Raw genomic sequence first — 144,179 nt, 5'->3', positions numbered from 1 at the left:
TTACATACAAGTGAAGAGAATTGATATATCAAACAAAGAATAATTTCCCTCTTGTAGAATTGAATCAAGTGAAAACATATAGAAATACAGCTTTTTGCCCTGACTCAAAACAGCAGCAACAACAAAGAAGAAGAAATCTTGGACTGTTTTGCAGGACATAAAATCTATTTTCTAACCAGCTCTAGTTCTGTTGTTCCCTTGTGCTGCTGAGCAGCTCTCACACTGCACCTCAAGCACGAATGCATTTCAGTGTTGGATAAAGCTTTATATATTTCAATGAACAGTAAATAGATCATTGGGGTCAGAATAACTTTTATATTTAAAAACACCAAAGAGGAAAGAGCGTGCTGCAGTCTCCATGACACAATGTATGTCTGCACACATGAATGAACACAATAGTCTAAAATGGATAGCAGTAGTCTGACAGATTTAAAGGTGCAGAACATAGGGAAGACGTCATAATTCTCTAACTTGAAAGTGTTTTTCAGGCAGTGATTTATTCAGAAAAGAGAATTGCTTACTGCTTTATGCAGAGAGATTTGAAGAATTGCACTATCTGGACTGGGAGAATAAAAATTCCTTTTATGTCTGTTCGAATCATGCTGTTCTTAAGATCTCTTTTTGGGTTACTAGAACTGTATAAATACAGGTTGATATTAACTGCTTTCAGCACCCAGAGATGTATACATATTTTAGATATTGCAGTAGTCCTTGTCTTTGTGATTGACATTACTCTTTCCTGATTTCCCATTTTCCACTAAGGGGGAGAAGCCAAGAAGTATTTCAGGTGTTAGCAGATGAAACTTGTACCCTACCAATCTGGTTATTGTTCCAGGAGCACACAGCACAAACATCCAAAAATTTTTGACATATACAGGCCCCAACAGTTTTTCCCTGGCTGAAATATTCAGTGCAGCTTAATCCCAGGTCTTGTGCCAGCCTCCCTCCCTCTGCTCGCTGAGACACTGTGTCCTTCCTGATACCTTAAGCCACCTTCTGCAGGTACATTCCTGCAGCTACATGGCTATCCAGCTGTGGAAGTGTGGGGAAGGGAGTAAGGAAGAGGTGTTAAATGTAACTGGGGTAGGTGCTGGAAGAGCCTAGGGAGGTGCTGCTGCATACTGGGATGTGCTGGTAAGGGACTTTGGGGATGTGGGGACCTGCAGAGGGTGGCTGAGCTGGGTACAGGGTATAGGACAGCATTACCTACCACTGGGGAATTGTGATGCTTGGTCTGCCTGGGGTGCAAGTGAGATGCTGGGACAGGCCATCAGAGAGGCCAGGAATGGCCCCCAGTTAAACAATTTTGGGATTTGGGAAGCTGAAGTTCAGCTCCCAGCCCTGCCATAGGCTGCCTGGGGGACCTTGAGCAGGTAACCTTATTTCACTGTGCCTCAGTTTGCTGTCTGTAGAATACAGAAAGTAGAGCAAACGTGCTTTCCACTGCCTGAGGGGCTTTGTGGGGATGAAAGCTTTGGGGTGCAGGGGTATGAGGGGCAGGGCAGCTTGAGGAGCCGAGGAAGAGGGGCTGCCTTTGGCAGGGGGCTCTGGCAGTGCTGGGGCTGCGGCTGCACACGGCGCTCAGCCAGACATGGGGCTGTCTGAGCTGTCTTTATTGAGCCTGCAGCTCATTGTAGTGAAGCTTTCTCCTCTGCCTACCATAAAAAAAAGATGTAAATTGGAAGGGTACAGCACTTCTCATAAAAACTCTGTGCATTTATATTTAAACATTGAAGTCACACCACTCCCTATTGAAAAGCCCTCGGCTCCATTGTTGCACATGACTAGCACAGAAAGAGGCCATTATACTCGGCAAAAATGTATTTTCCTTGCTCATTTTCCTGGAAACAAAACCTCCTGAGCTCTGGTGGCACAAACCTCACCAAATGGTATTGATAAAGAGGGAGAATTTGCACATGGCACCGAATCACTGGCTCCATCTGAGAGGAAAGGAATAAAGCTCCGAAATATGGCAGCAGATGCCTGTGAGATTGCCTTTGTGGCAAAGCAGAACAGTTTACCAATAAAGCACTCTCTGGCTGTTATAGTTGTGTTCAATAGCAATGACAGCTGTCAAGGAGCTCAGGGACTTGCTGGGATGCCTTCAACATTTTAATCACACCACCAAAGGCATGGAAAAACTGTTTGTGTTTGGAGCACTGTTATTGTCATATGATGTTTAAAAAGAATCAGTAATTATTATTTACCTGAAAATGTGAAGGAGCTTTTAATTGTTGCAACACAGCTCTTGTTTCTGTAAACAGAAAGGACAGGCTCTCTCTCATTTTAATTTTGAGCATTTAATTGGTGAAATACATAGCCCCTTTTACTATCACACTCTCAATCTACAGATGATGAACTATTTTTCCCTGTGTAGCTCAAATGACAGATTTTAATATTCCATTAACTCTATGGTTTTACTATAACATCGCATCTTGAGACACTGGGGCACTTTGATTCAAACTGCAGGAAATTAATTTTCTCTCTTTTATTATACCACCAGTAACTACCTTAAAAAAAAAGAAACTTTAAAACTCCTGGTGACATGAGTATAATATGTAAAAATGACAGGAAGAATTATGAATTTTATTTCCATAGGAGAAGGAAAAGGGGGGAGTGGGGTGTAATTATAGTGCTGAACCATTGTATTCAACCTGAAATTAAGATACTTTTCTAAGACATGAAATTCACGTAGTCAAGAAATGATCGTGATGGAAATCATTGCAGTTGAAAGGTATTGACAGTTGTTAACCCCTTTCCTTGCAGCCAAAATGTTTTGACTGAATATCTCTGCAAAAGAGAAAAAATAAATCACAAAATCTGGGAGGACCGAACTTTTTGATCTTGTCTAAAATGACCACGACTCTTCTTGGGAAGGAAAAAAAATATAGCTGCTTGACTTGAATTTTACCTCTCATTTGTATGAGAGTTCAGTTTCTTGGTAATATTCTATTATGGCAAAAGTCTAAAATTATGTTAAAACACCTGCTAGTTATGACAGTGTCTTAGCCTTTGTTTTATAGGCAAATATAGAATATATCTATATGAATATAGAATATGGATTCATCTGTATTTTGCAGGAATATGTTTTAATATAATAGTATTTATATATTCCTTGAACACATGCAAAAAACTGTTAAAAGTTAAAATACTATCAACTATAATAGCGCATTGTTCTTCACATACCAAAAAAATAAAAATAGAAATTAAAATGTGTTTTATGCAATTTCCCCAAATAGAAGAAATGCTATGAAGTCAAGAGAGTTCCTGGCAGTTTTCCACACTGCTGGTCACACTTATCTCTGCTGCCACACTCCAACCTCTGTCCCCTCCCAAAGCCACCCACCATTCCCTGTCCCCATGCTGGGAATTCCAGTGGCACAGCCTCCCCCTCACTGCGAACCAGGCATGGATGCAGTGGGGTGTTGCTTCCACAGCTGGACACAAACTGCATCATCTTCTCACCTTGAATGCTGCTGACTGCAGGAAGTTTTGAGTCTGATGGCCTGATAGCCATGTCCAAGCCCTCCCTCCAGCTGGGGTTGGTGGAGCTGCCGAGGGAGGATTAAAGAAGGTTTTAGGCTCATCACTCAGGCTAAAGGGGGGACCCTGCCCTGGTCAGACTGGGGGGTCAGGGACCCTCCGTGCAGCCACACCCCTGAACTGGACGTCTGTCTGTGGTGCCTCTGGTTACCACCCAAGTCTGGTAAAGTAGCAGAGCTGCAGAAAGGTGAGGGAAACTTGCATGGAATTGAGGGATGTTTTGGCCCAGCTTCTCAGGAGAGGAGATGTGGGACAGAGGCTGGGTGCAAAATAGGAAGCACATGGGATGAGCAGGTGTCAGGACTGAGGGGAGAGGAAAAGGCAGTGGTGTTAGAACAGCCCTTCTCTGGGGTGATGCAGAGCTTCCTGAGGAAAGGTAAGCAAACCCCTATTGAGAACGGCACCCTGCTTTGGGCAGGGGTCTCAGTGGAGAGCTCTTGATTTGCCTCATTTATTTTTAACAATTCAGTGATTAAAATGGCACAAGATGTTTGGATTTAGGGAAACCAGTCCGACCAAGCAATAGATAAGAAATTAAAGTTTCTGAAATGCGTAGTGCAATCCATATTACTGGGATCATGGAAGAACACATATGGGAGGATTTAAAATGTCTTGGTTCTGTTTGCTTTTTAATTTCAGATCAAACAGGGATTTCCAGGCTCCCATGCCTTAGAATTATTTTTTAAATGGGATTACACACATGAAGATTTCTTTCCATTTACCTTAAATTTAAACAGAAAGGGCTTTCCCATGGAGCATTGTGTTGGGTTGCACAAGACTGGGATGTCCGCACATCATCAAAGACAGCAAGTGACATAATTGCTGCACAATTTGTGGCTCAGGTTGAGAAGGCACTTCAATTGCAGGGGCAGGGATCCTGCCAGCAGAGAGGTTTTGGTTGCAAAGTATTCACTGGTTCTGCTTTAAAATGAGAGTAGCTTGCACAGTAAGGAAGTGAGATTTATGCTATGTTTTTAGAAGGCAAGAGAAAATATGAGGATAGCTTCTGAGGAGATTGAGATGAATTCCAAAGAAACTCTTGCTCTGTGTTGCTGGAATTGAGGCAGAGACTAAATAATTTGAAGGTTCTGTCTTCTCTTTTTCAGAATAGTAATATTCTAATAATATTGTGTCCTCTTAGCTCTATCCTAATGAAAAGTTTGTTCACCATCTCAGTTGTTTAATGAATTCTTGTTTACACATAATTAAAAAAACTGAAGAACATATTTTACTCATACTTTCTGTAACAGCTCCGTTGGATGAGGGATGACCTGGGAGTTACAGTTTCTGTCTGCTATTTTCACACAGTTTTTAATAACCAAGCCCTGCACCTTTATATCCATGGGTGAAGGATTAGTCATGTGGAGAGGAACCTGTGCAAAGTAAGCAATGTGACACTAATATTCCCTGCTGAGGTAATAACTCCACTTTCCCAAACAGGTTGAGTGGAGAGGTAATTGAGATCTCAGAGAAATTAGTTACACGCACATTGCAGGCAGTGACTATGGCTCTGGTAGCTTTATGTTACCATAACATAGTAGCTTTAGCATAACTTCCATGTATTTCGTAAGTAGACAAACAGGGATTTATGAGCTTCTCCGTGCTACAACATAGTATGAACATACAGGCTGCTTGAGATTCCACTGAGATCTGGCAGATAAACTTAGGCATTTAGAAACAACATTCTCAAGGAAGTCTTCTGCCACTCATCTACATGTTTCCCATAGCTTGAGAAATTCTAGCATGAAAGTGTTGATTGAGCCATAGAAATTCTCAGATAGAAACTCATTCACCTTTAACCAGCCCTGTAACCTTCTGTGATGACTCGCTATATTACTGATATGAAATGTTTTCTGTGAGGCAGTAAAGGAGAGCAGAGGATACTTCCATGGCTGTGTCACAACACAGATCTGCTGTCAGCCCTCTGCTGTTTCAGCCAAGCCAGAACAGTGGAGGGGAATGATAAATGCAACTGTTTCACAGTAAAGAAGTGGTTTTAAGTTTTGGCTGAACCTGGGGTTTGAGACAGTTGTTTTAAGTAGCTCTGACCTATCCATGCATTTTCTTTCATAATTGAAGATCCATCTAGTCTTTCAGCTTAATCCCCATGAACTGCTGCAGTGAATTCCGGCCATCTTACTATGGTAATTCTGAGCCCTGGAAATGTTACTCCTCTGTTCTGCTTTGATAACTAGTGAAGAACCAGCTTTAGTGAAACAGTATTGCATTTTTACTCTCAACCATAAATCCAGATCCTGATGACTTTAAGTGCTAGAGCTGTCACATGCTTGTGTGCCCACTGAGGAGCTCCTTGCTCAGCACCAGAGCCACCATTATGCAGGATGGTAGCAGAACACTAGCAGGACACCTACACTTTTGGTGTTTTGGTATTAACAGTACAAGCACCTGTAAAGATACAAGTACTTATTACTTCCTTTGATTTATTTGTAAATGCCTGTTGTGGGGCAAGTCTACTGCAAAGGTGCTTTGGAGACTGAAACCTCCAGCACTGACAGAGCTGCAGAGCCTGGTCGGGGCAGTGGGAGCTGTGGGACAGCATGTCCCTGCTCCACATGGGGCTCCTGCCACACAGTCTCCTGCCACACTGTCCCCTGCCACTTGCCTGTTGCCATGGAGAGCAGATTTGGTCCTGCACACTCATGGGTCCCGTGTGGCTCTTCTCTGCCAGGGTAATCTGCTGTCACCGTGGTCATTGTAACAACTGGGCTTTTTCCTTTTTTTTAATATAGTCTTCTCTATACCACATCTCGTTTTCAGCTGCCTACATACACTCTTGGTGTCAGCAGCATGATGTGCTACTGCTCATGTAAACTGGGAGACAAAACCCTGATGTGCTCTGTTCACAAAATTGCTCGGTACTCCTGTATATTCTGCAAGGTTACTTAGGATACATACAGCAGTGTTTCACCTTTTGTCTTTAAAGTGATGTAGGATGAATACCTTTCAAATGGAAAGGCAGGTGACTGGAAAAAAAGAGGGAAAAACAAGTAACAAGATCAAAAACATAAATAGAACAAAATATGCACAAGAGATCTCATCTGAGATCAAAGACATGAACGTAATTACCATGAATAAGACGTGCAGAGCTCACCAGAACAGAATGATTTGAGCGCCTGGAGAATTCTGCAGAAATAAACCATTCTGTGGGAAATCGAGTGCTCCACAGAGTGACGAAAGGATATTTATTCTGCACTGGAGGGGGAATAGCAGAAAACCCACCATTGCAGCAGGGTTGCTTATTGCTGCCCGACCCTGTGCAGGGCTGAAGCCATCAAAGTAGCTCAAACGAAATCTCTGAACCTTTTATGTTAAGAGATTCTGATCTGGGGCAAAAAACCCCCCAACCCTCAGCTCTTTAACCCTGGGAGGTGTGTAGTTCTTAGGCAGAGATTTTCAAGGGCAAATGTAGTGATTATGTTATGAGTGCAGTTGGAAGAAAAACAATTGCTTCTGTTAAGCTTTACACATAGAGGAATTGTTCAGAGCATAAATCATTTCTTTTCACTAACCCTGTTTGGTCAGGGATTGTGATTGTATTTTTGGTTTTTATGGCTGTTGTGTACACATGTCCACAGGCCCTAACAGAAAATCCTTAGAAATACAATAAATAAATAAGAGAAGTCTAGAAGAGAGTGTAAGAAAAGTTACAGTGACTGAGCTGAAATTGAAAATGTCTGATTCTTCTTTATGAGCTATATGCTGGTTGTAGATACAAGAATATTGTTTGATTTTTAGTGGAGTTACTAAATAAGTGCCACTAAAAATAGAAAAGAAAAAATAAATCTTTCTTCTTCTTTTTCCGAGAACACAGATCTGGACACTGATCGCTCCTTTCTGTGTTTCCAGATGAGATGTGCCTTTGCCATGAATGTCTCATACCTGATGAGAGCATGGAAATCCAGTGAGTTTTAGGAGTGATTCTTGGTTTACCTCTCTCTTTCTGTTGGCATGAAACAGAAATTCAGACACAGGTCTACATATCAGGCTTATTTTCACTGGGGAGAGAAGTCAAAAAGGAAATCATGTATGCTGAGCCTACTGTCAAGGCTTATTTTCACAGAAACATCACTAGAACTGTGTTTAGCATGCAGATGATTGTATTTTAACATTAGGCTAGTCCATCTTTGTCCAGAAATACCTCCTGTAGGGAACCTGGAAGGCATGTGCAGTCTAGAAATGAGTATTTCCACTCCATTCTTCTGCCTGCTTTGGTTTTGGGAAGAGCCCACTGCTGTCCATAGGTTCTGCTGTGTGTGACTTTGAGTCAAACGCTGGAAGTACAACCATTGTCTGTGTCAGATCTCATGTGGATCTGTGAACTGTACAACCTGTGATGGAAATCCTGCTTTTCCATGACAGTGAGCTTTCTGTCTCCATTGCAAAATCCCCATCAGCAGTCATGGTGTGGTACTGTGCCAGATAATGCCTTCAAAGGGTCCTTTCTGCACAAGGCACATTTCCTTCTCCCATGACAAAAAGGTGAGCTGATTCTGCTGTAGGTACATTCTGCAGGTACTGTAGAATTTATATGGTATAACAATAAATGTCAAACTATATAGTTTTCATCAGGCAAAATTTAATTTACTTAGTAAAAATGTACAGCTTCTCCTCTTTTCTTTGGAAGAATAGGCCCATTTCTGCCTTCAGTCATGTCCCCATAATCTTTATGAAATAGAGGGATACAGACTAGAGCTGTAGAGATTGAATTGAGAGAACGCTCTGTCCTTTTGCAGGGGATGTTACTTCACAAAAAGAGCTCTTTCCAGTCTTTAGGCCAAAATGATGTATGATGTATTATCTTAAGATCATCAGTTGCTGTCAGATTGGAGACTGAGGAGAGTTTATTTTGTGATGTTCATGACTGTTTCTATTCTCCTGCCAGCCTTTGCTTTAACTTCAGCTCTCTCAGGAATCTGTAAATTCACTCATAATATGAATTTCTACTTTTTTTTTTTTTAACTTGGATGTGTTTCTAGCATTCACAGATGTTTTCAAAATAACAAGAATGCCCATAGTTGTGGGGAGCCTGTGGTAGGTGACTCTGCTTGACAAAGGGGCTGGATAAAATGACCTCCACAGATCCCTGCCAGTCTCATTCAGGCTGTGACTCTCTATTTGTAACTCCTCAGTCTCTTCATTTGGATTCAGGTGATAGAGCAGCAGAAACCTCCGTCCTGTTTTATTCTATAAGTGTTATCCATTCTACAAAATGGGCTCCATAGCTATGATGATCACAAACTCTGTTAAGTGATTTAGTCTAGTATATTTAGTTATTTTCTTTAGATAATACTATAGAGTTTTCTTTAGATAATATTATGGATTTTGGTTCAACTTAGTGCTTAAAAGCCAAAGGCAGGTACACAAATAATCTTGAGGAAGCCAAGAGAGGTGCTTTTATACTCAATACTTATGCTTAAGTGCCTGGCTGAATAAAAGCCATCCTCCTGATTGTCACTAAGACAGTACTGAGAAAAATACATCCTTTTTGCAGCAGAGAGATGGCTGTGTGTGAGTCTCTACCCTTTACACAGCCTTTGAAATTCTGATGCTTAACTGCAAGCATCGATGCAGACTTGTCTGTCAAAACACAATTCACAGCTTAGGAATGAAGTAAACTGGATTTTAGGCAAACACCATCTTGCCCAATGACTAAAAAATAGTTATTTGGGTTTTATTTTTTTTTTTTTTTTTGAACTGAGCTGTATAACCTGTTTTCTGGTCCAGTATGAATTGAAGAGAAGCTCTCCTCCCCATCACCTCACCCTGCTATGCAAGTATTCAGTCAGTTCAAATAATTTATTATTACCTGAGAGCTGCTGTAGCTCATGGCAACTGTGAGCAGCCGTCAGGGCATCACAAGGTGGGTAAAAGGCAGTATGGCAAAAGAAAGCCATAGATACTCTCTCAACTCTCCAAATGTATATCCCTTTTTAATTTTTTTGACTCATTGCCCCCAGGTTATATTGAATATATCTAAATTATAAGATTAAGATTACTGTGCCCCAAAGTCAGTAAAAGCATGTTATGGGGCACTGGGGGCTTGTCCCACCCCTGCAAAGGGAACTAGGACTGGGATCGCTCACCATTGTCAGGGCACATGAGCTCATCTGCCCTCTTTCAAAAACACATTTGCTATCATTTCTTGCATCTAAGAAGTTCTACACATGCACAGCATTTAAGTAAATTAAACCAGTGGGAGCTGGGTTTCAGTACAGGATCGATACAGGTCAGGCCCTTGTTTCGTGGATGGCAGTGCTCTCTCTGCAGCACAGGACCTCCTGTTTGAGCTGGCAGTGTCAAAATATTTTGATCTGCCCTCTCCCTAAAATGAAACCCTTCCTTGCGGTTCCAGCAATGAAAGCAGTTTTACAGTGGGTGTTAAGATAATGCAAACCTTAGTTTAAATGGGAATCAGACCTGGAGTGTGTGTATTGAGGACTATTTGAATTACATTCAGCACTGTTTATGGGTTCTCAGGAGTTGCAGAGCCTGTTAAAAATGAAATAAAGCCTACGGAAAGGGGGTTATGTTTTCTATTCTGCTGAAAAAGAAATAAAGAGGAAAACATATTTGTGCCTGTTCAAAGGCTGCCCAAGGACAGCTTTCATTCTTTGTGACCCAGATACATTAAATGCTTTCACAGGAACTCCTCAGATACTTATTAAAAAAAAACCCCAACAAAAGAAAGGAAAATACAGATCAGTGCTTCACTCTGAGGACACATCCAGGCTTGGAGCCATTGACAGATACCTTGCATCCCTTGTTACCTGTACAAAAATTAAACAAAGCAAGAGATGAGCAGCACTGGATATGAGAAATTAACTCTGTCCATGGACCTATTAAATGACGCATTTTAGGATCGTCTTGTTTTTAAGGAAAAGTACAATCAGTTGTAACTTTGGCCAGCACAAGATGACCTATTGCTCTTACCCTCTTTCTCTGGTAATTTTTTTTCCCTTTTGGTACTATATGAGTCCTTTGAGTATTTTGTCTGGTATCACCAGGCCTCCCCAGTCCACCTGAAAGTTTTCACTGGCTTTTGACAGAAGGTCAAAATGCAATGCTGCATTGGACATACAGTGACAGTGGTGCTTGTCAAACAGAAGTCCAATCCCTTTGAAACTGATGGGCCTCAGTGTGCCCTGTGGCTTGAATCCTGACTGGGTTTATACAGGAGCTCATCCCGCTACAGATACTGTTGATAACTAAAATGTGTTCTAGACTTTGCTACATCCTACCTAAACCTCAAACCAGTCTGTTTTTTGAGGGACAAAAAGCAAAGCTCTTTCTGCTACTTCTTAGTATTGTATCTGAGTAATGGTGTTTGATGGTATTTGAGGAACATGAAGCTGGAAGGATTTCTTGGGAGTTGTGGTATATCCCTTTCCATCTGCCAGGGCTTCCAGAAGTGAAAGAGAGCACACAGAGCTCCAGAGAGCACTGGGCAGCAGTATTACATGTACGCACTGGCAGAAAAAGCCTTCTGTGGAAACCTGGAGTTCTTTTGGATATCTTCTTTTCAGTGACTGAAGTAGTTGCAAATATTTTCTTTTTGGTGGTGTTTCTTTCTGATGGAGGAGGAAGTACAAACTAATAAAGTCTGTTGTAGCTGCTTGCTGTGATTTGAAGAAGTTAAGATATTCACTATCCCCTATTCCAATTCCTCTGACACTGTGCCCTATTAGATTTGCCAAAACTAAAGATTTTTTAAAATTCAGTGTTTTCTTGATGTGAGCACTGAATTCTTGTGTTTTATCCGCCACATGAATATTGAGTCGTTGATATTTTATGTGTGACGCAGAGTGGTTGAGATATCAGAGAAAACTAATGATTTGCATAAGCATCCCAGAGGCATTTTTGGCTTCCCAGCATGCAGAAGCTTTAGCCTGTTGTCTTCACACAGAGTCTGCTGTAATGCTGCATGCCAGAGATGATAATACACTTTGTGAAACATGATCAGAAGAACCTTTATGGAGGTGTGACAGATGTAGCTGTAGCCATCACTTGAAGCACTTTTCCATAACCTCAAAAATGTGTCGCCTTCTGATTTTCTTTCTTGATGACTTTTTTAGGTATTGTTGAATTGCAGCTGTCATAGGCAATGAAATTCCTAAAAGAGCAAGGGAATATAAAGGTTAAAGTGCCCGCAGCCACAGTTTCAGGACTTAATTGGACACTAGCTACTCAACTATGAGCATTCCCCCAAAGAATGGTGGAGTTCTTGCAGGCTTCAAACAATGGAGATGCGTGGGTTGATGCCATCTGCAGCCTAGGGCTGGTGGAACAAAAAGATGTTTGAAGAAGAGGGAAATTCTCAGAGATATGGTAGAATGGGAATGATCTGAAAGTAATCAATCATTAGGGTGACATAAATCACAACACACAAGAGCCCAGAGCCAGGAGATGTCAAATACCGCCCGCAGCGCGTCAGTCTCTCTGGCACCACCACTTTTGTGTGTTGTGCCACTGCTCTTTTGTGGGCCATCAATTTTGTAGGGCGATGAAACCCAAGAATGCCGGGCTGCCCCTTGCTGGCTGATGCAGCTTTATGATTGCGCACCCTAACGTGCGCTTGGGGCGCATTCATCCCATGACCCGAGGGAACAATCGATTGTGAGCTGGGTGCCAAACCCGCCAGATGTTGCTCGATCTCATAATTACGTTAGTGCTGTTGCTCCAGTGCAGCAGCACCAACAATACCAGCCAATCTGGGGCACAAAGAGAGGCTGCAGCTCTCATGTGGTCATCTGGTCCACGCTTGACATTTTTGCATAAAGCTCTCAGATGTTAAACTTGACTTCTCTTCCTTGATTATAAGCAAAATGATCTGTGTACAATATTAAAAAAACATTTATCAGCTGGAAAACAGCAAAAGGCATGGCATAAACTCATATAAATGTCAATGAAAGACAAAATTAAGCAATAGTATTGTATTCTTTAGGCTTTTATACATTTTTACTTAAGAGAATCTGGTAGAGGAGGTCAGAACAGGAGTGAAGGATAAGTACAAAAAATATTATTTTGAAATTTACACCCACTCTTCTTACTGTTTAAAACACTGGTCTGGAAGTCCTGTTAAATGGAATAAGCATAATCCTCCTTTAACTTATTCCGATACTGATCATCAGATAAATGTAAATCAGAAATCCCTTTATTTCAATAGAAAGGCTCCATCTTTCTACTGTTTCCCATAAAAAACCCCCATACTAACTGCCTAACTCCTTTCAAGAAACTGTACAAAGTGGTAAAACAAAAGACTGAGGTGGTTGTCTAACGGGGTCTATTCCTCTGCGTTAGGGTGATGCTATTTGGAAGGTCTACAGGGCAGTCTGAGCGCTGGGCTTCAGATCCCAGTACAAAAATACTTGAATGCAAAAGACTTAGATTATCCTTCATCTTGGCATATTGAGCTTCAATTTGCTAATTTAGAGCTGAAATACAGCAAGGACATTTTCATCCCATTTTTTTCAGCCCTCAACCCCCCCAGATCACCAGTGGGCACATTGCCCCTTTCCTTCACCTGCCTTCCAGCCTACAGAGCGCCAAGACCTCTGCTTGAGTTCTTCAGCACTGGTGCTGTACATGGGAGCAGTAGGGCTCTGCATGGCCATTGTAATTTTCTGCTTTTTCAAATAAATGTAGTGAGTTCTCAGCAGCAGCAACTGTGAAATTACAGCATATTCCTTCCCTCTCAATTGTGAACTACAACATATACCTCAGACTAGGCACAAGGAAAATTGCAGCACAGGACAGGAACTATCAGCTAAAAGGATTTTCTAAACAGTACAAGTTGGCCTCAGCATGCCCTACTAATATTCTCCATCTTTCAGTATTTTAATTTCAACTAAGAATATAAACTCATGCCACATATAAGAGAAATTTTATTTTCTGTCCTACTACAGTGTTTTAGCATAATGGCCCATGTAGATCAGTGAGCAAATATTACATCCTAAAATTTCAAATAATTGCCATCTTTATGTTTCATATCTGCTCTTTAATAAATGTTATTTTACACACGGCAATTAGACGTCAGGATGTAAAACTCTGAGAGTAATCCTGAACCTTTCTGCAGAGCTGGGTATTTTCAGAGTGCACTGACATCTAGATTCTGATCTAACTAATGGCACAAATCTGAAGCAATTTCCTAGAAATCAGTACAATTACATCAGCACAATCCCCATAAAACTAGGATGAGAGTCAGAGCTTTATTTCTTTTCCAGCCTGCTCTAGAGATACAGTATTTTCCATTTAGTCAACTGAAGAGACTCTAAAGGTATAGAAAGAAATGATACAACTAAATTTTACTATTTCACATATGGGAAACTTGGTTATTATTTTACCATAAGCTTACACAGGAAAAAGAGTGTGCTGCAGTAAAACAGAAAAAATTCTCCTCAGGTGTTGTGTCATGAAATCCAAGGAAGTGACATCAAAGATTAAACCTGGCCCATTTACTTTTAAGCTATTTTGTTTAAGTATCAGATTTTATGTCTGGAGATTTTCTCTACTCTGTGAATTTTATTCCTTTTTGTAAGCATAAAACTGAATAAGGATCAAGAAGAATTCATTTTGTCACCTCAGGACAAACATAAGACCCTCATGTTGGCCCCTGAAATTCTTTTGACAGTTTTGGGTGTTGGGTATGGAGCAGCTGCACACTGGGGTCAGTGTGCACAGCAAACGTGGTGAAGGGTGGTTTTTACAATCAGGAGACAGTTGTTTGCCCATGGAGAACCCTGGCTCTCCTACTGCCAGGGCAGCCTTTTTGTTCCAAGGACAATCTTCTGCACTGCCTGGTCACATTGAGACAGGCGCAATTTTGTGTGGGATAACGTTGTCTCTTGGTTGTTGCTCAGCCTGGAAAGGAGAAGTGGGAGTGCCAGTGCTGTCTGGGCAGGCAGAGGTACCGTGGTGTCTCCTCACACCCCGTGAGGCCACAGCCTGTTGCCAGCTCTGCTGCCTTCCTGGGCTGAGAGTCTTTCCCTTTGATTCATTTCACTAGTCCAGAAGAGTGATAGAAGACGCTTGGGAAACTACAGGAAAACTTCCAAACTCCTATGGGAGAAAGAACTAAACGGACACAAAAGGTCTTGTTTTGGTTAATGGGAGCCAATAGGGAGAGCAGATCAGGGGTAGGTGAGGTGGGGACAGTGGGAGATGTGGCTCTGGGCTGACCCATTGCCTGCAGGCAGCAAGGTGCCCTGGAAGTCCTTGATGGACAGAGGTCTCTTCTGGGACTCTCTGGCATGGGCCAGCCCTCACCCCTGTCCTGGTGTTCTCTGGAGCATTTACCTGGACTTTCAGGAGCTGGGGAAGTCCAGAGGAGTGTGGAAAGTTTGGAACGGGTAAGATGTGTATCTGTCATGCTAAATTTTGTTCCCAGTCCAAAACTGAAAACTTTTTTTGTGGGAAGAAGTTAACTGGAACTGATGAAGTTCCTTTTCATGGATTATTTAAGCAGTACAAGATGTTGTTAATGCTGAATTTCTTCCATGTTATTTGGGAAAGTATGTCTGATTATGTAAATTAAAAGTTGCTGCTTAAAAATATTTTGCTTGAGAGATTGCAAAGGCAACACAGTAAATGAATTAAGATCAGAGAGTCTTGCTCAAGTGAGAAGATTGCATAAGTAACCGCATGTGTTATTGAAAAATACATATTGTTTACAATATATTCTTGCAAGATCCTTAAATATTTCACTTTGAGGTTTGCTTGATATAAAATATTGCATTTGTTCAAGCTGTCTCACAGGCTGGGATCTAAGCTGATTTGCAGCTACATGCAGATTAAAACCACTATGCTGTCCCACTGCAATTTTGGATTTAATTTGGTTAGTTTCCGTCTTTTTAAGAGAAACAAGAGAGTTTTCAAACCAACAGGCATTGACTGCTTACCTAATTAAAAATGTATCCATCTGCTGGTTTGGTGGCTGACTTGTTATTCAAAGCATGCAGATCTAAGTAGGCTGATTTATTTATGAAGACCTTATGACACTGAGAGATATGCACTCAAAACCATGCAAAAATAAATGTGGTTCCAGATGGGTAGACACACAGAGATCTTTATGGGATTCTAAATAACAGATAGAGAGAATTTGGAAAATGTGCTTTAAAGGGAAGATCCTTTTATGTTGCTTTCACGTGTTTAACATTTAGAGCTCAAATAACAGAGCAGCCAGAGAACATGTTGTGAGATAACTCTAGTCTAAATATCCTATAGTGCCTTTTAAGTTGTGACGATGTTTTTCTGAAAGCTTAGTGTGAGTGATAGACTCTGAAGCAGATGCACGTTAAGCAATGTTTTATTTAGAGAACACTTTAAAGTGAATTTTAATTAAAGGAGAAAAAAATCATTAGCACTCACAAACATCATGCGTTGGAATCAGGCTAAATGCTATCTTCTTGTATTTGATTTCATTGGTGTATTGGTAAATGTCTCCCAAATTAAGTTTCTATGCTCAAGCTTTTGAAACTTCAAGTTCACTGTATTCATTCTCAATGCTACAAATATTGTTGCAATCCTCAGGTAAAATTTAGTCATCCATCAGTTTATGGGTTCTACGAAGTTCCCAGTGTGATGAAGTCATCAGGTATTTCCACGTGGGGTGTGGAGCTGCTGGTGTCAAACCTCATGCCATTCCTGATGCAATTCCACTGGCATGGGGCTTCTGACACTGATACAAAGGGGATGGTACCCCAGCTTGCTCAGAGCTCTCTGCACGAGGTTCAGTGTGCAGGTGGTGTGCATCTGCCACCTGAGAAGTGTGAGGAGAATGGAGAGTGTTGTGTCTGAGGCAACTCTGGAGCAGCTTTATGGCCTGTGGTTCTGTTTACAGCACAATTTCTAGTGGGTCCTTTTGGTTTTTCCTTCCATCCACGTGCCTGGCAGCATGTTTATTCAGGTTTTGCATGTTTGCATGCCTGTTTGTGCTCATTGGTAAAACAAGCCATTTTATCCAAAATAGACTGAAAGCATTGCTTTACAGGCCACCTTATCACACTGGTGTCCTCTTAAGTTGAAACAGTCTTGGACTAGATGATAGAGTTGCTTTCAGAGGAAATGTATTTCTTACCAAACCCTGCATTGACAATTGTGTTCAGATTCACGAAAGGATATTTCTCTAATCCCAAGGTCAGTTTAAGCTGATTCCCCAGTATACACATTTTCCGATTCCCTTTTAATTGCTTTTTATTTCCATGTCAAGACAAGCATGTGGGTTTTCTAGTGCCAACAAAATACAGAAATGTGGTTCATATGTAGATTAGCCAAGGAGGATATTAGACTGAGCTCCCTTTTGGTAGGAAGCAATCCTGGCATTTCTTTGGAAAACTCTAGAGATGTTTGAATAATCCTTATACTAACAGATGTCACCACTGGGAATCTGTTTTACTTTTACAGCTCTTTGTTTGAGTATCTTGCTGGCATTTTTTGATATTTTGGAATGGGGTGTGTATGTGTGTGAAACTCAAACAAATCTATATTTTCTTTCACTTGATTTCTCCCAAAGATATATTTTGATGAAAGTTTCAGATAGTAATTGAGGGAAGAAAACCCATAAATTTTGCTATGGGTGTTACTTTTGTGCAGAAGGGAGAGGACAAAAAAATGACCAAGAATCCTTTCCTTTTGTTTCCAACACACAGCAAGCAACTGCTTGCTGTTTTCCTGGTCCCATGCAAGCCCTGGAAATGGGGGACAAGGGATCACAATGGATCAAGGCAAATAGTTAGTCACACTCTTTCTCAGAATTGAACCCTTTGTTCAAGTAAGGCAAGCAAGTTTTCCACTACTAATTTTGGTCTGCGTTGGAAACTGTGGCCAGTGTGGTTGTGTGAATAAGGATTAGTAATGGTGAGTGGGCACGGGAGGTAGCTGAAGGGGTGGCATTTTTGTGCCTGTAAAAGCTGTAGTGGTTGCACATTTCTCCCCAAACTTAATATTTTTGCTGTTTGCCTCAGAAAACTGCAAGATGATTTGTTTGGGAAAAAAATATCGCTGGAAATGTCAACTGCATACGTGTTAGGAAAGCCTTAAAATCGACTGTCTCAGTAAAGCAACGCCAATGAGTAATTTCTAACGGAAATCTTGCCTTAAGGTAGAATTCAGGGAGATGTGTCCCTGCTCTTCATTGTTGTTACAGATCTGTGTACAAGAAAATGTGCTCAGGGTTGAGGTCTGACTTCCATTTAAAGGAATGAGATGGTTCCTGCTGAAGGAAAACTTGGAGGGAAATGGGACTCACAAACACTCACAGTGTTTGCAGCTGGAGAAAAATGGTTCATGGTTGTTGCAGTGGGGATCCTGCAACACGCATATATCAAACCAGGAGTCCCGTGGAAAGGAAATATATATGGACAGACAGATTCTTGATAGCTGTTTCAGAGAGATGTTTATTTCTCCAGCCGCATGGCCGGAGCTCTGCTCAGGAACTGTCCCAGTCACGGGACCAAGGGTCCTTCTGCCCGCGCAGGGGACACAAACCAACCAATGGGAACGAGGCTGAGCAGGGGCAGCGAAACCCCGTGCCTGTGCCCTCAGGGCCCCTCTCCCAGGGCTACACGGCAGGGGAGGGACCCCAACACCTCACCCGTTTTATTTTAATAAAAGGAGAATGAAAACAACTGGATAAACATAACAAGAACAGTTTCAAAACAAAACAAGCCACCCTCCTGAGTCTTTAAATGTCCAAACAGATTCTCTGGAACATCTTAGGGCTGACAGAAGGGAGACAGAACTCTGAGCATGCTTTGTGGGGAAACTGAGGCAGGAGAGGGTTTAACTTCTTCCCTCCCCCTTTTCATCCCCCACTCGGCATTGGAAAGGGATTTTTGGGGAAACAATTGGCAAAAGCATGGTTTTGTGAGGGAAACCATGGGTGAAAAAACGGATTGGGAATACACTGGGGGTAATAGGACATAGGGTAAAAGGGAAAGGTGGGATTAGGAAAGGGAAACTGTAGGGGGGGCTTACAATGGAGATACTGTCTAACATGACTACGATTTTTTGCATATATACTGCCTTTTACAGGAACACCATCAGGCCCAGTGACCTGCGATGCTTGTAACCCTTTTCTCCCTACTACAATATTAAATTCCACCACCTCTCCATCTCCCAAGCTTGGGATGCATTTTTCAGGGTTATTCTTTTTAATAGCAGTTCTATGCACGAATATGTCTTGCTGGTTGTCACACCTTGTTATAAAACCATAATTTTGCTTAACATTATACCATTTTACTATCCCTAAGGTCTTAGTTGCTATGATTTTTTCCTTTTTCCGAGTGGCTGCTGTTTTCTGTCTCGCTGCATCTTTGCTCTCTCCTTCGGTCGCTCCCGTGTTGGAATTGTCGGGGCTGCTGGTGCCTGCGCGCTCTTCCCGGGGTCGCGTTCGGGGCTGCGCGGGCCGGGCCGGGCCACGCCGCTCAGTTCTCCGTGCGTCGCCTCCTCTGGTCGCAGCTTCGCTGCCGCTGCCGGGCGCTGCACCCACGTCTCGGCCGGGCCCCCGAGCGATGACCGCCCCGCGCTCCGCTCCAGCGCGCGTCTCGGCCGGGCGCGGCTCCGTTCCATCGCCACCGCCTCCAGCCGCCGCCCGCGTGCCGCCTCTCTCGGCCGGGCGTTCCCGGGGCTCGCTCCACCACGCGCTGCACGCGGCCGTGCGGGTCCTGCCGGGTCCCGCCGCTCCCCGCTCCGCCACCGACACTGCGGCTCGCGTGGCTCCGCCCGCGCGCGGGAACTGCCTCGCTGCTGCTCGCAGAGCGCTCGGTGCACGTGGCCTGGGCCGCACGGTCCCTGCGCCACGCTTCCCTTCACCAGGACACAGCTGACATTGCTCAACAGTCTCAGTAACTAAATAATATTCACGAAAATATTCTTCCATCGGCATATATTTTGACTGCAGTATTAACTGTGTCCAAACGGTTTTCCAAAAGCCCTTGGTAAGAATTAAATCCCAAGAAACATAGAAAAAGTTCTTAAACAACCATGCCAGGAAGTGTTTCAGTTCTTTTTGAGCTTGAATCAAGCTAAAATTTACAAATCGTTGTTCAAGAATCATTTTAAGTTTAAGATAAATGTCCATATGCGGCTCTGAGAGCCAAGAGTCTTCCCACGGTTCCTCCATAGTTTAGATACGGAATAGCAAAGCAAAACCAAGAAGAGGAATCCAAAGTTTCCAGGGTTTACTCACACAAATCAGTCGCTTAGGGATCGGGGATCGTTCTGCTCACAAATCTCCACCATTTGTTGCAGTGGGGATCCTGCAACACGCATATATCAAACCAGGAGTCCCGTGGAAAGGAAATATATATGGACAGACAGATTCTTGATAGCTGTTTCAGAGAGATGTTTATTTCTCCAGCCGCATGGCCGGAGCTCTGCTCAGGAACTGTCCCAGTCACGGGACCAAGGGTCCTTCTGCCCGCGCAGGGGACACAAACCAACCAATGGGAACGAGGCTGAGCAGGGGCAGCGAAACCCCGTGTCTGTGCCCTCAGGGCCCCTCTCCCAGGGCTACACGGCAGGGGAGGGACCCCAACACATGGTGCCCTTGGTGTAGGAAATAGGAGGAACTAATTTGCATGCCAGAAATTTAAAAATCCTCAAAATGAGGTTCATGCCTGTGAAACGGGTAATGCAGGTATAAGACCTGTGCACATCTTTTGTTCTAATGCAATAGTGATGTTCAGCTCCTTGAGAGTGGATTTGAGGTCTGGTTGTGCTAAAAGCTGTACAAGAATATCTCAGCGCATGACAAGACCCAGCAGATGGGTATAAATAAAAAGAGAACAAGGCAATACTCTGGCAGCATTGCCCAGCACAACAAACCACCTTATTCTCTGAACTCTTCCAGTACCAGTGACAGCACTGAGGAAAATAACTGCTGCCACTTTTCTAATATAAAAGTGAGGGATGGGTTTCTTTCTTCCATTGCCCTTGCAGTTTTTCATTTCCATGCCTATGATTTTGCTTACATGAAGTTAATCCAGAATTTGCACTATTCTGCTATAAAATCAGTGCAAATACAGAATTAGAGCACACACATACACATATACTCACTTCTTCCAGTTAGCGATTCCCTAAAATAGGACAAGTAGTTTCTGAGCTAGTAAACCACCATTCTTTTGTATCTACAAGTAATCTGAAATCAGGACAGAGAAATACAGGCAATGCTTCAGATCCTGAGGTAAGCTCATCATTACTTTAAGGCTGGCCAACCTCTAGACCACAAGTTCCACACTTCCTTACAGATGTTACCACAAGGAACTGCACATCTCCGTGTTCTTGGCAGCAATGGCATGGCAGGCACTAGATGCTTACAGATCTCTCTGACTTTATGTTTATTTAGCATCACTGTTTTAAGGTGGGAATTTGAGGTAGTCACCTATATCCAGCTTCAAAAGTGTTGCTGCAATGGCTGTTTCAGGAGGTCCGTGCAGAACTTGGAGCAGAGCCCTTCTCCCAGGGGTAAACTCATAAAATTAATCTTTCTCCTGTCCTGTGAACGTATCAGTCATGCCTGCCTGCACAGAAAAAAACGCACAAATTCTTTCCACTTTTTGGAACAAAAAGCAAGGATTTTTTATTTAATTCTAAAGAAGGACAGAGAGTCTGCCCTAGTATTAATAATAGCTCATATTAAAAAAAAGAAGGAGGGGTTGGTATTTTTTCTTACTTTACACACTTTTCTCCTGTATGGTTGCTAATATTTTGTTCATAATAATGTGGACTATCTCAGATAGGATGGTTTAATCTGAGTTAATTAGGATTTACACTCTATTAGAAGTGCCAGAAAGCTTCAGTGCTCTGTAGGGAACCTGTCTCTGGTGCAGTTTGATTGGTACCATCATTGCATAAATAATCTCTGAAAAGATTGCTGTCCCTGAACACATAGAATAAAAATGAATTAGAGCTCTGACACTCTATTCTTTTGACAGTTTTACAAAAAAGACAATTCAAAGATTTTTGCACAAAAAATTATCTTTATTTATACTGAATTTTTAATTTTTTACTATTAAAGTAATCCTGTATGTTTTTAGTAATACCTGCAGTAAGTTATGGCAGGAAACCTAAGATTCCAGTATGAAAAAAATCTGGGAAATACTTTGTTTTCATTTATATTAATTTTAGATCTATTCTGTTTCACAGAATAAATTCTATGTAGGTATAAAAGCTTAGTAGCTAAGCTGCTGGTAGAATTCAACTTTACCTTAGAACAGGCCAGAATCTGGTTCAGAATCTTAAACTGCGACCCTGTTCTTGACAGAGGGAATCCAAGTCTGCCTGATTGATTGTTTTTCCCAGTGCAGAAAAATGGGTGGAGCTTTTAAAGAAGTCTGGATGCAGTTTGTAGTTTTGGCTTTACCTTTCCAGTTCAGCTAAGACTCCTCTGAAACTGCTACAGGCAGATTCCCTGCAGTTTCTGGCAGAGGCTCTTTTCCTGACGTTTGTTTCATTATTAATGGCACACGCTCCCTCGCACGGGCTCCAAGGAGCCCTTCGGAGGATGCTGCCTGTGCACATCCCCTCTGGCTAGTGGCCCTGGCCCTGCCAGCAGCTCTCCTACACCAGCACCACTCCTGCGCCAGCCCGACATCTTCATCCCGTAAACTTTTATTTTCTGGAAGCTGACACTACTCCCAAATGACCCTGACTGAGTAAGAAGCACACCAGCTGAGGACAGACAGTACAAAGACCGAGATATTCGAAAGCAGTTTGTAATAATTGAGGTGTCTGTTAACCTCCACAGCTTTAAATAACCTTCCACTGAAACATGGACAGGCAGATTCGTCTCCGGGTTGCCAAGCATCTGTGCACTGCAAACAACCTGCAGCCTTATACAGTTATTTGCTCTGGTTTATTGGTCACACTTGCACAGGAAAAAACCTGCAGGTCTCTGCTTGCCCCCGGCCTTGCTGAGGGTGAGAGCTAAGGTTGAGCTAAGCCAACACCTCTGCTGCAGAGGTGGGTGCTTGGATTTGTTACATTTGATCTACTTACTCAGTGAAAAGCAGTAATACCTGTTTTGCCATTTTGGTGCATTTATTTCTCTGCTCCATCCGTACTGCTTCTCAGATTTTACCTTTTGCCAGTGTCCTTTTATGTTTGTTTATCTTAGGAAAAATAATCTGCATTGTAAACACTCCTGGATTTGTAAATATCTTTGCTGATAGGATTTCCTTTCAGGGACCTGGTAATTATAAATTTTAGACTAACTATGAGATTTGAGTTGTGTTGTCAGGACCAATGTAATAAAAGATACTACTTCAATTACCATTAAAATCCTGTTACATTTCACTTACGCTTCTCTAATTTCCCTTAGCACTCCTGGTTAGAAAAGGCAAAAAATCTATGCATCTGTCTGTCTGTATATTGTCAAGTCACGCCGTGTGCCTACTCTGAATAAAGACACTGTCACAGGTCCTGTAATCAGCACCAAGGCAGTAGTGAATAGGAAAATCTTGTGATGATGATCACGATTAATGAAAGGAAGTGTAAATAATCCACAGTGCCTAAAGCTCACTTTTTTTGCAGAGTGGATTTGCAAGTGAGCTATAAACCTGATCCTTTTCTTATTGAGGTCAGCAGCAAAACTCCTGCTAATCCCAGCTGAAACAAAATCATTCTGCCAGCTTGATGTTTATAGAAATGCATATTACCTTCATGGAGATGTTCTCCCGCTATGGCTTTTTGTATTACAGCCTGCAACTTCATCTAAAGCAAACATGACTTGAGAATGAAATCTTACTCATATAAAATAAAAAGCTGTTATTCTCAGATAGCTAGCAATAAATTTTGTCAAGTAATCTACTGGCAAACGTTTAATACTCACAGGTCCAAAAGAATCAGTAAATCCAGGGAGGGAAAGGCTGGGCACATCTGAGCACTTGTACTGGGAAGGAGCTGCAGTGACTCTCTGGTGCCAAGCCTGATAAAGGTGCACCTTTGGGGCATTATTCCTTTTGACAATGAGACTCTGTGTGTGAGTCTTACACTTCCTGGGGTTATTTTACACTCTTTTGCAAATAGCCAAGTAGTGTGGAAGTTGTGTGGGAGTGGAGTAAATAGGATCGCATTTTTGTAGGAAAAGGCTTTTCAGAGGAGATGGGTGAAATTTTCCTGCAGGCTGTGGAATTGCATACTAAAGGAAGAGTTTGTGCTTCATCCCCCCTGCTTTCTTATTTTTCCTTTTTTTTTTTTTTCCCCTTTCCCCCATCTAAATGTAGTGCTGGGCCTCAGGAGGCCCATGAACACACAGAGCTTCCTACTGAGGTTGTCACTTGACTGACAGCAAAAAGCTTCTGGGGAGATGGATGAGCATGAGTAGGTGGACATAGAAAAATGGAGAATGAAAGGATAAAGTAAAAATAGAACCGAATGTTCATCCAAAATCACAGCCCTTTCAGGGGCTGTAATTTAACTTATAAATGTCGTGTTTGTGATTGGAAAAAATGTAAAGCAACTCTGTGTGTGTATAAGCATACATGTGTGAGAGACATTCAATATCCATTCAGAGTGTTCTGTTAGAAATTATATTAACTACAGAGATACATCCAAGACAACGCCCTTGTGTCAATGCCCAATTATTTATACACTAATATATTCCCTTGGTGCTTTAAAATACGAGGAGAACAAATTGTGAGTGAGTAGGAAATCTGACAATATTTCAGTCCTTACATTTCCAGATGATTTACAGTTTCTCAGAGTCTCTGTGTTTGTGTGTTCATGTGCCTGTTTGTCTGTTCCACTCGAGTCCTGATCTCTAAATAATTCAGCCAGGGTTTACCCCTCTGAAGCAGACAGGATCAAACATTTAACGCACTGTCATAATTATTACAGTGTCTGCTGCAAGTGAATACAGTTTCACTGAGGAGCTGAGACAAATACCAGAGACGCTGGCTGTGCTTTATTGAGCTGCATTAAATTGACCGTTTAAATGGTGTAAACTTGATGATGGTGCAAACATGATTAGTTCCCATCAAAGCCAAATCACTCCTGATAGTGAGTTACAATAACATAAGCTGGCAGGTTGGCAGCAGCGCAGGCTGCTCAGGTAATAGGCGTTTAAGACAAATGTAACAGCTCCAACGGCTGTAACAAAATTTTAAGGAATAAATTTTGATGTCAGATACTTTGTTGAAGGGTGGAGTTACTGGCTGAAGCCGAGAACAGGATTTACTCCAAGTATCAGTGACATCTGTTAAAACCAAGCTGGGCTTTTACGATTCGTTGAAATGACACAAAGTAAGGAAATTGTGATTATTTTGGCAAGACTTCTTAAAAAAAACCCCACATACTGGAGCCAAAATATAGTGGATTTGGTAGGATTGCAAACATTTTATTTTATGACATTTGCAGGCCTTTTTTGCATTGTCTGTATTTATTTTATGCGACTTTTTTTTTTTTAACAAATTAAAATTGCATTAAATTACAGAAAAAAATTAAGATTTCAAAGCATTTTATATAATTTTAATGACGACTGACTCTTCTGGCATTGCCACAAAAATAACTTCAATTAAAAAAAGAAGACGTTTTGATGCTCCACAGTTCCCATAAAGTTTATCCTGACTAGTAGTAGATCTGTCAGAGGCATCAAAGATGTGAAAAGAAGAACATTCAGATAGTTTTAATTGAGGGCTGCCTATATTTCTGGGTAAATAATAAAAAAGGCACTAAACCTTTTCTTCCTTCTCATTAGGCCAAGAATTCTTGTAGATAATTAAAGTCAGGAAGTACAAGTTTTAACAGTTGCATTGACTGTGCTGCACTGTTTTCTAACACCCATTATCCAAGCAGCCGCTTAAAAGATTTATTTTCTACGGAAAGAGAAAAAAACACTAGCTATCTTTGCAGGGTTATCTTTAAGGTTCTGCCAGTGGGAGCTCCAAAAGAAATGTTCAAGGCTAAGGAAAACAATCCGAGCCTCAGAAATAGGAACCTCATTGTAAATACTGTGTTAATAAACCTTCTTAACAGCAGTTTTAAGAGCCAAAAAATGCATCCTCCCTAGATCTTGACCTGAAATTAAACCAGGTGAAGGATACTCTATGTTTTAAGCAAAAAGTATCAGTAAGTGTGTGTATGTAAGTATTATGTTTCACAGTATTTGAATTTGAGGAAAAGTAGAGTGATTTAAAGAGAAAACAGGAGATTCTGGGCAGGCGTGTTTCCTGATGCACAGAATTCTTAGTCAAACTTTAAGTCGCTTTCAAAGTATTTTTTTAGCTAATCGAGCCTGTACAGGGCTTCTGTGTGGAAACTACAGCTAACGCTGGCAAGGATTCGTTTTATCCCAGACGGAGGAAAAATCCTTGGAGAGTCTGGGTGCAATTCCCCGATTCCGGGTGCTGGGATGCAGCGGGGGGAAGGATCTGTGTCCCGCACGGAGCGAGGGGAGTGCCGGGGGTGCCGAGAGGGCGCTGCGGGAGCGAGAGAGCTGCACCCTGGGGAGAAGGGGAGGTGTTACCGCCGCCGAATCTGCGGGGAACTGAGGCAGCGCAGCCGCCAAGAGCCGCGGGTGGGAGAGCCCGGGGGTCGGCGCCCGAAGAGGGAGGAGCTGCGGGAATCGCCGGTTCTGGAGCTTTCCGAGGCTCACGCAGCGGCACCGAGAGCGGCGGAGGGACGGAGCATCGGGGGCGGCCAGCGGGAGGGCTGCTCTGTTTCCCTCGGTACCGCAGCGCTGCCCTGGGAGGCGGCCGGGACACCCGGTCGGACAGACAGGTCCGGGAGCAGCTCTGAATACGGACTGTTCAAGGACGGTGCTCAGCCCACATGCGCTGCCTGACCCACCCAAGGCTTAGCGGGCGTTTAAAAACTACGATTTTGTTGTCAAGGCGCATTTAGAGAGTAATTCTTTTTTTTTTTAGGAGGCAGATGTTCGGAGCGTTCAAAGCAAAGCGGGGCTGTGGCTGCGCAGCGCAGGTTCCCGGAGACAGGCTAAGGGCATCAGCCAGTACAGGTGTTCCCGGGCACGGTTCGGGCGCCGTGTACAGCTGTGGACAAGGGAGGTGTGCACGAGCTTGTGCGTCCCGATGGATGTTAGCGTTCAGAGGGAATCGCTCCGAATCCTGCTCTCCCACCAGCCCGCCCCGCCCGGCCACTGCCCCGGTGCATAAAAGAGTGAATGATTGGCACCTTCTCGGTGAGCGGCGGGGTCCGTCCGCTGCCGCTCACCGGGGAAGCGCCGCCAAGAGCGGCCGACCGTAATGCTCATCCCCGTCCGCCCGTGTCCATCCCTGCCCATCTCTGTCCGTCCCTGCCCGACCCCGGGGAGCCGCTGCCGCGGGAGACGCCGCCCCCGCCAGGTGGCGCTGTTGCTCAACGGTGGCGCCGAGCCCGGCCGGGCCGGGGCGGGCGGGGCGGCGGCAGCTCCTGGGACTCTCCCGGGACGCGGGGCCGTCCCGGGCTCGGCGCGGGGCAGGTCCGTGTGCGCGGCGCGGTCGCGGCTCCCACGCCGCTCTTCCTCTCCTAACTTTGTTTTTTTCACCTTTGTCCGTCAGTTTTCGGAGTTCGGACACTGTTAGGGTCAGAGCCCCCTGCGCAGCGCTCGCCGGCCGCGGCCGCTCGAGGCAGCGCTCCCCCGCTCCCCCCGGGAGCGCCCCGCAGCGCCCGGCCCGGCTCCCCGCGCCGCACGCCCGCGGGGGCGGGGCGGGGCGGGCGGCGCGGAGCGGGCGGCGATTGGCGGCAGCGCCTGACGGACGGGCGAGCCCCGCCCCCTTGGCAATGTCTAGCGCGCGCCGCGCGCCCCATGTAGGCAGTTATTCCGCTGGGATAGCGCGGCCGGAGCGCGGCGGCGGCATGGCCGGGGTCCCGATCTGCGCCCTTCTCCCGCTCCTCGTCGGCGTCTGCGGCGCCGTCACCGGCTCACGGGTCTATCCCGCCAACGAAGGTGAGGCTTGCCGGCGGCCGGGCTGCGCGTTTTCCCGGCGGGGCGCCGGGGGCAAAGTTCGGTGCCCCCGGGCGGGCGGCGGTGCTGTGCCATCCCCTCTCCGCCTCGCCGCTCCGCTCTCCGTCGGGACGGCGCTGCCCCCGCGCTGCCCCGGCCGGTCGCTGCCCGTCCGGCGGCCACGGACCTGCCCGAGCGGCGCTGCGGGGGCCGCCCGCGGTGCCGGCACAGGTGTCGCGGGGCGGAGCGGCCGCCGCTGCCCCGCGCGTCCCTCCGCGCCGCCGCTGTCCCGGCCGGGCCGGGCCGCCGAGGTACTGCGCTCCCGTGAGCGGCGCCGGGGCGGCCCCGGATCGGAGGGCGGCTCATGAAACCGGTTCTCCCGGGAGCTCTCGGCGGCTCTGCGCCGTTCCCCAGGGCCCCGGTTCAGCCCGTTTTGCGGGACGGTCCGGCGGCAGCTCCGCGGGGGAAGCCGGCAGCCATCCCGCGGTGTGGGCGTGGGGCGCTGGTCTCCTGGGGAGCCTCTGCCTGGTCTTTCGGTGCCCAGCCGTGCTCCTGGGGTCCCGGCAAGTACCGATTTTGAGCCCATCGCTGGCATGCGGGCGCGCTGTCCCAGGCGGCGGGAGACGCGGCGCTCAGCGCCGCGGGAGCGCTCCGAGAGGCGCTCCGGTGTCTCCCGCAGGTGTGCCGGGACTCCGCCGCTCCTCTCCGCGCCCCTGAGCGGCTCCAGTGCGCCGGGAAACGAACGTGCGGTTCCTCAGAGTGAGTTTGGAAGTGTTTTTAAAATATTGGCGCGGTCGGAAATAACATTGCATTTCAAGTGGTCGGTGGATGCGATTGTGCTCCGCACATATGGAAACGTTCAGGTAAATCATTTATTTTAATATTGCCTTTTGGCATCTGGAATTTAATCTCTTTTATTTGTACCTTTCTGCAGTTACCTTGCTGGATTCCAGATCAGTTCAGGGAGAGCTGGGGTGGATAGCAAGTCCCCTGGAAGGAGGGGTAAGTTTTAAACCGCTATCTGATCAAAAGGGTAAAGGGGGTGATTAGTAACTTTCAGAGAGCCCTAATGGCTCGATTATTGTTGATTGTGGTGAGGAGGTCAGATTTCTTCCCTAGCTTACCAAGTGAATTGCTCTTTGTTGGAGAAACTTTATACTCCCATTGGATAGTTCTGTCATGGAATAAGTGGAAACCAAAAGGGCAGAAAAGAGGTTTCAGAATTAAGAGATTGGTTGAGGCATAGGCTTAGATGCCTATTTAAAACTGAAATACCAACAAGAAATGTGATCTGCCGACTGAATTGGCATTCTTGACTGCTATTATTTTATCTGTGGACCGTCTTGGCTGGGAGATGTTCAGGGTAATTGCTGTTCTATTTCTGGATGAAGGAGTAGGGATCAATATACACGATAGACCTTTTGTTGTGATGGGACAGTTGTCCTATTTCAGAGTGTAAACATCGTGTGTTTTGGTTTCTGAACAGATAAACTGCAGCACGCATTGCTTGACTGTGATTCCTTGGAGTTTCTTTTTATGTACTTTCACAATTGTCTTGTTGAAGAGAAGGCTGCTCGAATGCACTGCCCAGTGGTGATGCAATGACGTTAAAAGGTTCATTGCTGGGATGAGAGTCCCTTTGCTTAGAGAGCTGCACACAAGGTAGCTTTATTTTTTGGTTTAGCTTTATATTGTCGGATGGGTACTGTGCTGCTCCCTCATCTGTGCCCTGACCTGCAGGGTGCCCAGTGTCTCTCTGGGAAACTGCTTCAAATGTTGGACTCTGAAGTTGCTGGGATCTGGAGGAGACTGTATGTCATGGGACTTTCTTTTAATAAGCAATTAGAAAGGCGCCTTCTTTCTTCATATGAGCAATGCAACCAAAAATGCCAGCAATGCACACTAAACATGAATGTAAAAAAAAAAATTCCAAATCCTTTTAACACTAAATGAGTAAAAGCAGCTTGGAATCCTTAAGCAGAAGTAACTAAGTCAAAGTGTTTGAAAAAGGAAGGTGCTGAAAGATCAGGACCTGTGCACAACAAAGCACTGGATTCTTCAGGAAACCTACAAAAACTTATTTTTTTGTGTGTGCGTTCCCACTTGTAATTAGAAGAAACAGCTAAGGAAACAGCAGTGAGAGAAGGAATCCGAGGCTGCGTTGGCTGGTGGTGCATTATGCATAAGCTCTGAATAACCGTAGCATGGGAGAATGGGGGATTGTTTTGCTCCTCCATTGTTGTTCTGGGTGAACTTGACTACAGTCCTGGCTTGTGCTCCGCCTGAGCACACTGTGCTGTCCCCAAAACTCGGTTTTCCAAAGAGCGGGGATGTGATTGGCAGGCCTCTGGCAGCGCCCACGGTGCACATTCAGTGCTGATTGCAGGCAATCGCCCTCATCTTTTGACAGTGTGGAAAGGTACAGCTCTATCTCGGTGAGAGCTGGGATTCCTTGTTAATCCCGCACGCTGGAAATGTCAGTTAATGAGATGGGGTCTTTCAAAGGGATATCTAAGGCTTTCCAAGAGAATCTATGCTCTGTATTAAAACAGAAGCTAAAATACAAGTTTTGATAAGTCAGCAGTGGAATCAATGATCAGAGGACAGCTGTATATTATTAATGGCTGTTGGATTCCCTCTTTCTCCCCAAGTTTTTTCTGAAAGTGCCATGCAAGCTTGAGAAGGAAAAATGTGTGCTCTTATTGTGGACGTGACTCGTTTCACTAAACCTACATACATGTGTTCTATTTTTAAGCCTGTTGTGAAAAATTTAAGAGTACATGGTCTGTTTCTGAGATACAGTGCTTGGAAAGCATTTACTTCATATGCTGCAGATTTATTTCAAGCAGCAGAAACAAACTCCTTTATTGTCTTGAGAAGAATTTGTCCTTCAGTGTTATTCTTTAACTGTGTATACTTTATTGTCTGTTTAAAAAAAGATATTTTTCTAAATCTGAACCACACTGTTCCTGGGGTGTGATGGTTGTGTGGATAAGAAGGGCTGGAGATAAACATAGTCATTTAGCAGTGACTAGCTATATAGTAGCCCTGGAGGAGTTAATGAATTGTATTATGAATGTAATTAATGATTTACTCTTGCATTTCACAGTTGAAAAGCAGGTTTTGTGCCCAGAATGTTTTAATCTGCATCATTAAACTGTGGGAAGAGCTGAATTATAAAACTTAATTTCAGCTTGAAAGCAAAAAGTTACAGCTTTGACCACATACTTCGAGTTACAAGTCATTTACAGTGGCTGGAAATTTTGGGCTGTAGTTACTTGCAGTTCTGTCATAAAGATGCACTTAGATGTGTTTCGCATTTGTGCATTAATGGAATAAGAAGTCCAACTCTGTACATTTGTGTGTTGGTCAGCAGACGGGTGTGTTGAGAACCTGATCCAAAAACTTGCTGAATTCAGTTGCTGTGTGTCTCTTGACCTCAGCGGTCTCTCTATTGAATCCTCTAGCAGCATCCTCCATTGTGTAAATGCACTAAAGGAAATCCCATCAACAAGTATTATTTCCCTTTGCTTCTTCCTTTCTCTTGTACCACACACAATATTGGTAGCGTAGACAATCTGAAGATAAGCAGAATGGAAAGTGATGGATCATAAAGACAATATTGTAACAGTAAACTAGCTCTGTGGTGCTGTAAATTAAACAACTCTGTCTTCTTACAAACAACATATTACACTTTACATGGATAGATTACTTTTTAAGATTTATTTTTTTCTTTTCTCTGGAAAGGAGTGACATGCTGAGTATTGATTTCCCCTCTCCTTTATTTTAATTTGTAGTTATCTCTAGGCAGCAAATAAAATATTACTCTTTCTGCTCCTAGTGACTCATGGTGCTAGCTGCTGTCATTCTATAAACGGATTCAGCTAAGCTGGAAGCTTTTTAAGTAAAAATCACTTGCATAAGAGCAATCCTTGTGAGAAGAATGCAGGATATTATACGAGAAGCCCCCTTATGTCAAGAAGGCTTCTGTTTATCAAAGCTATGGCTTCAGTAGTTCTGAAAAGCACTTCTGAGAGGTCACCTTAAAGTTATTACTGTTTTCTAAGGATAATGTTACATGCTTCATTGTATTGCCTGCAAACCTAGTCAGCATATCATTATCTAATTTTTTTTAATAGGGAAGGATAAATTGAATAATATAAATTGAAGTGCTATGGTTTTGCTGGGTTTTTTTTCCTGGAAAGATTTCTTTCCCTAGTGCCCCTACTTGCCCTTCTCTCCCTGCCAGTAGAGCACTGTGATAAACTTTCTTCTGTCTGTGATAATACTTTGACCAATTCTTTTCGGAACTGTTGGGTATATGTGCTTTCCTTTTCTAAGTTCATTATGCTGAACTCCTCCATCTCCTCCTTCCACACCTGCCTTGGATTACATGTGTTGTTGTTGTTTCATAATCATGTTGCCTGTTTGGCACTTCTAAAGATGCCTGAACTTGATTTCAGGGGTGTAACAATTTTGCAGAATGCTGCTATCCTGATCTTTCAGCACTTTCTCTCTCTGCTAACCTTTTTGGGATTCTGATAATATGAATTTAGCTGTTTCCTGACATTTTCTCCAGAAAAAAGATGTGCATACATATTTCTTCTTTTTTTACCTTCCCAGTACTAAGAAACTCTGTTTGGATAACAAAGTTATGGTGGTGTTGCTGGTAGACTGATGATGTTGTCTCCTTACCTGTTTTTCCTTCTCTAAGAGCTACCCAAGTCAAGGACCCAGGTCTCTGTAGACAGCTATTTCTGCCCATCTCCAAAGTAAAGGCTTTGCTGAGTTTGTCTGGGATATTGGTAGCCCAGGAAAGTAGTTGGCAGCTTAGAGAAATAATAAGGGATGGCTTAAGAGTTTTTAAAATAAGTGGTAGTGATGTCCAAAGTGTGGCTGTCACTCCGTGTGAGTAAGTCACGCTGTGTCACCTGTTGGATATTCCATGTGCAAAGCAGGGTCCATGAGATACCTGCTGCCAAGGAAACACTGCAGGTCAGTGCTGCTCTGTGAGTCTGGAAAGTCCTGTGTGTAGCCCTGCTCTAGGCAGGGTCCTGTGAACTGAACTGTAGTACAAGTAAACCTGATCAGTTGAGGGAGCATTCTTGAATGGCTTCAGAGGGCCCTTAAAACACATGCTTGCTCCTGGAGGCTTGAGGGGATTTGGAATTTGTTTCTCCTGAGCAGATGCTTCCTTTAATGCCCGAGTAGTTGAGGACTTGGCTATGGCTTGGTCTTTCGGTTTGTTTTTTTTGAAACAAGTGCATATTGTTTGTTGTGAAGCTCTGTTGTTCCTTTTAGTACTGATGTGCTTTTCTCCCCCTTTTCCTCCCTGCAGTGGGAGGAAGTGAGCATCATGGATGAGAAGAACACTCCGATCCGCACCTATCAAGTCTGCAACGTGATGGAGCCCAGCCAGAATAACTGGTTACGAACTGATTGGATTCCCCGTGAGGGGGCTCAGAGGGTTTATATTGAAATCAAGTTCACGCTAAGAGACTGCAACAGCCTGCCGGGTGTCATGGGAACTTGCAAAGAGACTTTCAACCTTTATTACTATGAATCAAACAATGATAAGGAGCGTTTTATTCGTGAGAGCCAGTTTGCAAAGATCGACACCATTGCTGCTGATGAGAGCTTCACCCAGGTGGACATTGGCGACAGGATCATGAAGCTGAATACAGAGATCCGGGATGTGGGACCACTCAGCAAGAAGGGGTTTTATTTGGCTTTTCAGGACGTCGGTGCCTGCATTGCTTTGGTCTCTGTCCGTGTGTTCTATAAGAAGTGTCCGCTGACGGTTCGGAACCTGGCGCAGTTTCCAGACACCATTACTGGCGCTGATACCTCCTCGCTGGTGGAGGTTCGTGGCTCCTGTGTCAACAACTCGGAAGAGAAGGATGTGCCAAAAATGTACTGTGGGGCAGATGGCGAATGGCTGGTGCCCATTGGCAACTGCTTGTGCAATGCTGGCTATGAGGAGCGCAATGGAGAATGCCAAGGTAGGATGAGCCATATTGTACTCTTCATTAGGGCTTAGTGGAATGCATAATTGAATCAGAGATGAGAGAAATGGACTAAAGCCAGTGATTAGCAGCCCTGTGGGATGTGGTGGGACAGAGGGGTTTATGAAGAAGTCCAATAGCTCCAGGTGGCAAGGCTAAGCATTATATAATGCAAAACAAATGATACTGCTGTAATAGGCAGAAGGTGAAACACATTTTCTAGCAGATGCCTAAATTTGATTTGGCTCGTGATAGTCACCAAAATGTGAATGACTGCAAAGCAGTGCAGTTGAGCTACTGTTGTTTGAAGAGACAAATCTTTAAAGAGAACTTTGTTAAGTGCAGGAAATTCTGGCAAAGTCGACTTTGGGTAATGCGGTAGGCTAAGAACGAGTCTGGGAGGCAGGACAGGAGTTTTAGCTGGATTACTTTCCCATTTTGGGAAGTGGAAGTCTTTGGTGTTTTACTTGTTGCAAATTTTTAGCACTAAGTACCCTTTGATATTTGACTCTGCTGCCTTTGTTAAATATTTTCATTTCTCAGAGAGTCTTCATTGTCAGTTAAATAATGGAGGTGCTAGGATACTCTTAGAAATGCTAAAAGTCTCCACCCCACCCTCCCACACACACACACACACACCATCCTGTGTGCTGCAGAATTAGGGATTAAAGTTTGTATAAAAGACAGATTTGCCTAAAAGAAAAAACCTCAATACCTATAGTCTCTGCCTCCCTTTTCTGAATAAAGAAGCTGTAGAAGGTTAGGGAAGGAGAGAAGAGAGTTTATAAATAAAATATCTTTAGCTTCTGCTTTGAAACTCTTGCTTGTGTAAGCATAAATTAAGATCAAACTTAAATGGATTCTTGCACAGGTCAGTGAGCTTAATTTTTGCTGGGTGCTGAATTGAAGGTGCTCAGCTTCTTTCGAGATTTGGAACCATGTTTTTAGAAAAGATTCTTTGGAGTCTGTTGCTTCATGTCTTCTTGGTGTGTTTTTTACTAGGGCATTTTTATCATCTTGAGACTGAGAACAAGTTAGCAAAACAAGTAACTGGCTCTTTTGTGATGGACTTCTAAGAGAATGGTGTCTTTTGAATGTCCTACTTGATTTCTTTTAAATAGTAATTTACAGTCAATATGAAGTTCTTTATTATGCATTGAAATTAAACCTTGGTAGGAAAAAAACCACTACATGTGAACTTCAGCCTTAATTTCCTGAGTTTTTGCTCTGTGACAGATGCCCAGTGTGGCATAGTGGCAACAAAATTGCCATTGGCCCTACAGAGGACTGAAAAATGAGCTGACAGTGACATACCTCTCTGGGGTGAAATATTCTGGTTTTTCTTGGGGTTTTTTTGTTGATTTTTCCATCCCCTCAGATGGAAACTTGAAAGCCTGTTTATTATGACGTGTGTGAACCTGTGACTGTGGTACTGCCTGGGTGCTTCCGGGGGAGCCGCTGGTGGCTGGGGAGATGCTATAACTCTCTTATAGCTCAATAACTTCTGAGCAAAGCTTCCAGACACCTTACCAGCCTGGGCTGTGAGAGGAGGAAGTGAATAAACCCATTTATTGGTTTATTGCACAGAGATGATTCCACCTTCTCCTAAAGGCCCATTAGGATAGCACTGGGTCACTCTGATTGACACAGATCATCCATTTTTCAGTGTCAGTGGCCCAGATGTGGTGAGCTAATTGTCCAACAAATCCTGTGTTGTTCAGGGGAAATCTCTTGAGGTTTTGTTGATGGGCAGTGATTACAGTGGCATGCTTTTTAAATTTATTTTTGTAGCATTGGACGAGACCTGGGGGATGACTGTCAGCTTACCTAAAGGCTCTCAGCTGCATCTGGGGACGTTTGGGCTCAGGAAACCCAATTCTCCATTTCCCAATTAAAAGGAAGATCAGGTGATGCCATATTGACAAAGGTGTTAGAAACGTTCTGTGTCTTGGGCTCTCCAGAGGGAAGTTGGCCTGTGCTAGTCATTTTGAGAGCGTTCGAGCCAGCGCATAATTGAAAGTGCTAAACTCATTTCATCAGCTGTTATTTGTGGTTTCCTTTTCTCACATTTGCCATTCTCCAGCCAGAACAGTTTACTGGGAAGCACCGCCTGATGAATTCATGAAGCTCACCAGAACTGTGCAGCTCCTCTCTGGTTTCCAGTGAGGCTGTTAAAGCAGTTTGGCCTTTGACACCACTGAATGAGGTTTCCCTTTTTCTTTCCCCTCTTAACTTAATTGTTTAGCAAATGTTCTGCTCTGACAGGTTTTTGGAGGGGAGGAGGAGGATGAAGTGAGGAGGATTCCTGTGGTTTTGATATAGAGGACTGGGGGCAGGGGAAGAGACTTTGAGTTTGGGAAAGGCTGTGGAAGGGTGCTGGTCTGGGACTGGAGCTGGTGAGCAGGTTCCACCTCAATTGTTTTTCAATAGGTTGACTGTGGCAGGACAAATACAAGGAAAGGTCAGAGGTTGTCCGTTTCCTCATCCATCTTCCCCTGTGATCCTAGGGTCAGAGTTAGGATTGATTAAGATCTTAAATGTTTGACAAAAGCTCAGTGGGCAGGAATAGTTCGGGCCAGTGGATTGGGGCTTTGCACTTGTTGGGAGATCCCCAGTCTGTGTTGGAGCTCCTTGTCTCCTGTGACCTGCTCTCTGCCACACAGTGCTGTGACAGACCAGCTGGTCCTTGGCTTGTCCTGCAAGCTGCTTCAAGTTCACTCACCCTCCCAATTTTTAAATAATGCATTTTCCTTGAGATTCTTTTGCCTAATTTCTGATGTATGTGTGGGAAGCGTAATGGAAAGCCTTTTCACGTCTAAAGTTCTTGTAGTGGGAGTTAATGACTTTCTGACCTCAAATGGGATTTTTTTAAAAATTGTGTCGGTGGTATGGAGGTGTTTGAGTATGATGACAAAAAACTGTCCTTTCTCTGACTGCTGTTTTTTTCCCAGCTGACTTTATTGATGATGATTGTCTTACCAAACATCCATAATTGTATGTGTATATGTATATATTTAAGAACCTGGGACAGGAAGGAAAAGAAGCTAAGCATTTAATCCATTTTTATTTGGGAAGCTTCACAGGTGTCTTGACAGTGGTTCTGCAAAATTGGTCCTGATCAGTAGAAATTTAGGTGAGCTCTGATTCTTTGCTTCCAGGTGAACTTGTAGCTGTGAATTTGATGCAAAAAAAAAAAATCCAATTTGCTATTTCTATTACTGTTTATTTTCCCTCAAATGTTCTGTGTTAGTGGCTATCTATTTAGGAGAACATGAATGTCGAATATTGTTGATGGAAGATGACTATCCCAAATAGTGGCACATCTCAAGGCTAAGGCAATTAGTGCTTTAGGGCAAAGCTGAGACATAAAGTAATTTTAAACTTCACTTGTACACATCATTGTGTAAATTGTTTTGTTACATGTTAATAAAACATGGTTTGGATTTAGTTATAATTTCTTTATGATAAAGCACATATCTTTCTAACTCAAAGGAGGAGGGGGAAAACAAGCAGGAAGGGAGAAAAGACAGATTAAAGAAGCAATAGACTGTAGCCATCTGTGATGATTTTGATGCTGTGAAATTACAAATCTCAATTTTAGACCTGCCATTTAGTATAAATATATGAGACAGTTGAGATTTTTACTGTGATATTGTAAAGGTTATGAGAGCCAACAGCTTTGTCTTCATCTACACTTGCTTTTTCTGAGTTGTGAATTGGCCAATTGGCAGAAAATCCAGTGTCATTTAAAATATGGCTCAGTCCTGGTTTCATATCACTGCTGTTTTTAGAATTTTCCTTCGAACTTTGATAAGAGCATCCCTAAGAAGTAATAATTTGAATGATAAGATTCTTTTTATCTCGGAGGCTTTGAAGAGTGGCTGTGATCATTGAAAGCAGCAGTTCAGTTTACATCAGAAGGTTACAGTCTAATTATATGTTTTTCTGTGATAAGATTCTTGGATGGTGAGTTTTTTAGGGGTGGGAAAGTAAAGTAATTTGTGTGTACTTTCCCATTTTAGTAATAACTTTTTTGTCAGAATAGCACTGATGTACAGTCTGGCTGCACAAAAGGGTGATCAGAAGGGTGACTAAGACTGCAGATTAGAGATTTCAGAAGGATTTTTTTTTTTTTTTCCCCAGGTTGATTATTTTTGGCAGGGGAAAAAATGCACAGACTCAACATGTTAGGTTTTAAAAGGAGCTGAGAAGACGGAAGCTACAGGCGGGGCCTGGGAGCAACACTGAAACACAGTCTGTCTGAACCAAATTTAGTTGGTTCTCTTCTCTGCTGATTTGGTTATGTTATGTTCTCGTGTAGCTCAGTAGATCTTCCAAGGGTTGCTCCCTCTGTGATTTTCTTGTACCACCTGGTGCATTTCAAAATCTGCATTTAAATGTCATTGCAGGAGTTCTATTGCTTTCTCCTGCCTGGCCTCCTCGGAAGTCAAGTTACAGTTATCAAGCAAATGTCCCTTCATGTATTGCTTGGAGAAAAGCTGTGATTGCTTCCCTTTGAATTTCTGACAAGACTCTGCTGCTACACAGGGGAGCAATATCTGGTCCTTACTCTGTGTGTTCCTGGTAAAAAGCATGGTCCTCAGAATCAAAGCCAGATGAGCTACTGTGGTGGTATGGATTTCATGGTAGGTCTGGGTAGTCCTTTGTGGGACTTCCAGCCCATCTTCTGGTTCTTGTGTGTTCTTTTAGGATAAAAAAACCCAGCAACCCAAAACTTTGCAGACAACTCATCCACTGTGTGATGAGTTCAGTATTTAGATTTTGCCTGGGTAAGGGTTATTATCTGTCTAATAATATGCTCCACTGAGCTTGATCTTCATTGTGCTTGTGAGACATGATTAAAGAAATGCTCAGCAGTACACTAAGGTCTTTTGAGACTGCATCAAAAAGCCCCCCAAACTTGTGAGATAAATATTTTATCTCGTTTCGTCCCATTATGCCACATCCTTTTCATATGTTGTAGGGAGCAGGTGAGGTCACACAGTTTTGTGAATTAGAGACAATTAACACTCCCATGACTAAATGGCCATTTTATGAATATTCAGAGCCTGCTTCACCTCCCTGGGAAGCAAACATGTTGGTTCCCTTCTCCTTCCTCCTGCTAGAGACTGGGGAAGCTCTCCCTGTGAATAGGGATTGGCAGCTGTCGGCTGCTTTGCCTTTTGGATGCAGCAAATTCCTCATTTACATCTTTTGTATACACCCTCATGCAAAGTAGCACACCCATTTCCCCATTTCAAAGGAGATAAGAGCTTCCTTTGGAAACGCCAGCCAAAATCTCCTTCTGTTTATGCAGAGCTCAAAGATTTGGATTTTATGCAAATGGATTCTGTTTTGATTTTTTTTGATCTCTTTGTTTGAGACAGTGTAATATTTGCTCAGTGTGCTCCTCATGTCTTGACCATGGCTGATTGTTGCTCTTGCCCCTATGTGCAGCTCCTTTCCAGCTGGTGTGTGGGACAGTGCTATGCTCAAACCCTGACCGTGTGTAAAATGATGGTTGGGGTGTGGAAGTGCCACTTCTCATGCCTGAAGGGGCTGCAGGCCCTTGGGTGTCATCTCCTCCAGATGTTCACCAGTGATCACCAAGCTCTTCTGTAGCTGCATCCTCAGCTGGGGGGATGGTGAGGTTCAGGAGGTGGGATCCCCTCTGGGCTGCAAGTGTGCACTTGGGACATGAGAAAGCTGCATTACATTTTGACATTTCCTATGCTTTGTGCCAAGTACCTGCTTAGGCCTGGGCAAGTGTCCTTCCCTCTGCTGTCTGGGCTGGCCTTGGCCCATGGTTAGAGTGTGGTGAAAAGGGGCTCCCAGCACTTGGGTAAGTAAACATACAGAAATGTTCTTCTGTCTTTATTTATTGAATGAAAATAATCTGTGAGAAAAGTTCTGCTTTCTTAAGCCTCATGATTATACAAGAACCCATATTTTATTTTATTTTTGATTTTAGTGGCTTTCTTTTCTTTTTAACTTTCTTTATTTCAACTTTACTTAACATTGCCTTTGGCTTGAAATAAAGCTGAGGCTCATTAAATGCTCCCAAAACACAGGCTTGTTCAGAAGGATTTGTTGAAAGGTTTATTGATATAAGTTAGAACACATGCTGCATGAATGTACTGTATTTCTTTAAAGGACTGTTTTTCATTTTGTGTCTTTATAAATCAGTGGTATGAAATTGGGACCCTGATCGTGTTGGGTGTGCATCCTGTGAGAAACCAGAAGGAGAAACGTGGTTGTGGGGGGGGTTCGTTTTTGTTGGATGTCCAATTAGTGTTTAACTTGAAGGTAATTTCACAGGGGTAGTAAACTGTGCAGTGTGAAACCTGGTGGTGTAATTAAATGGAGGAAGGGCTCTTTAAAACAACAAAGGAATGTGCAAAAACTTTGCTTTTGTCCTAATAGTCACCCAGAAGGGAGGTCATGCTGTTCAAAGTACAATATGGATGGGCTATTAAGGTTGGGAGAAAAAAAAAAAAAAAAAAAGCTATACTATACAGTTGGTATTTGCTTTGGGTCATTTAGTCATGGATGCCTAGAAAAAACTCCATTTGCTGGTCTGCTTTTTGTACTTCCCTTAGATGGCTGGGTTTAAATCTCACTAACACTGAGTTAATCGGTACAAACCCACTGAAAGAGGTGTGCTGGGAAACAGACTTTGTATTCATGGGGGCCTGGTGCTGCGCAGCTTGGGCTGTGAAGAGGCAGTCTGGGCAAAGGTGGGGGTGCTGGGCAGGAGGAGGAGGAGGAAGGATGCTTCTGTACTGCAGCAGCTGGAGGATGGACTGGGTAACTTTCCCAGAGGCACACAGGATGTCTGTGACTGAGATAAGACCAGAGTGAAGGTTGAATGTGGCATCCTAGCTGTAGATAGCTTCTGCCCCTCCTCACTTGTCAAAAGTTATCTATTGCTCACCTTTTCCTGATGAGGGACCCATCTTGCACATCCTCAAAACATCGTTTGAGCTAAGGAGATCAATACCTATTGCTTCTGCTTGTATATGTGAAAGCTTTGTACAGCCACACTACAAAGCTGCAGTACAGTGTCTTAATTACCCAGATAATCCTGTTTGCTTGTATTTTTAAACTATGGAGTGCTGGGTAATTATTCAATTCTTAATAGAAGGCAAATGGCAATGTAAACAATAATTAGGATGTTAGACTAATGTGCTTCAAAGCAAATTGGATTTTTTTTTCATACCATTCAGCATGAAGTCCCCATAAAGCTGACAATTTAGTGGCAAGGAAGCAAGTTCCATTTTGCTTGCATTTTCTGTTATCTCCTCATGCCTTGTTTCTGTGAATGAGCTTGCTGTGATGCTGCTGCCTGCTCCAGCGCAAATGGCAGGCTGACAGTCAGTTCTCCCCATTTGCCTATTCTCTCCTGCAGCTTTTTGTCCCCTGCAGCCAGGGCTTAGAGGTCAGCAGCATCCTAAATTCCCTCCTGTGCCAAGACAGGTGAGCTTGGAGCAGGGTGGCTGGTGCTGGTGGTGTAGCCAGCACTGGGCTCAGTGGGTTGTGGCTGTCCTGGACCAGGGTCCAGAGGAGAAGGAGCAGGCTGAGCTTGGTGACTTAAGCTCTTCCTGCATTTGGAAATAAAGACATATTTCAAGGGAAATTCAAGTTTCTGGCTCTTCAGTTGTTGACAACAGGGTAGTATGCTGTGGGTCAGAACTGCAGCTTGTTATCTCCCTTAGCTTGGAGAGCTCTCCTGCTTTTCACAGTTCGTATCAGGTTTTCCTAGGAGCATGATGTGAGTCACAAACACTGATGCAAAACACTCAGTTGATGTCTGTTCTATCTGCAAAACTTGTGTGTGTGACATATTTCAGTACTTGCCCAGACCGTTAATTAAAACCTGCCATTGTATCCATTCCTCACATTGTATTTAGCCCGTGATTGAAAGGTGAGTGTTGAGGCAGAGGCCTCAGTCAATAATGCTGCTGCTTCCTGAAATACTTTAATAATGTCTCTGTCACACCGAGGGTTTTGTCTGGCCTTCACTGTGTGTTCTCAGTGGTCTGAAGGGATTGAACAATTGCCTTTATTTTCCCCATTATCAATACTAGGAAAGGCCAAAATGTTCTCCAGTGTTGATGCTGAATTACAGAAATTGAATTACAGAAATTTAATTTAAAATACATTTTATTCTTGTCCCAAGAACTGTGTGCGTGGGGGAATAAATGGAACACTTCCAGAGGTTATGGCTGAATATTTTTGATACAAGTACAGGCTATCTTTATATTTAAGTGTGCACTTAGAGGGGGTTGATTTTGTTATTTTAAATCCCAGAGGGTTTTTGCCAGGCCACATTTTAATAACCCTAATTAACAAGTCTGTCTTTCCATACATCAAACATCTCTGTCTGGGGAGCTGAAGAATACCTACGAGTGCTTCTGTGAACTTGGGGCTTGAATTCATTTGTTTTCAGTTTAAGTTTTTCTGCTGCTGAAAAAGACATCGCTGCTTTGAAAACAGTTTCCTTTTGAAGTGTCCAGCCTGGCAATGACTGAAGCAGCCACTGGGCAAATTAGCATGTTAAAGGGAGCGGATCAATACCTTCTCCTTGCCTGATCTCTGCGGGGCTGGGTCTTGGCAGCCCTTACTCAGGGTCTGGCCAGCTGCACCCCGGCATTTCAGGGGAGCCATCAATAGTGGAGTGGGTTGTGTCAAGCTGAGACTGCCTGATCAGGTGCCCAGGCTCTTTCAAGGATGGCAATTTGAAAATGGATTTGAGGGAATTGATAGCTTTGGGAAGATCAGACAGCTTGTGTAATTATAAACAGGATTAGAAGGAAAGTGGAGGGAGAAACAGGAGATCAATCGTAGGGCACAAGTTGGCTGAACTCTTCTGATGCTTGAGTTTTGTTGTACTTAGCTGCTCTGTGTAGGAGATTTCTTTGGGCTGTTTGAAAAGACAAGTAAACACAAATTAGAAAGAGAGTGTGTGGGCAGTCCCTGCTGTTTGGCAGAAATGCTTGGAGGCAGTGGCTGCTGGGTAAGCGTAGCAGGAGATGCTTAGGTTCAGCTGTGTTTGCTGACAAACTGCAGAAGGTGGTTGTGGCTTCCCTGTGTGAGCCCCAGCCCGTGTGCCCTCACACCTGCAGCGGCCCCCTCTGGGAGCTGGCGTGGGATGCTCTCTCCTGTCCTTGGCTTTCTCTTTGCCAGACTCCTGCTCACTGATACAGACCTCCCTTCCTGGGCCTTTGGCAGAGCTCAGTGTCTGCTCTCTGAGGAGAGACAGCCCCTGCCTTGGGAGTGGGAGGAGCACCAGAGGGTCCTCCTCTGTCCATCACTGTTGACATGATTGCAGTAATCAAAATGGCTCTGGAGCTGTTCTGTAATGGAGACTATTTCTTGAGAGGCTTCCTGCAGTCTCGCTCACCAGAGATACCAGAAGATAGCAGAGTTCTGTTGCTGTTTCTTTTTAGTGGCTTCAGTATTTGCATCTTGCACATCTGCCAGCCTTCCCTTAATCTCTGAAGTACCCTAACACAGTTACTAGGTTGACACATTTTGTCCACTAGTAATTAGTTCTTGGATTTCCTCTTTTATTTTTGTGGTGATCAGTAGTCTCCAGGGTAGAGCTAATAAGACAGCTGAAATCAGGACCAGGTCCCTGTATGTGCTCCACCTGCTCATTAATCAAGGACTCTGCAGTTAATGAGTGTAATTTCCAGGTAATATTTAATCTTAGAGTAGCAATAGTTACGCTTAATGTGAAAGAACTTTTTTTGTGGTGTGTTGCTGAAGTCATTCCCATGGCACATTAGAAACCTCTGCTACTCCCAGGTGCAGTTGTGTCAGGCTGACCCATATTTGGACTACTTCCAAAAATCCATACAAGATTAAAATACTGGATCCAGTATTTCGGCTGGACATGACACTTCAGTGGGTGCTGAGTGCAACACACATGCCTGTAGACATGGCTGATAATGTACACAGTTTTGTAATGCTTTGAGGTTCAAAGGCCTCTCTGTGTGGAGAAGAAAGCTGAAAGCAGTCAGCTACAGGGCTGAAGCCAGTGTGTATAACTGAAGGTGCATCACTAAATACCTGCAAGACTGTTTCCATCCTTTTCGTCTGAATCTTCCCATGTGCAGATCCTTTATCCATTTAGTTGATTCACCTTAAAGTTCTCAGTGGCTCTTTGAAGATGTGCTCTCAGTGCCCAGGCTTAATGTGCCCAGAATTAATGTACTTGGTAACCTTAAATTCAACACACCCAATAGCTTGGGAAAGTGAACTCAAAGGGTTGTGGGCACTGTGAAAGCACGCATTTGTAGCTTTAGGATTCTTTAATTTGGGAGAGAAAGAAGAACAAAATCCATGTAGAGTCTCAGCAGCAGAAGGGAAAGGAGCATGGCCACAGCTTTGCCAAGGAAGGTGGCTGGCCAGCTCCAGGAAGGGGCAAGAGCCCTTGTCTGCTGTGGAAGAGCAGCACTAGCTGTGACAGAGGTTGCTGAAGGTGCACTGTGGGCTGGTCGAGCACTGCAGGGACCTGCCCTTGTCTTAACAGGAGTGGTGCAGTCCCAAGAGCAGTATGTGGCCCTATTATCTCATCTCCTGCCCATTAGGCTGCGCTGAGATGGTGACTGTGCAGAGCTGCTGTTTTTAGTTCGAGATGAACTGTAATTGGGGTATGGGAGTGTGCAAAAGGAGACCTCCTCCCTCTTTCCTGTTTGGTTGGGCATTGGTTTGTCCATCTGTGCAATCAGAGGACCCTGCTGTTCTAAATTGTGCTGAGTTTTTTAGCAGCTCTCAGCTCACTGTGGGGATGTGGGGGGCAGGAGTTCTGCCCACTGTATTCCCCTGCTTCTTTAAAGGTCGCCACTAAGTCCTCTTTCTTGTGGCTGTGTGTTTAGCTAGCCTTTTGCAGCAATCATGCTAATTTGACCTCTCCATACACCTGTATTAGAGTCAAAAATCTACCGTAGCTAAGGAGAGACATTTTTCCATGGGATTGCTGAGCTCTTTGAGAATGATGAATGACAAAGTTAACTCTTGTGCAAACATTGCCTTTTATTTGACTTTGTAGTTTGCCCTTTGAAATACAAACATATTTGTGTCAATCAGCAAGTCTCCTTTCTGGAGTTCGGGTTGACCCTGTGGAAAGAAATGTGACTGTGCAATTATTAAAGGTGAGGCCTTCACTTTAACAAATGCTGAGTAATTGCTATTCACTCCTCTCTGTGCCTGTGCCATAAATGACAGTGAACTGCCCTTCAGCCTGGCTAAATAACAAGGAAGATACTTGTTTGAAAGGAATAATTCTTTAGAAATTTGCAATGTGTCAGAAGTATTGTGTCACAGGGACTTGTGGGTAGGACAAAAAAAAAAAAGATGTCTGTCTCAGCTTAGAGTGCAAGAACCTCAGTTGGGCTTTAAAATGCATTTAGGTCAAATACTGTATCTATGTCAGTCAGAGTTAGTAGGGGTTGTCAGGGTATAGAAGAGGGCAGAATTTGCCCATTATAAAAAAATCTGAAGTGTATATGGAGGTGTGATACTCTGACTCTTTATGATTAGAAGGATGAAAGCTCCTCCTCTCCCCTGCCAGAGTGTTGGCAGGAACTGGAAGAAGTTTCCTAGGAATGTTTCCTAGGAGTTTTTTCTACAGTCGGGAGACCTGGCCCTGGTTGGTGCCACTGCTCTGATTTTTGTCCAGGGAAGTTGTCAGCCAGATAGTGAGGCTATGGATGAGTTGTGCCAATGAAATAGAAACTTAGACTTCATTACTACTTTTGGAAAATAACTCCTGTCCTCTGCCAAGTATTTTTTCTTGCTGTTCTTGATGTAAAAGCCTTCTGAGGAGCCAAAACTATGGCATAAATTCAAGCTTATTAATCATTACTGATGCTTTATAGAGATACTATCAAGATGGCCCAGTGCTGATTTGACCTGCCTCTTCTTTCTGTATTAGGTTCTAATTCCTATATCTTTGTTCAGTCTGTATGTGATTTCTCAAAATAAATTGTTTATTGCCTTGAGCTCAACATCATGAGTCTTGAAGGCAGACCTTCAATAATAAATAAGTTCTCCTGGTAAGGACAAATAAATTTTTGAGAACACTTCTCAATTTGTTTCTCAAAGAGATTTTTTAGAAACCAGGAGATTCTGTTTTACCTGTTCACATCAACAAGCTTATTTTGGCCTTACTCCGGAAGGAAGTAATTGAAACACTAGGCAGTGGCTTTCCTAATAGTCCAGAGCTTGACTGATGGATTTGTAGCCCTTAAGCAGGCTTTAGAGACTAAGGCATCCCTTCTGCCTGTGTTCCAGCTTACTGACCAGAATTTTTAGGAGTTCAAAGGTTGGACTTGCTAAAGTTGAAGATACTTTGAAATGTCTCTCACCTTTCTTCTTTAACCAGAGGTGCACAGAAGTTGGCTGCCAAGACAGAGCTGATAAACAGGGCAAGAAATAATGGGCTTAAATTGCAAAAACAAAAGGGTAGGCTAGACCCAAGGGAAAAAAAAATAATCATAATTACTGAGATCTGTAGTGCCAGTGCAGATTGCCCAGGAATGTGGGGCAATCTCAGTATCAGAGGATTTTCAGAGTAAGTTAGACACCCAGTAGCATGGTTTAACTACAGGTTATCCTCCAGTGGGGCTGGGAATAGGCTGACTGTGATCATCTCCACCCATGTCTCTTGTGGTAAGTGCTCTCTTACAGTTGTTATGGGATCACCGTTGTCTTACAGCTGAAAAGTAGCTCTTGAGGTCTGACCTAGAAAGAGAGACTTGATCATACTGTCTCCTGACTTCTTTCCCTCAAGAAAAACTTTTTGTCTGAAGAGGTCTCTTGGCTACTAGAGCTCTTTCAGCTTTCCAGTTTAACCAGCTCCTTTCAACTAAACAGAACCTTCTTTTGGTGTCTTGGATAACCCTCTCTGTTTGTTCCAGTCCTTCACAGAGCCAGAGGGGGGACCCTGAACAGGCCCTGGCTTTTCCAGTGAATCATGGCTCTACATATGAGAGTCATAGCTTCATTTTACTGGCCTTAGTATCCCCTCAGAGTATCTGAGCCCATGGTAATGATAGAGTATGTCAGGGATGCTGTGGAGTAGCCATAAAGAGCTCTGCCTGTCACTGGCTCACCTGGAAAGAGGAGCAGAAATGCTGCTTCTGCCTGAGTTCTTCCCCTGCCCCTGTTCTAGCAAGGCTGCTCTCCTCGCTCTGGAGCAATGCTGTCCCGGACACTGGGAGCAGCCCAGAGTAGATGTGTGCAGCAGATGTGGTGCTGCACTCCTTGCTTTGTGGGTCTGTGCTGTGTTTTGGCTTAATTTTGCATTCCCTCCTGTGCACCTGAGATCCTTGGCAGATGTATCTCAGCTTGTTGAAAGATGGTCCCCTTATGCCAACAGAAGCCTTCTCTTTGCATCCAGGTTGGTTTTAATGTGGAGCACATGTGCTCACCTAAATGTTGAATAAACAAGTAACTCCTGAGGAGATATTGTCTGCTCAGGTGCAGTCCTATATCTGTTAGGATGTGGAGAAGGGATATTAAAATTGTTTACGAGGTCAGAGCTGTAGTGAGCCTTGCACCACCTTTGAGTTACGACATCATTACCTGAGCTGCGGGAACCAAGAAATAAAACCATTTACCGTGAAATATGAGGAGTGCTTATGATTTTGAAGTATAGAGAGGAAGAAAAATGTGCATTATGTCCTAGTACTTTTTATTTGTTGGGATTTTTTTGTTTTGTTTTATTGCAGAGGTTTGTTTTCGCTTACTGGTGACACACATAGAATAGATATGGCATTTGCTAATAATGTTTGTGCTAGAGAAATGCTCCTTTTACTTGTTCATTTCTTTTGGGGTCACTCTAGGAAAAATGTTCCCTCCTAAAAGGAATAAATTATTCAAGTTTATGCAAATAAACATGCTATTATTTATCTGCCTGGTACCTGCACTCTTGCAAGTCCAGTCACTTGTTTTCATTTACCACGCTGTGCTTCCTGTCCTTTCTGTGAACAGGTTCTTTTCTGCCCTGGAGTAAGAGCCATTATGATGTTCATGCCATATGAATAGTTGCACCTAAAACATTAATAGAATAGAACAGAGATTGCTGAGGCAATATTGATTAAGCTTATTATTCTCAAACAGATGAGCAGCTAGCAGCTTACATCTGTTATGAGACCCACCAGCAGTCTTTCAAGAACTGAAAGCAGTTGATGCTCTATAGGTAGTGATTTATCGAAACATATTTCGACAGTTTTTGTATTGTCCTGTGTAGATACTTGTCTCATAAGTAATTTCTGTGGAATTAAACAACAGTATTATGAAGTTATGTATCTGCAGAGTGAGAAAGAAATTAAAAGCCATGAACAAGAGAGAAGAAAATGTAGGTGTAAAAGCTGAATGAATGTGGGCTATCAAACAGAAAGATGTGCTGTGGACAGCAGGAAAGGCAGCAGAGATTGTCCTGGGAGAAACTGACAGACAACTGCCATGCAGTAAACCAGTATTTAGCAAAGTTAACTTTCGGTTTCTTCAGAAAGTGGATTTTGTGGTCTTGCTGGTCTGCTGTTATGTCAATGACTCGCATGAAAACTTCCTTGAGTCAGAACATCTGTTGCGGCCAATGGAAGGATTCCTCTTGACTTTAATGTGCTTTGGATCAGGCCCAAAATGCAAATAGTTTTTCTCTCATCCTTTGAAGTCTTTAACATTTCATGGGCTCCCTTATGTTATTGGTGATTTGCACCAGAGGTATTTTGCATGCAAATGAAATTTTGGCAGTAACAATGACTGCATTGGTGAATATGCATGTAGGTGTATCAGTAAAGCAGATTTTACTTTTCAGTGTATCAAACTAGAAATTTCTTTGTAACAGTGAGTTATTCACAGTATCTACAGCTGCAGACAAATGTATTGACAAATGCATGTAAAAGACTGTATAAAACTGTCAAAGTACATTTTGATACATCTGTATAGAGCCAATTGATTTTTCATTTTTTTTATGGCTTGTGCAGGTTAATACATGTTTTCTGTATGAAACTGGCATTTGTCACTAACTTCTCAAAGCACTGTAGATGTCATAAATTTAAATACTGTAATTGAACCTGAATTTACTATGGATTTATTTACCAGATCAAAGAGTAACTTCAACCAACAACACTTACTTTGTTTGCTAATATAAATTCCTGAGCTTAGGGAAGTGCCAGAGAAGGACTGTTCCTTTGAATTATGTGCATGCAACCCAAATCACTGGGATTTTAGTTGTAATAAAACTGGAAGTATATTTTTTAGCTGAGAGATCATGCTGATTTTAGTATAAACATTTTGAAGTTTCTTAGAGTCATAAAGACTATTGTGGTGTTCTCATGGGTGTCTGCAATACCAAGGCAATAAAATATGATAAGTTTACAGTGACCCTGTTTACCTTGTATTAGGAGCTCACTTTTTCATGTGAGGTGGGTGTACTGGGTTCTCCCCAGTACTTGTCCAGTAAACCTTGTCTGAAAAACACTGAGCCCTAATGAGGGCAGCATCTTCTCATCATGGGTTGCCACCTGCCCTGGCCACTGGGATGCTCTTCCCCATTTAAAAGTCACCCTTTCTTGCTCATCTGCTTAGTTTCATATGGTCCTGACCCAGCCATTCCTGCCTGAGCCCTCATTTGCAGAGCAATCCTGCTGAATCCCAGCAGGCTGAGCTGAGGTCTCATCCCCTGGGGCCTCAGCCTTTCCTGCTTCCCTGCTCCCTGTGGCACCTGGCCCTACCGGTCCTGGCTGGGCTGCCTGTACTTCAAGGGTACAGCCAGCCAGTGCCTGGGAGGAGAAAGGGAAAAACAATTTGTGTTTCTAATTGCTCTAAGATATGATTACGAGCATCTTTCCACAGAAAAAAATGTCTGCTAAATAGAGTAATGCAGGAAGGGCTTGTCAGTGCTGTTGCTGTTGGGAGATCACCGTGTATGACTGGAAATGTAAAGAGTTAGTCACTCTTCTTGTACCCCAGGCTGTTATGTAAAGCTCTTGCTGGGAATGCCATTGCAACAGGGAGGGAGTAGCAGGAAATAAGGGCTGGGGTCAACAGTGATGTTTCCCGAGCAGTGAGAAAGGATGTGTCAGCTGAGTGGAGGTGGCGGTGCCCAGAGTCCTCACCTGAGCTGCAGCGGTGGTGCTCGCAGCAGGGCTTGGCTGTGAGAGCTTCTGTCTCTTTCAGTGCATCTTTTTGTGTAAGAAAGAAGCACATAAATAATCGAAACCTGAACGGGGTATTTTGTAGAATTATATGTGATTACCCAGCTCATAAAAACCACCAGTCACCAATAATACTTGTCTGTTGTCAGTGGAAAGTCTTTAAAGGAAAGAAGGGTCTTTCTGGTTCTTTGTGTTTAATTTTGTGTTGATTGAGCCAAGTTTCATTTTCAGAAAGAGGAAAGGCAATGTAAGGGTGCCTTAAGGAAGCATAAGGGGAGGTAGCATTGCAAGTCAGAGTATGTTGCTGGTGGCTTTACTGGGACAAAGTCTGGCAAACTGATGTACTTAAACTGTTAAGGATAGCAAGGGTTTGACTAACACTAGTTCTGGTCCAGATAACACTGATGGGAAGGGAAGGAAAGGAGTGGGGCTATGGACCAGGTTTTGCTAAAGAGTAGATTTGGAGGTGCTGTAAAGCCAAGCCTTTTCCCACGGGGCTGCTCTCAGCCCGAAGCACCCAGAGCCTTGCTGAGTCAGCCCCTGCAGTCCCAAGGGCAAGTACAGAGGGCTCAGCAGGCTCTGTGGCCCTGAGAAGCCGGTGCCAACCAGCACACAGCAGAAGCAGCCCGAGGCTGCCCCATTCAGTCCTGGAGCCCTGGCTCCTTGAGCAATCTCCAGCTTCAGAGAGCACCGCTCTGCTGCCTCCAGTTGCTTGTACTGCTTCGTGGTGCCTGAGCCAGGCTTGACTTTCCCTCCTCAGCCTTGCTCCAGGCATGTCTCAGGGCACAGCCTCAGGAATGGCTTCAGGAGAGCAGGAGGGAGGGGTGCAGTGGCATCTATGCAAATCCTCAGCTGCTTTGAGCTCCTCTGCTCCAACCCAAGCTGGGGAGGTTTGTGCTTCATGGGTTGTTCCGTTCGTTTAAACAGGCTGCTTGTATTTTCTTCAGGCAGGCGGTGTCCCAAATTATTAAGTAGCATGGACTCTTTAATATCATGAATTTGAGGGCTAACTTTGATATGAGCTGCATAAGCAGAGAGTAAGAGCTGCTTCATTCCTGGTAGAGGCTTGTTGGTAGATATTGGCAGGGAGTGTCTAGTTAATTTTTGAACTCTCTTACTCTGTCCAAAGTTAAAAGCTGATCCCAAACTGCCAATGCCATCTACAACCTAGCACTAGGTGGTTACATCTCAACCCATCAGCTTTGGTGGTTCAGAGGCACTGCTCAAACCATACTGTGATACCCAAGCATGCTTGAAATTCACCTCACAAATGTGCTGTTGAGTTCCTGATTCACTGCCACCCCTCTAAAGAGTCAGCAAGTGACAGTCGGTGCAGTGAGAGCTGGGCTCTGTGCAAATTAGCATTCCAAAATAAGTATGAGGTATTGCCCAATTAATATACTCTGCATTACCTAAGACCATGAACAGCCTCTTTTGTGAGGGCCAAAGTTGTCTTTATAAATAACTAATACAAAGATGTGTTCAAATATGCATGGAATGCGTATTGGTTATTTTAAGCACTAAAAAGCCTTGTTATCTGGGAGACCAAAGACAGTTGTTTTATTGTATTGAGTCTTAACAACACATTTGAAACTTTTCAGCCGGGTACAAGTCTAGAATGAGACTGTTCTCTTAAGGCTGAATCACATCAAGTTGTAAGCAGTATTCTATTGGCAGTGCAGAGGGCAGGATGGAAAGAGGAGGGTTGTCCACCCAGTGATGAGACAGGTTTAAAATGCAGAAATTATGGGTTTACATGGTATTTGTTCCCTTCTGCAGTTTGGGGTGGGGGTTGTTTGGTTAGTTGAATTTTTTTTTGTTCTGGTTATTGGTTTGTTTTGGTTTGTTTTTTTTTTTTAACCCACCGGAGAATCATTCCAGGCTTTTTTTCACTGCCAGGAGAGATGTGCTTTGCCTCTAGGATGTGAGTGACAGTGCCCGCTTAGTTGTGTTTAGAGGGCGGGATTGATAAAGCAGCACACAGTGTGCAGACTGTGCAGTGCTGATAGCTGGCCTCTGGCCCGAACAGGGACCACCTGATGGATCCAAACTCAGACTCCTGTGGTGCACAGATCTGGTTTCTTGTGAGGCTTCTCAGTACACAGCCCTTGGCTCTGCTTCTCCTGCCTTACAACTTTTCTCTCAGTAAAACCCCACTAATGATGAGAATTTCGATTTGCTACTTAATTTTATGGTGATATCAAGGTGAGGAGACTCAGGCCATGCATTATGAGGGTGGTTTTATGAGAGCAGTGATCAGGCTGTTGAGTCATTATATCTACTTTACACTTTGGATTTTCATTGCTTTATGGAGCATGTTAATTTTTGTTTAGTTTGCCAGTAGCTTATGAGGGATAGTTGTCTTTATCAAAAACTGCCACCAGCTCTTTAATCGCTACTTCTCTATGGTACCACAGTTCTTAAAAACACACAGGCAGGATTTTATCCCAGGTAGATATTACATTGTGGCTTCAAAAATACCATTGTGTTTTATTTTGGCTTGTTTTCTTCTCTCAGTTGCTAGGAACAGATATAACACTCAGAACAGTGTGAGTAATAATCAGAACTTCCTAAATATCAACTAATGTGGGAGATAAAAACTACCCAGGTGACGTATTTGTAAGTGCAAGCAGTAATAAAGCCATATGAGAAGTCATTATCTCCACATTTTTTAAATCACTTGTTGAGACATATATTGCTGTTTATTTAAAATACCCTTAGTACAAAGCTCCTGGGAATACCAGTTAGAGCATGGTATGCAAGTCTCTCTGCGTGGGGGTTTCCATGGGCAGCTGTTCTTTGACCTTGCCCTACATGAGGAGTTTCAGGCTTTCATTTCTGGATTACCAACCGTCCTCTCTCAGGATCACACATTCACCTTAGCTTTCTCAAAATGTGATGGCAAATCAGATTGCATTAATGGAAAATGTCGTGGCCTAGAAAACAGCTTTTACTGCTGACAGAATGGGCTGATGAAATCTGGGCTGGTAAGGTATGCTATTTTTGACTGTGAAAAGTAGCATTTTCTGAAGGTTTGCTGAATGCAGTAATGTGATTTCATGTTCCTCTTTGTTAGTCATCTCTAGCTGCTGGTGATGGTAATGGATGTTGTTAATGTTCAACATTTAATCAGCTAAAGTATGTGTCTGTCTGCTTTTCTTTCTCAAAATTTGCAAGGATTGTTACCAGCTCCGTGTATTTTCTAAGAAGTCAAAAGCAGCTCAAAGAAGGTGAACCATGTCTGCTAAATCTGTTTGAGAAGCCTGTGAGTACAAATGAATGATTATGCGAAAAGAATTCAGTCTTCCCTCTGACTAAAGAGGTGCTTGCAGTAACTGTTGGCTTCCACTGTCGTCCTCCAACGTTGCCATGACCATTTAGTGAGGTCTGATTCAGACTAATTCCCACAATCTCTAGGTTATTCCCCGCTGAGGCTGGGATATTTGGATGTCTGTTCAGACGTAGAGTTTACTTTCTAATTAGCACATCAAGAGTGCTTTTTTTTAAATTTTTTTTAAATTTTTTTTTTATTTTTCCTGAAGGCCACAACCTCTGTTCCAATCCGGGCAGGTGAAATTTCACAAGCACTTTATCATGGCTCATACCTCAAGCATCCGAACACGCCTTTCTGATTGTCATTCGTATCCGCCTGTCATTGCCTCTGGCATTTGCTGAGTTCACGTTTCCATGTGATTTACTGCAAAACATTTTGTTTAACGAGTCACTAACACACACTGACAGGGAAGTCCCCCTCAAGAAGCTGAACTAATGATAGCCTTCATCTTTGCTTTCTTCAGGTAGAAGCTAAAAAAATCAATCTCTTGGTATCCGTGCTTTAGACTTGGCACTTAAAAAGAATTCTTGAAACTTGCAAACTCTGACCTTGAGTCCGTGAGTGGTTTGAATTGCAAATGCTCTTTGTCATGGGCTCTGTGTGTGTAACAAGGTGGAGGAGCTCTGAGGCAGTGCCCCTCCTCCCTGATCAGTTGCAGAATTTCCAGTGCAATTGGGTTATGAGTCAGTAGCAGCTCTGTGAGTGTTCAGGTAACTACTGAGGTGTCTGGATGCTAAAGCTGCTCCTTGACAGCATTTCTGGGAAACCTTTTAATATACCAGAGCAGCTGCTCTTTCTTCTGGCCCTGGCTTCTTTGGTGCATGCCCAAATAAAGTCACTAAGTGTTTGCAATACCAAAATCTACTTCATGTTGACTAAAGTGATTCATACAGTCTTATAAAAGATTGCTTATCTCCCATGATGAGTTGGGTGCAACTGCAAAAATAGCTGTAAGTGTCACATTCACAAAACATAAGCAAATGCATAAGAATAAAATATAGCAAAAAAACCATCTCCCCTCTTCTCCCAGTTGGTTGCTGATCTCGTGTATTTGGGGCTCTGCCTGGCACAGTGCAGATTTACTGATCCATTAGTGGCTGCTGTTTGGCTGCACCTTCACATAGGAAAAATGTTTCTTGAAAATAAACTTGGCACATCAGACACGCCATAACTAATTCATTGCAGCCAGCACATTTCCTCCTGTTCTGCTTAACTGCCTCAAGTTTTGATTATGTACAAATTTAATGGTTTGGTTCTGCTAGAAAATCCGGGGTTTGTTTATTTAAATTTATATTTCTTAATGAATGCATGCAAGAGAAAGCACTAAGTAATTACAAGTGAGGAACATGGAAAACTACTATGCTGAGCTGAGCATTAGTTTTTGAGAGTACAGGCTCTCCTATGGTTTTTTAATAGTCTAATAAAAATTTTGGTAAACGAGTGATGAAGTGCTTGCAAATTCAAGCAGATGGTCCCTGAAGGACTCCTTGCTGGGGCAACCTAACAAATCTTCTGGGAACTCAGTTTTGCTGGTGAAAGAGTGCAAGTAACCCTTCTGTGGGGTGGGCACAGGGGAAAGGCTCTTCTGGTCATAGGTGGATGCTGGGGCTGCTCTTGAGGATTCTCCATCTGTAGCTGTAAGGTGCCTCACTGTATGAAACTCGACAGTCAGAGGAACACCAGGAAGACAATGAAGTTTTGCAAGATTTTTTTTTCTGTTTTCAGAAGAACCTACTGACAGAGGCAGAGAGAAGAAGGGAGAAAAAACTCATTTCTGCCTCGGGTCTTCTGTCTTGGCTGAAGGTAGAAGTGGAGGTTACTCTGTGTGACTTTGGGATCTCTTGAAAAGTGAGAAATACATGCTGAAAACAGATTGTCTTGCATACCCAACTAAATTTGTTTAACTTGTGCAAGATCACCTTGTCGACAGCCTTTTAAAACCTCGCTCTCCTAAGCTATCTTAGATACAATTGGGATGTTGGTGATAGCATTTTGTTAATTGTTGAGGCAAAATTAAGTCTTGGTATGGTTTAGTGAGAGTAGATAAAGTAGTGCTCATAAGAGCTCTGAGCTGATAAGTTATCGTATCAGGAAGAGCGTGAGGTGATCAGAGCGGATGTGAGTCACATGCCAGCTCCAGCCTCGCCACCAGGTTTCTTTGCTGGAGTAAATTTTTGTGGCCTGGACTGAAGTCAGTGGTGCTTTTGGCCATTTCTAAATAGCTCCATGGTTACCACAATTAATTTCTTAATTATCTTGCACTAATTTATGTATCATGTAGATATTTGAATAAATAACTCTATCATGTTGACTGTGGGGGCCTCTGAGCCAAAATGGAATCTTATTGTTGAGTTTATTTGCCAGTAGTTTTGTCGAAGACAGATGCTTTTCCAGATTAGAAGCAAAACTGTGTTTATTTTGTCACTTTCTCCTGGTTAGCAGCTGTACGACATCCAGCAGGAATTCGAAGGGAAGCTTTCCTTCTTGCCTGTCACCGTTGCTGGGGTGAAGGCTCTGCAGGCTGGGCTGTGTCCTGACCTCTATCCCAGCCTGGGGACTGTGTGTGCCCTCTGGGTACCTGCTCTGGTGACCAGGGCTACTGGAGGCTCGGGGCAGTCTGCCAATGCCCCACTGGGGATGGGGCTGGCATCCTGGGATCTGCATGGAGAGAGGGAAGAAACCCCTTGTTTGTTTATCAGCTCTGGCTGGCACTAACCTAGTCACCTGAGAAGTCTTTATTTGCTTCAGCAGTTGGCTCAGCCGTGGGCTCATTCCTCGTGCTGGAGTTGGTCTTGTCTTGAAACTGTGTTATCGTGCCATGGTTCATGCCTTCTGCAATGCCTAGAGTGTGAGCTCCATCTCCCATGGGAGCAACAGGCACCTCCACCATGTTGTGGCCATGTAGGCCACTATGGCTTTGTTCTGGTACAGGTGGATTCACACTCTGGATGCTTCCCCTGGAGCAAGTCAGAGAGCCCTGCCATCCTCTCATAATTCATTCTCTCATAAATTCACTGCTCACTGGTGTGTCTGCTGAGAGCCTCCCTGGAACTGTCTGGCAAAGACTAAGCTCGGAGAGAAGAGAGCTATCCCAAATATTTTTGGTCATGCCTGACATTGGCTTCTTTTACCTAGGACTTTATTTAATTTCATATACTGTTTAATTTACCTTCTCATACAAAGACTTTTGAAGAAAAACTTGGCCTAAAGTATTCATTAAATGGCTGCCTCCATAAAACCCCCTACTTTAAAATGCCCATTGCACAACTGGGCCAGATCCTGTACTCCTGGAGCAGCAGCTGTGTTGTAAATCTGTGGGTTGTCTGGACCTGGAAGATGGTTGGGCAGAGCTCTGATATAAAGATACCATACATCTTATGAATTTAGGATAGCAGAGGATTTAAAAGCTGAGTCAAGCTCAAATCGGAATTCTTCTTATCCAGAACCCCCACCAGCCACTCATAAAACTGGTCTCTTTCTGGCTTTTTTTTTTCTGAATCTCTTGCTTACTGGGGCTGTGACAGCAGGTCCACCAAACCAGCCTCTGTACATCCAGTGCTTTTCCCTCACTCTGCAGGGATGTGTGAGGATGAAGAGGCACCGAGTGCAGGCTTGGGGAAGACATTTGCTCTCTGCAGAGCAAGTGCTGATGCACCAGAATGGTGGAAAGCATTCTGAGTGCACCTGAATGGGGTCAGCAGTGAGAGCTGCTTTCCTTCTCCTTCTGGATTGGCGTTGTGCCACTCCTGGCATATCCTTCAAGATGTAATGATACACAACTTTACAGGGGTTCTGCTGTGCTGGTGTTTCTGTCAGTGACCTAACAGACTGTGCTTCAGAGCTATTTTCTCCTGCAGTAATTCCCTGTCTTGCTTTTATTTATTGGTGATAAAAGACTATCACAGATAAATAAGCATGTTCTCACTTGACTTGATAATTTACATGGCATTGCTGAAGGTGATTTACTGTTTATACATGGAAAGGATTTGCTGATCTCATTAATAACTTTCCAAACATCTAGATAAACACGCTATTGCTCTGAATCAAATGAGCATGAAACAGCCAAGGTATTCACCTGCAAGGGCTTCTGGCACTCTGCTCTTTCCCAGACAACAGAAGTTTGATAAAAAAATGTGGGAACTGCCAAAACGCATTTCTCCTCACAGCCACCCAGATCACCCTAAGGTGGGACATTTCAGCTATTCTTGCTAAATTATTCTTCTCTATTGGAAGGCTTGTTGACAGAAGATTTCTAACTCTTTGATTTTTAAATAGGGGCTGTATTTCACATCCCTGAGCTCGCAGCCCATGCAGGTATTTTGCTGCATCCTCTTGAACATCCTGCCAAAGCCTGAGATGCAAAAGAACAGGTAAACAATCTCCACAAGCTTCCTTCGTCAAGGCTATAAAAGGAGAGTTGAGACAAACCTGGGTATTCCCTGCTGAGCCAGGTTGTTGCTATGATTTGTTTCATCAGAAATAATCACCTCCTCTTGTTTTATGGGCATCTTGTTATCTGGAGATCTCCAAGTGCTCTGTTGCTTAATTAAACCTCACAACAGCTTTTAGATGTATCTATTGTGAATCTTATTGCCACTTTCCAAGTGGATAAACTGAGGCAGGGATATATTGAAGCTTACACTGGCTGTCCTGTGTAGTTCCACTCTGCAATTTAGGGGGCCCAGAGGAACAGCCCTGCTTTCTCTTCCTCTGCTCCCTGCTTCTTTCATGCCATTAACTCCTGTGAGAGGGTTATCCCTAGCACGGGAATCTCCCATGATCTGCAGAGAGATGAGCTGGAAGTTTGTGAGCAGAAGGTGAGGCCAGATCAGCTGGGAGGAAAATGAATGATTTTTCCTCTCTAAGACTGTGATACACGCTGTTGTGTCCATGAATGCCAGAGGCAGGTCAGGCAAGCTGTTCTCAGCCTCCGTGGCAGAGCCTGGAATTACACCTATCGTGGTCTCCCATGTAGCTGTGAGATCGCGCCTCATTGTGAAGCTTCAGGCTGTAAGTGAGAACAAATGTGGAAGAATAGCTTCCAGATGGCTCCTGGCATGTTTGAGACTTTGTAGGTTAGCCCAGTGAGGGGCAAATCTCCTTTCCTGGAGATACTCAGAAGAGGACTGGACACAATCCTGAGTAATGTGCTCTACAGGACCCTGCCTGAGCGGAGAGGTTGGAGTAGAGAACCTCCTGTGGTCCCTTCCAACCTTACCCATTCTGTGAAACTTCAGCTTGATTTTTCACATCTCGGAGAGAGCTGGGGGGGAAAAAAAGGCATCTAGGGAAATCCTGGGTGTTTTGAGTCTTCCTCTTCCTCCTTCAGAACCTCTTTGGTAGGGAATGCCAGGATTAAACAAGGGTGCCCCTTCGTGTGCCTCAAACCCAATGTTTCTGAAAAGGTGTGATCTGTGTAGAATAGAGAAACACGCAGCTTGAGCAGATTAAGGGAGAAAAGGACAAACAACTGAGCGGCTGTTTTTCTCTGGCTGCAGTTGAGCTTTGTGCTAAATTTTGCATTCGTCATGAACTAAAAGTGGTCATGTGCTCCAAATAGCAAAGGGCAAAGAAGAGAGAAGCAACTCATCAATGTATGACCCTCTCTAAAGTGTCGTGGGTAATCAAGTGTGAAGTACTTAATGGATCATGATTTGCATGCCACTATTTTGATTGATGTACTACTTAGTAGAGGTTTGATAGTTTTTTACAGTGGTGTTGATGGGAGTCTCTCAGAAGCAAAGGTATTTAAAAGATGTGTAGATGTGGCACTTAGGGACATGGTCAGGTGGTGGACTTGGCAGTGCAGAGTTAGTGGCTGGACTCGTTTTTTTTCCCAGCCTAAATGACTCTGTAAACACCTCGTCTATTTTCTTTAGTGCTGGGGAGAGCCAAAGCAGTATTTTTTTGAAGTCATTGTATTCCCAGCATCTTTGTTAAACAGTCAAAAATAGTGCAGAGTTGTTATCTTGCATAGACCCGGATCTCACCAGAACTGTCTATATTTAGGCATCTTCCAAAACCTTTGTGTCAAGCAGTTCTCTGGGGAGACCAAAATAGCTTTTTTTTTTTGTTGTTTATATATAATGTCGCACAGCCATCTAGAGAGGATGTGATGATTAAACCATATTAAGACATCTTGCTATAGCTCTGGAGATAGGAGGTTTAATTGTGTTCCAGGCTGCTCACAGTTAAAGCAAGAATTTAAAAAGCCCGGAAAAACACTGTAGTGTTTAGTTTGCTGGCACGACGTGGCTCCGTCACACTCATGATACAAGTTCAAACAGTAGCAGAAAACATAACAGCCACCCCGGGTTCTGCTGTGGAGTGAAATTCCACTTGCACAAAAGAGACAGCATTAAAGTATTTAAGCGCAGGATCAGTCCTCAAATTCTTGACAAGAGACAATTTGTTAAGGGGTATTAATGTAATAATTATTTCAGCCAACTTGCAATGTCTCATTGGCCTGTATAAAATAACTGGGAATAACATGTTAGATGCTCTATGATACATTACAAGTACACTCTTTGCAAAGTCCAGGGCCCTGAGCTGATGCTTGTGTTAGGAGCAAATAGACATTTTAAACAGTAATGTCAGATCTCTGTGTTGGGCCTTTCTGTCTTAAAGTGCTCAAGCTGATACTGTGCTCTATCACAGACTTATCTAACTTTGGAGGTTTAATTGCCTTTCTACAGAGCTGTTAAGATTTAGGAGATGAGAGATAATCCCAGGATGGCTGGACAGTGCTTTTGAGATACACATCTCTGTTCTCATCAGTGCTTTTACACCACTGGGGAGAGAAGCTTGTAAGCAGGTCTCCTGACAAGAGGATTAGGGCTTGTTAATGTGGAGATTCAGGCCAATTAATCAGCTTTCACTGGAGTATATCATAAAACTTCAGTGGGGATTTTTTTTTCCTGTAAAGTACAGTTGCTAAAGAACAAAAATCACGATTTTCTGTGTTTCTTATAAAAAAACCCCACCTTAATGTCTTTGGTTTGTTTGAAAACCTGTTAGTTTTCGTGATTCTCCTTGTGTTACTTCTGTTCAAGGGAATCCATCAACTTGTTTTTCTAATTGAGTAATTATTTGAAACTGATTAGTTGACTCATCCCTTAAATCTCACAGCTTGTATAAAGGTGATTAAACTTTCAAAGTTAGATGAAGTCTGTGATAGAGCAGAGTGACAGCCTGAGCACTCTGAAGCACAGAACATCTGAACACTTGGCTCAGGCAGCAGTGTTTTAAAGATGCCCTTAGCTCTTGGGTCAGTGTGCTGGCAGTGTTGGTGCTCTCTGCTCCCAAAAAGGACACGCCTGCTCCAGCGCTGTTTGCGAGCAGAGGGAGCTTTATCATACCAGGGCATCTGTTTATTCTTTAAATACTTTTAAACAGTAAAAATGCAAACAGTGCCGTGCCAGGTCCCCAGTTCAGCAGCACATTCCTCTTAGTTAAAGCACTTAAACAAGAAGTTGTGTGTGCTTTTAGTGCTCTGCTGCCTGGAAGGAAGGGACATGTCCCTGTGCCACTGCGCAGGCACAGTGTCCCCAATGCTTCCCACTGGTGGCCATCGGCTGCTTTGCTTGCCACTGACAGTCCTAGCAAATATCTTCCTGTAGAGAGCAGAGCAGGTTGGGATTTGCATTCCTCGTGGAAAGTGCTGACTTCTCAATGAGAAAGGATTTTTTTTTTTTTTTGGTGGTTATTTTCAGTCATGAATTTTTTCACCTAGTCCTTGAATTTTTACCTTTCTATTTTTATTTTATTTTCAGACAAAAACGCAGTGCAGCAAATGTTCTGTCCAGGGGCTGATTTTCCTTGGTGAGATTTTGCAGCTGTTGCCCTTGGTGCAGGGCTGGAAGCTTTGCATGCTGGCGGGGTTGACAGAGCTAACGTGAGATCAGGGCGCTGTCAAAGACAGGAGTGAGCATGATGTGGGAAATGTCAAGCTTATCCCTAAATATTCCCCCCGACTACCACAGCTGTAGCAGAGAAGAGAGTTGCATAGATATGCTATTAGTACTAATACATAGAAATGTGAGATTTTCAAATTTGTGTATTTTTAGGAAGAGTTTTTTGTAGCAGTTGTGATCTATCAGCTATGTAGCAAAGTTCAGAATAACTCTTAATTTTTAAGAATAAAAGCTAATTTTTCATTTTTGGCTTTTCTATGTATGTACCTATTAAACTTAATATATGAATTGTATATGTATTTAATATTTTGGTTTATGGTTTTGACTATTTAGTTTCTTTAGAAGAAGGTGGCTGATAAAGCAGGTTTCAACTTTTGAAATGATTGTGTTATCAGCACAATTATATTTTTTTTGCATGAGGTACAAGTTGGTTTGAAATATTTCTGTAGAAGACAAGTAAAGCATTTTTCTGTGTAAAACTGCTGCTTAGGCGTAGCACTCCAAACCCACAAACTCTGTCCTTGCCGAGAGGATTTGGCAGCGTGGCCATGCCAGCGGTGCTGTAGGTCTTTGCCCGCAGTGTGCAGTGCCCCAAGTGCATGGCAAAAACATCTGGCAATTACCTCTGAAGGCTGTGCGAAGAAAATGATACCCAGGCAAACAGGACCTCCTTGGCTGGGATTAATAGGCCATTCTGGTTCTTGTATCATACACCTGGGAGTTTTGTTAGTGCCTGTAGCTCTCTCTCAAACAGATTGCCGGATCAGATGTCCTGTCCTGTTGTGCTTGTGCCCTTTGCTGAGCTGGAGACTTCATTTTTCATGGTTTGTTTCCCTGGATTTCATGCATATTAAAAAAAAAAAAAAAAATTAAAGCTCTGGAATTCAGGTCAGAAGATTTTGGCTTGTTGGGGAATTTTATCAGGAGAGCAGTGAAGAAGCCCACATGGGCTGGTGGGTTTTAAAGGACAATCTGCTGTAAGCACATGCACAGCAGCTGCAGAAGGTAAAGGGGGTGTTGCAGAAGGCCGAGGTGGATGGGCAGGGAGCCCTTGGCACAGCTCAGACACGCAAGAGAAGCAGTCAGGAGGACTCTACAGTCCAGCCATTGCCTGAGGATGCAGGGGAGGTGTTAGGAAAGCCAAAGCTTGGCTGGAGTTTGTCTGGTGTGGGATATGAAGGACACCTGTTCCTGCAGGCACCAAAAGGAAGGCTGAGGAAAACATGGTCCCAGTGCTCACTGGGGGAGGTGACCTAGTGACCAAGGACATGGCAGAGGTACTGAATGTCTTTTTGTCTTGGCTTTCACTGCTAGGGTTGGCTGTCTGGCCCTCCAGGTCCAGCAGAGTCTGTGAAAGTGAAGGGTTACAGGAGAGGACTGAGTACAGAGGAACTTCAGTGAAGTGGACCTGATGTGCCTGATGGTGCAGAAGGATTTAGCGGATGTCAGTGCACTGCCATTTCCTGCTGTCTGTGACAGGCTGTGGCAATGGACACCTTGCAGTTAGCAGTGAGTTCTGCATCCCTTTCCCTCCTGAGGATTCAATTCACTTTGGATGGTGATGGTGATTTGTTTCCACATCAGAAACTGCTCTAGCTGCTCACTTCTTTTAACTCCTTAAACCGAAGTAGGCAATTGAATTTCTAGTCTCTCCAAATAAAAATCTGGCTGCCTCTCAATGAGGTGATCATCATCTCTCCATAGGTGCACATCAGGCAAGGTACTCTTGGATTGCCAAAGGTGAGTTCTAATGTGACTGGCATCACAGGATCAGTCCCCAGCCTTAAAACCAGCAAAGCACAGCGCTAGCTGCAGACCTGTAGCCAAGTCAGTTACACTGGTGAAAAAATTAAAAAGATTTTTAATGGGTTTTTTAATGGTTGTTCAGATTGGATGTGTGAAAAGCTCCTCCACTTGGTTTATGCTGCAGCTTTGCAAAGGAGGTCTGAGTGCTTAACCTGCCAGGGTACCTGCCTGTACAGGTCCAGTGGCTTGAATACTCAGAGTTTGGATTTCAAATCATACTACATTTATGTTCTAAGGTCCCTTTATTTCTGTTTTGAACTTCCTGAGTTTGTACCCAATCATGGAGTAAAAGTGCTCTGCAGTCAAGCAGTCTAGACTCTTTTCTCCAGTGGGATTGTGTTTGTGTTTCCTTGTGTCACTCATGCATCAAAAATACATGCTTAGTGTGTAGAAATACTGGTTTTCTCATCAGAGATACGAGTTAAAGATGGGGAGCTGCTTTTTATGTGTAGCAATAGTACAGTCATTATTAACAGGAGGCAAAGATCTTACAATGTGAACATCAAAGGAATCTGACGTTATTTGGAAAGAGCATTTGGTACATCACATCACATTCTACAACTTGACTTTTAAGAAATGCTCAAGAGAAAGCTTTTTTATTCCCTCCTGCTTGGCTTCTAAGGTTCTTTATTTATCACCCTCAGGGGCATTACAGTGAGTAATTAGATTGGACCAGGAGAACGACTTAATTTTACAAGAAACTCATTAATTCATCCTATTTTAAATCTTCTCATTTCACCCCAAACCCAATTATGCTTGTAGTGGCAATGATCTGGAAAGGCATTGTCTCGTAGGTATTGGGGGGGCCACTGGGACTGCTGTGGTATTCATGTCGGGGAGACAAGGGTGACTCCCTTTCTTTGACTTTTAGGTCAAAAGAACTAGTTGCTGGGACAGCTTGACAATTAGAAAACCCTGATGAGCATTTGAAAGTAAAACAGCTGTACAATAACGGAGGGGTTCATGGTGCAGGGCAGAAAGCTCATCAAAAGAGACTATCCAAACAATTCAGTTCTATAATTAACACACAAAAATCTGTTCAGAAATGGTAATAACAGTAAAAGAAAGCTGAGAAGATGCTGCCTTCTTATGTGGCAGATGTGGTTTTGTTAAAATGCGAGAGAGAAAATCCATCCTCTTAAACACTAAGAACAACATTCAAGGGGAAAAGTAAAAGTAACTTTTTGTTCCTAAGGGTGCAGTTAAAACATGAGCTTAAAATATTTCCAGAGAGAAGAGCTGTGGAAAAAGTAACCAGTGATGAAAGACATCAAATATGCTATCAAAGTATTTTTTCAAGTCTTTAAACACAAGTTTCTCACTGAAATGTATAAATGTGCCATTGAAATATCTCTTATTAAATTATTTGCCTTGTCCTTCATTTCACCAAGAGCACTATTTTGGAGTCTTTCTTTAAAAGTTGGCTACAATCGTGGACTTAAAAGTAGTTTTCCCCACTTCTGTTGTGTGCGGAGGGAGATTTGATTCAAAATTGCTTCTCAAGGAATTCTGAAGTTTCCTTGAGTATGTAGCTAACATATTTTTCTGCTTCAAAAAATGGAAACTGGAATGCATAGCTACTGACAATTCAGCTGACTCCACACACAGGTTTTAGCAGCACAGCTCACTTGCCTGTGATAACAAATGTTCTTGGTGGTACAGAGGGTCCATTTTGGGCAGGAGGGTGCAGTGGGAGCATGGTTTAGTTGTGGTCCTGTCCTGGCTGGGGGCCCTTGTGCTTGTGTGGAGAGCTCAGCCTTTGGCACATGGCTCTGCAGCCAGTGCTGCTGGCCTGTGTGGGACTGCATCCCACTGGGCTTTTGTAAGTAAGCACTTCAGAACATCTCTGTCAGATTTGCTTCTAATATCAGTTCATTGACTTAACTAGATTTACTTGAGCAAAACCACCTGTCTGTGCTTGTTTTTCTCCCTATTCACTTTATTAGGTCCTAATCAGAAATCAGTATTTTGTTGGTCACAAATCCTCCTCTTCAGCAGAGGCTGAAGCTTCAAGCAGGATTTCTCCCGGCCTTGGTCCCTGGTGTCCAGGGCTGCCACCAGAGTTCCTGCCCAGCAGTTTTCAGCTCATGGCTGGCCCTCTTGGGCCTTCCCCATCCCATCACTGCTCAGATCTCAGCCGGGCTCAGGGGTACCTCCCATCCCTGCCTCAGTCCTGCACAGCCTCCAGGCACTTCCAGAGCCTCTGCCTGGAGCTCTCCGAGATATTTTTAACATATGCACTGCGTTTTTAATGGTTTAGGAACTTGTCAGCAAAGAGGTTGGGGTGATTTCTTTATCCAATCCTTTGCAAAACATTACATGATTTTTATTTTTTTTAAAGGAATATTAGGTATGTCAAGCCTTTTCCAAAGTCTGATGGAAAGAATCACTGCCATTTCCACAAGGATAAAGGAAAAATTTAAGAGCAAGTACCTAGGGCATTTTTGCAAACAACTCTAAATTTGAAAGACTGATTTTCTTAAATATTTCCCCCACCCCCAAATTAAAAACCCCAATAACATAGCTTATTTAAAAATAGTTAAAACCGATTTAATACATATATTTTGTTGTAGCTGTGTCTAAAAAGAATGTGATTAGAGCCCCGTCCACTATGAGATCAGTTTTTAAATTCTGTAATTGCTGTATGAAATTTTCTAGTTGAAAATTCAGCATTTGGAGAGACCAAGCAAGCAGACTTTGCAGCTCACACATGTATTTTCTCTGTTTTTTTGAGGAATCTTTACGTCTGCAAATCAGGTTTTAATGTGAAAATAGAGTTTGAAAAACAGCTTGAGAAAATTTACATCTAGATTTGACTGAAGTTCCATAATTCTTCAGAGCAATTTTTGCAGTTTTGACATGTATCACTCTGGTAAATTGGGAAAAAAGAAAGATAAAGGCATGTAATAATGACCAACAATGTTTGCCAGCTCTTGTCTTGCTTTAGTAGAAAGAGAAACCAAATAGATTTTAATATTATAACTCAAAGACATCAGTATAATTATTTCAAGCCGATGTCCATTTAGATTAACGTGATTTGTTCTGAGGAAAAACTGTGAACTGAAAATATTTTTGTCTCAGAATTTCCCTTGGATGTGGTGCAGTCGATTGTAACTGTGTTACTCTTGTGGGTGATCTGAATGTGAGAAAAGGTTTTTCTCCTTTAAAAAAAAAAAAAGAAACCTAACAGAAAGAACTAATTAAGGCAAAGCTAAGAAATTGAACTCAAAAGTTTGCATTGCACATGTGAACTAATCTTTTTACAAAGGCATCTTTCGAAAACTGTGTAAGAACCCCATTCATAGTGGGTCTCACCCAGCAAATCCTTCCTAGAAAAGCAGCCGCGTGAAGATTTGTCATGAGCAAGCAATAAAGACTTCCAGGGAATGAGTTCTGTACAGGCTTCTTGTTTGCCTACTAAATCATTAACCTTCCAAAAAAAAGCCCATCCGTACTTGTAGTAGGTGTGTCAGCAGCACTTCATGCTAAGAACAGCTTTTACAGGATTAGGTTCGAGTTTTTAAGTGGCAGTACCATGGAGTTCTTGGGGGCAAAGACCTCCTGGTTTAATGCAGCACATTCTCTAATGCCCTTTTATGTCTGTTATGAAATGTGGTGAATCTCTGAGCACGCTAAAATGAAGAAAACTGTCTTCAGGAGTAGTTGATTTTTTGAAGCAAAATGGCTGTGTGTGCTTTAGGAGGAGCCACTGCGTTTGGAGAGCTTTCTTCAGGTCTTGAAATATTAATGATCTTGGCTTAATATAGTAGAAAACAAAATACAGTGCATAAAACGAGGGGGAAAAAAATCCTTGAGTTACAGAGTGTTGACCTTGCAGTACCCATGGAATACATCTATTCCCTTTTAAACCAGAGAGTATGAAAAGACAGAGAGGAATGGTCACAAAAATCTTTACTTGTGACATATTCTTGTCTTTCTAGAAGCATGTTATAGTCCAAACAGGATTTTCAGCCTTGAGCTAGATGGTTGAATATATAAGTATTTTAATACCATGAATATGCTAAAGATGGCTCTTTGCTTAATGATTTCTGTGGATTGTGATGTTCATATTAAGAGTAATATTAGAGTTTACATGTTTAGTTTTTAAAGCCTTGAATAATAGAAAGAATTTTGTGGATAAAAGCAGTCAGCTTGCTTTCCTCTTGTATTCTGTTTTTTAATACCTTTTCTTTATATATGGTAGCAAGATTCTTCCCGTGGGTGTCTGTCCTGGTCATATACAGACTTAGGCACATTTCTCATCTGACCTGTGACAGTGAAAACCAGGAGTAATATCTAAGACCAGCATCTGGCACTTGACTGCTGCTGTTGTTAAACTCAGGACATGTAGTGATATAGCAACTTGCTTACCAGATAGTGCAAATCATACCAAAAAAAAAATTGAAGACTTACTTTCCTTGTTTCCTTATTTTGCTGGGCAATTCCCATCCCAGGCAAAATAAACTGTTTTCTGGGAGTTGCTTTTGTGTCCAGCAAGTGCCCAGCTGATGAGCCAGATGTGGTGGGTTTGTATTTGTATTCAGGGACTAAAGTTGTCTGTGATGTGGGGAGGCTGGGTTTGACCCCCACAATTCTCCCTGCCAGAGCTATGGCTGCTGATTTTAATTGAAGAACCCCAAGGCTGTTTGAAGCATGGCCAAAACAGACCTTGCAAGTCGAACCTTATCTAATAACACAATGCATGTGAACTCTGGAAGTGTAAATCTCAGTCACTTGAGCAATGTGTTTTCACAAAGTCCTCTGCTCCCGTGGCAGCCCCAATGAGTGGCACCAGGCTGATGTCCCAGCGCTCTCACAGATGGCACGCAGCACATCGTAAAGTCAGGACTTGTTAAGGACATTTCATAAATGGCTTTGGCTAATAAGAATGAAGTAACTTGCTCTTTTATAAATGTGTTACTAATATCCCTCTGCATTTCCTGCTGGAGGGCTTTGTAATAGAAGCAGGGAAGAGTGAGGGGGGGACTAAGGGAAGGTTGAAATAGCAAGAGCAAGCCCTGGCTATGCGGGGGCTTGTGCCCTCCCAACAGGAGCCTGTATGTAGCAGGGGAACCCTAAAGGTAGTGTAGGTGATAAATGACAAGATGTGGGAGTGAGTCACACAGTAAATATTGGGAACAACCTTTCCTTTTTACTGGTTTGCATGCCTGGGAATTTTCTCTCCTTTCTGCAGTGCTAAAAGCCAGTGGTGATGGTGGGCTTTTTTCTCTAGCCAAGGGAGAAATTTCTAGGATGACATACCTGTTAGCCACCATGAAAATGTGTTATTAATGATGCTAATGAGTTTTTTCCAAGTGATATAAAAGTAGCCATTTGTGTAAGCCCTGCATTTATGAAGCTGATGTCACTGAAAGCTTGCCAGCTGCACGTGGGCCCTGGTGGCAGTGGTGCAGTCACTGCTGTGCCCTGGCTTCGAGGAGGAGAGAGCATTGCTGATCTCCTCCCCTGGGGAGAAAGAGCCAAATGAATTCTGCCTTGCCATTTCCGGGCATGTTGGGTTCCTGTCCCACTCCCTCTTAAAAATTGGCAGTGTCTGACTGTCAGCTGCCATTCCTTAAGTGGTCATAGAATAAAGCAATTGCACCCCTTTTGTCATGCTCTGTGTGTGTGTGTGGGTGCAGGTGGACATGGGTTAATCCACATGCAACTCCGCAGTAAGCACAAAGAAGCAGCTGATTTTCTGGCAGCGTCAACAGAAGAGTATAATTTTTTTTTGCCATCTCTAAGCCAGCTTTTAAAATGGCTCTTGTTGGAATTAGAAATCAGTATCCCCTGACATAGGATTACTCATTAAGAGTGTGATGATTGTTAAATCTTCACCTGGGCTAAGAGGACATCATTAGATCTCTTTGAAATGTCTCCTGCCTTGATTTTGAATGAGTAAGCTAGCAATTTATGATCACAGCCCGGGCCAGTAACACTCTCCCTTCCTGTTCCTCCATCTAGCTTGCAAAATCGGATACTACAAGGCTCTCTCGACAGATGTTGCCTGTGCCAAATGCCCGCCTCACAGCTACTCCATCTGGGAAGGCTCTACCTCCTGCACCTGCGATCGGGGCTTTTTCCGAGCGGAAAATGATGCTGCCTCCATGCCCTGCACTCGTAAGTTGGTCTTTGAACAATCTCTTGCCCCTTTTATAACCCATTTTTTCTCTGTGTCTCTAAAAAGCATTCTGCTTCTGACATAAGAGCATTTAGTAGCTTTTATGGCCCTTTTCAGACGCAGTTTGCATTTTGTCTCACACTTCTGAGTGAAAGTGTTTTCAGCCCTCAATTCCTAATGGCGGCATGGTTGTGCTGACCCTTGTGAGCTTGCAGTATAAATAAATCAGGAGACACAGTTACAAAAGAGGGACTTGCACACCTCAGTAATACAGGTAGAAGTAAAATATAGGCCCCACTTCCAGTCTGAACACCTGGCCAGTAGATCACATCATCTTTCTTCTCTTTACATACGGATATTTGTAGAAATTTTGGAAGCTTTCCTTGTAATTGTATGACCTCGGGTAAACAGGTAATATTTATAATCTCATTATATTTCTAATTTGCTTGAAATACAGCTGGTGACCCTTTGGAACTTAAGTGTTCATCCGAAAGGGGTAGTAATAAATCTTAAACTTTAATGAAACAACCACCCAAAGCATGGTTTATTTTATCCTGTGTAGGTAAGTACATCATGTACAGCAAATGGAATTTGCTTTAGTTCCACCAAAATGCCTTCAACAGGGAGAAGGAGAGGTGCACTGAGCACAGTCACAGGGTTACTGGAAAAACTCCTTGTCCTGTGTGTTGGTTAATGGCTCATACAGTCGAAGACCTGGGATTCCAGGCATGTCCTGGTGTTAAATTGTGATCATCTAGTTCTTCGGTTTTCACTTTCTTAGGAGCAGAGCAGTTTGAAACAATAAGTGAAAGGGCTGTATTTTACCAGGGGATATCCATGTGTGGCTTTCCCTGAAAGCTCTTGGAAATGTTTCCAGATTTTTCAGCTGTATATTTGTGTAGACAGAGTGTGTGTGTGTCTGAGTGAGGGAAGGCCGAGATATTTCTTTTGTAACATTTTAATATATTGCAAATTAATTTTGTGAGAGATGACTCACATTCATTTAGACCTTAATTTCTCCCTTACAAGGCAGAAACAGTGTATGTCCATAACTAAGTTAGCACTCATCCCTTCCTCACACCCCCTTGATTCCAGCTGTTCTCCAGTGATTTCCTTCTTTTCAGCAGTGAGTTTTGCTGGGTGGTGGTTGAGGAGGCTGGGGCATAGCCAAGAGCAGCTGCTTTTGCTTAGTAGGAAGCATAGTGGTGCACATATCCCCTTGCCAAGTATTGACTGGGAATGGAGTCTAACTGTATTGTGAAACCTTGCCTAAGTGGGCAGGAACATGCTTTCTATAATATAATTTACACTAGGAGATCTAAAATGTGACCAATTTTATAGGAAAAATGTCTTTCTGCAACAGCAAAACTATTGTTTGGAATATACACCCTAAATAACATTATACCAACAAAAGTTTTTCAAAGCCCTGGTCCTTGTGAGTGATATCTTGACCAAATTGAAATCAAATTAGTAATCAACTAGTTGAATTTAAATAGGCATGTGCAGTTAGTGAAGTATGAGGAGAGAGCAAAACATTTCCAGATGGGGAAATTGTAAGCAAATGATATGTATGTTTGCTGGTATTGCAAAATGTACCCCTGCAAGCTTAGCCCTTTTTTGTCAAGTCTTGGGGCTGCTGGAGGCACTCCTCCTCATTACTGTCTTGGGAGATCAGTCAAAGCTGAAGTTCCTGATCTTAGTCTTTTACCCTGAGAATACAAAGGGGGAAGGAGAAAAGGGCAAAGGCTGTGGTGCTGGCCTCAGTCTTCATCTCTGCAACAGCCTAGGAGGACCCTGCATGCAGAGGCAAGCCAACACCACAATCCTATGGACACCTGCTCTTGGAAAACAGGCCCGTCTCTGGAGGTCCTGCTTCACAGCTTTGAATTTTCCTGTAGCTAAAGGGCTTCTTTTTCTGTGATCCAGGGTGAAAGATGATGCAGGAGCTGTTCCTGAGCTGGCCTGTGGGGCAACTATGCTTCCCCAGTCCTGCTGTGCCCGCTGGCAGCCCCTCTTTGAGCCCTGCCTTAGCTGTGCTTGAAGGGTGGTGCCTGCTCAGGCGCGAAATGCAGCCCTGCCCGCGGGGCTGTGTGGGGGGCTCTGAGGGCTCTTCCTTTGCCATGCTCCCCCTCTGAGTGGCCTTCAGCCCATGTACCTGAGGCAAGTGACAGCATTCAGAGGACCTCTGCTGAAGGAAGACCCTTCAGAAGTAGGTCCCTGTTTGTCTGACTTTCCTGACAAGATGTGTAGACAGAAGGGAGCATAAACATCAAAGGTGCTTTCAGGTGGATTCAGACTGTAATCAGTTCTTACCAGTTGGTTAAACCAGGTGACAAACCCAATTCCCTTGTGCTGACAGCCATAATAATCAGGCACCTTCTTTGTTCATTATGCTCTCTTTAACTCTGGTATTCTCATTCAGGCCTGCATTTAGTAATCGCTCAGTGTGACGGCACACTAATGAAGAAATAAAACACAGTATCTGAGATCCATTCTTCTAGCAAAAAGATAGACTCTGCTCCACTGGCTTGTAAAATCAGGTTTCTGTTCACTTGGAGAACTATTAGACCAGGTGAATAAAAGTAACATTGGATAATTTGGAAAGAACACCTGGAATGGACTGTGGATTGATCCTTTCTTTATTATTTCTAAACACTTTTTGAGATGAAGAACTTCAGCCTTCTTAAGATGTGTTTTTGTAAAGCTTTGACCCTTGGCTATTGATTTCCTTTAGTAGTAAACTGTCTGGCCTTGTCACTTACCTCGTCTTCTAGGCTGAGGGAGGAAGATTGTTAGGACTTTTTCCATTAGCCTGATTGTGCTAGTGGATGAAAGGGAATTAGAGAATTCCCCTTCCTTTTCCTTTCTTGCAAGTTCCATGATAAGTTACAAAAGCAGTAGCTACTTCCTGATGTGCTGGCCAGGAGAGGTGCTCCAGAGTTTTACCCTTCCATAACACCACTCTCTGACAATGCCATCCCTTGTTGAGCTGTAAAAACTGTGTCTAACCTTAGCTAAGCCAGGCATCAGGCTCCTAAACAAGTAACTCAGACTCTGGTTTTAGTATTCTGCTCTATTTCAGCTATGCTAGAGTGAGTAGTTATGTCTGGCCTAAAGTTTGTGCCAGTAAGAGGAGAATGTGGCAGAGTGTGGGTGTAGAGACAGTGAAGTGGGCTGTGTTGAAGGCCAGGCAGAGGCACCCTGACATACAGGAGTTCACTGGTGCAGCTTTCCCCTCAGACTTGCCTCCTGGGGATAATCATCAATGTGTCTGTCACCACTGGGGGCAGAGCTACCCTGGATCCACCGCTTTGGCCAAACTTGGGAATTCAGACTTGGAACTCTGAAGCACAGTGGGCTTGTCAGCTGTGTGCTTGGCCATGGAGATGGGATGATTGACTCGTAATACACCTGAGCACAAACTGTGGAAAACACGGGCGCCTTTCCCTTTTGGAAGCGTCGCAAAAGCGATGTCGAGGCAACTCTACAGACCTTCATTATATTGCAGTACTTGCGGAGAGGAAGGGTCTTTCATAAGGTTAGCGATGTAATGGAGAACAAATTGCCTTACCCACACACGAATCCATGAGGCAGGAAAACAAATCACTCTTAATCATGGCCCTTGTCCCTGAATTCCCTTCTCTGTAAGGAGATATCCTGTGAATTGCAGCCTGGTGCAGGCAGGTGCAGTTCCCACCCAAATTAATGGGTGTTGCTACTGTGTCTCCACCATTAATGAGTTGGGTTCTCTAACTCTTAACAAACAGTGCTCGCATTATGAGTGAGAAAGGGACGGGTTTCTATTGTTTATATTGTCTGTTAGATTCAAATTATTAATGATTTTTAATTGGGAGCCCTTTACAAAAGAGAGATTATCATCATGGACTGTCCAGCTTGAAATCTGCTTCAGTAAATGACCCTGAATAATTTAGTCAGTTGTGTCACCCAAACAGGGACTGGTGGATTGATTGATATTTTGTCATGGCCTGAAATATTTCAAAAACGGTTGCATTTAAGACAACTTATACCGGAGAAGCTTGAAGATAAGAGCAGATATAGTGAGATGCAAGAGAAGAGTGCCTGCTTTGAAAGGACCTTCTCCGGTCTAGGTTATCAAGAAACTGCATAGCCACTTCAAGCGGCAAACATCACTTACTTGTCTTTACATTCCCCTCTTCTAATTGAATTTAGTGCACTGCAGTATTTCCTCCAGAAAGTATATTGTTTTTAAATTACCATTTCAGTGCTATTACTCAAGGCTCCTGCTTCTAATGCTTTCTGACAGTTATCAGCATAATGAACCATAATGAAATGATGAGCAATCTACAGTGGAAACTCAATGTGAATTCCACTAGAGCTGTGTGACTGTGTTGTTAAAATTTGAATGCACATTAAAATAACACTGTCCTTATTTGTTTCCAAGGTCAAGGCTTTAAAAAAGGTCTGAAAGGTCTAAACACTTCAATTTTGTAAATGTTGCAGTCTAATATACACCCTTAATGCAATCCTGTGTTACATTTAACATATCTCAGAGATAAACATTTGACCTGCATTTTCAAAAACGAGTGACTTTACCTACCTAATAACTGTGGCTGCAGATGAATAATTACATAGGATCTGATTATTTGAGCACGTTTATAATGATTGCTTAGACTATAAACAATATAAATAAACCAATGTGCTCTTTTTCCTTCAACTTGTTCCTTTTCTAAGTTTCCTGTTGGACGTGGATTATCACTGTTGTGGCTGTTAGGAGAAAAGAAAGTAGGATACACCACACAGTCATGCTGGCTGCTGCATTCTAGGTGGCTTTGCACTGGCTTTGCCACACTTCCACCCTTGTGCTGGCACTACTGCAGTCCTCTGCTCTTGGAGCCTGTTCTCTATAGTATGAAGTATATGCCAATAGAGCCTCTGATCTTCAGAATTTAAATTTATGACATAATAACTCTTCCACATCTTTATATATGTCCATATCTTCAGTAAATTATTTTGTTTTTAAAACATCCTATGAGATTGTTCATTATGTAAATAGTACATCAGAATGCTTTTTAAGCCGTAGTACAGCAGTTGCAAGAGCAGAGGGAACAGTGGGTAGGCTGTAAGGAGAGAATGATTTTTCTTCTCCACGTAGGCTGGGAAAATAGACCATCCATCGCTGCATCGCTGCCAGACCGAGAGAAAGGGATTCTGAGTGATGGGAATCTCAAAGGAGAAAGCTGTCTCCCCTTGTGTGTGGTGATGGGCTGAAGGAATTGAATAAGAAGGGGAGTGGTTATGGCTTGAAGAGAAGAGACAGGAGTAATTTGACAGTTTGTGTTTATAATCAGTAGACTTAAAATCATCACTCCTTTAAATACTGCAACTGTTTATTAGCTGTCTTCTGATTTTCTGGCCATAGCCTTAAATTAACAGAGACATTTACTCAATTAAGTGGGGGCTTTGATTTGGTTAGTCAGGACCCAGTTCTGTAGAGTTGTTGAAGTAAATTAGAGGGCAAACAGAATAAGAAATTCAGCAGTCAGGCCAATTACAGAACAAGTTATTTTTCTGGTTTGATTTCTTTCCTGTCAGACTGTCAGATAACTTTCTGGTTTCTGCAGTGGAATTCTTTTTATCTTGAAAGAGTGAGTGAACACAGGTGGTATTGTCTGCAGCACAGTGCATTAGAGTAGATGTGATAACATGTCTTAGCATATGTGACGATGCAAAATGTTCTTACATGGCAGCTCTTGGAAGAGAAGCCTGGAGCCCAAAGGAGTGGTACCTGCCTGCATCATTTTTCCCACACCTCTGCCAGGGGTAACTGGACCTCTTTGCTTAACTTCTTTAGCCTCTTTAGGAGAGGAGCTATTAATTGGATTGTTCTCCGGGTGAAAGGAACAAAGCCTATTGTGAAGCTGGTAACCAGGGTACTTTTGGCAAGTAAATAGGAAATCATGCATTCCAGTGAAATGGGCATTTCATCACTGGCACTGGTCCAGGATCCCTAGCTTGGCAGAATGCCTGCTGAAGTCAAAGGAATCTTGCCCAAGTAAATAAATGAAAAATTGTTTACCAAATCATTTGCCTTATTATAACCCAGTTGTAAAGCTAACTATGCCCAGAGAGGAGAGGGGGTGGAAATGGAGCAGATAACTGGTATTTTAAGTGGCTGCTGCATCTTGCAGCCTGTTGGCTTTGGTCTTGCCAGTTGTAAAACACACAATCTGTAATGATAAATGGTCAGGAATAGCCAGGCAGACAAGAATTGAGGGTAGTCCGAGCTGCCAGTGCTTGTGTAAATTAGCCCACAACAACGGGGGACCTGTCCACAACTGCTGAAAGAAGCAATTAGTGGCAGCAACATATAGAGCTGTCACGGGAAAGTGTGGGCTTTATTTGCAAGCTTAAACTTACGCAGCCCAGGTATTTACTCTGTGTTATAACTTTTCTTTCAGATGGTTACAGATCAACAACAAAGGCATATCTGAAGGGCATCAGCTCACATGCTGAAATATCATTGACAGCTCCACTGCTATACAGGCTTAGTGAAGCCTTGTGAGATGGAAAGAGGAGGCCAAAGTGCTTCCTCTTGAACACTGTGCCTGGCACAGCTTTGCCAGACATTTTAGTCAGTGAACTTAAGGAGTTTAAAGACATTGATTATTTAATAATTACTTTCTTTGCATCCTCTCTGAAAATAGTAAACTCTCTATTTCATGCTCAGCCCTGCCCCCAGGGAGATGATTCTAGGATCATGATCAAGTTAAAGAGCACAGATTAGAGTTGTTAAAGGCCATCCGTACAGTACCAGTGTGGTGAGGCCTTGCTGAGAGGGCAGCAGTGTGACCCTGTGGGTGAGGCTGGCAACACAACCCACAGCCTTAGCAGAGCCCTAGTGCTGTGCCTCTGTGCCTGAGCTGGACCCTTCAAAGGCACCTGATGTACTTCCATTGGCATTTCATTGCTCTCTGCAGATATGCTCCAAATATCTTTGGAAACGTTCACTGTATGGATCTTTTCTTTTGTACACCTCTTTATTTGGTCTCTTTATTCTCGCTGTGTTACACACAAAAGCTGGCTCTCAGATCTTGTATAGCAGATGTGCTAAACTTTTCACTGCTTCTGATAGTGCATTTCTAGTCAGGTTTTCTTGCTGTTAGACAGTCGGATGCTTGCTCCCAGGTGCCTGCTGCTCCTTTAACTTATCAAAGACTTTGCTGCTCCTCTGTAGTGCAGCCAAGGCCAAGCTGCCGATTCAAAACAGGCCAGTTCATCCTAGGCTCCTTTTAAATGACGGTGAGTCATAGCAACCTTCCCTGTTGTATGAATCTTGTTTATTATGTAGCAAATTAGCTCAAGATTTCTGAATACCCTGAGTTCCCTTTGAAATCAGGGCAGATGAAGAGGGTCAGCGTCTCTGGAGCAGGCTCATAAAGAGGATCCTTTTGTCAGTCCTGGTCCAAAGCCCATTGAGGCCTGCTGGTCTGCCTGATTGACTTTGATTAGCAAACACCCATAGCTGGCACACAGCTGCATTTAACAGTATTTTTGTAGGGTTTTCACAGTTTTAGCTGAAGTTAGAAAGCTTTGAACTGCAGCAGGTTATTGTATTATTTTTAATACAATATTTTGATTTTTTCTGTTTGTTAAAATAATTTTTAATCCTTATCAGGCTAAGGTCTGCTTTTTCTGCCTCAAAAAAGAGGTGATATTTTCTTCAAGGAGAGTGCGGGAACGGTTAAAGAAGATTAAAGTCTTTTCTACATGCTTGAGGTTTTCTGATGTCTGGTGGGAATTGCCAATGAAGCTTCCTTCCGATTTCACACTGTCAGGCGAATGCAGGCTGAATGCAGTGTGACAACCCACTTGAAAATAATTATCCACTGCCCTGGCTGCAGAGACATCCGTTACCTGCTGGAGAAATGTGCTTTTACACACATGCCCACGCAGACGGAGTAAATTATTTTTTTAATCATTTTCTCCTTCCAGGGCTCAGAAGTTTCATCCTGCTTGTTAAGTAGTCACATACATATCTTTTGAAAGCATCTTTCTTTTAAAGGATGTACATTTTAAATGCACCAATCTGGTGACTGACAGGAGATGCTCCTAACAAAGGCTTGCCTTCTTGAGGGTATATATTTGAAATATGTCCATTAGCACTTCCATGGAGAGTGTGGGTTTCAGTTTGCGTTTTTAATAGATCTCCTCCCACAGCCAGATCTTTCAAGGTAATAAATCTTAACTATACCATTGGCTAGTAGTAAACATATGTGGTTACAGTCCTAATACTGATAATATCAGTTCAGTCCTTAGTGGGTAATGTTGCTGCCAGAATAATTCACTACCACTGTTGGTGGCTGAAGATTAAGCTGGCATGAAAAAGAGAGCACCTAAAGGAGCCCTCTGCCAGGCTGTGACAGAAATGTGCTTTTTGGTTTGTTTTGTGATGTTTTTGTTTTTCAACATAAGAAAACAGTATATAAAGGCTACTTGTGTCTGATAAGATTGGCCAAACCAAAGCCCACACCTTTATCTTCAGTCCTGTGGCCATGGGACCTCTGAGAAAAGGAAAAAGGAATTTCTTTACTTGCATCTACCTTTGGTGAACAAAAGTTTGTTTGTTTGCCCAAAATCTGGAGCTACTAGTTGTCTAGAAGAGGGATTCTGGAGTCCTGTCAACATGGGGCAGCAGAAAACCAAGCTGTAAGGTCCTTCTTATTTCTTGTCATTTTATGGGACGACAAGGTCTCTTGGGAGCTGTTTTGCTGGGAATCATTTCTTTCTCATCTCCGTTCTCTGTGCTTTAATCCACGCCTCCTAACCATACACTGTTGCTGAACTAAATTAACTGGTTTAGTGAAGACAGTATTCTTTATGTCAAACAAGTCTGTCTGGTTTCCTTGTAGAAAACTGTAATTGAATTTACCGCATACACCCACAGAGACTTTTAGAGAAACACCTTGCTGGGCAGATCAGTAATAAAAAAGGAAGATGTAAAACCAGGGATATTAAAACCTCTGTCATAACCATTTAAATACAGTTCCTCAGCACAGTGCACTTAAAAGTCTGCCTTCAAATCCCAGGGTTAGTTTTCAGGGATATTTTTTGGTTGTGTGGATCGGTCGGGTTTGCAGCTGTAGAGAGGAAGGGAGGACCGACTTGGTTGGAGTCTCCCTGCATACCCAATCAACTGTGCCCACCTGCCTGTCTCCCTGGAGCTCCTCCAGCTTCAGGAGCCCAGCTACAGTATGTCCTCTGCCATGGCTTTGTATGGGTTTGTGGTGTATGGCCTTTGTCAGGAGAGAGGCTCTCTCCTCCCCACTTGTGCCTTTGTGGTGGTGCTGCACTTGCAGTCCTGGCATGCCCTAGTTAGACCCTGTCCTTGGGTCTGTGCTTTCCCTGTGGTGTGCGTGAAGGGCTGGGCACGCTGATCCCTCAGGGCAGCAGGAATATTCACTCAGTTGCAGCTAATCCCCTTTGTGCTATCTTTCTTTGAAATCATTCATTGCATTGGGGTAGACATTCTTTCTCCTTTGCAGAATGGTTTAGCCAGATTCATGAGGCTGAACCTCCTACATTTGTGCTGCTGTCATTTGGGGACAGGAAGAAAGGGGCTTTGGGATAACGTTCTCAGCTGGATGGCATCCAAGCAACAGTCAACCAACCTGCTGATGTTTGACTCAACTACCTCTGGTACCCCTTAGTCTTTAGGGCAGCTGATTTAAATGGAAAATATTGTACTCCTTGCAAATACATAGTTTACTGAGGTGTCATTATGCTCAGTGTTAGTCTGCAGCCTGGTTCGCTTCCCAGCTGTGTTGCCTTGCCATCTGCACCCCACAGGTGCTCCTTCAGTTGTGGAGAGCAAGTGCATTACTGGGTCTCACTGTGGAAGCTGTGTGTGAGTCACTGCAGTGCTTGGACCAGGCTTCATCCCTGGGATGCATCATCGAGGCTCCTTGAGTGTGCCCACAGAGACCTGGCACACAGATAATGGAGCACACAGGGATCTCCTGTGGTCTGGAAGGAAGGAAGGAGACAGTCAGGTGTTGGTATGTGCCCTCGTCGTGGTTTTCACCAGGTCCTTGTCAGTTGTACAGGCGCGTGTGGGAGGCTTCTGACTGGAGAGAGACTTGAGTGTAGGAAGGGAGGGGGAGAAATGTTGACGGATGAAAAGTTAAAATACTGCCTGAAGTTGTAGAAAGGAGCGCTAAAATACATCAGTCCTTTTAGTAGAAGTAGTGCTTTTGCTATTAATCCCTTAAAAACTCTTCTTTCTGTGAATGTTTGTTTGACATAGGGTACAACATTGTCCTTAAGACAGACAGATCTCTCTATCTGTGGGTGAAGGACAGATAGCTGTAATGGCTATTGCAGCAAGAGAAAGCCAAACAATCTGCATTGCCCAATACATTTAAGGAAATCTAATAGGAGGGTTGAGGAAGATAGCAAGATTAGCTTAATGAAGATTATTTGTTGCTAAACAGACTCTTCAGTGTTTCCCTCAGCCCTGACACACACAATGAACTGCTCCACCCAGGGCCTTCCCATTTGCTTCATGGCTCACTTGATTTTGATGGGTTTATTGTGAAGCAGGATTTATGGAGCCCCAGGAAGGAATAAAATTAAAAACTTCCGTTCCCTGTGTTTCCCACAGAGGAGCCCCCCGTGTCCATTCAGGGTGCTGGTTAAAGGGGATGGAGAGGGATCCAGCTTTCAAGCCCCATGATCAAGCTGTGTCCCCTTTGCAGTCCCTAACAGGAGAAGACTGAGTGGCCCTGCAGATCCATCCCTGAGATTCTGTTGTCCTGTGCAGGGAAAACAACAGCACCTGCCTTCTTTACATCATAAAATTAATTTTGAAATTAGTTGGTTTTCAGAATTAAAATTTTTAGATTTAAATTCAGTTTCTTGTAGGAACTGTCACATTTTTAAGCTGTTCTGGGCAGTGTGGCAGTATTAGCTCCATGCTTCCAGAGTGCCAAATAGCCCATGCAATAGCATGCTTCCCTTGGCAGGAGATTTATGAAAAATGCTGTAGATCATGGGAGTTGTAACAAAATTACAGATGGTGGTGGTGATTCAGAGGCACAGGTCCCTGTCTCCTCTCTCATCTGCCCCGTAGCTAGATTTTTCTGCCAGAGGACACAGGGCTTGTATGAGGGCGATGGTCTGGCTGTTCCTGTGGGATCCTGCTAGCTGGGCTCATCCAGGAACCATCCTGGCCCTTGCAGCCTGCCACAGCCCTGAAAGGGTTTGTCTCATCTATCGGCAGCAGCTCTGTTGTCAGAAACAAAGCAAATCCTGATCACCATTGAAGGAACAGATACACCCTGTGTTTCAACATCTGAAACCAGGCCCATCAATCTGAAGCTGTTCCCCACTCCCTGTGCCAACAGCTCCATTGATGACTGTGCTCCAGGAAGAAAAGAAATTGCTTTTCCCCTCACTGTAATGTCAGCCCACCATTTGGAGACTCCCCCGCATCTTCCTTTTCATGCTGGAGGTGGTGCACTCATCTCTGTGACCTGCAAGCATCTGCTTCCCTGGTTTTCCGCTTCGTCGCATCTCTGTTTAGACACTGCAGTGCCCTGTCCCACATACTAATTACTGACTTTTTGCTTCTGAGGAGCTTGATTCATTCTGGCACATTTTCCCATGTGAAACTGGACCTAGAGCCTTGGAAAATATCTTAATGGACATCAGACTAGGTCTGAGTTTAACCCCAGACTGGCTGCTGTATCTGAGCTAAGAGGCGCATCTTTCAGACCGCAGCTGTGGCAGTATGAACCCTCTTCCCATGGAGGTCTTTGCTTCAGGAATACCCCCCTGAAATGGGGATATTCTCAGCCCTGGCAGAGCTGGTGCTGCTCGGGGCAAGGAGGTGTTTGCACTGGCACCACCTTATCTCAGTTCTCCTGGCTGTGCTCCGAATCTATGCTCTCATGTGTGTGACTGCAGCAAGTGAATGCTCTGTTCAAAATGCCTTTTGCTTTTTCTCGCTATAAGGCTCTTGACGTTTCCCACAGGAGCAGTTTCTCTTCAGGGCTTGCTGCTGCCAGGCCCTGACCAGTTTCTGGGAGGACACACAGCCTCAGCTCCCACTGGCTCTGGCTGCTGCTCTGGCCAGGAGAGACCTTCACTGTGCAATGTGCACCTGGGCTTGCAGCCTGCTGAGGCTGCTGTTTCCCCCCAGAGGCTTTTGTTGATTCTCCTGTTCCCTTGACAGTGTGGAGGGACAGGTGTTGCCACCCTGTGCACCTGCCTGCCCTGAAGAGAGAGCACAGGTGTGAGGCAGTTTGGGGAAGTCTGGGATAGAGGGAGTTTGGTTCAGTTCCTTCTCAGCAGTTCCTGCGCTGCCGCTTGAGTTCACAATTTCAGTAGTGTCTTCCGCCTCATTGCACTCTGAGTGTATTTTTGAAAAGCAGGCTCGTGTATTTGCAGGCTAAGCAGAGACCACTTTCTCATACCCAGGGGAGCTGGCAAAGCCAGCTTTTGGGGGAAGGGGAGCTGGTTATGGGACAGAGGCATTGGGCTGGGACGTGGGACAGTTTTGACCGCTGCCCAGATGTGCAAAGCATGTCTTGTGTGCCTTTGTCTCACCACATCTCTCTCTGCCTCCATTTCCATGTGATGAATAGTGATTAAAACCAGTTTCTTTCCTTTTTGTTTCTCGTCTATTTTTTTGGATCAGGAAACATCTCTTACTGTGTTTGGTAACTGATCTTTGAGTAAAAGGGTTTTGTCCTTAGGAGTCCTAAATGCTGCCAGTGAATAAATAAAAGCCATGAATGGCAGCCTGGTGGTGCAGCAGGCAGGAGGGCTCCCTGGCTCAGGGGTTGGACTCAGCTCTCTCTTCTTGCAGTAATTCTACCTGTCAACCCCGATTAACTCACAGACTGTTTCAAAGGTTTGGCAAGAAGGGAGGATTTCCCTCCTTTCAAAATTAATATATAATTTTGTATTTCTGAAGTGAGCACAGACAAACAATCCTTGCTTAGCTACTTCTACAACAGACCTTTCATTTAGGTACTGAAGACCCATTTGACCTCTGTGTCTTTTAGGACCCTCTTCTTAACCTACCTACCTCTCCCAAAATAAAAGTCTTGTCTCCTGTTGAGCCTGTGTTACATCCTGGTGGCTTCAAGCACAGACCCGAGGAGGTGATGCAGCCCTCAAAACCTTGTCCTATGCAGCTTGCTCAGGCCTCAGGCTTCCTTTGAGATGAGCTTGATGAATTGAGGAGGGAGCCACAATTAATCTTCCCCATAGTCATCCCTTAACAGCTTAACTTCTTTGATGTTAGACTTGATGAGTCACTTTGTAATTTCAGTAGAATTTCACATTTTCAGTGTATTTGGTTCCTGTCTTACCACGATGACTGTTTTTGTACCTTTGGCATATGAGAAGTTATGACTTACTTATTTATACACTTAATTAAACTGTTGGTGCTGGCTGATTCTTTTTTGCCAGTTTCATAGTTCCATAACATTTGACAAATATGCCAGAACTTTCTCCTTACCTTCCTTTTCTTCCAGGAGATCTGGTTAAACTTCTTTTGAATTGCAACCATCAAATGTATTTTGATAAAATCGAAGAAGCTTTCATGAGCTTTCTCATGTCTTGAACTTGTGACTTTCCACAAAATTATTTCCAGTGTTTTTCTGTTAATAATATTTGTATGTTAAGCTCTGACTATCAGCAGTTATTAAACACAGCTGTTTTTACTGTGTTCTGGTTTGGATCATTGTATTTTGCAAGCTTCATTCTCACTCTGTTTCATTTCTGTTCGATGCAGTGCTTACCTGCAGCCCTGTCCCAAAGCATCGTGTGTGTGTAGTCAGAGTACCTGTGTGCTCTGCCCCAGAGCAGGCTCCCTTGTGTCGGTCAGTGAAGCTTTTTGGGATGGGTAAAATACCCATGTCTTTCATGGGTTCACTCTGAATCATCCTTCTGAAATTTAAGGGTACAAGAGGTATGTCTCAACTGTATTGAAATTAGATTAAGAGTCTCAGGATTAGCTCTTCTGCATTTTCAGTTTGCCTGTGGGTTTGGGGCCTGTGGGGATTGAAGTGCACAAATAGTATTTGTGCCTGTGCATTGGTTGGCATGAGGCAGGGCAGTGCTGACGGCAGCTTGTCTGCTCGGGCAGGGCCGGCCACGGCACCTCTGGAGAGGTGCTGCAGGTGCAGTAGGGGCTGCTGCCTCTGGGCTCTGTCCTCCCCTGCCCAGGGAGGTCCTGCCCAGCCTGCCTTCGGCTCTGTGCCCTAATCCCATAGTCCCTGTGCTGGAACCAGCTGGGAGCTCTCTGGCAGCGTGTTTATGAGTCTTGAAGTCTCCTGTCCCTGTGGTGGAAAAGCTGACCTTGAGTCTCAGATTCAGCCTTATTGCCAAGCTTTCTGTCTGGGCTCTTGTTTCTGAACAGTTTTCTTTTATCAGCTCTTCCTTCAGATGCTCACCATATTCTCTTCTCCAATTCTTTCACTTTCTCCAGCACTTCCCTGCTGTAAACCTTATTGCCCATCTTTCAAAGCCTTAGTTCTGTGTCTGGCTTTCTACTCAAATCTTCATCCTGCATCCTGAGCTGTCATGTTCAGGTCCCTGCTTGATGGGCTTCAGTGTTCACTGAATGTGATTTGCCATCAACTTGTCTGGAAAATATTGCATTTATATTTTTCAGAAAAAGATACCAGGAGATATTTCTATAATAATTTCAATGAGAGTCTGCCTGTAGGTAATGGGGGACCTTGAAAATCTCAAGTGAAGCAGGAGTTTGTGCATTTGATGCTTTGCTCAGGAGATCATGGAAAAAATTAGTGTAGAAGATGTAAATTTAACATTTTTCATAACAAGTATAAATAGTGAAAGGGAAAAAGTCCCACTCCTGTTTAATTGCAATACTGAGCTTTCAGGCTCATTTAGAGCTGGAAAATACTGTTAGTTCATCAGATGAAGAGATCAGAGTTTGACTTACCAGTTAATTTTTCTGCCTTCATTAAGAACAGAGAGAAGTAAAATTCTGTTTGGTCTCTGTTGCCCTTGACTTAAATGGGAGTTGCACAGGGTCTGCAACTCTTAATTCTGATGTTACTATGTAAGATTTTTTTTTTTTTAAATTAGCTAAAAACACATGTACTTTGTCTTTTTAGGCCCTCCATCTGCTCCCCAGAACCTGATTTCCAATGTCAACGAGACCTCAGTGAACCTGGAGTGGAGCCCCCCCCAGAACAAGGGTGGCCGGGAGGACGTCTCCTACAACGTGGTGTGCAAGAGGTGCGGGGCCGGCGAGCTCAGCCGCTGCCGCTCCTGTGGCAGTGGGGTGCACTTCAGCCCCCAGCAGAACGGCCTGAAAACCACCAAAGTCTCCATCACTGACCTCCTGGCACACACCAACTACACTTTTGAAGTTTGGGCAGTGAATGGAGTGTCCAGGCAAAACCCCAACCAGGACCAGGCTGTGTCAGTCACTGTGACAACTAACCAAGCAGGTAGGAACAGCAGTTCCCTTCCACTCTCTGCTGCCTGTTTTTTAGGAAAGCTGTGATTTCCATTACATTTAGCATTAGAAAATGAATGCGAGGAGCCCTGAGATGTGTAACTGGGTCAAACCCTTATTTTCTGGTGATTTATGTGGATAGGTTAAATGTTTCAGAGGCGGGGAGAGAGAGGAGGTTTTGGGTGCTGTGTCTGGGAGCAGGCTGTGCTGCAGCACATGGGCAGGACGCTGGGAGGCATTCTGCAGAAGCACAACAGCACGGCTGCCCTGTCCCCTCCCTGGCCCACCAGCAGCTCTGCTCTTTGCAGGGGACACCCTGCACAGGGACACGAGGATGTCCTTGGTGTCTGCAGAGGGCAAAATACGTGCTTGGGGAGCACAGGGTTGTGCTCCTGCCCCCCTTGAAAAAGGGATTCAACGAGCGGAACGAGTGGGCGCCTGCTCGCCTGCCTGCTTGCTCTCCTCTCCTGGAAAGTCAATTAGATTCTGTCCCCTTGTTAAATAAGTACCTCCTTAACCTGCTGCTGACAATGTTTCAATTGATCAGAGCTGGCATTGCTATAGAAATCCTATATGAGCTTTCATCTTCATGCTGACTGATTTTTGTGTTTCATTCAGTTGGGAGAGTGAAATACTGTTTCTGTGTACACAAGGTTATTTCAGATACCCTGGGCAGCTCTGCTTTTTTGGTACCCTGTGCTTGACTTAGTAAGGGCAAAGGCTGCTGCAGCAGATTGCCATTTCGTTTTGATGCTAATTTGTTTGATCTTTTTCTTTCATTACATGAAAACATTTTTTAGTTTGCAACCAGTTAGGGTTTAACGCACAGGGTTCCAGTTGAATTTCTAATTTAATGCACAAAATTATATACATTTGAATATGACACTCTTCTAAATGCAAATTAGATATCCAGACTGTCAGACTGGCTACAAGACCGTCAAACCTGTTATCTGATGGCTCAGAGTGCTGATTGCCTTCAGGTCCCACAGATGTTGCAGGCATTCAGCACCTCGGAGCGTAGCTTACAGGGGATCATTTATCACCAGGCTTACGGTGTATGAGACAATATTAATATTGCATATTTTGATAGTACCAGACCATATAAATATTTTGAATTCTGTTTCCTGGTAGGTGCGTGTGAAAAATAGGTAGGCTTAGTCTAAATCTGCAAATTTTAGCTGTAGTCCAGGACATGTCGGTATTACCAGGGAGAAATACATTCAATTTTGCAGTGACAGTTACAAACGAAATTGTCAAGTCCATGCTGAAGTGCCTTTGAAAATCTGGACCAGTGTTTTTTGTTCTTCATATACAGTTGACAGCATCCCTTTTAAATTATGATTCAAAAATTCAAACTACCACTTTGCCTAGTGAAAAGAAGACTAATAGAGAGCAGGGGCTGTTAGGGAGTCTTGGGAGAAAGCCGTGAGAGAGTGCTGTCATACGCTATACGAAAAGAGAAGGTTGAGAACAGCAGCAGGGACAGTGTTTTTGTGCTATGAATGCTTAGCAAAGAGAGTATTTCTGACTGATTTTGGCATGTGTAAGGATTAGTGGATGCATATATGCATGAATAAATGAGCAGGCTCCATCTACCGTGTGAAAATTCTACCATCTTATGCTTTTATATGCAAACCAAAATCTGATGGAGTATGTAAATAAGAATTGATTTTGTTTATTATCCATGAGTAGTATTCTTCCCATCAGGAAATTTGTATTTTTGCCAACATTTCCAATTTCGAAACATGCTCAGTTTATCAAATGCGTCAGAGGGATGGAGAAAATTATACTGGTGTAAATGAAAATTAACTCCGAGGTGCAGTGTTCTCCCGTTCTTTGTACAACTTTGTGGTTTCTGCTGCACAGGAGATATGAATAGAAATGTGTGGCCTAAACCTACAGATCCCAGCTGAGATAAATAGCCTTACATATGCAAATAATCCCATTGATTTTAGTGAAACTGCTTGCTTGAGTAAAGGTTCGTAAAGTTAGACCCTTGGGTTTTACAAGTACTGATCTGTTTAATCATTGTAAATGTGTGTCTGGGGTGCATTAAAATCCTTGTGCCACTAATTTTCTTTCACTATATTTCATTATAAAGAACTCATGTCATGATGGAGCACTGCCACAGACTTGGTTTTGATCTTGTACCTTTCTTACACTAATGTAAAGCTGCTTTGGTTTCTTTAAGGCAATTCTAAATTCAGATTAGAACCAAGCTCCTCCCTTAATAGCACTTCTTCCTTGTTTTACTAATAAAAACGAAACCACCAACACTGAAAATGTGTAAATTACTTCATTGGTTTTGCTCTTTATGCTTGTGCTTCCCAACACCTGATAGGAAAAAAAATGTTGTCAATATGGGGAGGTTTTTTTAGTTCTTTACGTATGAGCAGTGCTTTTGGATTGTATTCTGGAGAATTTGCTAAAATCGTTTGCAAGAGGTGCCTCTCTGAGTTAAATTCAGTAGAAATGATAAGTATGCAAGGGACTAGGGAATTTTTTCTCTTAACACCTTGATCTTCCAAATATGCAACCATATAATCTGAATATGCAGAAATTTTTGAAGCAGTTTTTGATGCGAGAATCAGGAATCCGGGTATCTGTGTGCTTGCTTGCCTTGGTGTCAGCCCCTGTGGAAGGTGTGCATTTGGAGACAAGCAGAAAGCAAAGAGAAATCACTGGTGATACATTCAGCACAAAACTGATGGAATGCATTGCAATGACATAAAAGGTGCAGTTGAAAGGCACAGGTGGGTTTTTGTTTGCTTTTGTTGTTTTAATCCTGGAGATAATGAAACAAAGCAGTTTGCTTTCCACTCTTTGTTTAGAAACTCTTTTCAGTTTCCAATACTGTAGAAAAGTGTTTAAATGAAAATAAGATTTCCTATTCAAAGTAGGATCAAAAATCATGTGAAAAAAGTATTTTTTCTGCTTTGGAAAATGTCTTGGTTTTTATAGCTTTCTTTTTTCCAAAAAAAGGCAAAATTTCAGGCTTTGAAGCAAGTAAAAATTTCTATCTCCTAGTGAAATACTTCAGTGTTGTGACATTTTAAGAATTTTGAATTGTGAATTCAGTTCACTATTCTGCAGGTTTAGTATAATAATTTTTTTTTTTTTGAGATGAGACCCATTACTCTTTTACCATATGAGAATGAAGAGAATTAAAAAAGCAAGGATGGAACGCTGAGCTGCTAAAACTTGGAGCCAGTGTTCTTAGCACAATGAGTACTCTAAGTGCTGATATTGAGGGTGTCCACCAGCAGTGGTGGCTTTTTGGCTTTCTGTTTTCAATGAAATGAAATGAGCACTTTGTACATCTTTAAAAAATTGTGAAATGACTTGTGGAAGAGATGCAGACCAGCAATTCTCATGTGATGCTGCTAGGAGAAGCTAATTTCAATGAGGAACTCTATCAGGCTGTTGACTGAGTAGCTCAAAAATCTCCGGGCTTGTTGGTGTTTTTTTTTTTTTTTCTGCTAAGGGTAATGCTGTGAAGCTGTTCAAAATTAAAAGTAAAGCTCTCAATAAAGAGATCTTGTTCACAGCATGCAGGAAGCTTGTGTAGTTTTTTTTGAAGAGGTGCTGAACAGTTTATATTTTTATTAAGGATTAAACAGCTGAGCTGTTTAGGTCTCCAGCCTGAGAGGCCGGTTCCCTGCTCAGTTCCTCTGTGTGGCAGTGCTGCAGGGACAAGGTTTTTGCGTGGATGCTAAAATCATTTGTAAGGCAGGGGAGCAGTGTGGGGGGCAGAGCCTACACAAGCTTAAATGAGATTTAAAATCCAAACTTATTATCCTGCTTGCTTGGCTCCCTTTGATTTGTTTGCATTTTATGAGGGATAGGTGTCCTGCTCCGCTCCTTTGCTTGTTGGAATTTAAGCAGTTGATGCTTCTGAATAAACAGACTGCCTGGTGATTTGTTACCTTGTTAGGTTACCTGGGGCTCCGTGTTTCCTTAAGTGGACGGGCAGAGCTAGATGGATGCAGGACGTGCCAATTAGGATGAAAATACAGTATAAATAAATAAACCTACTCTTTCTCCCGTTGCATCAGACTGGATGTTTTCAAGCTGCCTGTGCTCAGGATCAAGAAATGACCCTTCTTGAGAGTATCTCGGGCTCTCTGTCTCAGTTATTCCTCCTCCTGCTGTCACTCTTCGTCCCAGCCGCTTTGTGCAGTGCCCCACCCCTGGCCTGTGCGGCCGTGTGTTCACCTGTCTCAGAGCTGCCTCATCTCTGGGCAGAGTGGGGTGGCTGGCGGTGCTGCAGTCCTTCCCCCTCTTCTGTGTGCTCCCCCGGTCCCTCAGTGTCACTCAGAGCCCTGCAGTGCTTCGGTATCCATTTCCAGGCAGGAACTAAAATGGGTCAGGGTGCCACCAGGATTTGAGCACCGCTGAGAAGATCTGTGTGAATTGAGTATTCTTCTAGGACAGTTGTAATGAACCCAAATACTGACTTCCAGTGCAAGGAAAGGAAATGTCAGCTGTTACTCAGACTCAGTTTTATTTAGCCTTTAGGTTTGTTTGTTATGTTCTTAATTCCTTTACTAAAAGGAAAAATACCCCAAACCTGAAAGATCCCAATCCTTTGAAGGATGGTGGTGTTTCAAGTAAGAAATGGCAGGGGTAGAGGGGAAAGAAGTGGGAGCTATGACTCGCAAATTCCTCTGGACTTTTTGGTAGGGGAATATATATTTCCATTTTGCATTTCCGTAGGTCTTCTTTGAAAGCCCACGTTTCCTTTCCAATGCTGATTAGCATTCCTCACGTGTTGTACAGAACAGCATGGAAAATGCATATAAGGTCTTACATTATGCCAGTGTGGTTTAGCTTGTGCTGAGCTACATTTGCAGTCAGTAAAAATTCATGAACATACATTGCCCTTGGTCAGTGTGCACTCCTCATGTCAAAAAAATAGTAGTTGCTCAGGCAGATCAAAAGTAACTCATGCCAAGGCCAGGAAAGCTAAGGATTTTAGTATTTTCTTTTTAATGTACTATTTTCCTGGATATTTATAACTTACCTACAAAGAATTGCTCTGTAGTGAAACATCAAAAGACAGCGTTGAGTAGATTTCAGTCACAGAGCTTTCTTTAGGTGGCTGCATGAACAGCCTTAAACTACTACTGGAAAATAAAATTAACAGTTACTCTGAAGGCTGATCGATCCATGTGATTCTCTGAGCTCCCTCATGTTCTTTGAGTATAGTCCTGGATTCAGTGTAAGTAATAGTAAATCATTTCTGTTTGCTGAGAGTGAACATAACATTTTTTGATTTTGTGTGTGGTGATATTTATGTGCATATTAAGAATGTTATCGATAGGTGCTGAAAGAAGTTAATTTTGATTTTAAAAATTGCAAGGTCTGTAGTCATTCAGACGGCTAGTTTTATGCCCAGCTCTTGCAAAAAATGTTCCTTTTTTAAAATGCAGTCCTGGTGAAGAGCTGTTTATTGTTGTGTTGAAACATAATTTTTGAAGGGCTGTATAACCCCAAGGAAGACTTCATCTCCAAATAGCTGGGGAAAGATGTGAAGACAGAATTCATCATGCGCTCATGTCACAGTTTCGCAGACCCTATGAAATAGTGTAAGCTGGCAAAATAAGTAATTTTCTGTTGTGGCATCCCCCTTCCCTAGTCCCTGGTGAGGCTGTCGGGAGGCTTGTGCAAGTCAGCTCCCCTTCCACGGCTGGTGGGCTCTCCAGCCCCACTCCTGCCCTGTTCCTGTGGGTGATGTCGGGATGGGGCTGTGCTGGTGGGGTTCAGGGCTTTGTGGAGGGAGGGATTAAGGTGCTGGGCCAGGCTGTTCCTCAGGAGCGTTTCGACTCTTTGGAAAGTGTTGAGGTGACATCAGGCTGGATGGCCCAGCCCGGGAGAAGTGCAGGAGGGTGAGTTCGAGCCTCTGCCCAAGCAGGAGAGCGAGTGGCACTCCAGGTGCTGGGCACAGCTGGCCTGGCTGTAGCCTTCACAGGCATCCAAGAGTCAATTGAGTTCTTATTTTTATTCTAAGTACTTGCTACCAGCACAGTCCCACCCTTTCCAGTTACTTATTTCCCTCAGCCAAAGGATGCAAGTAGTCTGTTCCAATAGTCCTTTTTCAGGCACACAAACCCGTGAGGAAACTCATGCACGTAGCTGGGTGTGTATAAACAGTCACAGTACCCTGGCCACCCAGTTCCCCACAAGCCTGATTTAAAATAATCTCTTGGCAAACGTCTGGATGCATGCCAGCTGTCCAGAGCATGGGAAGTGTGTGTGATACTACTGGCTGCTGCATTATTTTTTCTGTAAAATGCCAGGGTAATGGGGAGTTGCAAAAGGGGTGTTCTTACTTTGCTTTAAGGTGTTTGTACTAAGGATGATGGATCAGCAGTCTCCTTATTCCCCAAATGGAGCTGTGTTAAGCCTGAATTCCGTAGGAAAGAAAATAAAAACTAGTAAGCAAGGACTTGGAAAAGGGATGATCCATGAGTGTGACACTCCGAGTGATTTTTTACAAGATCTTGCAGCATTCCAGGCTAATTATATGCAACTTTCTCATTTTGAATATAAATTGGTGAGGTTTCTAAGGCTTCACATTTTTCTGCTAGACATGAGCAGTGATCCCCCCTGCGCATGCTTGTTCAAGCAGGAGGGTTGGGACCAGCTGTCCACTGTTGTAGGGTTTCACCTGCCCTGATCAGTGAGGTGACCTGCCAGGCTGTGCAGGACAGCCACCTGCCTTTTCTTCCCCTGCTTTGGTTTTCCAAGGGACTCATGTTTTGGCTTTTGATATCTGAAGACTTACATTGAAAGGAGTTACTGCGACGACTTCTGAAGCAAACCAAATGATGTATTTTGGGAAACCACAGATCTTTCAAATATTAATGCAGTGGGAGATGCAGAAAGAAAAGTGATCCTAGTGCTAGAAATTTGGGAATTGCATGGAAGTGAACAGTGGGGAATACTTTTGGATGGGCAAATTTCAGCATTGAACATGAGATTTCTCAGAGACTTGAAGATGTCATGTGTTGACCGCCTCAGGTTTCTTCTGCTGCACGTTTAATTACGTGTGTAAGTTTAAGTGTCTGAGTAAGGAGCTTCTCCAAGCTGGCAGATGCAAGTGGGAGTTTCTTCTTAACAGCTCTGTGTTCTTGCAGAGGCTTTAACTGATGGTCTGTAATAAATGTGTAGTTAGGCATACGTGCTCCTGTCTTAAAAACAAAACCGGGAAAACTATTGTTGAGAAGGATTAAATTATTATTATTTTAAGGTAACTGCAGCATTCCACAAAGAAATAATAATTAAAATAACAACCGCTTGCTTTCTGGCAAAGCTGTCTGCACCACCCATTTCCATGAATTTGTATTCAAGGTGGGGGATACAAGTCTTGGTTGGAAGGAAATAAAAAAGTGCTTTCTAAAGATCCTTAGTAAATAACCAGCTTCAGGGTTCAGCGAACAGCTTAGACAAGCTGCATGTCAGATAGAGCCAAGATGTAATTGCAGCATTTAAATAAAAGTTTGGTCACATTTTTTAAAAGATCTCGTGGTTTGTTATGGAAAATGGAGGTTAGTTACACATCCTTCTAGGGAAAGAAATGCTTAATTTCAGCATTGGGGAATGTTGATATATTTAAGTCGTATAAGTTTACTTCAAGGAGGCATAAAATTCTGGTCTCAGTGCTGCTGGTACAGATGGATAGTTACCAAACTGACGGAGATGGAGATGTGGTCCTGCAGCTTTTATTTGCTCTGGACTATTTGACTGTGTGCTCACTTTCCCCGGCAGCACACTGACATTTCCCATTCATGGAGCTTGACGATCGGTATGAGCACTTCCCTTAAACAATTGGCACAGAAATATTTTCATGTGGAAAGAGAATTTGCCCAAGAATGTTTGTGCCTACTAGATGTTAAGATGGGCTTCTAAATTCTCTAGTTGTTTTTGCAGATGACTAAATTAATTGGAAAGCAGCCAGAGAGGCAGCAGAGTCCAGTTGGTAGTTCAGCAATAATAAAAGGCTTCGGAGAACTTTATCAAAGGTTCCATTAACCCCCTGCTGGTGTCCTCAAACAGGATTTTTTGAGAGAGTAGAAACACAAAAGCTAGGCTTCACAACTACCCCTGTGTGTCCATTCACAGTTTTTAAATCCACACAGTTACTAATTAAAATGCCATGCAGAGTAGCACAAATAAACACAGCTAGTCCCTGAAGCCCAAAAGTTTCTGCATTGGCTCATAGTTTGGAGGGCAGGATGCTGAACTGACCCCAAAGGGTCGGTAATGCAGCCCACTCTGCTTCAGATATTCTGTCCTTGTGAAATGTATGTCAAGGCCATCCATATTCATGAAATCCCACTCCCAGAATGCCATCCCAAGGCAGCCCGTTATATTTTATTTATATGTTGCGTAGCATTGCTTTAAACCGTGAGGGCTAAATAGAGCTGTGGCATGCCTGCTGGTTCTCTATAATCATGTTTGCCAGATTCTGGTGGACATCAAAATGCTGAGCACACGAGTGAATACTGCTTCTTTCATTGAGAAATGTCACTTCAGATTTAGCCCCACGTGTGAACTGGTGCGCAGGGAGCGCTTTATTATCATGGCAGGGCTCCAGTGGGCTTCCCCTCCCAAACAAAGTGGGCAAATGCGTAGCCTCTCTCTGCATCCACTTGAAGGATTTCATGGCGTCTCCTTAGATTAAGGTAATCTGCCTTCATTACTAAATTCAAGAGCCAGAGCCCCGGAACTTCGAGTGCACTCTGAGACTGGATTCAGGGTCTCTGAAAGTTGTGGTTTGGAAACCGGTGATAACAAAAGTTGACCATGGTTTTGTATTTATTTTTTAAAATGCAGTCAAGAGAGATGTAGGAAGCTCAAGCATTTGTATTTTATTCCTGTGGTCATTTGTATTTCAAACCATCCCTTATGGAAAAATCCTACTGTTAATTTAAAAGGAAATGATAGCTTTTGTCTCAGCCTTCTGAACTGTTCCCGCAGAGTTTATTAGGACTTTTATCCATGCTATTGAATTCTATCACCTAGTCTTAAAAAGACGATTGACTGATTCTGATTTTTTTATTAAATTCTTCTACTGCTCCATAAAATATCTTTGGTTTTGTCTGTATTAAAATCCATTGAAAGTATCCATGGATTATTACAGACAGAAAAAACCCTTAAACTGTAATGTGCTTTGGATATAAATGTCTTTCATTTCCATAGATGACCGAAGGCTAAAAGGGAAGCACTGAAATTTTTAATTAGCTTTTTATTATTTTTAATTTTCTATGTTGCTGTTAAGTGGTCCTATCAAGAGATAATAGAACAAGACAGCTTTGACTAAGCAAAATAGGAAGGCATAGTGGGCTGGAAGAGGTGTCTCGTGTATGAATTGAGTTTTGTGTGCTGTCCCATTTATTTTAGCAAACAAATCAAGGCATGATCTGGAGACAACCCGCTACAAGGGCTCCCTGGGAAGATTGCGCTTGTCTCGGTAACAGACTGCGTTCTTTAAATCTGTCCTCTGAATCAGCCCCAATTTATCTTTCGAGCATAAAAGGGAATGCAGATGGAATAGCCGCAGCCTCCCATATAGTTTATCAGGATATTGTGCATGCACATAAATAAGGCAGAAAGTGACTGGAATATGTAAGTGGCTGAGCATTAAATCCCATGTTTTTCAAGCTCCCTGGGCACTCTGGGATGGGGCAGCCAAGGGGAGTCCTGAAGGAGCTGCAGGGATTTGTGGGCTCTCTGTGATACCTCAGACAGGAGGTGCAGACCCAGCGGTGCCTTTGCAAGAGCCTCTTGCTGTCACTGCTGCCTGTGCTGAAGGTTAAAGCTGCAATTATGGAAGGACTGGGAAAAACTGATGTGAAAAGGGTGGATTGGGCTCAAAGGGAGACTTCTCAGCACTGCTTGCACAAGTGGCATTTTGCTTTAACCAGAGTATCATCCTACCTGCTGCAATATGGGACTAGAAACGAAGGTCCAAACTCAGAATACAGACCAGTCTGTGTGACTGCTGAGTGAATTTGGGATTATTGTTTTCGTGGGCTTTTATTTGCCCAGACTGTAGCTCAGTACTTCTCCAGGACATAATACTGGTTGGTCTTTGTACAGCTTAAAAGCCTCATAACTTCATGAGGTTGAATTTTTTTTTTTTAAATTTTTATTTACTTAGTTTATTTATTTTTAGGATTGAAATTTTTCAGACTTTGTAATGGCACTTGCAATGCACAGGAAACCAATTATTCTTTGGAGTGTTTTATACTGAGGCAGTCACCTTTAATATTTAATTGCTGATTCCACTTGGGGTTTTTCCAGCTGACACAATTTTAAAACGAATAATGCACTGGTTTTCTGTATCCAGCATAAAACCAAAATAATGAAACCCCTTTATAAGTTTAATTATGTGCCACCTATGATGTAATTGGCTACTGACATCATGAAGTAAGATTTTAATTTTAAGGTTTATGCGTTTCAGGAAGCTTAGGGCTCTTCCCCAGTTTGTACCTCATCACTTTTTTTTTTTTTTTTTAAATGAATGGCAAACATAGGTAATTTTGCTTTTTGCAGCAACACTGTGCAGAGCTTTTTTTCTCTCATCGGGTCTATTAATGATTTTTAATTTCCTGAACAAATCTGCCCGTTGTGGGTGAAGGAAAGGGGGTTTAATTCAGTTCCAGTGAAAGAACCTGGTGGGAGAGCTCCAAGTGTGAGTTAAATGTGCTGCAGTCTGATCCTCTGTGGTACTTTCCAAAAGCACAGAGTATCTTTTTCCCCTGGAGAAGAGGAACTTTCATGGGGAGTATGGCAGAGTGTCTTGCAGCATCCTGGGAGAATGAGGATCTCCAAGTGCTGTCAGACCAGTGTCTTTCACAAAGTGCTACTAACATGAGCCCAGAAAACCCAAACCTTGATTCAATCTCAGGCATTCTCAACAGCAGAGATTGTATCATGTAAAATCCATCTAACCTTTGTACAGAAGGTACTTCACCGGAGTTCCAACTGAACACTCTGAATATCAACTATAATTAAAATTTGTAGCTCGTTCAGCTGAAATGTAAATGTGTAAATGCAAACCTTCTGCAACAGCCTCTCTGTGATGGAGCTGAAACTAAATATGGCTGGAGTTCCTTAACTTCGGTGACTTTGAAACAATTTATGCTCTCAAGTGTTAAGATGGGAATTGTGATTTTTATTGTTGAGTGAGTCCTGGGTTTGGATTCTGTTGGGTGCTGCAGGCTCAGGAGGACATGGCTGAGACCCAGCCTGCAGTTGCTGTTGGAGCTGTGGATCACAGTGGAAGTAAAATGTTCATAATTTTGTTACTTTTTCTTCCCCCAAGAATCTTGCCATTTCTGACTTTAGATGATTGATGTGAGAAACCCAAATGGCAAAGTCTAGTGCTATTACTGAAGCACTTCAGAAGCCAGGATGAGGCAATGTGGCCAAATCTATTTATTAAAATAGCGAATGCTGCTTTAGCAAAATGCGTCATACCATTAATTTATTTATTTTGTTTAGAAGATACTTCACTATTTCCAAGGCATCTAAGTGGCAAGTAGGGCAGAGGCTTCTGTTTGTCTGGATTTCAAAAAGGCTTTTAAGCAGCGCTTTTTACAAAATCTTAATGCTGAAAGTAAGTGACAAAGGACGTTATTTAGCACATATATATACATCATCTAGACATCCATGTTTCAAGTAAATAAAAAGTAACTGTGTGAGAACCAAGGAGAACAGCGTTAGGAGATGTGTTGCCTCGTGTGCCAAATCACACATTTGCCCCATAGTGGGTTAAGCTTTATGCCCTAACTGTTGGGATAACCACATGCTCAGGTCACTTGGTGGTAAGTATAAGAAAGGACCAGGGAGCAGAAATGAGGCTTTCTTTTGATAGATACAGACATGGGGCATCAGGTGAGAGCTGTCCTATGCCCTATGAGACAAAGGGTTGCTTTGTTAAAACAGCAAGGTCAATATTTTTTTGTTGTTTTACGGATTATTGAAGCACTGTTGTAAGAGGTTTGAAAGCTGGACACAACAAGTGGTTTGCAGGGCGCAGATACAGTAAGTTATTTCATTGGTTATGTACAATTTAAGAACAGCTCTTCCCTTCTTGTGTGTTGACTGATGACGCGTGTGCAAAAATGTCTTAACTGTTCCGGCTGTGGGCAGGAGGATGGCAAAATGAAGGAGGAGTAGCTGGATGGTTGTTTGACTTGAGGAAGGGCTTAGAGAATTGGATAGGGGTCTCATTTGAGGGCAGCTGGTGTTTCTTTAAGGGTAGCTTTGATTTCGTGGTGGAAGGGGCTGGGGGGGAATGGAGTTCATTTAGAAAAGGCAGCTCAGCAGATCCTCCTGTGCAGCAGTGCACAGGTGAAGGACAGGCTGTTTCTGGGGAGGCATTACCTCTGGTGGCTACTTCTGGCTTCCTGGGAGGAACAGCAGGGTGTGTGGGTGAGGCAGGGTAGTCCTGAGGGGATGATGCTAAGTGGGGCATTTTCCTCTACGCTACTTATTTTGAACTGTTGGGGAATGCTCCATTTCCAACATTATTATCTGCTTTAATAACTAGGGGTTATGGTCTCTAACTCCTTTTTCCACCTCCCCCAGAGCCACTGTCCTCGGGTGCTGTACATTGTGGCACAGCATCAGGGGTTTCTGATGGCCTGTGCTTGCTGGACCAGCATCTGGGAAGTAAGAGGAAGTACAGCCAGTGCTTCCCACAAGTGTTCCACCCAAATTCAGGTCCTGGGGTCCCACCTCTAAGTGTGACAGCTCTGGCCCACAGCAGTCTCTCTTTGTCTGGACTGCCTGGCCCATTTTTTTTTGCTTCTCTCAATCCAGTATATTGTAGTGGAGCATCAGTGTTGGCTTCTTTAGGCTACAAAATTTATTGTTGTTTATACTGGGTCAGATTCCAAGCTCAACTAGAGGGAAGAGTAACTGCAACGTGACCTGCTTTGTGACCAGCGGCTCCAAAACTGCTCAGGTCAGACAGCTGCTGACTAATTCCCCATCTTAACAAATTACTTATAGCTCTGGAGTTTCTAGAGTAACTCACAGCTCTGAGTGTGTTCACCCTTCCATGTTAATCATTCTAGCATTTAGAAACGTTTCGGTGCTGGGGTTTTTAAGTGGTTGTGATGTTCAGATAGATTTTTATAAATTGCCTTATGACTGAAAGGCTTGTTTTCCTGTTTGTTTTAAACTGGCATTCATACATACAGGAAATACACAGTATTCTGCCGTGTTTCTGTTGGCAACTATTAAGTTATCCGTGTCAGAACATGCCAACAGGATTTCTTAGCAAGCTAGCAGAAAGAAAACAAGCAGTTTTCAGATGAAACAGACCCCATGCTTGAGTTGTAATACAAATCTCTTGCTAAATGCTATGTAGATTCTATAATCTTTTGGTTTAAGGCAATCTTTGGGATTGTATCTTGCAGATTCAAATCTTTGGAGTAATTCCAGACCTGCATTGCATGAGCTGACATCATTATTTGGCCTTCAAAATTGGAGGGCCCTGTACTTGAAAATAATGTATTGCTGTCAAGAGCTGGCCCTCTTTAATCACTAGAACGAGCCCTCTCCTGGGCATGCAAAATCTTCTTCATTCTCCCTTCATTTCTGATGTAAACCACAGGGAACTGTGGTCATCTCAGTTCCTTTAATAGTTTTGATCTAAATTAGAGCAGTTCTGGTATGCTGAAGTAGTCTGTGCTAAAAGTGACACAGATGTGCAGCCCAGAAAACACACAGGCTCTTTGTGGATCCTCAGCAGCCACTGCAAGTCACCAAGAAATGAAGCTGGATTGAGGTGGTAAAAATACAGCACTCTAATAATCCTCAATTTACTACTATTTGTTGCTGCTAAGAGCCTGGGTTTTCCTTCAAGCTTTTGATTTGATGCAAGTCAGAGCCAGCTTTTGTGGTTTGGCAAGATTTGCAGCACAGGTTCTTTTGGGAGAGGCAAGAAATGAAAAGTTTAAAACAGAGGAAATGTTTAAAACATAATAATACTGTGTTAACAGTCTTTAAAATCTCATTTTCTAGCCCCTTTCTTTATGAACACATCATTACAAGCGTAACTGATGTGAGCTGGTCCCTAGGTTTGAGAGCCTGTCACTTGTTTTTCTCAGAGAACTTTGTGACTGAGTTGCAGAGCCTGGAAAGTAAGGGAAGATCCCTTGTGCCTGTCAGTTTGGGATGAAGGTGTCCTGCAAGAATACCCTGTGGCCAAGCTGGTGCTTTCCCTGAGCAGTGTAATTTCTAGCAAGAAGGAGGGAAAGTTCAGTTCAGCAGCATTAGGGCTGGTTAAAGGGATTGGGAAGAAAGGGGCCAAGCTCAGCTGTCATGCCGCTTCTCACTGCGCCGGCCAGGATTTTCACATGTGGGTGGATAACCTTGGGCGCTTTACTCCAGAGGCGGAGATTTAAAGTCTTTGCTTTAAACGCTAAAAGCTTGAAAATGCTGGCCTGAATCTTGGCGTGTCTCACTCTCCAGGCTGGGAGGTGTTCCTTGCCAGTCGTCATTCCTGGGGGAAGGAGAGGCAGACGGTGGGAAGACAGAGGACTCGGGAATGTCTTGGGAAGCTTCCAATGGCTTGGTTGAGCAATCAGGCCTCTAGCTCCTTGTCCAAGTCTTAACCTGGTCCAATCATCACTAGTATAAATGTTTGCTCCACTTTTACAGAGGGAATAATGAAAAAAGCCCCAAATATGCATGTGGTTAATTTTTAAAGTGCACAGGCAGCCCACAGACTCTGGCAGGTCCCTCGGAGAAAGGCGTAGCTGTCATGCTGACAGTGAGGAATGGGAATGCCAGACTCCAGCTTGGCTCTTCAGATGTGCACAGACATCTAATCTGTGAGAGCACATCACCTCACATGTGTGCAGGAGCCTTTCCTGTGCTTATCCTGATGGACATACGTGGCTTGTACATATGCTTTCCATATGTTTGGAACTGTGGTCATGCTTAAATGTTTTCTGGTCCTAGTGAGGCCACATCTGGAGTGCTGTGTCCAGTTTTGGGCTCCTCGGTGCAAGAAAGACTAGGAGCTACTGGAGAGAGTCCAGTGGATGCCACAAAGAGGATGATGGGTCTGGAGCATCTCCCTTATGAGGAGAGACTGCAGGAGCTGGGCCTAGTTAGTCTGGAGAAGACTGAGGAGATCTCATTAATGCAACAATGAGGTCTCAAAGGGGTGCCTGGAGGATGGTGCCAGACTCTTTTCAGTGGTGCCCAGTGATGGGACAAGGAGCAATGACTATAAACTAAAACATAAGAATTTCCTCAACATGAGGAAGAACAGCACTGGAACAGCTGCCCAGGGAGGTCATGGAGTCTCCCCTTCTGGAGACATTCCAAACCCATTTGGATGCATTTCTATGTAACCTGCCCAGGTGACCCTGTCTTGGCGGGGGGATTGGACTAGATGATCTCCAGAGGTCCTTTCCAACCCTAACATTCTGTGATTCTGTGAGAGAGAACTGCCTTCTTTTTAATTTATCCTGGTACATGTAACTAAAGAGGGCTGGACATTTCTCTCTTCCCTCAATTTGAAGTCAGTGTGACAGCTAGTTAATTAAGATGCCCTCTTACATGAATAAAATTATCAGAATCTGACCCAGAGCATTGCCTTTAGAAATTATTAAAACCATATTTGATTCTTTGTGCTGTATATCCTTTTCCTGCTGCGAGATTATTTACTAATATAATTTACAAAATCTTGCATAAACCCCCACAGTGTTACAAGGTAAATGGTCAAAGAGAAAACCTGAAATGTGCCAGGTTCCCTTCTGTATGTTGTGTCCTAATCAAAAGAAGATCTTTTAATGGAAGATCTTTTAATGTCTTGTTTTGATTTCTAAGAGGACTTTTCTTCAGTGTTAGATTCTCAGAAGTCTTATCTTTTTTTTTTTTTTTTTTTAAGTAATTAATAATGGAGCAGGCTTTTAGTATCTACCCTGGAAGGTAAAAACCCTTAATCACAGTAACATCATTAGTGCTTTCAAGCATTTAATTTTGATGCTTGACAAAGTGCATAGCCATTGATAAGAACAAATAAGTGTTGTGTGCAATTGAGGGAATAAAGAAAAGCATGAAAACCCCTAAGCTTCAAGTAATTAAATTTAAATATGTTATTTGAATTTAGCTGAGATAATGTACAAACTGTGGGTATATTTTTCAGTCAGTGAAAGACCCCTTGAGTAAACATGATCCATTTAAATTCAAATCATGGGGAGTGGAAAGTAAACCCTGCTGTGGGTAAGAAGGCATCTTCAATAAAACACTGGGCATTGTGTATCTTTGATATCTGAGTACTCATGTGCTGTACTTTTATAAAGGGCTGTTTTCACTCATGGATGCCTACATGCCAGAGACTTTATTGCATCTATTTATTTCCTGGTTTTTTCCTCTTTCCTTTCCCCCCCCACCCCTCCTAATTTGAACCAGTAATGAAAAACTGACACTCTGCCTCTGCCATCCTTTAAAGTGCCTCAAAACTGCTACAATTCAGCACTTGCTAGCCTTGGGATATGGTTTTATGGCATTTGGGTGAAGTTTTTGTAGTACATCTGTGCTCTTTCTCTCTCTGTAGGCCGCAAGCTCAGAACTGAGGTAATAAAACTACTAGTAGGTGTTTAATGGCAGGTTATTGAGGAAGTAGATGAAAGAAAATTGCAACATTCACATCAGTAGGGAGTGGGGTTTTTAAGGGAGAGGAACTGCTGAGCTTTGAACTCAGGAAAGTTACACTTGGTGCTTTTGTTCAAGGGGGGGACCCCTTTTTAGGCACCAAAATAGCTCATTCTGTGAAATGAGCTGTTCTGGTAGAATTGGTGCTTGGTATGTGCAGTCTGTGCACGTGTGGCAGAAAGGTCGCTGTTGTAAGCAGTGATGATTGAGAAACAAGTCATTGTTTCCTGCTCCTTTCCAAGCATAAGGGAGCAGGGTGGAGGAAAGTGCAAAAAGTGAAAGAAAAAGTTATCTCCCACTCCTTTCCATGAATTTTGTGGGATCTTACAGTGAACATCTTAATTGTGTACATTACTCTTTTTTGGTCAAGCTGTCCTCAATGTGTTTTAGGTAGGAATGTGTGTATCTAATGATCAGTTAGCCCACGCACATAGAAGAGAATATTTTGTCTTTTATTCTGCTTGTGATGAAAGCGTCATTTTACAACCTTACATGTTTATCTTCACATCATCCCTAAGAGGCAATTTAAAGGCAAAAGGCAGAAGAACAAAGAATGTAAATATTTTGCACAAGCTTACTCAGAAGGCTGTGTCTGCTGCCTGGAGTGCCGTGTTGAGCTGGCAGTGCTGATGTCCTCTTTGTCCTGGACAATATTGACCAGACTCTTACACCCTTTGGTAATACATGTGCAGGGAGAAACTGTTGTTCTTCCAGGAGTCCAGTCTTTCAGGTCAGATGGTGGATCCTGAAAAACAAGTAAAAAAAAAAAAAACCTTATTTATAGGGCTACTTGCAGAAATAAAAGGGAATTGTTAACTGAGGATCGTATCCGTGCAGTGGGATAACCGTAGTACTCCCTGTGGGTACTGGGTCCAGTTCCTCAAGGTCCTCAGAGTTTCAGCTCACTACCCTATTGCACAGACCATTGTAGGTCTGTGCTGCCGAGATGTCGCTCCTGAAGAGCCTCTTGCAGTTCTGGTACTCGGTCCTGTAGTTGGACTTTGGCATTCTTAGGATTTCTGTATAGCATATAGAGAGGCAGGTTGTGCAGTCAAAACAAAGAAACAAATGGTTTATCTCCAGAATCTAGGATAAAGGAAGATACTAAAAGTTAAGGGAATGAATTTGCTTATAAAGGGCAGGAAGGAAAAAATAGGGCTATTCTTAAAATTGTAAGGAGTAACGAAGGGGTTGATGTACAAGTGCTTTTTGTGTCCTGGAGGGCAGGAGCGTGTTGCTTATTCCAGTATGGTGTAGTGCCTAAGATCAGCTGTCCATTTTTGGGAGATGGGAAAAAGCACTTGTTAAGCTATATTAAGCTAAGAGTCTCTCACAAGAAGGCTTAGTTAATATAAATTCTTCTGCTGCAAATAGCCATTTTACAACAGAGAAGAAATGCGTTTTCATACAGCACTTACCAGCCCAATATTGAAGGACTCACTAAATTCCCATATAGATGTCTGCCGAAATGAAATGGGAAACCAAGGAGGTTAAAGAGAGGATAGAGGGAAAAAAGTGAACTTTCTCTCTACAATTCTTGAGGTCAGACCAGCATAAATGACAGATTCTCAGTAAAAAGAATTGCTTGTCTGCCCTGCATGAGGCAGCAAACTCATTAACTAAGCAGATTTCTCTCCGCTTGGTTTATCAGTAATGATGTGTGCACGTGTGTTTCAGGGTAACAAATCTGATTTCTAATTTATTAGCTGAGCAGTATTCTTATTGCAGAGGGGAATTAAAAAAAGGTTTGACTCTCTGTTGAGGAAGTGTGAGGTTATTAAATAGGTTTGCAGTTGTGCCACAGATATAATTTGATGGAGCACACCTGAATCCTCCCTGTTGGCTGTGTTTATAGTCTCCTCTGTCATTCAGTATTTGCCGTTGCCTGTGAGAGACAGACAAGGAAGAAAGAGATAAAGGTTCTGGAGGCATTTCTAACAGAGATGCCAAACTGTCAAATAGTAAATCGGGAAGCAGCTCCCTGATGGTTTCACATCAAGAGGAGACACCCTTTTGTGACTGCGGTGTCTACCAGTTATTTTCACTTCCATCAGAACTGTCTGATATGGTCAAGTAGGTTGAGGCTTTCAACATTCAATTTTCCTTTCATTTATAGTGACTGTTTTATTTATTTGTCTTTCTTGGTAGTTTTCAAAGATACTTGTTTCAAGGATACTTTTAACTTTATAACATTTTCATGGAGCTTCATCCCAAAGTTAAAGGTAGAAAAAAGAAACAAAAAAAAAAAAAGAAGGGGGAATGGGGAAAAAAGAGCAGCTACAGTGTCAGGGGACAAAAGAAGAAATATATTCAATTTAGGAAGACCTCTAATCTCTGGTTATACAGGACAGCTTTGTTAGATAAGATTAAAATTTTCATGAATGTCCCTTTTTATCCCTGGAGACTCCGCCATTTTTACCAGCTATTGTCAGCATCAAAAGAGCTTGATAACAGCTGGCTAGAGACGTGACCACACAGCAACGCAACAGCAAGAAAGGGGCAGCCGGGTTCATAAATCTTCAGAAAACCCGTTCCCCAGCGCAGCCATGAATCTGCTGCTATCACAGGCAAAGGGAGAGGGCATTGTCCTCCAGCCAGTCAGAAACCTGAACTTCAGCATTAGCAGGGGCTCTTCAGACAGTGTACGGTGTACAAAGAGATGTTTTCCATTATCTCCTTCATTGCAGCCCTTATTACTGACACAGATACAGTTTAAAGGGTCTTGGAGTTTAGCTTGTTGCTAGGTAGAGTTTTTCCAAAAATGCTGCAGCCCTTTCCCTTGGTGGTGCAATCCTGCTTTTTCTATTCATGGCATCAATGCAGCGCCACATGGGACCGGGTCAGGCGATGCCATTTCGGCACACAATGGACCAGTCTCTGGTATCTTTTGGCTGGGAAGGAGCTACCAAAGCCAGAATCTGACCCTTGGCCATTTTCCAGGGACTGCTCACAGATTTGGGTGTAAGCAGGGCAAGTTATGAGGCACAAATTGGCTCAGACTCCTGAAATACAAGTTTCCTGGTTTTAATGGAAGGGCCCAAATTCATACATATTCAGCTTTACTCTGGCCTTACTTAATTCAATGGCAATATTTTCTCAGCTTTAGAGAAACCAGATTGGAACCTCAGGAACTTCACAGTTCCTGTAAAGTAAATACCTAATGAAATAACATCAGTTAATTTTAGGAGATGGAAGAAGAGGACCAAAATGACAGAGAACAAAAATAAGAGGTCCTTTGAGTACCTTGATCTCTTATGAAGGTTTTTACCTGGGCATCATGAACATTGCAGTGTTTAGACAATTGTGTTGTTACTTCAAAACCCACCTATCTAGTATTGTCCAGGATCCAAACCCAATCTTTCTTAGAGATGATTAAATGTAATTTTGTTAGAGAAAACAGGAAATATACTTCATGCTTCTAATTTCCCCTTGCCCCCACCCCCCCAAGAAAAACGCAGTTTCTGAAAGTGCTTATGTTGTGAAAGTTAAAATTAAAAATACATTTTCCTCATTAAAACTAAATTATCACTTAAAATGTTTTTTTTTTTCTTCTGGCAGCTCCGTCCCCGATTGCATTGATCCAGGCTAAGGAGATAACAAGGCACAGCGTTGCCTTGGCTTGGCTGGAACCTGACAGGCCAAACGGAGTCATCCTGGAGTACGAAGTCAAATACTATGAAAAGGTACTGCTCAAAAAGGGGCAAGCAAGGAGTTCCCTTTGGGTTTGGGCAGAGCTTTTTTACTTCATTCCACTGCGGTTTGTTTCCAGATAGGATTCCATCATTTGAAACCAAATAGATTCAGTTTAATAAAATCCAGTTAAGGATTTCATGTACTTGAATGGTTGCTTGGAAGAGTAAGACTCATAGACTCTTCCAGCTGTATGGTATGAGTTTATTTTGTTATTTCTTTCCTACCTAGAAACTGAGCTTTTATAGCAATCACATTTATAATGAGAGTCAAAAATGTTGGGCAGAAGTGAAACATTAGCTTTACTTCATAGACAGAAGTATAATAATGAAGTATATAACAGAGTCATAATAATAAGATCTGTTTGCTGACAGCTTCTGCTTAGAGTGATAGTGTGGACTGGCTGGCTTTTAACAGAGAATAAGGAAAGAAAATTAGATTCTTCATACTTTCCAAGTTAGAGAGAGATGTTATTCCTTCAAATAACTTCTCGAGTAGGGAATTATGAAAAGAGCTATTTTCTTTGAAGGCTCTCTGCTAAAATGAACAATTACCTGCTCTTGCTTGTGTGCACTGTCTCTCACATTCACACTCATACTTCTAATTTTTTTAATAAAGAAAATCACTTACTTGGTTTCCACATACAGAAAAAGGTGTCTGATCTGCAGGGAAGCTAGATTGTTACATTTTCTGATAAAGTTTTCAGCCAAAAATAGATCAATTTTTAATAATGGACTTTTTGGAAGATATTTTCTAAGTTTTTTCTTTTTTAAAATATTGTTATCATTTTTTAAATATGGTTTCTGGCTGGTAGGAAGAAAAAGAAAGTGCCAGCATGTGTGAGTAAAATGTGCTGTTCATCAATAGGATCCTATTTGAATGCTTGGCTGTTTTCCAGAGGTTTTCATTGTGTGATTTCTTAAATAATCAGTGATATATGAGCATCATACCTACTGCCTCATCCTCCCTTTTTGGCTTGCTCAGAGCCCCCTGCAGCACACAGTGCTAGGGGGATTGAGCAAGGCCAGCAGCAGGAGCCCTCAGGATGTATTTTGAGAATTCCTTCACTGTTAACTCATCCTCTTTCATCACAACAGTTTTGGCAAGGCAGTGGGGGTTCCAGGTTCACTGTGCAGGGAGGCATTTTCACTCCATCACCGCTGTGTTCTCCTGTTGTCAGGACCAGAACGAACGCAGCTACCGAATCGTGAAAACGGCCTCCAGGAACACTGACATCAAAGGCCTCAACCCCCTGACCTCGTACGTGTTCCACGTGCGGGCCCGGACAGCAGCAGGGTATGGAGACTTCAGTGGGCCCTTCGAGTTCACAACTAACACAGGTAAGGACAGTCCCACTGAATTCTTCTGCTTCTCCTCGAGCAGAGGGTGCAGATGTAACGGGGCTGTGTGCTGGGACTTTCCCGTTGGATGCTTGGACTGGGGTGTGTCTGCTCTGAGAAAATGTTCCTCCATGGCCGTGAAGCTGGCATGAGACATCTGTTTGGATGTGCTGCATTCTAGATTCTAGCAATGACAGTACTTCACTGTGGCATAAGGAAACATGCACCCCATAAATACTTGGAAGCCATTGATGCTTGAGAGATTTTATGTCCTGTAAATGTAGGCGTTTGCACGTTTCTGGAATATATTTTAAGAAGAATAGAACCCTGTTACTCCTCTTTACAAGCTGTTGACACAGATCAGTTAGGTGTCCTACATCAGCTCCCATATTTGCACTTTTTCTTAGACAGTCATATAAAGACAAGAATGCTCAAACTACGTTGTCAGTAGGGCTTTTCACTTGGCTCAAGGAAACATGCAAATTCAGCCCCCAAAATGTTTGCTTTTCAGTGGCAGAAAGCACTGTGACCAAGCCTATTTTATTCTGGACATACAGGTCTCCTTAAATCAAGTTAAGGTCATGCCAGTTAGTGGCAATATCATTCAGGATGTTAACAACTGAAAACAATCCATCAGGAGGGGGGTAGACATTTTAAAATAACTTACTCTTCTATTGTCAGTTGGGGAGTGATCATCTAGCCCCACTGAGAGAAAAAGGAGAAGGAAAGAAGTGTGGAAAGCAATTAGAAAGGAAAAAAAAATTAGCCATTATACCCTCTGAGCAGCACTGGAGGGGAGAAGGAGAGGGAGTCCTTGTTCCTGATGAACTGAAGTTTCCCAAATCATTATCAAACATCATGTCTTCAGCTCATTAGCACCCTGTTGGAAAATTGTGTCAAATGACGATATAATAAAGGCCTGAAAGTAGATTTGAGTGCTACTCTAAACTGCCTTCACAAGCCAGAAAGCTGACTGAGTGCTACCTAGGTTGATTTTTTGAGGTTGTCTGACACTAATGTTCCCTTTTCTGTTTTCAGTTCCTTCCCCCATCATTGGCGATGGTACCAATCCCACAGTGCTTCTTGTTTCAGTGGCTGGCAGTGTTGTTCTTGTGGTCATTCTCATTGCAGCCTTTGTCATCAGCAGGAGGTAAGAACTTAAGCTTCTCTCTCCCTCTCTCTCTTTCATCAGAGAGCTTTTTGTCTCCTCCAAACAAAGCTAAATTCTTTGATTAGCATCATAAACAGTACATTTGCATTACAAGCCTTCTCCCATGTAGCTTTGATCTTCTCGACATTAGTACCAAGCAGCATGTGATGTAATGGCAATAGTTCCAGCTCTATTTGCCCTTCAAATGCAAAGCTGATTCCAATAACTGGCATTGAGAAGCAAGCCAGCTAGAGATTTGTGGTTAGTGTAATTTAAGTTAAGTTTGATGGGTATGGGTACAGTAGATTTTCTTGGACTGACTCCTGATAGGGAATAAACAATGGCGCTTTTGTGAACTAAGCCATCAGACTGCTATGCTGGTGATTTTTGTGTTAGTCTATGAGTCTGCACTAGTGTTTCAGGTTAGTCCTTCCTGTGTGAGAGGATGTGACTGTAAAATGGAAGCCACAGTCATTCAGCATCAGATGCAGTAACACAGCAGAACTGGATCGATGGTTATTTCATCGACGTAGCACCACAATCTTCTACCAAGTGCTTGTTCATTTTCCCAAATTCAGCCCAAGCATCAGGAACAATCCTGTGAGTGGGAGGACAGTGTAGCAGAAACACAGTGTGAGTGTTTCTGTCTTCATATTTGTGTTCAATCTCATTTAAAAAAACCAGCATGATCTTGCCTCAGTGTAACTTTGAGATAAAACTGGTTTTATCATTACTGCGTCTGAAGCCTGGGATCTGAGGGGTGCACATTTTGTCAGTCTCTATTGGTCGGTTTAATGGCATCAGCTGTAAATGTGCTCAAACTCCTCTTCATTTGCTCTTTAAATTGTCCTAGAGAGCAGTTAAGTGCCTATGATTGTAGTATCTGGAAAGTAGACATGCATTGTGATCGCTCTGTGTGGGTGTCCAACTCAAAGCCTCCATGCTGGCAAGAGGAAAGAAGAGCAGAACATATGAAAATGTGGTGTGGAGAGACAGGTTTATTAAAAGCCATTGCAACAGAAAATAGCATCACTGAGCTTGATGACTTAATCTCCTCTCCACTTTTATTGATCACTTTATTATTTAAGGTAGGATTGATAGCAGGATACATTGGATTTCTAATTATGAGCCGCCACATTGGAGAATTGAGCCTGTTGAGCTGCTTTGAGATGATTCCTTCCCTTCCTCCCCCTATAAAAAAATGCCTCTTCCCAAGGCTGATAAACACTGCTTGGTGATTGGCCCTCAATGGATCACTCTTTAGAAAATGAACTGTCAACCCCTTGCCCTCATATTGATTCTCTTTAGGATCGGCCATAAAGCTGTCAGAGGAGAGGCTGCCTGGAGCCAGGTACTGACAGACCTGCTGGGCTCAGACAGGTCTGCCCAGGGCTGTCTGCTCACTTATCTCTGCCCAGAGTGTGCAGTTGCACAAAGGCACCACAGAGCAGGTGGGCTGCAGGGACAAAAGCCCAGTCCAGGCACTGGTGGCAATGGAGATAAAAGCATCCCGGTGGCTGTGGGCTCAGGGATGTCCTGTGGCTCCTCACTGGTATCTCTCAGAGAGGCCATGGAAGGGGAAAGACGGAGCAAGATGAATGAAATACTAGGACAGTGAAACTGCTCTGTGCGTACTAATGCACGGTGCCTTGCTAATTAATAGCCCTCAATACACAGCTCTCCAGTAGCTGGAAGTAGCTCTCAATAAACAGAATCTACTTTAATATTCACTCTTACTCCAATGATTTTAACCACTATCACAATGTCATTTAGAGGTGTGGACTTTGGGGATATTTCACAATCTTCCTAAGCCTGCAGAAGTTAATAGCAAAATAATTATACTTTGTTCCAAAATTACTTCAGATGAGAAAAAGCTTTTCTGTCCATACAAGTCCCCATGAGAAGGTTTTGTAATCTAGCCATGACCTAAAAGTCGTATTCGTACAATCAAACCTGTGCTTTGGCCTGCAGACATGGCCTCTCTGCATCCACGAGCCAAATGTGGGAACTGGGCATATGCTGTGGATGCCCACTTTTGAACACGGGGTTATTACTGGTAATTTAGCATCATGCTTTTTTCAAGACATTGTTCAAATCCCAAAATTCATCTTTACAGCAGAATTAGTCAAAGGACTTTGCCTTCAGGCAGCTCAAGCTGTTTGGTTCTGTCCTTCAACAGGAGAACCAATCTGCCTAATGTTCATTTAAATTTCCCCAGGTTTGGATGGGCAGGACATGGCGTGGGTGTTTCTAAACCCTGCTCTGCAGGAATGCTGAGGGAAATTGCAGCATCTCTAAATGAGTTGTAAAGGATTCGGGGAAGTGTAAAACAGAGAGAGACACCTTCTAAAAGGGCTTGCATGGAGTTACATGGTCTGACCGAATCCTCTGGTCGTCTGAAAGTTTCTCTCAGAAATTCTTCCAGCTGATAGATTGATTTATCTTTGCTCTGCCGACACATTTGCCCACCTTTTGCCAGTGGTGTGGGAGCAGGTGCTCTGCCAGCCTGGTGCCTGAGCCCCCCCAGCCCCTCTTTCGTGTGGGAAGGAGGAGGTGGGAGCAGGGGCATGGTAACCAGGTCCTGCTGTTTCACCTCAGTGCCTGCTAATTCCCCTGCTGTTAACTCCTCTTCATCACCAGCCCCACCTGTAGCTCTGCCTGTCTCTGACCCCTGCAGTTCTGAAAGCTTCTGTGTTCTTTTCCTGAATGCTGGCTACTTAATCACCACTGCTAAAATCCCTGTAATTAGGGTATTCAGATCTGTGACAAAGGCTCCCTTCTGCCACTCAGGTGAGCTGCCCCAGAGGCAGCCCCAGCCCGTGTTCCTGGGGCTCCTGGGCTGCTCTCCAGGACAATGGCACACAGCAGTGTCCTGCCCAAAGCCAGGCAGAAGAGGTCAACAGGTAACACGTGGAGAAGTGGAAGTAGGTAGTTAGTTTGGAAGGTATTATTTAAACTTAATAAGCTACAATTATATTGCTTGAACAGTAATCCCTTTGTTTCCCTTTGTTTTTTGCAAGTCTTTGAGTTTTAGTGGGGGAAGGTTATTTTTTAATCTGTTGTTAGGGTGCTTGTACTTTTTAAAAATAAGATAAAGAGGATTTTTTTCATACTTAAAATGCTTTCATGCAAAGTCTGTTTGCATTTTGTATTTCCCATCTGTGCCTGAACATTAATAAAATGGATTTGAAGGGTCCTGATTAAAATGCAGAATCTTTTTTTTTCCTTTTTTTCTTTCCTCTGAGAGAGTTGTATAATACCTGAAACCATCTCTGCAGTCCCCTTAGCTGAGCTGGTCCTGTGTGGCATTGGGTGAGATTTGTGCTGCCCCTTCCTTCTTACTCAGTTCAGTAGCTGGGAGCAGAACATCATCCCATTATTTCACTCAGCTCTATTATACCAGTGCTGTAAGTTCTGGGGCAAGTGAATTGTTTAAATGGATGTTTGGATCCAGTGTGGGTTTTAGTAATGCTCTTCTTGTGAGTGGAGCCATTTGTGTTTAAGTTATTTGAGTCAAGAAAAGAAGCTCCCAGCGGTTTATGGTTGGCTGTGTACCTGCTTTTTCTGTCTGAGCACAAGCCGTGTCGATGTTGGGAACTGTGACACTTGGTTCAAAGATCAGGTTGTCTTCACTTGTCAAACAGGATTTTTTTCCTTCTGTTTCATGGTTAATTTATATTTTTTTATTATTGGCGTAGTGTGTTGTATGACCCAGCACTAGGACTGCAAAGGCTGGGAGATGGCCTCCCAGCTGACAGCAGTGGGAAGCTGCCATTCCACAGGGCAGGTGCAGAGTGGGAAGTGAGATGCTTTTTGATAAGGGGCAGAGGGGTTTTGCTGACAGGAGAGGTATGGTAAGACTCAGAGATTTGCTGCAAGTGAGGCTCTCAGTTATATCTTTTCTTCCTGTTTTCTGTGAGTTTTTTGACCCCTTTTAACTCACATCTTACAGGTTTTTGTTGCACCTGCTCCCATTTTCCTCTTCTCCTATTCACCATTTTCAGCCTATTAATTAACCCAGTCTCACTCTACTGGCCCTGGCAGACCTGTTTGTTCCTTGCCCCACTCCAGGCAGTGGCTACACGTTGCTGGCAGTGCCAGTCTTGCCTCTTGTTCTCTAGGCTTGTTTTCTTCTTCTGCCTTCCCTCTTCTCTCCACCCCAGCCTCTTTCCAGTCAGCTCGCCTGGGTCTGACTGGGTAACTTGGATTTCCTGGGAAAACTGAGAGTAAGCCCTTCTCTTCAGCAGTGTCTGTTGCTGTGCTTGGTTCTGAGCATTCAAGGATGGATGGGTGAAAGCCCAAATCATTTCCCTGTGTCTCTGTAGCACTTGATGCTGGGCAACTTCAAATCTCTACACATTTGGCTGAGCAGACTCCTAAATATCCTCCCTAACAAACTAACTTCTTGTATTAGCTTTTCATAGTTCTGCTTGTCCATTGAAGCTTAAAGCTGAACTAATTAAATACATAACTAGATTACAATACCACATGTGTAGGTGTAGAAGTAGTAATCTACAGAATTAACATACTCTGCTACATTCTTTTCTCTAGCTCAGAGACTTAGTAGAGGAGCTCTGCCACCAGGAGTTCTTCAGCCCTTACAATTAAGAAGTGATTAAAAGAATAAGCAAAATCCTTGGAATCTTCATTTTTGATGGTCAAAAGTGGTGGTTTTTTTGGTTGTTTGTCTTTTTTTTTTTTTCTGCTGAGATCCTGATTTCCATGTTAAGAGACTTGTTTCCAGTTTTAAATTTGCAGTTAAATAAGTGTATTGATGTCGGCATTTGCCTAATGATGTTTGAAAATCAATCTACCAAAACACCTCCGTGGTAGATTTAAATCCCTGCATAGCAGGGCTAAAAAACAATTTGGCCCTTCAACTGCAAAACTAAGTTTGAAGAAAAAGTAGCTGAAACATGAACTATTTTTTCTTTCTTGAAATGCTGAGATGCAAATAGGTTTGTGTTTCCTTTGATGCTCTGTTGATGCCAATAACACATAGAGGAGCATGAGGATCCTCCTGCCCTGGCTGTGTGTTGTGTCATGGCTGTGGCAGGTGCCAGCAGCTCAAGTCTCTGCAGGTCAGGACAACCGAGCTTGTTTCAGAGTGAGATCCTTATTCTAATCTCCTATTGTGTTTTGTTCTGACAGGCGCAGTAAGTACAGCAAGGCGAAGCAAGAGGCCGATGAGGAGAAACACTTGAACCAAGGTAAAAGGCTCTGGTGCTTGGGTTGTAAAATATGGCTCATGTTCTGGTGCTCGGGAAATAAGGGATTGCATTCTTCTTGAGGCGAATACGTTTCTGGTTTCCCCTCTTGCAAACATTCTACTTTGAAATTAATTTATTTTAGTAACAGGGAAAACAGAAGTTATCTGGGTAAAATGGTTTGAGGGTACAGACAGGAGAAAAGTTTATCAAATTTTTGCATTGCTCTTTGCCACTGAAAGACACCTGTTCTGGGCCACTCGAAATTTCGGCAGGATTTTTCCCCACAGTACTTTGCTAAAGCAGTTTCTGAATGGGCCAGAGGCAATCCTGCAGAAAAGAGAATGTGAACTTTGCTGCCTTTTTTTCAGCACTGAATCCTATGGCTTCTTCTATGTACCAAACCCAAGACCTGAGCTCAGAACTTCCTGGCTCCCATAGGAAAAAGGGATGTATTTTAGTCTCACAGGTCCATGACTGGCCATTGGTATGCTAGTGATGGCAGTGATTTGTGAAGCTCATTAATTGGCAAAAGCCTGATTCCTTGCATCAATATTGGGAAATATTAAATGTTTGCACTTCAGAATATTGCACTGGGGGGAAAAATGCTTAAGTCCTCCCTTCCTTCATCAGTCATTCCTGGCTTACAGTACATTTTTATTGTACAGTCTCTTTGCTGTTGTATATCATTAAGGCTTCAGTCTCATATGTTCTGTGTTCAGCAGCGTGTAGATCAGTGACTTCAAATAAAACATTTCTGCCTTGCAGGTGTTAGAACATATGTGGATCCTTTTACATATGAGGATCCAAACCAAGCTGTGAGGGAATTTGCCAAAGAAATTGATGCCTCCTGCATAAAGATTGAAAAAGTTATTGGTGTGGGTAAGTGCCAGAACTTTTGCATTTTTTTCTGTAAATATACTTTTAAATTTGCTTTAAGGGAATGTATGATCCTATGGTTTTTGTATTACAGTTCTCCCAAATGTACTGACATAACAGTTTGACAACACAAGTGCATGCTTCAGGTTCATGACCATGGATTCTTGTGCCTTTTTCTTTAAGGGGAGTTTGGTGAAGTATGCAGTGGACGTCTCAAAGTGCCAGGAAAAAGAGAGATCTGTGTTGCTATCAAGACTCTAAAAGCTGGTTACACTGATAAACAAAGGAGAGACTTCCTGAGTGAGGCCAGTATCATGGGACAATTTGACCACCCCAATATCATCCACTTGGAAGGTGTAGTTACTAAATGTAAGTAGGTCGTTTTCGTGATAAGTCCAATTTGAAAGTCACTGAGAAAGTAAGTCTGTGTGGTGTGCACTGGCGTTTTTTTTCTTCTTACCCTCTTTCCTGTAAAATGACAGATGGAACAGATCCACTGATAGCTAATAGGAGGAAATCAGTGCAGGGCAAGTCATTAATCTTGTTGTCAGCTATAAATGGGTTTACGGTTTCAACTGATACTCTATCTGTGGGCAGCTTGTACAAGATTTTGTAGAGGGAATTAATACTGCAGGGGTTGACTTTTTTTTTTTTATCCCTTCTTGCTATGCCAAGCAGGCATCTTTCACATCTTTGCTAGACTGAGATGATTGTTAACAGGATAGGCAAAAGCAGATGGTGAGCGAAGAATTCAAAATGATGGGGGAAAAATACCAAAACAAAACTACGCAGTCATATGTTTAAAGTACAAAGCACAGATGTAAGGAGCAAACCTTTGAAATGAAGCAGGCTGTTTTAGTGTGAAACTTGCTTATTTGTTTTCTCTGATTTACAGGTGTGCTAATTTCACTCTGCAGAATTTACCTGGATGATCTTTTTGTTTGCTTGGTTTGGGGTTTTTTAAGTCTGTCAGTGTTCCTTGTGCCTTAGAAAGAGAGTGACAGTGCTTGCTGGGTGCTGTCTGTAGGCTAGAGCTGAAAATGTACCTGTGAGACAGCCATGCTTGGGTCTGACCTGATAAGGTGCCTCTGCCGCCACGGTGTAGGTATTGTCCCTGCTCCGACTGCCCTGGGTAGCATGGTGGCAAAGCCTGGCACTGATTGCTAATCCTAAAAGACCCTTTGGATGTCAGGGCTCATGCTCAGGGTAGCATAGAAAACAGGCTGTGATCTTGTGAGCTGCAGTCAAAGAGTGGAGTTTGTAAAGCTCACCTTCTGCAACATGGGGAACATGAATGCAAGGTATTAATAGTGGGAACAATTAAAATTCGAGATGGATGAAAAGTTAAAAAGTAAAATATTACTAGAAGAACAAAATACCTCTCATAGAGGGTTATCAAAACTATCAGTTCCACTGTAAAACTCTGTCCCTCTTGAGTGTCAGTGAGAGCTGATATTTACTCTGCCACTTTTGTTTCTGGAAATCTTACCCCTGCTCATTTGTGTTGCTGTCTCCTCGTCTGCCTTCTCTGAACATTTGAAAATGGCTCATACAGTGTGTGGCAGTTTGCTTTTAACAGCAAAGAGCAGTTTGGACTAATTTTGGCCATCATTTACTGAGATCCTCCCTCAAAACTAAAATTAAAATACAGTACTCTGTTTAAATTTGGAAGGTCTGAGTGTCTCTCTCTGTGATTGTCATAACAAAGGGGAAGAGGGTTGTGATCAGGCCACGGTGTTTGCCCCAGACAGCGATTCTTTTAGCACCTCGGTAAAAGAAAGGCAACAGGGGAATCTTTGTGTTGAAATCCTGCTGAGGCTGGAAGCCCCTGCACTGCTACAGCTCCAGCACTTACAAATGACCGTATGTATTTGCATAATGCAGTTGTCAGTGAATTAAAAGGATTGGGAATTTTCACCGAGGAGGTGGCATCCTGACCCGGGAGTGCTCCATTCCTGGCTCCCAGTAAGTGATGCTCCAGCAGCAACCCGGCTCCGTTACCTCCAAGCTGGGCTCCTGGGGAGGCAGGGCTACTTAAGAACACATTTATCTCCATTTCTCCATACGTTTTCTGAATGCTGTGATAAATGAATGCATTTAATAAACTGAAAATTAAAATGTGAGATAAATAGTGGTATAGATGGGGGTTGAGAGAGGCAGCAAAAAACCATGAATAAATTATTGGCTGCTAGTCAAGTACTTTTAATAATTGACTCACTGATGGTAGCTTCTCCTTCCTCTCCCTATCCCCCCTCCCCTGCTAAAGAAGTGCCTGAGTAATGAAATTACATGTTAATGCACTGAAAGAGTCTCCCTTTTTTCCCTTCTACGTTGACATAGTATCTTTTGATTGAGGAAGGTTAATTAATACTCATTTAGCTGTATTTGTTCAGTGGAAGGGTTGCTGTCACGGTTGCAAAGAATAGATGAAACAGTGCCGTATGCAGATTTGGTTGAAGTTTTTCCTCTTTCTACCAAAGAATGCTTGCAAAGGTGAATTAGAGGGAGGATGATGTTTTATCACACCCTTGTACTTAAGGATGTGCTCAGCCAAGGTCACTCAGCCCTTCATCCAGAGCAGTTCGCTTTATGCAATACAATTGCTTCTCTGCAGCATTCAATAATGGCATTTCACAGGCATGCCAGCTTGCATAGGACCAAACCAGTAAGAATTTGGATATCAGCAGGAAAGGGAAGTAAAACCAGGAGTAGTAAAAGGCCTCTAAAGGATAGGTTGGGACCGGAAAGGTGAAATAAGTAATGATGAGTGAAATAAGTGATGTACTGCACATACATGTTGGCCTAAGTGAAATGTGGTAAAAGGTTCTTACAGTCAGCCCTTATAGCTGACTTAAACCTTATGGTTTTCTAATTAAAAAAAGGTTACTTCAGAACCAGAAATCCCTTACAAATGAAGAGAAAAGCATCTTGGTGAAAGATGCACTGAGGTAGAAATTATTAGGGGAACTTCAAATGTTGCAGCATTTCACGGTAGGGTAATTTTTAGAGATGGTCATTCTGGAGCAGATACTTGCTGGTGACAGAAGCAAGGAAAAATTAAGTAGTTCTGGTACCTCTCATGCCAAGATGCAGTTGAGCTGTCTAGATGACCTGGCCTTTGAAGCCTTCTTTCCCTATAATGTGCCTGTATTCAGACCTGCTCCTGGAAGTAAAAGCTGAGTTTCTCTGGGACACCATCTTTTATTTAGGAAGAAAACTTTATAGTTCCTGTAGGTAAAGCATAAGAGAGAGGAAGGTTTGCCATACCAGTCAGCACTGATTGTCAGGTGCTCATCTTAACAGTGCTCATCTTGGGACTGGGCTTTTGCCATTCAACCTTTGATAAAGTTACTTCTGTACTTCTGCCATTGGTCACTTTTGATATTTTATCAGACCTATTTCTACAAATACCTGTGTGCAAGTATGTAGGATTTAACTCTGTGAAATAATTGGAGTATGTACCTAAATGTTTATAAAACTCTTAAGGACAACATCAAGCATTATTTGTGTACTTGCTGTTGTTTTAGGCAGGAGAGTGCCTAGAAAGCATCCCCCTGTCAGCAAAATTGCATTTCTCCTTCAATTGCCAGCATGGGGAGCTGGGTGCTGCTGAGCACTGTGCCCCTAACATGTGACACAGAGCACTGAGTCATTTTGCCCCTGGTTGACTTCAGGAGGCAAATGGCTTTGGCTCATTTATAAATAATGAGAGACACGGAATACAAATTGGGGACAGAGAAGGTTGAGAGGAACAGCCTGTATTTTTCGTTCTTGAATCCAGTTGTCTTGGAATACCTTGTAGCTCCTGACAGCTTCTAACTCGCCTAAAGCATTGATCTTTCAAAAAAGACAGGGAGACCAAAGCATTCACAAATTCCATTTTTCTACTCTGTAAGCAATTTAATTACATTAAAGATGTTTGTCAGGTTTGGACAGATCTTTGTTTCTTAGTTCTCAGTTACCAATTCATATATTCCTTAGAGAACAGGAGCCACTTTAGTTAAAGACCTTGTCAATGAATCAACCAAAGGGTTAACCTTCCAGATGGGCCCTTTAAATATTTCTGCCCTATAATATTTCATCTCTTGCTTCCCACAGCTGAGGCATAAGCTTGTTGCTTTTCAAATTAAATTAGGTTGTGTAAGCCAGGTGTCTTGGCAGTAAAATCATGTGCAAGCCATTTTTATCCCATTAACATTGGTGTTCATCAAGGAATTGTGTTTTTCTTTCTGCGCACTCTAGGTAAACCGGTAATGATCATAACTGAGTACATGGAGAATGGCTCCTTGGATGCCTTCCTCAGGGTAGGTGATTTCTTTGAAAGCTAAGGAGATTTTAGACTGGGAAACATTTTCTGGTTTTCTTTTTTTTTTTTTTCCCCCCAGAAAGATACTGAAACTTGTGCAGTTTCAAAGAAATTACGTTTATACTTGGGAAATTCTGTTTTCTGGTGTTGCTTCTATCAAAAACCAGAAAAAATATTAAGTGGAAGAATATAGAATAAATTAATTTTTAAAATAGCAGGATCTTAAATAATCCATGTTTAATGTGAGCAGTTCTGACTTGCTCCATTTTTGAAAGCATTGCAGTGCTGTAGGCTCATCATTGCAAACGGGATACTGCATCACTGAAAGCTGTGACAGAACCTCTGGGTTTTTGCTTTACTGGTGAATTATAGACACTGGTCAGGAGAGTGAGGAAGTAACATTGCACTTTATTTGAGAGAAGATGGGAATCCGCAGCTCAGCTCTTTGCCAATTTCAGCAGTGGCAATAATGTAGCTTTTAGCTTAATGCTCTGTGCTTTTGCTCCTTTCCCCATATGCAGAAGAACGATGGCAGATTCACAGTCATCCAGTTGGTGGGGATGCTCCGTGGCATTGGCTCAGGGATGAAGTACCTGTCTGACATGAGCTACGTGCACCGGGATCTTGCTGCTCGCAACATTCTGGTCAACAGCAACCTGGTCTGTAAAGTGTCTGATTTCGGCATGTCCCGCGTCCTGGAGGACGACCCTGAGGCAGCTTACACCACACGGGTAAGGGGGGAGGGAGAATGGCCATGTTGTCGTGCCTGCATGTTGGTTTTGTCTGACTGTGTGGGAGGTGACAGTGGTTTGTTTTAAAATAGTCTCAGTCACAAGTGAAAACCTAAATCTCAACCTAAAAGTAAACATTGGCCCAGGCTGCACAGCTCCTATAAATTGATGTGCTGTTACTGCTACAACAGTGGCCACAGCAGTATTTCTTCTCTGAGGATGTGACCCATGTATTCCTCTTGTTCCTTCATCGTGGTACAGCACGTGACAGGAATTGAATGCCAGAAATTGGAGCCTGGACTTCTGCTCCTTCTGGTATCTACAAACATGGTTTCCAAGTGGCTGGTCCTACTCACCTTTGATACAACAAGTGTGGACACACCACAAAAAAATAAACCAGATAAATCCACTTTTGCCCATCACAAAGCCAGCCATAAATTTGACCTAGATAATTTGGACTGGTAAACGTGTTAGGCCTACATTCCCATTTGTTTGTTTCCCATTTTATCTGTATTTCAGCATCCCACTGTTAAGTAATTTTGCTAAAGCCATTTTAATATGCTGCGCATGGAACAGGGCTAATGCAAGTACTTCTGGCCACAAAACAACATCCCAGCCATTACCAGCCTTTGTACCACTACCTCTGATATCAATGTGCACGTAAAGAAAAAAAAGTCATTTTATAAAGTCTCCTTTTTTAATTGCTTATTTTCTTCGTTTTTAAATATCTGCCATTCTCCATCTGTTCTCCCTAGTGCTGAGTTTGTTTGCAGCACTCAGATCTTGCCGTTTAATCCCAGCACTCATCCTTTAATGGATTCACAGCTCATTACAGGGAAGGATAGACTTATGTAGTATTAAATGCTGGCCAGCCATGGTATCCCTCACTCGTAGGGGTGGCAAGTGGAAGAAGCAGAAGCAAAGGTCTGAAAAGCTGTATTCAGGGAAATCAGAGTTTAGACAAGCACACAAGGGCAAGACAGAAATGACTGAAAAGCTTCTCTTTGAATTTAGCAAGTGGAGATATGGTATTGTTGGCTCTCAGGAGTAAACTAAAGAGAGTCAATGACATTTGCTTTATAGTCATTGTCTTCATTTGGTATCAGTAATGAAGGATCAGAAAAATTTGGATTAACTCCACTGTGCTCAAGCAGCTAAATATAAAGAGCTTATTGACAATTTTTAGAATGACAACCATGTATAAACAATGTCAGTGCATCTGTGTCTGAAAGGAAGAATAAAGCTTTTGCATAACCAGAGAGGATGCAACAGAATGCAGTTTTTAAAGCAACATTTTTTTAAGAGAATGATGTGTTCTGCTCCTGTTAGTAACTCATTAAAGTGAGAGCATCCTATAGTCACCAAGGCACATATTGCCACAACCTGATTCACAAAGGGCCTGATGCAAAGGCTGAAGCAGCCAGGAGAAGGACCCCTTTTGATTTCCCCTGGCTTTGGAACCAGTCCATATTAAACATTTGAGAGATACAGTAGAACAATATACTATTAAGTATGCACCCACTGCTCTCAGTTATGGATAAAAGCTATCTAGGAGATGGCTGGGAACAGAACTACCAAAATAAACTTAATCAAAAAAGCATAAAAGCAAATGAAAAAAAAAACCAAAAACCTTTGTTCAGCTTAAGTCATTCCCCAGATGGAACTGCAGGAAACCAAAAGCTCAATTAAAAACACCTTGCATATTAGCATAAACAAAAGGAGAAATCTCTGGCCTGGGATCACTCAGCTAAGGCAAAATCAGATAAACAGGATGGAGTGAGTTCCTTTTTAAACAGTGTAGGACCTCAGTGGCCCAAATCAGATGCCCAAGCGTTTTTATTTGTTTAAAAAGAAGTATTTTAAGAAGAGGCAGCTTTCTCCAACAGGTATCAAAAGCAGCCTTGTATCCTGGTCTGCTGTTGAACTCCTCCCCCAGGGTCCGGGAGAGCCCACAGGCTTGCTTGCCCTCTTACATCTCTGGTGGGAGTTGGGATATTGCCCATGGGAAACACCACTGTATTCATAAATCTTCCCAATTTATCCTCTCTTTATTTTACCTTTTTGAAAAGCAAAACCTTTATAATCCCATTTTTCTGAAACAGGCGAAACAGGTCAGACAGGCAAGCAAGGAAATAGTAATTAATAGCATGTACTTATTTGTTTTGTCAACTAAATCTCTAATATATACTTTGTAAAACCCCTGGCTTGTTCTCAGGCTTCAGCGTAGCCCTAAGCAGAGATCTCTTGGAGGGCTGATAAAAATACATTTAACAATTTACTGGTTGGCCTCCTCGTGACTAAAGAAAACAGATGGGCAGCATTGCCTCCTGGTTGGATCTGACAGCTTTATGGCAAGCAGGAGAGAAAGTGGATGCCTTTTTAAGAAGGGTTCTGGAGTTGTACACAATAAAACCATTTTGTATTTTGAATGTGTAGAGCGGTGTCAGCCATGCACATTGCTGGGTCAGTGACTCACCAGCCTATGATTCCTTTTCTTGGTGGCAGGGTGGCAAGATCCCCATCAGGTGGACTGCTCCAGAGGCCATTGCCTACCGCAAATTCACCTCAGCCAGTGATGTGTGGAGCTACGGCATTGTCATGTGGGAAGTGATGTCCTATGGGGAGAGACCATACTGGGACATGTCCAATCAAGATGTGAGTCTCCTCCTGAGCTTCTCTGCATTTTCTCTCCCTTACCCCCACCATGCCTTTATCTTTGTCCTTAGATGTCTGCTGATGTGTTTCTGTGGCAATTGCTATATGGCTATAAGACATTTATTCCAGGCTTTTAAAAGGATATCATGGGTGGTAGACTCCTGTTTTCTCAGGGAACCTCTCTGGAGCTGAAGTTCCTTGAGTACTTCAAGGTTTGTCTGTGGTCATGGACTAGGGTATTCTCAAGTTAGGGTCTATACCTTGTGCATGGGGTTTATTTGGTTTGGTATTTTAAATTAAAAAAAAAAGCAAATAAAGAAAAAGGGAGGGAAGGGAAACCAATGTATTTAAACTCTCAGGTCGTAATACTGTCAAGAGAAGGAAGATTTGAATGTTCATATTAAAACTTGAGTTTACTGAATGTTTTTAAGAGAAAAACACTTGAATTTAATTGGGCTTCCTATTGGTAGTTAGTTCTTGAAGCTCCACTATGCTTGTAACTCTTCCAGGTGATTTTGTTTTGTGTAGGATATCTAAATTGACACATAAGAAATCCAACTCTGATTATCAGTCAGGGCATCCTTGTGACAATGGCATAGCTGCCCCCTGAGGGCATTAAAAAACAGCTTTTGTAAATGACCATTCTTAAATTATGCATGTCCTGTTTAACCGTACCATCTGGACTACTTCAGTGTGTTCCAAGAGGGACTGTGCACAATGGCTGCTGTTCCAGAAGAGTATTTAATAATAATGCTAATAAGAGCTTTTGCTAATAGAATTTTTATTAAATGAAAAAAAAATCCCAGTGAAAATAAGGCCTAGATTATCCGTAATTCTTCTCCCAGGGGATTTACAAGCAAATAAAGGAAGAAGAAAATGGTAATCTGAATATATGGCCATGGGAGTGGTTAAGGCATTTTACAAGTCATCTGCTTTCTTCTGTGGAGCTGAACATTTTCAAAGAGTGTCTAGATGCGGATGGCATTTAATCTAAATGGGGGATATAATTTTAATTTCCTTCTGATGTGAAACGTCTCTTCTGGCACCCAATCTTGCCTTCCTTTTGCTAACAGGAAGTCATCAAGACTTAGCAAGAAAATAAAACACCAGATGTGTCTCAGTCGTATCAGGCATGTCTGCACAGCACAGTGGAGCTCACTGCAACAAACAGAGCTGTTTTTATTAGAGCTGTTTATGTTAGGCTGGTGTTCACTGCGACTGTGCACTGCTAGACCATGTTGAAAAGCTGGCTGGAACAAGATAGGGAAAGCCAGTATTACTGTCTCTGCACACTCTTTGCAGTACATGGCATAGACATGCCTTTTTTCTCCTTAATAATGGCAAGAGCAGTGCTGTTCACAGCAAAGCAGAAGTGGATTTCAGATTATACTCAGTGTCTGTTGGATCAAGAGAAATCGAAAGGATCTTCATACGTGGAGTAGTGAGAGCCACTTTGTTTGTGGTCACTGAATAGCTTCTAATAATGCAAGCATATCCCTCACCTTGTCCTCCCAGTGGATTTTAGCCACTAATTGGACAAGTCCAGAAGGAGGGAATTTAGTGCAACTCAAGTCTCTGAGCACTCCTGGTCTCTAGTCTCATGGTGAGTCCTGCCAGCAGTGTTATATCGATTAATTCAGATCTGAAGGCTCCTGGGTCATGTCCCTGTCATGTCAGAATTGAGTTCTGGTCATGTCCTGTCCTCTTGAGAGAGTTAAGAAGCCGTTAGAGTCTCTGGAGTGCTTTTTGGAGGGTTTGAAGTGACTTCAGTCCAAGTTTCTCTGGGTTCTGTTAAATACGAAATACATACTTAAGATGTCTTGGACTTCTGTAAAGCTGCGCAGAAGGGTTCCTATCTCTGCGTTTCTTGGCTCAGAGCTTACAGCAGTGAGAAAACAGATTCCCTGCAAGGCCTCTGTTACTGACAGAGATGAGCTAGGCCAGGAGGACAGGGGGAGGGGTGATCTGCTGTACCTTAAAAACGATGGGGGAAATACAGTCTCAACATACTGCACCCAAAACTGACTGATAGTAAAGACTTGTAGAGCTGTTGCTTCTCTAGCCCTCTGTCCAATGAGGATAGTTGCTTATTTCTAACCAGGGCTCTTCTGTCATCCCTGTATCCCATGTGAGGCTTAAATAATCCCATGTGCTTTTTGGTGACACATTGCCCTGCCGTATCTGATGTCTGCTCTGGGTGCTGTACCATTTTAGTTTTGAGTTGCAGAGGAGGAATGACAGTTCTGAGACCACCAGCTGCCTGAGTCTGAGTGCAATTTTCAGTGTTGTGTCACCTAACTGTAGGTTTGTCACCATAGTCTGGATGGCCCTAGAATAAACGGTGCTCAGCTGGTAGATGTGAGCAGTGTCTGATGTTCTCTAATGTGTTCCTAATTGTGCTATTTGTAGGTGATTAAAGCCATTGAGGAAGGGTACCGGCTGCCCCCGCCGATGGACTGCCCCATCGCTCTGCACCAGCTGATGCTGGACTGCTGGCAGAAGGAGCGCAGCGACCGGCCCAAATTTGGACAGATCGTCAACATGCTGGACAAGCTCATCCGCAATCCCAACAGCCTCAAGAGGACAGGCAGTGAGAGCTCCAGGTCAGCTGTGCTCTGTCACGGTGATGTACGAGGGAGTGCAGGGGAGGTGACAGGCTGAGTGCAGGTGGCACACAGCTCTGCACAGCAGCCACTGCTCTGCGTGGGCGAGCGTGGAGCTCTGCTGGCTCCGTGTGGCCCCCAGGGCAGCCAGGCTCACCAGCCCTGCCAGGAGGAAAGGGGAATGAGCAGAGCTGCTGCTGGATCACACCAACGCTGAGCAAGTTTCCAGCACAGTATTAAGCACGTCCTGACACAGGCAGGCTCTGTTGGAAAGCTGAAAGTTTGCTGCTTCTTTCTCCTTCTCCTCCCTGGTGAAAGGGCTTAAACGAGTAGGGTCACCTCAATCAGTGCAGCTAACAGCAGTGATGTGGTTTTCTGCAGGAAAAGCACATCATCAAGTTTTATAAACCCTAGATTTGTGTAGGATTTGCAAATGAGCATTACAGCATTACAGCCAACGCCTCGCAGGCATTGGGAAGGTGTGGATTAATTTTTATATGAATTTGAATTTAATTTTGTGGAAAGCCAGTTTCATGTCTCCACCAATCCCATATTACATTTGTTTTGTTTGCTAAGCATGGTGTACCTGGTACGTGCAAGAGAAGTACAGCAGGAAGGAAACTCCCAGAGTTGTAGGGTAAAACCAAAATATCTTTGTTGGGACAGATCAGCAGTTTGTTTAAGCCGGTGAAACACTGCTGAAGTAATGGGAGCTTTACTAATCTACACCAGCTTTGGTCTGGTTTTCTCAAATGTCTTTGCTTTGTCAGTAGATTTGCTTGCAGCAAATATGGAAAAAAAGCTTGAAAGAAACGAGAAAGATAATAGGAAAATGTTTTTTAGTAGGAGGGAAGGTACAAAAATATGTACTAGACAGTGCAAAATTAAGTTTCTTGAATCAGTGAGGGAGTGACAGAGATTCTGTCTCAGCCTCCAACAGAACAACATCCTTTTTTAAACTTGTATGTCCCTCTGTGTGTCTTGCTTACAATATATGTCACCAGAAGAGGGATCATTAACCCTGTGAGGCCACGATCACCACGTCTTCCAGATTGCCCTAATTGCACTGGAAGCCTGGCAAAAATGTATCCTCCCTTGAGGCTTAAATAATTTACATGGTGAAAATCACAATATGATCTGCTGTGATAATTTGATTGAAGAATCACAGTATGAACACCTCCATTTTGCTTTCTTTTCAATTTACAGGTGCTCTTTAAAAATATATAGATTTTACAATAGTTAATAACCTGTTCAAGGTCATTCTGTGTGTGTGTGTGTGTAAGTTAACAGCCTATTCAAGGTCATTTCACGTTCATGGCTCTTTATAAATATTTTTCTTGTCTTCAGAATAGGAATTTCAAATATGCATATAATATTATTAATATACTACTTTATACATGAAGTGTTGGAAGCATAATTATATATAAATAGGCTGCCAGCATTGGTCTTGTGTTAGATAGTGCAGTACAAGAGTTGAAGCAAGTATTACTAGCATGTACTCAATGCCTCGGGCAAGACCTAACCATGCTATTGCACACCTAGTCTTTGATGATGTGCATTTTCAAATAAATTGCTAAATGATAATTGTTTTGATTAGATAGATAGCAGTAATTTATAGTGCTTAATGAAGCTGTGACTTATGAGATACATGAAATAATAAAAATGCAATATTAATAAGAGAAGAAAATGTAAAAATAATTATTGACAAAACTGTGCAAGGGAAAATGAGAAACACATTCCACAGTGCAAACAAAAGATCAAAGCTCGTGTGATTCCCGCCACTCCTGGCACACACTCCGGTTAGGAATGGATTGATTAAAGAGGGGATTAACTCCCTGCGGTCCTGAGTTTGATTGAATGCACTGAGCAGACCTGGCTAGAAACAAGAGTTATCTGAACCCACCCTGAGTTTTACCCTCCAAACCAGTCTGGCAGGGTGTGAGCTCCCAGTTCTTTGCACATACTTCAGTAGTGTTTCTATAGCTGCTGAGCTGAGGTCTGACACATGCAGGCTTGGCAAGGTCTGGCATTGCTGCCCATGAGATACAGACCCAGCAGGCTGAACGCCTTCCAGCATTGCCGTCCTCTTTATTTTGGGGAGTAAAAGCATTTTCTATGAACTTGGTTGTATCTGAGGTGGAAATTGTAAGCTGCATTGTGCTTCAAATTAGATCTCAAACCAAAAATAGAAACCTCAGGTCAAATTCACTCTTAGCAAAAATTGGCCTATTACTTTGCATCTGGCTCAGTTTCTTGCGTTGCTCTGAGTTGATGTGCAGTGCCACCAGTTTCATTGGGCACAGCCTCTTGCACTTGCTTTCCCTCATCCTTGAGGGTAATAATTGTTGTAGAGACCGAACTTTGGTTTGTGGTTCGTGATCCAGCTGACACCATTTCTCTGTCCTTTCACTGTTTGGCATCCAGACCTAGCACAGCCCTGCTGGATCCCAGCTCCCCTGAGTTCTCGGCGGTTGTTTCTGTCAGTGACTGGCTCCAAGCCATGAAAATGGAGCGATACAAGGATAACTTCACAGCTGCTGGCTATACCACCCTAGAGGCTGTGGTGCATATGAACCAGGAGTAAGTACTCAGCGATATAACAAAAAAAACTGGTAAATCTGGATTTAATCAGCCTCTTTTGCTTTGTGCTGCATATCATTACACTCATTAAAGGAATGGAATGCCTTTCATTTGGATGGAGGATAACTTTAAAATGCCTCCACTTACTTAATTAAACATTTCTGTACATCTGCCTTCCTTTTGCTAATGCTGCTTGTGGTTGACTCTTAATATTTTTCTCTGCACCAGCATCTGATTCGTGGTTCTCAGCCCCTTATTCTTCTCTTGCTTTCCACAGGGACCTGGCCAGGATTGGGATCACAGCCCTGGCACACCAGAACAAGATCCTGAGCAGTGTCCAAGCGATGCGCACCCAAATGCAACAGATGCATGGCAGGATGGTTCCTGTCTGAGCCAGCACTGAATAAACTCAAAACTCTTGAAATTAGTTTACCTCATCCATGCACTTTAATTGAAGAACTGCACTTTTTTTACTTCGTCTCCTCGCCCGTCGAAATAAAGATCTGCAGCATTGCTTGATGTACGGATTGCGGAACCCGAGTGTGTGTGTTGGGAGGGGGACCTCCAGAAATGACAAGTCGTCATTTGAAACCAGACCTGGAACAAATTGTTTCTTGGAACATACTTCTCTTGATCAATGATATGTAAAATATGTGTATCTATATATATATAAAGTCACATTCAAGTTTTGATGCTGTGTTTGCTGCCAGATACTGTGCTTAAAAAACAACAGCATTACTTTCCTTCTCCCTGTGACCCGTAGGATTACAACCATAGTGTTTTATTTGTGGGTGAAGCCACCGTTGTGCATCTTTCACTGGAATGAAGAACCCGCCCTAGGATATTTTTTGCAGACTTGATGCATCACTAACACCATGCAGAAACCTCACTGAGAATATCGTGTGGCTCATCAGTGCCTGCCACTTAGTGATCTACCTGTTTATGGGCTTGAGACATGAAGTGACCCACCTTGTGGATTACTGGGCAAAACTGGACTTTTGGGGAGGTTCTTGGCTGTTGTGCTGAAGCCTACCGTTGAAAGACTTTTGTGACCATCTTGCCAGTAGTGAGCTGTGACAATCGTGGCTGTGGAGCTTTCAGACTTCTTTTCTCTTTCAAGAAACTTACTCCCTTTGCCTCATGGAAGGTCAGTGGAAGTACAGTGTCCAACGTGTTCATGGTGCTTTATTTTGTAAACTGTGCTAGGATCTCATCACTGTTGGGGGAAAATAAAAAATGCTGTGGTTTGTATTGTTTGGAGTTCGTAACTGGTTTGTAAGAATCTGTGCTGGTTTCCCAGACTAATTGCTGAACCTTTCCCATTGTTTGCTCTATTTGATGGCGGTGACAATTGCACTATCTCAAATTGCTCTCAAGCAATTGCATGTTAGGGTGTGCAGACAAGGTGTTAGGAGTGTGTCGGGGCTCAGCTCTGAGCTGAGAGCTTGACCCCACTTCATACTGAGAGCAATAGGGATGCCCTTATGCTTTGGCTGCATATGGATCCCATAGAAAGCAAGAATAACCTTGTAAAGTATAGATACTCATAAAGGCAGCAAGAAGAACCAAGGACTTTACTGGCATGCTCATGAACAGCAGTAAAAACATTATTTGGGTTTTAGAAAGGTGTTTCAGTTGTGGTGTCAGTGGTTTTATGGGAAGGGAAGCAGAAGGAAATGGGACTGTGCATGCAGCCTTGCTGGTTTTGTGCAGTTTGGGTGTCAGGCATGGTGGCAGCTCTGTGCAGTGCAGCGGTGTAACAGTTCAGGCACCGTGATCCAGTTGGATCAGCTGTGGGAACCAAAATCCACTTTGGAAACCAGCCCCATAGGATGGGTATCGGGGACTATCAGGGCAGCTGTGGGTGTGAGTGCCAGGTGCAGACTGTACAGCTGGGGCATGATACCCCTCTGCAGGCATGGCCAACAAGATGGAGTGTGGAAAAGCTGCCCTCTGCCTGCTCTAGGGAATAGATGGAAGTTGAGTGACTGGAAACATCCTCTGGGTTGCTAGGTGGAGGAGACTGCTGTGGGAATGTCGTTGTCCTCAGTAGGTCACACAGGATAAAGCTTTATCCAGTAAAGCTCTGAACACACTGAGGCTTGAATTTATTTATAATAAGGCTTTGATTACTCTTTTTGAACAGAGTATGTAAGTTAGGTTCCTTTAAAGTCCTTCTGAGGACCAAAGTGATGAGATGACCTTAATAAAAAGACGGGCGACTTACTCTGTGCTGAGTAGGAGGAGGATTTTCATGACACGTCCTTTAGAACTGACAATGCATTTCAGCTGTGCCAGGCACAATGTCAGAAAGGTGAGATTTATAGTTTAATGGCACTAAGACTGGCTCTTTAGTCTGTAATATTTTGGTCCTACTCCACACCTGACAGCAAATTCAGAAATGATTTAGTGGCTTTATATGTCAGACATTTTTAATAATTGAGTTTATCCTAAATCCAAAACAGTTCACTCAGAAGGACAAATCGCACATACTGTATTGTCACTCACATCACTTTTTATCACTTTTAACAATAACTTGCTGATTTTAACCACTAACTCTCCCTCACTCCCAACTCTCTCAGAGAACAACTTGTTCTGAATATGAGATGCTAAATTTGAATCCTGTCAAGTCATGACAGCTCAGTATAAACTGTTCTGCAGTATTACTTATAAAAGCTTTTCCATTTCAAGAAATTTAAGATTTCTTTAAAAAAATCTACTTAAACCAGCATGTTCTAATGTCACTTTGCCAGGCAACATAAGAAGTAGTTACTCATTTTAAAGACCTGACATTTGTACTTTCAGCAGGAAAAATTCTTCTGCCTCTCAAGTGCAGAGATACTTGAAGTTTCCTTGCCGTAAATCTGTTCTGTTCTGTTGAGATCATCTTTTTATCTAAAACCAAAATACACCCAGTTTTCTGGCCAGTTTGTTAAACTTCTGTCTTGGAGTCTAGTAGTGGTAATTCAAAACAGTGCAATATTTTCCACACAAAATGGAAAACTGTGTCCCTATAGAATGAAAACTGTGAAAGCAGCTCAGATGCTGGGTTTTCAGCACTGCCACTGGTGGTTGTGCTTCCTGTGATAAAATATGGCCAGTGGGGGGCATCCACTGGAGTGTGATTCTAGCTGGAAGAGAGCAGATTGAAGAAACAAAAGGTGGCACATGTAAATATAGATAGAAAGATTGATTGATTGGTTGATTACATATGTATATAAGGTATGCCATGGAAGCAAGACTTGGAAATAGTGTGAGAGAAGGAAGAAAGGGAAGGCAAAGGGTTCCCACCCTTGGAGTGCTGCCATTTGGGCAGGTCTGGGTGTCTATCTTGATGCATGTGTTTTAATACATTTGATTTGGGTTCTCTTTTTGTGCAGGGAAATGGATTTTGCTTTCATGGCCTCGTAGCCCGTCCCGTTGATCACATTGACCACGGAGGAATACAGACTAGACATGAAGCCTTCTGGACCCACAGTTGCGTCTTCCATAGCACTGATTCTGGAGAGCATGTGCTGAACAGTCATCAGTCCCCGAAGAGAGTGTGACTTTTACTTTTTTTTCCTGGGCCACCCACTCCGTTGTTTTTCTCCGTTGAGCGATAACTAACTCGTTAAGACTCAGCACCCAGTTGTCACTTGAGGAATGTACTGTGTCAAAACCCTGCAGACTTCTGGATTTTTTTTTTCCTCCTCTTCTGCTTTCTCTGCCTACCTTTGGTTTTATTTATATATTTTGTTGTTGTCTCTCCTCATTCCCCTGGCTGTCACTGCTGCATCCCAGACGAATGCAGGTGACAGAGCACTATACATCCTACCATGGACGCCAGGCCAGGTGCCACAGCAAAGAACCCAGTTCCTGTGAGCTGCCTATGTGCATTGCTGAAGTGACATTTTACACTAAAGGTGCCATTGCAGTGATATAAATATATTTTTTTCCTTGAATTGATAATGGATTATTACCTTCTCTGAAAGGTGTGTACGTGTGCTTGTGTGTGTGTGTCAGCGTGCAAGTCACCTCATGTGTAGAACTGCCTGTGAATGTGCCCCAAACACCTCTGGAAGCGCAGGAGTCCCCTGTCCTATGAGACCAGGCCGATAGCTCATGTCTGAAATGGTAGCATGAACACACACATTAAAAAATGTTGAAATTTCTGTATCTGTAAGTATTTTTTAGTTGCCACACTAACGTTGTTGAGTAGTTCTGCAGCCTGAACAGGGGCAATTTCGAGTTAGTTTTGGGGTTATGGATTGTGGGATCTAAAGGGTGCTAAAGGTTTTTGTTGAGTGTTGTTTATTCGTACTAGTGCCCTGCTCATGACTGAGACCAACCAGTTTTTTAGTGGCAAGGTGATGGAGGCAATGCTTGCATCTCCATCCTGAGTAATCCTGAACTGAATTCTTATGTAGCCTTTTTTATCTGCAAAAATAGGATTTTAAAGACTTGTTGAATGCTGACAAATATATGCAATTCTTCCATTCGCAGAAGCACCTTGCTCTGTGTGCAAGCTGTGGAATATGTCAACGTAATAATAAGAACACTTCCCTGGTTCCCAGCACAGATAAGGAACAAAAATGCAACAAGACCTGTAAAGTTACAGTTAGCAAGAGTTGTGAAGTGTGTCCTGTTTCTTGTGCGGGTGGAGAGCAGGTTAAGTGCAGTAGAAGACGCTCTTTCTTCCATGGCCCAGGGAGCAGTGCTGCAACGTACTGGTACTACCTGGGAGCACTTTCTGCGTTTGGAGAATTCATCGTAGTGTAGCGTGAGGCAGCTGGAGTGGAGCTGAGTACTGGCACCCAGGGGACGCAGGGCCACAAGTACCTGGCGTGGGGCAGGTGGAGGTGCTCCCTATGTGCTCCCTGGGGCTGTCCCCTGCCATGGGACTCACTCTGCACATGTGGGGCAGTCTGGATGTGCAGCCTTGCCCGAGCTGTGACGTGGTGTCCCGAAGTTGCTCCTGTTTCCTCTTTTCCCTCCTTGCTGACCCTCCATGGTAATTCTGCCTGATCTGACAGGAGGAGAAGCAGGGCCTGGCAGGGAAGCGAGGAGAGCTGTGCTGAGGCTGGGCATGGCAGGCTACCAGGAGGTGCCAGCTGTGCCTGGCATGGGTGGCCACAGGCTGGGCCGCCACAGGGTGCTCCAGACGGAGCTGGAGCGAGAGGAAGGCGAGTGCCACGGCACTGCTGCCCTCGGGACAGGCCACTGCCGGCCTGTCCACCATGACAAGTGTGTTCAATTGTCCTGCTCACACACCACTGGTTGATGTTTGTCCAGGTTTCTTGCTGTGCTAATTTTGTGATGGATCTTATGTATTAAAAATATATATGTATAAAATGCAAAAAAAGCTGGTAAGTAACCAGTAAACAGGAGTTAAAAAGCAGTATTTTTCTTTTATGTGACATTTTCATAACCAGAAAAAAAAAAATCTGAAATACTAATCAGACAAATAAAAAGAGAGTGCATTTATTTTTTTGTATCACTGCAAGTATGTTGGAATATGCAAGGACTGTGGTTAAAATTAGAATGTATGAGGCATATTATAATTTAGTTCATACTGAAAAAATCTAACAGCATTTCTTGGTTCGTGCATTTGAACGATCTCTGGGTTAGATATATAGATTTTTCTATTTTGTTTTAATTTGTAATTTTTTTCTCCCTCCGTGAATTTTAGGTACACATAACTTATGTCATTTATTTATGGTCTTTTATACCTAGTTTGTAAAATTGTAAAATAGCAAACAATGCAAACATTTGCATTTGAAAATAATAAAGTAGTTGCTGTACAAACCTGAAACTGACTATTTCTAATTATTGCATGTTTTTTTAATTTAGAGTTTACCCACAACAGATACAAATACAGAATTCAGAGCGACAGTCCTGGTGTTTGCCCCAAAGGGATTTACTCTGTTCAGCAGATTTCATAGGAATGCACTCCCAGAGTTCATTTGAGCTGTGTGTCTCCTGCATGCACCTTAAAGCACATTGCTGTCCCTTGCTCCTGTCCTGAACTGTGGTGTATGTGATGTGGGAAGGTGGTGCAGCCAGGCTGACCTTGTTAATAATATCAATGATACTTCCTTGGAGACCAGGTGGTTTCCATGGGCACTATGCCTGAGAAAAATCTACAGGCTCATAATTTTTCATATTCATGACTGGGATCGGCTAGGGATAGTGTCCCTTCCTTGCTCCCCAGCCTGGACCTTGCCTAAGGTCAGATGTCACCATGGCAGAAATCCTACAGTTTTGACAGTGCCCTTTGGGCCAGGGCACCACTTCTCCTGTGGGACCATGACCTTGCTGCTGAGCTACTGCCTGCGCTGCTCTGCTCAGGGGCTACCTTTGCCTGTGTCGGTGGGCTCGTGTTGGAGACTCACGGCCAGAGAGGGAGAAGGGGAGAGGTGTCAGGAGCAGCAGAAAATGGAGAGGCCTGGTTTCCCTGAGGAGGGCTCCAAGCCAGGAACCAAGACCATGGATATTGTGTAAAGGATGTAGCTGTGTGATGGGCACATGGGCGTGGGCTCTATCGTCTGGGTGCCGAGGGTGCAGTGGCCTCAGCCATCACCTCTACAGGGCTGCTGCTTAGTTTGGATACATAGGCTTTTAACTACCCAGGTTACACATGTGCACCATTCACGGGGGGGCAAAGAAACAATGGTGGCTCTTGAAGAATTTTCCTTAAGATTTTGAGCTATGAAGAAGATTTTGAACCAAACTCAAATTGGAAAAGACTCCAGTGATGCCAGCAGAACAGTATTGTGCAGTGCTGGTCCCCAAAAGCCCTGCTACTAGCACTGGGTGGTTGTATTTTAAAAGCAAGTTCACCTTCTGTAGCTGGGTGAGGAAGGCAGCCAGCTGGGTGTTTCTGGGGTGCCTGGATTCAGCCAGTCGGGTATTAAGAGAGAATGTGTCATGGGTGGAAAAACAGATTCCATTTCATATGCACAAGGATGTTTTACAAATTGTTTAGTTTCATTGTGAAATGAAAAAAGAACCTTTACATATTTTTTAAGAAACAACTGTTCAAGATGTCCAGTGAGGGTTAAACACTTGGGCCTTCTCCCTTCTTTTGCTGATTCTCTGCTCTTTATCCCTTTTAGCTCCCAAATCTGAGAAATCCTCTCAAAACTTTTTATTCCAATTGTTTCATTTACTTCCAAGTATATGGATTTTACTGAAAGATTTCCTTGCCAAAAATACATTTTTTCTCTCCCTGCCCCTCATTCTTTCCACATACTTTTACAGTAGCATGAGGCAAGCAAATCTATTTACACATAAAGCCCATATATTTTCATTTCATTGATGGTGAATATCCCTGTCCTTGAGCTGAGTGTGGTGTAGTACAAAAAATGGACATTGGGGCCCCTGTAGACATGTCAAGAAAAACAAAATATTTTTTGACAATTGCAAAGCAAAAAAAAAAGGCATGTTAAGCTCTAAATCAGCAACATGATTAAACCTAGAGCTACATTTGAGGCCTTGACCTCAGTTATTTTACCCTTTCCCTTGCAGGGAAGTACCCTTGGGCCATTGACTGATCCTCTATTGAATGGGTTACAGCCCCCTGACATATCTTATTTCTGGCAGTGGCCCTGAACATAATTCTTTGTTTATAGGAGCCTCTGAGAAAGTTACATGAATATGTAGACTTTTAAAAGTAAAATTAAAACCTAAAGCATTTCATTGCAATCAGTTTAGTAAAATGTATTCTCCATGGGTGGATGGAGAGAGTAGCCACAAGAATATGCTGCTTTAACTTACTTTCATACATATACATGTATTTGTATTTATGGGGCAATTATACCCCAGTAATCTACTGTGCATTAGTAGCCTTTAACCCGACCAACAAAACATAATATAAATCCTTGTTTTTATAGTGCTCTTGAACTTACTCATTATTGTCTTCTATAAAATCTTGTAGTTAATTAAATGGGCTGAGGCGTTTTGAGACATCCATTTTTTGAAGAGTATTTTTAAAATGAAAAAAACCCCACTGGTCAGCAGAACAAAGCCATCATGAGGAACCCAGCTCCCCTCCCATTTCTGATAAGGTAACCTGCCTCCCCCAGGGTCAGTAAGCATTTATAGGTGCTGGTAGATGCCTACTGCCGACTTTTAGTGATGCTGCTTAGCTGAGGGATGCAGCAGCTCAGATAATGAACTCCCCCTTCCCACTTGGATTTTCAGCCTTGCACTAAGCATCCTGCTGAAGAAATTCCCAAAACTCTGCTCTAATCACCTTGGGGAGCAGTTTTTCAGAAGCCAACCATCACAGCAGGAAGCCATGTGAGCTCAGAGAGGCTGGAGAGCTGTGTGGAGGGACCTGCTGTGCTGCTCTGGTGCCTCTCATGCCTTGGAGCCTGTTGCAATCCCTGCCCTGAGCCAGTCATGGAGAGAGCTGCCCGAGGCAGGTACTGCTTTTGCAGGCCCTTCTTCCTTCCTGCCTCCCGTGCTCTGCAGTCAGTCCTTCCTCACCATAGCAATGTCACTGGGATGGTGGCTTTCACGGAACATAGTGTCCTGCCTCCTCCTCACCAGCCACCGAGGTCTGACCTGGGCCTGAGCGGGGTCTAAGGCATCACAGGGGGTCCTCTAGGGGATGGTCTCTGAGCTCCTACTCACTGGAAGGCTGGGATAAAGTCCTTCACTCAGGAACAGCATCAGTGTTTGGGCTGTTCAGCAGCTGAGCGTGGACAAATCTTACATGCTCTGGAAACGCAAATACCGGCAAGGGAGTGGGCATTGGAGGTGCCAGTTTATAGTGGGTTTAAATCCAAAAGTCCCTTAAGGATTCTGGCCTCAAATTTTCAGACTGCTGTGGAGGTCTGTGCCCTCCCATTGCCGTGTGCCAGTGGGATCACCTGCAAATTCAACGTAAGAGTTCAGCATGGGAGTCCCCAGGGAGTGCCTGGTTCATCTGCTGAGCACATTAACCTGTGTCTGAGACCTTACCCAGCCAGCAGATTCACAATGAGTGACAAGTATAAAAGACCATTTACTTTCACCTTTTCAGAAAATTGTTAAGATTCTGTTTGAAAAAAATGCTTCTAAAAAAAGCATTTAACCCCTTTCTAAAACAAAGGGGTTAAAATTGAATGTTGAAATTCTTCCACAATTAAAGAGGCTTTTGGGTTGATTTAAGCAGCATAAATGAACGGCCTAGGAAAGGTGACACTGAGAATTAAGGAAATAAGGATAAATGTGTTGATCTGAGCCTGCAGGTGTTATGAACTGATTTCACTGGGAGTGCGCTGACTTGCATCTGCTTAAGGATCTAGACCTTATCTATGTGCTGCATGAAACTTAGGTAATTTTGTTTGTATATTTCACCAGAAAATATATTTTAAAGTGCAGTTTAGCAATGACTCAAGCAGTGATAGCACAGTCAGGTTGGTCTTTTTATCTGTTGAATTTTTTTTTTTGTGGCCATTACTCATACAAATATTTGAAGTACATATTGAACAATACAAAATAATGGTATCCAACAACAGACAGGAGGGTTTCTGTGGAGTCCTGCAACTCCTGGCTTTGTCGGCTTTTGTTTTCAGGTTCATGTTACGATGACAGATGGGTTTTATTTGCCCAAATGGTTTGGATTGCAACATCACACCCTTGGAGACCATTTTTGTCATTTTTGCAGACCCTCTCAGAGTGTTCCATTGTGTCTGCTGAAGAGGCAGGACATCTATGTGCCTGCAGGAGCCCTGGGAATGGCAGAGCCAGGATTCAGGGTCTTAGCAAGCCCAAATAAGCTTTCTGTTGTGTTTTCAGTAGCAGGGCAGTGTTGTTCCAAGTTTTGGAGGTTCAGCCACAGTGATGCTGTCCTGCACTGTGCACTTGCAGGGTGGCTCTGGGGGAGGCGGAAAGGAGAGCCTAAGCACTGGCTGCTGCTGAGTATTTGCAGGCAGCAACTTCCCTTTTCCTGTGCCCAGGGACACTGCTTTCTTTAGCATGGATTCAAAAAGTTATGTCTGTAAACTTTTCTTCCACAGATGCTGCTTCATGTTTCACCTGCTTTTGTCTTCAGACCAGGCGGCAGCCTGTTAGGAGCTACATTTGACTTAGCCAGGGTTTTGGAAATGATTAGTTTTGGAGCTAGTTTATCACCCTGAACAGGTGGAAGAGATCATCAACAATTTTTAATCAGCTTTGAAAGTGGGTGTAGTTGATCCAAGAACAAAAAAGCGTTCACCAAGTACTAAATCCAATCAACCGTGGGTGACTGATTACTTTAAGCTTTCTTAATTGATTGACTGTGGCATTTCTATGAAGGAGCTGTTCTGAAACCCAAGGAAGTCCACACAAGTGTTTCAACTCTCGGAATAACTTGTAAGTGATGTGTTAAACCTGTATTTGACTTCAACAGTACTGTGTATTATAAGCCAAATACACAGATGGGTATGCAAGAGCTCTGCTGGATTAATGGCTGGGTTTTTCCTCTTGTTTAGTAACAAGTTAAATGGTGGAAGGCATAGGTTTATGGATTCTTTGACAAAAGTTTGGGGAAAAGATGTTCCCAGTTAAAAGCGCCTGTAATCCTGCCTAGCAGCATCTAGCAATGGAGTTTTCAAAAGAGTCTCCTTTCACCCCAACAAAATCTACCTGTATCTGCCTGTGTGTAAGTGAAATTGCCTTTTACACACACATGTGGATGAAAAGAGCTTTGTTCTGGCTGGCTGTTGTGGTGGAGCTCTGAGCACTGTTCCTCAGCTCTCACCTCCACTGTGTCTCTGTGGCAGAACTGCCCAGCTGAGGACACGTTTGACACTGCACTGACATGCTGAGCGTGCAGGGCCTGCTCTGGGGGATGTGGCCATGAGCTCACTGTGCATGGGCTTACCTGTCCCAGGGCCACCCTTAGGACACAATTCAGGCAGGCTTTGTATCACCACTGTCAGATTTTTGCTGGTATTTTTTCTTACTGCCAACTACTTTTACTCACACAACTGAAAATGAACCTGTCAAGTCCTGAAGTATGACATCCCCAGCAATGTGTTCTAGGGCGAATCATTAATGTCATTATTCATTTACTTTCAACACAATAAGACAACTCCAGCTGGCAATAAATGTGCATAATACACAGGGATGCCTTTGGTATGATACAGAGCAACCTGTCAGAAGGTGACTCAGATCCAAATAATGCCCTCATTGAACAGGGCTCAGTCATCACCCTCAGCTCTCAGATGTGATGGGTTGAGACCGAGGCTCTTGTGGGTTGATTGAGAACTTTTTAAAAAATACTTCTGAACCTGGGCATTTTAGCCACAAACAATCAGAGTCCCTGGGAACAATCACCTTCCCTGTAAAGCACAGGCTTATTCCTGGATCAACCTTGTTTTTCTAATAACATTAAGAAATTCCTTGTGAATATTTTAATAAAAAAATTATCTCTTGTTGTCATAAAACAACATAAATATTTCACATCAGTCTGTTCCTGAGCTTGGCTTGAGAGTTGGGGTGGGACTAGTGAAGTATTAAAATGAAAGATATTAGGTTGGTAAAATACTTTCTCTGGGGCCACTTTTTACTTGTGAATAGGGGTAGTCTGGTTAAAGAAAAAGACAAATACGCTGCTGACATTGTATCTTTTTGCTACCCTAACTTTCAGCTGTATTATTTTTGCTTCCATCTGTGAGAAATGCAACTGGTTGTCTTGAACATGACCTTTTCAAGGTGTATAAAACCAGCAGTGGTCAATGTGTATCTAGCCTTTGCCAGCTGTGGAAATTATCCAAGGTGTATCCCAGCTGCTGGGCATCTTTTAATTGCAAGCCACAATTGCACTGCTCCCCTCCTCTTAGTTCCCCAGCCAGCCAGTGGCTGCTTGGAATGGGAGAAAGAACTCACAAGGAGCCAGTTCCCTGAGGATACAAGGTAATTTTTCCCTCTTTGGGCTGGATAGCAGGTCTGGGAGTTGTTACGGTATCAGGACATGTAAATACTGTCTCCATGGGAATTAATAGCTAAAGTGACTCAAGTCCTTGCTGGCCACACTGTGCTCCCAGGCTCAGCCAGGGGTGCGCCACGGTCCTGCACGTCCTGGGACATCCCAAGCGATGATGTTCCTGGGCTCAGATGCTGGGGAGCAACAGTCCTGGTGCTTTTGAGGTAGGTATGTTTTGTATGACAGCAAGCCTTTAGTTTGGCATTTGCTTGGGGAAAGCAGCAAACAACAAACAAGTGTGGCTTAAATCAGAAACACCTGCAAAATTATGCAGAGTTTGTACGTGTGTTTTAAATGGAAGTGGGAGCATATTTTTTCTTGGCTTACAGTTTTGTAGTTTGTTGAAAAATTACATGGTCTCCATTCCCTCCTTCAAAAGTTAATTGTGAAACCTGGAGCCAACTGAAATAAGCTTTTGTTACTCACAGTGGAGGAAGAAAAGTTGACCAGGATCTGTCTGTGTTCTAAAAGCACACATGGCCAGTTCTGGGCCTGAGCTCTGGTTTGTATTGCCTTGATCAAAGAAACCAGATAGAGCAACAGACAAAGCCAGGGCCTGGGCTGGGCTGTCAGCAGTCAGTAGGTGCAGTTGGCAGGTTTTACCTGACATTCTCCTCTCTCCAGAAACCTGCATGTTTTCATTACATTAACTGTTAATTACTCCCCACACTGTTACCAGCAGTGCCAATACTGAGTTTCTTCACCTGTGCTTGAGTCTCCAGTCCCTCCATGCACTGGTGATGCAGACAACCTCAGGTTAAGCTTTGTCTGAAGAAGTCTTGGTTTATTGGTTTTGTGATTGCTTCCTTACTATGTTCATCCCAAATTAATCGTATTTCCTGTTCTTCAGCTCCCATTTATGTCTGGGTTTTTTTCTTTTCCATCATTAAACCTCCCTCACCCCTCACTCTGGTGAGGAGTTTTCCTTTTCCCAGGACCTGGAAGCACTGTGGTTTCCTGGCCAGCCCCACCACAGCAGTCTCAGGACTGGAGAGGCTTGTGCTTGTCATGATGACGCACGCAGAGGGCATCACTGTAGTATCTACTGCAGATACAGATACAATTCAGGAAAAAAATGAAAAGCAGCTCTCCTTAAATTACTGAGGAAATAAAGACAACATACTCCCGGGCACTGGAACGCTTCCTCCCTTTGTTCTCTAACAAAGCATTTGTCAAACACCAGGCATGTTCCACTGTGTGTGGTTCGTGTCCTGAGGAGGAATTTGCCCCCCGTGTGTGACTGAGGAGCATTATGTGGTATTGTCAACGCACACAGGGCTGCCCAGGCAGTTCCAAGTGTTCACATAACCCAAACGGCTCCCTAACACAAGAAAAGTCACCAGATGATTTTTGTAATTTTAACTCCTCTTTTCTTGCTGGAATAGAAATCTTTTGTTCATTCATCCTTTTTCTTATTGGGTCTAATTTTATTGACTGTCAAACAAACTTGTACTAATGCTATTTCTGCTTGTATTAAAAAGGGATTTCCATGGACTTATAAGCTTACCTTTTTGAATCAGAATGCCACACTGGTTTATCTCATAATCTTTAATATCTCATGACCAGCAGGAACAGCATATGGAACCTTAAATTGAGCAACTGAAGGTCTTAGTTGTGAACAAATTGTGTTCATTTTAAAGTCTGAATCTCTGCAGAAAATCCCTCGTGCCTCTCCCACAGGTAAGGGCATGAACTGCATTCATCATCCCTGTAGATGCAGTTACTTGCAGTGCAGTATTTGCCAAGGGCAATATCAGACTGGTGGGATTGGAGCTGCCTTGCTTCGTTTGTTTCATTTTTCAGCTTTTTCGTTCCTCTTTGGCATCATTGTTGTGTCCTGGGGCTTTGGTTCAAGTGGAACCCAGCTAAAGCAGCTGCCTTTCAGCTGTGTGCTCATTTGTAGATGATATCTGATATCAATGGTACTGCTCTTTTTGTTTATGTACGATTTTGTAAACTAAATGGTATTGTTCTAATGGATTTGCTGAAGAGCACAGCCAAGCATTCAGATCATGAACTGTCCTCTTTGATTCATTGCTATTTGAAATTCAGTGTGTGACTGAGCAACTGAGTTGCATGGAATTTTTTCTTTATGTTGCCTGAATCAATCAAACTTTCTCAGTGAGAAGTTTTAATTTAAAAGAAAAACACGCAAAACTGAAAAACCCTATTTATATTCTAAGGCCTGGATTTTTAGGAGTGCAAAGCAGCGTTGAAGATGGCTTAAGAAGTCAGCTGGAGTTTTCCTGGCATGAAATAGCACAGAGTTAGCGCAGTTTGTCTTACAACACTTTAGTTCAGTCCCAGCATTGTAAGCAGGTATAAATCTGAGCAGTCCTGATGAGTGAGGAGGTTGTCTCTGCTTCAGTCTGGGCTCCAGGCTGTGAAAAGTTGGTCTCAAAGTGGGAGGCAGCTGGGGCAGAGCCGCAGCCAGGCTGAGAAACAAAAGGGAGGCCAAGAAAGAGGAGAAGAAAAAAGACAGGCGAAAAACTTCTAACACAAAAAACATGGAAAAAACCCCATGTTACAAACTTTTTCGAAGTGGAGAATTTGCTCATTTTTAGAGTTACCACAATGAAAAATTAAGTCACAAATAAAACTGTTCACTTTTCTCTGGTGAATTAAAATCACATAACTATGTTTAGTAAGTGTCAAAAGAAAAGATAATCTAAGAACATAAAGTTTGTTGTGTGTTAAGGAGTTCAGAACACAGACAATGGACTCAAGACATTCCTGGATGTGGCCTGAGGAGTGGATGTTTGCAATGCATTGCATATGTCCCTCCATGCACATCTGATCTAGAGCTGGCAGTCTGTGCTGTTATTTCACTTGATTTGTATATTTTAAAAGCCCCAGCTCCTTCCTCACTGAAGATGAGGAGATTCTTTTTTATATTTGTTTTAATTGGACATTAGTAAAGCATATTCCTGACAAAGCAAAAATCCAAACATTTTTCTCTCTGTTGCTTTTTAGAGAGCAAATATTTTTAAGGGTTCGGAGGGCTCTGCAAGTCAAGTGTCACAACTGGGAAATAAGAAAAGGTGGGAGATAGAGGGGAAATTGTGATGAAAAAGAATGACAGAGTCCTGGCTGGGGAAAACAATAATGGATATTATTGCCTTCTGGGTAGAATGAAGGGACTGAGCCCTTGGCTGCTGTTAATTGGTCCAACTCCTCTAAAGTTGGTAGAGGATTGATTCACAGCAGCTGTAATCCTCAAGTTAAATCCCAGCCCCACTGGGAGTTTTATCATTGTCTTCAAAAGAAGAACGATTGTAACCTGTGTGTTATTTTATTCAGTTACCCAGTGAATCTCTTAACAGCAAAAGAAGGGGGCTCAGCCAGCTCTTCCCTGGGGGAGGAGTGGGGGTCAGACTGCTTAAGGAACTAGAAATGTGGAACTAGCGCTCTGTAGAAATTGTCAAAAACCTTCCAAACAAGCCTTTGTCTAATCTTAGTAGTTGGTGTTTTTTTCACAGCTACTATTTAAAACTGCTGAACTGCAAAATTTTCAAATCCAAGCCAGGTGAAAACTTCAGCTTTTGGCTTGTTTCCTAAGACGAGTTTGGGTCTGTGTCCAACCTCCAGCAATGAATGCTGTGTTTTCACACGGCCATGGTAGACAGCCGAGCTCCTGGTTACAGACACAGGAGCACATGCACAGATCTCATTTTCACTACGTGGTGTGCATGGGAAGCAGTTGTTGATCCTGGCTTATCAGAGAACAAATTCAAGGAATCCAAACACTACTGTAAAGTGTAAACCAGGCCAGGTGATGGGGGATGATGAGATTTATTGTCAGGAATGACAAAAAGTACAGTCCTTGGCTGGACTCAACCTCTACCTGATGGAGTCAATGTGGAATTGGCCTTTGGCTGTCCTTATGCACCACCACTGAGATTTCAGAGATGCCACAGGCCACACAAACTCTAAGGGACAGAAAAACAGCATAAAGCTCCTATTTTGCATATTTTGTGGTTGTTTTTTTTTTTTTTTCCCATGGCTTGTTACTATTGAACCATCAGAAAGCTGCTTTTAGGTTGCTATTCAGACTTGGTTTGGCAGTTCCAAGCTCAGCCTACTACTTAACTATGTGGAGTTGCAACCTGTGTATGCAGAATATTGACACATTCCTAATTACCTTACTCATGTATGCTGAATTTAAGATACTAAATTCAACTTCCCTTAGGAATAAACTTGGCTCTGTTTCTCAGGGTCTGACTGAAACAGGGCAAGGAACATCAAAATCCCACTGTCAACACCACACAGATGCTCACAAAGCCAAGACAAACTCTCCTCAAAGCCCAGCACACATCCGTACACGGCGGCACGGGAAACAGGCACAGAAAAGCAGTATACACATGGCTCAAAGATGAGGATATTCCTGGGGAGGACTAACTTGCTTGCTCTGAGTCTTTTTCCTGAAAATTTCTTTCTTTTTTTGTTGTTGAAAAGAAATGATTGGATAAAAGTGAACTCCCCTTTGTCATAGAAATGTGGTCTCTTTAGGTGGTATTGACAAAATCTTTACTGTTTGGGGATGTTCTGTTCAAAAGTAGATTTAAAAACAGAATAGAAGTTTTTGGCAGGAATTCTCTTTGTTTTTATGTGTTGAAAATAAGCCAGAATAGCAACTGCTGTGCCAGAATAGTGGTGTTTTAAGGGCTTTCATAAGGCAAAAGATAACAAAGATAATTCTTTTGTCCTCTTAGTGTTTTCTTTGTATTTTTCCCTTTTCTGGTGAACCTTTACCCTGAAATTGTTTTTCAGCTTTTACTCCAAGCAATTGTGGTCTCAGCATAACCTTTAGTTTCTGTTTTATTTTCCCTTTGTTCCTGTACTGACTTTGTAACTAGCTTTTCAATTCATTTCTTGGTCAGATTGCTGCCAGTCCCTGTAGTATCTGAGAGCTGCAACATTTCATCCCATGATTGTTTTCTGTAATTGTATACCAAATACAGGCTGCTGTTGTGTTTGGTGAGAAGTGAACAGAGGTGCACAGCCATCATAATCTGAGAGCTCACTATAGACTTCCTAATATTGGCAGCATTCTTGCAGAAGAATGCTCCTCAGCTGCTAGCAGAGGAGAGGGTAAGGCTCATGCCTCCAGCTGTAGCTTTCCAGCTCTAGACACCTTTGGGGGCAGGAGAAGAATAGGAAGAATAGGGGAAGACTAGGAAGAGTATCTAGCAGGAGAGCAGGATGAATAATTATGGTGGGTAGACCTTGGTTGGGGGTGTGGGAACGGAGACTTTCCTTTTGGTCAGCTTGAAATGATGGCCTGTATTCTCTGCCAAGCCACATCCCTTCTCCTTAAAGCTCTTAGCTGTTTAGTCTGTTCTCAAACAAGCAATTGTTTTTTCTGTTTGAATATGAAAATAAAAAATAATCAGAGAGATCAGAATTATATATTCAGATTCCACATTTTTTTTCCTTTACATGCCTGGTCACAGCAACCCTAAGTTTGTGAATAGATGGGTTGAGACCCCAAATTGCAGATTTTACTTAGGAATTTCATTTAGGAGGAATTAGTGAAGGGCACTTTGCGGGGGTTGCCTGTGTAACAGAACTGTACAGGCATCAGATTAACTTTGTATGGGGACAGGGGAGTTGAGGAGAGCACAGGCCCTGCCCTTTCTCGCTTTCTTCTGTTATTCCACCAACCTACCCCTGTGTTTGGGGGCTGCCTAGAACCTGGTGGAGAAGCCATGACTTAGTGTAGTCTTGTAATTCAGCATAAATCAGCACCACACCCCTGACAGGGAACGTGGGCAACTGGAATCCAGCAGCAAGACAGTTCAGACTGCAGATGTAGACTGGAAGCCATTCAACATCAAATTGCCACAGACTTCAATAAGGACAAACAAAGAGCTGGAGTCAAGAATAGCCTGGCACACAGATCCTTCTCATGGCTCCTACTTAGCTGGCTTGAGAAATAGGCCACCAAATTCTGGAACACTGCTGCAGCTATCCATGCTGGTAAATAGCTGAAGCTCCTTTAATTCTGTCCAGCTTAGGGGAGTTAAAAATTCCATCACATCACGCCACAGCTTCCTCTTCGTGCTGCACAGGCACTCCATAAATCCACACAGCTCTCTCACTCTTATCTGAATCGCAATGCAGTTATTAAA

At 43.1% G+C, this 144,179-nt stretch overlaps 1 protein-coding gene across 1 annotated transcript; it reads left to right on the top strand.

Annotated features, from left to right (window-relative positions):
- The first annotated feature begins 27,307 nt into the window (after positions 1-27,307).
- On the top strand, positions 27,308-131,901 carry EPHA4 (EPH receptor A4). Its single transcript, XM_048314392.1, has 18 exons — positions 27,308-27,445; positions 28,377-28,444; positions 32,781-33,444; positions 68,640-68,795; positions 83,931-84,269; positions 104,525-104,649; positions 105,837-105,996; positions 107,035-107,146; positions 112,298-112,356; positions 113,122-113,235; positions 113,416-113,601; positions 117,475-117,536; positions 118,060-118,269; positions 120,775-120,924; positions 123,334-123,527; positions 125,952-126,107; positions 126,385-127,254; positions 129,488-131,901. Exons 1-17 carry the CDS (start codon positions 27,355-27,357, stop codon positions 126,497-126,499), a joined length of 2,961 nt encoding a protein of 986 aa, XP_048170349.1. The 5' UTR covers positions 27,308-27,354; the 3' UTR covers positions 126,500-127,254; positions 129,488-131,901.
- The last annotated feature ends 12,278 nt before the right edge of the window (positions 131,902-144,179 follow it).

Source organism: Corvus hawaiiensis, chromosome 10, assembly GCF_020740725.1.
Source record: "Corvus hawaiiensis isolate bCorHaw1 chromosome 10, bCorHaw1.pri.cur, whole genome shotgun sequence".
Classification (NCBI taxonomy): Eukaryota; Metazoa; Chordata; class Aves; order Passeriformes; family Corvidae; genus Corvus; species Corvus hawaiiensis.
The sequence above is the reverse complement of the archived record's forward strand: the minus strand, read 5'-3'. Positions and strand labels throughout refer to the sequence as shown.

What these genes read in the sequence shown, in the direction of transcription:
- EPHA4 (XM_048314392.1), top strand. Translation starts at nt 27,355, where the DNA reads ATGGCCGGGGTCCCGATCTGCGCCCTTCTCCCGCTCCTCGTCGGCGTC. An exon ending in GCCTTTGTCATCAGCAGGAG is followed by an intron (nt 107,147 to 112,297) that starts GTAAGAACTTAA and finishes TTGTTCTGACAG; the next exon opens with GCGCAGTAAGTACAGCAAGG. An exon ending in CCTTGGATGCCTTCCTCAGG is followed by an intron (nt 117,537 to 118,059) that starts GTAGGTGATTTC and finishes CCCCATATGCAG; the next exon opens with AAGAACGATGGCAGATTCAC.